At 39.1% G+C, this 109,230-nt stretch overlaps 1 protein-coding gene and 1 long non-coding RNA gene across 3 annotated transcripts; one reads left to right on the forward strand and one right to left on the reverse strand.

Moving 5' to 3' along the window:
* Positions 1-6,660: 6,660 nt before the first annotated feature.
* On the reverse strand, positions 6,661-84,432 carry piwil2 (piwi-like RNA-mediated gene silencing 2). Of its 2 annotated transcripts, XM_057846862.1 has the most exons (24): positions 84,306-84,432; positions 74,748-75,076; positions 74,294-74,399; positions 66,662-66,779; positions 58,526-58,701; positions 49,190-49,229; positions 48,784-48,894; positions 45,033-45,150; positions 44,826-44,950; positions 44,670-44,750; positions 44,478-44,591; positions 38,691-38,879; positions 38,461-38,545; positions 28,932-29,024; positions 28,599-28,739; positions 28,381-28,494; positions 24,462-24,650; positions 21,918-22,019; positions 19,916-20,032; positions 16,799-16,887; positions 16,516-16,621; positions 15,666-15,919; positions 8,437-8,544; positions 6,661-7,103 (listed from the first exon to the last, which is right to left on the reverse strand). In XM_057846862.1, the coding sequence occupies exons 2-24, from the start codon at positions 75,066-75,068 to the stop codon at positions 6,947-6,949; spliced, it is 3,054 nt and encodes a 1,017-aa protein (XP_057702845.1). In that variant the 5' UTR covers positions 75,069-75,076; positions 84,306-84,432; the 3' UTR covers positions 6,661-6,946. The 2 variants fall into 2 exon arrangements, with proteins under 2 accessions (XP_057702845.1, XP_057702846.1); XM_057846863.1 differs by lacking the exon at positions 24,462-24,650.
* Positions 82,261-105,307, forward strand: LOC130922236 (uncharacterized). Its single transcript, XR_009064467.1, has 4 exons — positions 82,261-82,411; positions 83,139-83,225; positions 84,333-84,439; positions 104,659-105,307. It is a non-coding gene; the product is annotated as an uncharacterized LOC130922236 (long non-coding RNA).
* Positions 105,308-109,230: the final 3,923 nt, after the last annotated feature.

The following is a 109,230-nucleotide window of genomic DNA, read 5'->3' on the forward strand; positions in this document are numbered from 1 at the left end:
ATAGCTTATGTTGGTCTTTAACAGGGAGCACTTGGATTCAGCCATGTGAAATGAGGCAGACTAGAAGCCATAGTATCCACCCAAATCAATAAAAGTAAATGCAAACACTTTTAAAATAAACCATTACAACGCCACTTAAACGAATACTCGAAGCAGCAAAATTTAATTCGAATCCTTTTTTCGAATTGAATACTCGAGTTAATCGAATAATCGTTGCAGCACTAGAGTTAACTGAGACACTATTATGGTGGAAAATTTTGGGAGCAACTTGTTGGTTCCTTTTTATTTTTTTTACATTGACACCTTTTTAAAACGATATCTCGATTCTTGGCAGGAGCATATCGATAACCTTTTGTGATACAAAGTATCACGATATATCACCACTTCGATATTTTGTCACACCCCTAATTTCGATTATTAAGAATTTTGGAACAACGCTGAATCAATGTTATGTTTTCCTTCATTTTCAAGCATGACGCTATTAATGCTTTCAAATATGCCCATATTTAGAGGTCTTGCTTTATTTACAGACAGAACAAACAGCTCGGCTAATAAAATATTGTACATGAACGATAAAAAAATAAAATAAATTAGAAATAAATAAATAATAAAGAAATAATAAGATAAAATTAATTTAATAAAGAATAAAAACTAACACATTAGGGCTACATATGGGAACAGCGCTAGCTAGTTAGCTCGCTACGATGGAAAAATGACCGCACTGTCTTTGCGTTCAATAAATTTAGACAAGGCTCGATTGTGTCATATCTAGTGATTTTAGCGCTTTAATTGGAAAAAGCATTACATTTGCCTGTGCTGTTTTACTTAGCTAACATCCAGGCTAAGTAGGCCTTCGCTTGTCTGCGAATATCAGCAAATGCACCGTTCCTTACAATTTCGGCAACTTTGTCATCAAAATTGTACGCGAAACGGTTTGCCTGACACAACGTGACAAACAGGGTTTATTCTACTCTATGACATTATTGTTGATAAAGGCTCTGAAGAAAAGCAACAGGCTTACCTTTAAAGATGGCTATGCTTAAATGAGGCGCTTCCAGTGGAGTTCGTTTGAGGTAATACGATGTCTTCCTGCTCAAACACGAACACAGCTATTTTTTCACCATAACTCCCGCTCATCTATTACTCGATGACGTTTCAATCATATTACCTGGTCAGTCAAAATCAACTGTTTGTCAACATTAACATTGTCGCCTGACACACCATGGATCAATGTTGTTTCAACGTCACTGTCAGGTGTCATCGGTATGGGTGTCATCGGTATGATGATTCTGATGGAAAATCAACGTTTATTCAACATCGGTCTGCTATCTGGGTATAGAAGTAGAAAAAAAAAAATCCAAAACAATTTTTCTGATTTCATAATCCTGGACAAACTATCTTTAATCATATGTTGCTGTTTACATATACATATATTTTTTAAAAACCATATTTTTCACTGTCCACTCTGTTGTGTTGGTGTCTAAGAAATGTCCCTATTGATTAACTCAGTGATAACATCATTTGCAGGAAATTTAACTGTGATTACATAAAAAAAAAAAAAAAAAAAGTCAGATTTAGCAATTTTGCGAAGTACATTCAGTGTGATCAACAAGTGTCCACTCTTTTAAACCTATCATAGAAATGAATCATTTTAAAAGGTTTATTTGTAAAATGATAAATTTCTCATCAATTCATGTTAGCTATTATGCTAGCAAAGCAAGGCTAGGGGGCTAACTTTAGCACAAAACGCCCCCTCTGTTACATCTAAATGTCACCCTACAAAAAAATGACCCACATACAAGTTAAAACATGAATCAGATGAGAAATGGAATTGGAATTCGCCCCTCTGGCCAAGCCGCACGGAGACGGCGACAGCGGAACGGAAATGGTGCTCCGCTGCTTACCGCCTCCATGCGCCAACCGGGAAGGCGGAAATTCCGCGCGTGCACCTCTTGTGTTAACCCTTTGTACTGACTCCATGTTCCAAAAGTTTGAAGAAGGCTCACCGAAAAACAAGGTGTGCTGAGTGTTGTTTCGGGACCATCCCTCTGTATCCGGTTTTGGGTGGTTAGGTTGGTCTGTGGATGGGACGTGGTTGCCACAGCGACAGACACTGGTCTTGACGTCCCAAACGCCCGCTATAAACTTGTTATCCGGGAGACGCTACTTGTTTTAATACAGAGCGCCCTGCTCTTTTGTCCTTGCGGTGGTTAGGAGAACTGATTGCGATAGTTGGTGCGTCAATCTTGCTCGTGACGCACACGTTGGGCTTCTGTGATAAGATGGCATTGTGTATCTATTCTGCTTTTCATTAAACTATAATGTGCTATTTACATAGGTGTTTTAGAGTAATACAAACAATCCTACAGTACATATGAGAAATGATACTATTCCCTGATTGATTGTATTACGTGTGTTACAGTAATGCAAACAGTTAAACGGTGGCTACAAGAAACGGTACCATTTTCCATTTCCCCCTCATGAGCCCCGATAAAGTGATTCACTTTACTGTGTCCAAGGGCATGGAGTGAAGTCTGCCTGAACTATAGTTTGATGAATGTGTTAGACTAATGCAAACCATTATATGGTGTGTGCGAGAACAGTACCTATTCCCTTCAATATCTAAAGACAGATTTCTCAAAGCTTTTGTGGATGAATAAGCCACATGCTTCTGAAATAATAACCTGGGTTGTTCCTGTCCTCTTTAGTGGCATCCCGGTTTTGCATAAAGAAATTTTATTTTGTGGTCAAACAATTCACAATTCAGTTTTTCACACTTTATTTCAAATAACCCCCGGCCCAGAGAAAATTCCAGCGCTTCTTATTTAGGACAGGCTTCTTTGCACATTTTCAGCTGGCAACGATGGATAGCGCAGTTGGTACGTAACTTAAAATTGTATTAACGTTATTTCAAATAATATTACTCAAAGTCAAGTGAAAGTAGTCATCAAAAAAAAATTCTCAAGTAAAAGAAATGTATTGGTTGAAAAGAATACTCAAGTTTTGAGTAACTGCTTCTTCTTTTTCTTTCCATTCGCTTGGAACGCTTTGATGGTACTATCCAAGTTGGTAAATGACGACTTCCCACCTTCCGCGAATGCAGCATGAGGCCTAGAGTGTTCATCATTTTCAGTTTTAACATCGGGGATAGTTGCTGCCATTTTCCTAATGCTTTTTGTTCCTTTGAGCCTTTTTTTTGACCATTTTGTTTTACTTATTTTCTTTATATACCATAAAATGTTTAACATGTCCTGGCAATATCTTGCTTGGTGTATATTTTTTCTCAGCACGTCATCGATATGAATTATTATTACCCATTGTGCAATAGTTATTTTCCTACCGAAGAAGAGGACATCTTTTCACACCTCTGGTGTCTTACAAGTGTAATCAGTTAATTGCAGTCAGCAGCTGCTCGTTTCAGCATTGGTCAAAACACACAGGTGGGTAGTAATGTGTTACATTTACTTGAGTAACTTTTTGAGAAAAATGCACTTCTAATAGTACTTTTAACACGCCATACATGAGTAGATCTGTGAAGAAGAAACACTACTCTTACACCGCTACTTTGGGCTATACTCATCGTTACATTTTCCTTCTTTATTCTACATATTAGATTCTATTTATTTTTTCTGCCAGAAATGCCAACAGTGGCTCAACCAGTTTCACTAATTCGATGTCGCCACAATAATCACGACTCCATTTTACAGATCAGACACAAGCTTGCAATTCTATGCTCACGCCGGCCTGCCCAATTACATGGCGTCTTTAAAGCACCATAAAAAATGAAGTATTTGACAGAGTGCTGCCCTCGACATGACTCCAAAGCGCGGATTTTAACCTCTCTCCCAGTTTTTAATTTGGCACCAAATGACCACGGAAAACCATACAAACTGTGATGGAACTATTTACTATTCAAATAGGAAATATTTTCTCTACTAGAAGGCACTCATGTTATTTGGACAAATGATGCCTGCCTCCTTTCTGTATTTCTTTCTCGCGGGAATTCAATTTTTTTGGTCCTGATCTAAATGGTTGAAATTGTAGAAATGAGTTTAGGGTGGCAACGGTCTTTAGCCCAATCACACTGTGGAATCTTTCCAGTTCAATCAAATGCAGCCCAAATTTAAATGAAATAGCACTGCCTGATCCATCACGCTGGTCCGCCTTGACAATCTCAAGTTCTCCAACTAGTTTTTGGGCCTTCTGATGTCAGAGCCAATCAAGAAAAAGAGGCGGGAGCTGCAGCCGTGACATCACCAGGAAGTGAGTATCAGGTTGAATACAATGGCAGAGTGCTAAGCGGTTCTCGTAGATAGGTCAGTTTTCGAAGTTTTGACAGAAATACAATGCACTGAACATTAATACTATTGAGTGCAATTTGTCACAATGCTTTCATAGTGTAACAGCAATCAAGTTTAACCTCCATATGGCTTAAGTTGGCCGGTATCTCATTTTTGCTCATTAATATTCATGACGTTAGCAATTGTGGCTACGCGGGTCAACCTCCCGTTTGTCCCTAATTGTAAATGAATGGTAACAGTACGATGGAGATGTTTACTGAGCTAAACCTGCCACTTCTGTCCGAAATGATATCCCTGGTACCAAATTCACTGGTAAAGATGTCGAAAAACATACAAATGTTCAGTTTTACAGATGGCTTGAGTGTTGAGGGCTGAAAAAGACTGGGGAAAAGAGCATAGCCGACCTAAGCTTAGCCTTAGCTTTTTTAGACACCTTTTTCTTACATCACTGACAATGATATTCTGTAGTTTCATCAATCTATCCTTTACCACATTCCCTGTCTTATACATTATATCCTCTGGTTGTCTTATGTCTCTGACCATTCTTGGGGGCAATTTACATTGCTATTTTTGTGCGGCGATCGCAAATGCTAATCGGTGACAGCCAACGAACACTTTCCCCCCCCATTAATGACAAATCAGTGGCAGTCAGATGCCCCCCAAGGTCATTCACTGTCAGACAGAAGCAGCACGGCAAAACGCCACGCTAAAAAATAAGCAAAAAATATAAAAATGGCTTACCTCTTCCTCTGAAGGACCATGGCCCCCAACAAAACGTTTACTGCATATGAAATGTGAATGGCTTCACCTTGCTGGTGTTAAAATGGTCTGTTGGACATCCGCGCAAGTTGATCCATTCTTCACATTTTTTCCTAATTTTTGGTTTCAGAAACGTATGAAGAAAACAGCCTTCATGTGTCACAATGTCTGGAGTTGTTTCTACAAGTTCCATATCAGCAGTGCTTGATCGGCATGTTCGTTTTTGAAAGATTACGAGAAAATAAGCAGAAATAACATGGTTTGTATGCGAGGGCGTGTCGAAAATATCCCACTTCCGCGTCACGGACTAAAAATAGAATTCGTGCAGTACGCTATTATTGGTGTTGTTAGGGCTGTAGAGCAAGGTTTCTTTACGGATCTTGGAGTCTTGGATGGAGTCTGCTCAGTCCCTTTCAGCTAACCTTGTAGCCTCAGTTGCCTAGTCTATCTGTCTCTTGATGTTGCCGTTTCAGCACTCTCGTTTTCTTGTCATCTTCCAAAATGTGATTGTCATTTGTTTTTCAGCTGTGTGCGATATCGGGAAAAAATATCCAATTTTGCTTTTTTTTTTTTTTTTTTTTTAACGTTGTCGGGCAGAGTTGCAGTATGAAGGAAGGAGTAGGTAGAAAGCTCTAGTTCATGTGCAGCTGAACGAGGTGTTGCTTGTATCAAGTTCAAAAACTGCTTGGATTTCTAGCCACCTTGCTATCAAGCGACAATGCGGACTTCGGCTCGTCTACTGTACATCATTTGATTAAACTCGTCAAGTGTCAATATACACAGGTTTCTTTTCCATTTTATCCATATGTGACTACCATCAATCCTCCCCCTTTGTTTTATTCCAACACATTGTCGAGGACAGTAAGGTGGCTGATGGCTAGAAATCTGAGCAGTTCTTGGACACGACATGAGCTATCCAACAGCGCCATGATGCCAAGCAAGCTTAAACCTCATCTTCAAACAAAACCGTCGCTTCAAACTATGGACTATCTTGTTCGCCTTCGTGAAAACACGGAGAAACAGGCAACTTTGAGAAAAACTATAAAGGTAAATGAGAAAGCCCACACTGTGGCAGGGACATAAATACTACCTGTCTGCAAAGCCATTGACAGCCCTGCCTGATGCACTGCCCTGATGCAGTTAAAGACATTGCTAAAATCCCCGTCTGATAATCCTGAGCTTTTTAAGCATAACCGCAATTAATAAAAAAAACAAACAAACAAACAAAACAAAAAAAACAGACTCAGAGCTGTTGAAGGTTCGTGTGTCTTTGTTCAATTCCTGCCAGGATATCTGCTTTGTGTTCATCTGAGTAAGTATAAATACTGAGAAATTATTTTAGAGTTAAATAAACTGCACAGCAAGTAATTTTGAACATTTTTGGTTTGTGGTGTGCCGCAAAATGTTTAATGTAAAAACGTGCAGTCACTCAGAAAATGTTGAAAAACACTGCTTTAGCCTTCCGGTCAATATGATGGATGCCTGAATGGATCTGTAGTTTTCCATTTTTAAAATTAAGTCCAGGCCTTTCAAACGTTTGCATGCCTTGTTTGATGAGAACAAATTAAGTGTTTGAATCAATGAAACCTTTATTCTTAAATTTACATGACAAAAAACAATGTCCAATCAGTAACCGTATCATTTTTGAAGGTTCCTCCCATGAAAACATTCTGAATTGGGTCTTGAAAAATATTTCCATGGTGGATATATGGAATAGTCCGTTTGGTGAAAAAAACAAACATTGTTAGGCCAAAAAGGAACAGCATAATACTTGATTTAAAAGGGAAAATTCACAACCTTTTAATCACTTGAACTTTGAAAACTGTTTGACATTAACTCAACTTGCCATGTCTTTGCCATCAATTGAAACAACAACAAAATAAAATTCATAGGAAAAAGAGCCGGTCTGCCATCTGGATGGCTGGTTCCGCGTGCAGGTGCTGGCCTGAAAGGAATGCCAGTTTATGTGCATATTTGCACGGTGCCGGAACCCGAATTGTTCCCGGCCAGTTCCAATACAAGTGGCACATTTTGTAGGTCAGCCTGTGGGAATAGAACAAGTTAGTGGAAATAAAGGACGCTTTTGTCCTCCAAAGGCAGCATGAAGTAGTAAAGTGATACATGGTAAACAGTTTGATGATCCACTCCTGATTGTGTAACCCCAGAAGAAATCAGTGGACCATAATCATATCATTCATTCATCTATTCATAATAATATTCTTTTGTCTCTACACTGTGTCAACATGACATGATCATATCAATTAGGGATGGCCCGTATCATGTTATAGTGATGCACCAAAAACTCTTTGGCATGAATATGACTAAAAATTAAAGCAGTGGTCCCCAACCACCAGTGCCAGTCCACAGAACCACTTGGTACCAGCGCGCAAGTGAAATAATACTTCCCGTTTAAACCCCTTGCACACTACACTCAAGTATGGCGATCTAAAAGCTAATAATGCGCTGCAACCCAGATTAGAAAGATAAATATCCAGTCCAACCGCAAATATTAGGGATGTCCTGATAGCACACAGTCCGAGTCACCTGATTTTGAGAATCTCCCAATACAGATCCCGATCCGATACCAGGGGGAACTTTTTAACGATTTTATAAAACCAACAGTGACGGAAGAAAAAATATTTTATTTGCAGGACTTTAAAACATACCAATTAAGAGACAACGATGGAATTTTCCCTTTTTAAAAATGACCTTAAATGGCGTCCTCCTGTACGAATGCATTCTTGAAATCTGCTGTTGAGACTGATTCCTAATCTGAGCTGGATTACTGTTAATTTCATCCTGATTTCACCATGGTTACTAAAATAGCAGATTGTTTACTTAATGTCACTGTCTCGCAATGCTGCCACTGCTTATGTCTGCCAATACGCAAAAATTCCATTTTATTTTTTTAAGTGGTCAACAGCAGATTTTAAGAATGAATTCATGCAGGAGGACGTCATTTAACAGATGGACTTTTAAAATAAAAATTCCATAATTATTTCCTAAATGGCATGTTTTAAAGTTCCAGTTATTATGAAAAAAATATTTTCTTTAATCACTCTTGGTTTTATAATTCATTGTTAAAAACTTGTTATTGGGTCACCCTGTTGTTGTAGTGGCTTTATGCATCCACTAGATGGAGCTATGCAAAAGGGAATGTCATGTCATGATTACCCAATATTGATCCATATAGAAGGCGCATCTGATTATGAGGCGCACAGTCCGCTTTTGAGAAAATGGAAGACTTTTAGGTGTGCCTTACAGTGCGAAAAATGCGGTTGTGTGTTCCCATTTAAGTGCATAGTGCCTATTTAAAAGGGAAATGAATTTGAAAAGTAAATCAAAATTATTTTAATTCATATTTGAATAAAGAAACCTTTGAAGGTGGTCTGGAGTGAGGTTGGCTGTGTTGTAAACCGTAACGTAGTGGGTTGGAAGTCCACATCCCTGGCGAATGTGGTGTGCCATGAGGTAAAAGTCCACCCTGTGCGACAAGAAAACAAAGTTATACTTCGAAGTTTGAGTCATTCTGCAGAAATACTCAAAACAAGGTCTACTGTATATTCCATCTGGTTCCTCTTTCAATCTTGCATCTTTTGTGGATGCCTGTGTGTTAATGGGTTTTGGTTTATTTCTTCTATGCCTGGGCAATTTATCAATAAGTTTGTCTGGGGGGTGGAGTTCATCATTCTTAATGTGCTTAATTTCTATTAAAAACCATTTAATTTATGCTGACCTTGCTACGTAGCTCACTGACTTTATTAAATCCTAGAGCAATTACTTCAAACAAGTAGATTGGGCCCAAAATTATTTGAACAAGCTGTCCAAATTTTAATGCAAAAAGAAACTGCTGCGTAAACAGGATAGGACAGGCTAAAACTTCGGACACATTTTGTCATTCAATGAGTTTTCTTTATTTTTATGACGATTGACTACCGGTGTTTTAAACAAAACTCGATTCTATCGCAGTATAACGTCACGCAATTCTCGTATCAATTCAAAAACAGTCTTTATTGATCCTTACATGTGTGTTTTTGGTGGAATAAACAATTCAGTGGCTGCACTTCTACTCCTGTCTAGTAGTTGTCAGCACGCAGCAGCTAGGCTTGCCACCTGTCCCTTGAAATACGGAATTGGGAATGAAAAGTTATTCCGTATTTCACAATTGTCCCATGGGGCGACCCCGCGCGACTCGCGGCTCCGGTGGCGGGGAGTGTCGGCCGACGGTGCGCCCAGCCCATGCATGTCTGTCACACACAAACAAACACCTCCTGCGCTCATGTGTGACAACTGAGCCAACAATAATGAACAAAAAGGGCAGGAGATATTAAAGACAGCAAGACAGTTATCTGCCTGCCCGCTGCTGTCTGCCCTGCGCTCCACTTCCGGGTTCGTTGCCTAGTTACCTCGCTCGCTCTGTTCAGCGAACCGCCCTGCGCGTTTTCAAAACAAAAATGTCTTCTTCAGCAGCAGAAGCTCAGGACACCCCTCCTCATCCTCAAAAGGGGAAACGTCTCCAAAAAATACAGTGGAGTGGGAAGAGTGGAACCCATGGCTCGATAGAGTCACTGATGATGATTATAAAGCGAACTACAAGGCAGGCAGGAAAGTTTTTGCAGCGTCTCACGGAAGTGTAAAACAGCATGCTGCAGGGGACCTCCACAAACGGAATATAAGATCCCAGAAGAGCCTTCGTCACAATTATTTGTACCTGAAACATCCCTTGAGCTTGATTTGGTATGTTATTATGCTCTTGTATATGGATAACATATAGGCTATATTTATATTTACCTTCATACATCTTAGGCTATTTCAGTTGCTACTATGGTTGATTATTTTCAGGAATGTTGATTTTTTTTTTTTGAAACATGCATTTATTATCAATCAATATGGAATGAATTTATGTACCCATAAAGAACATCATATTTTGTTACACTAACTAATGCTCCTCATTTGGAATCATTCCTAATAGATTAACAGCAAATAAAAACTGAATAAATAGTCCTACCGCGAATATATACTATCTATTGATTGATTGATAGTGAATTTGACATCATCCCATTCCTACCCTCTAAATTACTGCAGCTGAGGTGACACAGGTATACCACACAGTAAAACGTAGCCAGCCAGAGCTAAAATAGTGCCGACTGTGGACACAGGCTCAATCAGAAGATTTTTATGTGATTCCAAAATGGTGAAGAAAATGACTTTGGGTAGAACAAAGCAAGAGGCACTGTTGAAACAAGTCCTGGGTCCAAAGGCAGTAAGTGATGTGCTCAAGATCTTAACATCACCCATCCCATTCTCCATACAGACCGATGCCTCAAATAAATTGAGCAGGAAGATGCTTCCCCTTGCTGTCCAGTACTTCAGTCCAGAGTCTGGGCTCACCAACAAAAATGCTGGACTTCATAGATAATGCAGACGAGTCAGCTGCTGGAATTGTAGCTCTCCTGGAACATTCCCTTAAAAAATTTGGCTCGTCAATGGATCACGTGACCGAATTCAGTGCCGACAACACAATGTTAATTACGATATTCACAACTTCGTTTTCACTAACCTGCAGAGAAAAACAAAACAATCTGCTGCAAGGAAACTGCCATGCCCACATAGTGCACAATACAGTTTTCTCATCTAAAAATACATTTCTATGCATTTTAGGAGTTTTGGGGATGCCCCTTTTTTTTCGCCCGTAAGGCTTTGGGCGCAAGGGGGGTGACCCTTATTTCTATTTCTGAAAGGTGGCAACCCTAGCAGCAGCATTGCCTTGCAGTCAGCTGAAGTGACAACATGTCGTTAGAGTTATCCCGGGTAGCTTCTTTACACTATAGTCTCACGGGGTTTGGCACCACGGAGCAAATACTAGTAGTGACGGGATAAGTCATTCACTTGAAGAAATGAATCCATTCCGGTTCATTCAGGCTACGTCTACACTAGGACAGATCATTTTCTCCAGGGTATTTCGCCGACTATTTTTATATCCGTCCACACTTACGTTTAAGGTGCGTTTAAGGCCCCCCTGCTTCTGCAAGGTATGCCCGCACGGTTTACCTCTGAAGCGGAAAGTCATTACTCAACGGCGGCAAATTTTGAAATTACTAAACCTTCTAGACTGTCATTATTTTGTGATCACAATTTTTTTCGTAAACGCAATTGAACGCATCAAGCACGAGCGAGAGTGAAAGGAGAGCACGCTCGGCTTTTACGAGCAGTCGCCGAGTTGTGATTTAAATAAATCTTTAGAACAACGAAAGCCTGACATCGTTACTTGGGATGTTACAATCGATGCTCAGTTGCGCTCTCAGCACTTGCAAAAAAAAAATAGAAGCATACGGTGTTGCGTTGCATATACTGGACTGTCTCAGAAAATTAGAATACACAATATTCTAATTTTTTGAGACAGTCCTGTGTATATATACAGGACTGTCTCAGGAAATTAGAATACACAATATTCTAATTTCCTGGGACAGTCCAGTATTTCCTGGAAGCCGCAACAAGGAGTGCTTGTGCATAACAGTGGCGATCCTGAAAGTGGCGACAGTTTTGACAGGCAGAAATGTCATGGGAAAAAAACTGACCGCGCGCCTCTTTGACTGGGAGTACCATGCAGGTCACTTTTCAGGATTTAATTTTTCGCTACGCATTTTTATATACTTATGTTCGGTCGGCATTGAGTCAGGAAGGGCCAGCCCCGCAGCTGGCTGATCGGAGACAACGCGGGAGACGAGCTCTGTAAAAAACGCTCATCTCCGCGTCATCCGCGATGGGAGGACCACAAATGGGCGCTGAATTGAAGCATATAATTGCGACATAGTTTGAAGACTCAAGAAAAATGTGTGGAAAAGAGGAACAGTAATGCCACGTCGTGATCGTCCGCCTCCATTGTTTACGATGCCGTCATGCCGCACTACAAATGGCGACAGCATGACGACACTTCCTCAGTATCCGATTGTTATACTGAGACAGCAGTCAATATTAAGGGGCGGATAATATTACCCGCCTATATTATCCGTCTAACAACTAATCCGGACAATAGGCAGACTAGTGTAGCCAACATGCCGTATAGTCCAACTAAGTACACGTTTACGGCCATTAATTGTCCTAGTGTAGACGTAGCCTCAGTAAAAAGACTCGTTCAAGCAAATCGTTCAACGACTCGTTCGCCCACCTCCACCTCCCCCACCCACCCAAATGAATTTTTTGGTTAGTGAATGGGAAGTGATGTTGCCTAACGAATCACAAAAGACTGCTAAGCAATATAACTGAACGGGTAGCGACATTGCTTGGTCCCTCCCCCTCTTGCACACAGGCACATTGGCCGCTCGTCGTAGATTCCGAAGTGAGTGACAGACAATATTTTTCTGTTTTCGCTGCTTCATCTCTCTCCCGCCGCTGCAATGGTGAGGGAGAACTTCCGCGTCATCTGTCATATGGGATCAAAGTGATGGCTCGTGCTTGCATTTTGATTTAGGACACGGTTTAACAATTTTTGGGGGGGGGAGGGGGGCTCACGAACTGTCTCTTCCATGATCTTGATCACATACACAATATTGCTGCAACCAGCCTACATGACACGCAACACACTCTTACAAAAAAAAACACTCAGGGAAAAAATTAACATGTATATGTATTTTTTACTTAATAGCCATTTTCCTGTGCACTGATGAGGTAAATATTGCTGCCTCCATAGACTGACAGTTCACTCCCCCCTGCACTATAGTGACGCGTCCACAGCTCAGCTTTTTGCTTGCCTTGTAGCTACTGGTGGAAGAGTTTTAAACTACTGTAAATTTGATGGTATGTCGTTATATGTTGTCCCGAGTCTTGAGAAAAGTAGTACACTAAACCATGCTCACTAGGTTTGCGTGGTGTTTTGTGTGTTAGGATATGATAGGCCCCACATTAACAAATATGTAACAAAGTCCTTTCATTTTTTGACTCGTTTACTGCATGATTGGAAAGTCAAGTTAGCAACAATCTCGGTCAGAAGCCGGAGAACCGAGTAAGTTAACGGGAAGTGACATAACTCAGTCTTGCCCCCTGCCTGCACGCTGGGTGCTTGCTGGCCACACGCGGAGGTGAGTGACAGACGCTCTGATTCTGTTTCCGCTCGCTGCCCTGCCTGCAATGAGGCTGGCATCTGATTGGTCGTGCGCGTTGTCAGATGCTGCCACCTGCTCAACGCCCTCCCACGCTAGTCCCAACTTCCTTAAGAACTATTCAGTGCAGAAGGTGATTCGTTTGGTCTCATACCTCCAAACAATTTGTTCAAAAAGAACGAATCGTTCACAACCGTCTCAACACTAGGAGTAACATGGCAGAGATGGAGATACACGATGCCCCAAACCACCTTTTATAAGTCTGAAATTTGGGCTCGTTTTGGCTTTTACTGCAAAAACGGAGGCATGGAGTATTTAGATTCCAGCATTTAAGCAGGCTCGGACAAAAAACAAAAAAAGAAAAACAATAAGAAAATGTTATAATGAAATCCATATGTTGTTCAAACATAAAACAAAAACATGTTCACTGGATTAAGTTGTCTGATTATGACTTGAACAGATATCCTGAAAAAAAACTAACACCAGAAGGCACTAATAGGCCATATGCATAGTGGCCCAAAACCGAAAATGAAAAACTGGAGTCTATATCCGATATAATTTTAACATGCTTTTATCGGCTACCCAATAATATCGGACAACCCTAGTGCTGGATGAGGTTTCAGGAATGAATAGATATGAATGTACTTTTATGCATACGCTAAGATTGAGGGGAGGCAGGCAGGGCAGTGCCTCCCACTAGTGACCGAAAAATGTCATTGCATTGTAATTGACATATATTCACCACATGTGAATTTAAAATAAAGACTGAGCTGGTATAATGTTGTCTATAATAGTTGCATAGCATTAAACCAACAAAAATTAATGAACAAGAATCCTACACGGTAAGCCTGAACGATATATCGTTTAACCATCGCCATCGCGATGTGCGCGATAGTCCCATCGAAAGGACGTGCGATAGTTTTTATTTTTTTTAATCCATATATGCCTTGCTTTCTGCTCTGCGCACAGCCTCACACCCTCCCTCTCCCAGCTCTTTGAACCTCACAGTCACTGCAGCACTTGCTTATTAAAGTTAACGATACTGGTTGTCTTTGGTCTTGCCAAAAAAGCGGACATCACAGCGCAGCAAGTGTCAACCATCGTTTAACTTGTTAAACAGTTTATGCAAGCAAGCCGCTTTGGAATGAATGCGTGTGTGTGTGTGGAGACGTTCGAGACATATAAAATAAATGCCAGAAGTGATCATGAGGAGTTTGTAATTTCTACATGTCACTCCAAGAGTCACAGCTAAGGTAGATAAACAGAAGTATTTAATAAAGCCAAGCATGTTTCTACTACACTACTTTATTCTTGTTCAAAAATGATTTGGTTGGACAGTTATGTTTAAAACTGATCAGAATTTGACATTTGAAGTGCTTAAAACCATTTATTTATACACACACGTTTTTTAAAATCAAACTTTGGGGAAAAACTGAGAAAAAAAACGTTTTATATGTATCTCTTTCCAATGCTAAATCTGAATAAATACATTGAGCACACACACACACACAAAAAATTGGGGGCGGGGTGTGCAACTTCGCGGTTTTTCACTTATCGCGGCGGGTTCTGGTCCCCATTAACCGTGAAAAACGAGGGATCACTGTACACTGTGGTCATGGTGAGTCATCCAAAGTCTTTCCAAACAGCTATTCGAGTCATCTAGTGAAAATTTCTTTTAAAAAGTATATATATATATATTTTTTAATATCGCAATATAATATCGCAAACCCCCCCAAAAATCGCAGCAATTGTTTTTTCCAATATCCTTCAGACCTACTACACGGTATTTCATTTTTCGAACAGATCATGTGACTAACATCTTAGAGACTGTCCTTTGCTTAGCTTAGCCAAAACTAGACCTGAGGAGGCAAGATGAATATTTGGGAATAATTGGGATCGCCATACATAAGGCAATACACACCCCTACTGTAAATTGACATCACCGAATAAAGGCAAAATGAAAACAAAATTGTTGCCAAATGCTGTTACTATGGTGATAAACTGAAGAAAAAAAAACACCGTTTATGAGGGTCTAAACGTGTGAATACTCATGCAACTTTGTCCACATATCATGTCTGTCAATTCATAAAACATTGTATATATAGGTTTTCAATGGATCCCTGATATTCGCATGGGAGAAGGACCAGAAGTGAACGCAAAGAACCATGAAAATATTCATTGGTTGGTTATGACTAAAATAAAATATGAATATTTATTTAAAAAAAAAAAAAAAAAGTAAACATTCAAAATTTTCAGGTAAATGGGAATTGGTAAACTAGGAGGTTCTCAACACTGTAAAATCAGGGGATGGAGGGTGTATTTTGATTTTTATCTTAATGGCTTGCACCCCAAGATAATTATTTTAAGTTTCATCAAAAGGTTTTCATTTCAATGATCATTCATTGCACTAGCCAGGCTATAAATAGACCCGCGGCTATAGCGGTGAATGATGATGGTTCGCATTGACGATAAAAGCTGCAAGATGGCGGAAAAAACATGCACTGACCATTTTTCCTGGGTGAGAGTGTGATCCAGAACAGTTCCAGGTGTAGGTGCCCCAAAGCCGCTACCGACCAAGGAATAGAGGGTAGTGCTGATTCTCTTTTGGACCACAATAAAAACCAGCTTGGGCTCATAGCTTGGAAAGCTCTCGAAGCATTTGATCAGCTGCGGGATCTCATACTGCTCAATCATCTTCATCTGGCTGTCTGACACGCCATCCCGATAAACCACAATCTTTTCTGGCATGTGATGGTTGACCTATGTAGAGGGTTACAGTGGTCGAATGCGACACTTGTTGTTCAAATCTCATATTACATTTATTTTACAATGTTGCTAAGTACACAACAGAAGGATATCTATTGATTATTGATTCTACTAGGCTATGAAAGCACCTCTATTATACGGTATGCAAACCAGTGGAAGGAAATGTCTTTGATAAAACAACAGTATTTTTCGTACAATAGTCCTCTACACAGTTTCTTTCCGTTTGAACCCTGCAAGTGTTAAAATATTTATGCATTAAAAAAAAAAAAAAAAAAATGAGCCTTGTGTTTTCTCAATTTAAAATATTGTCTTTTTCCAATTCATTTTTCTCCACGGACTGGCACATTATGACAACGTTGCCACTTACAGTAGGGTGCATTCAGAGGTTCTAACAAATAAGGCTATCGTTCCATTATGACAAAACTTGAGTTCCTGCTCGTGCGTTGTGTCATGTATTGTATTCTCCAAATAACGCATCCTTAGCCAGCTTGGCTTACATAAACATCCGTCATTTATACCAAATCCTGTCTATTCCTTGAACAAATCTACAATCAACTTGTAAATTCTATGATTCTATCTTGTACAGGTACCTCGTGATACTTGTGCAGAGCATCCAACAGGCAAATTGTGAAACCATTTATAAGTTCTTCATTGGGTCCTTGAAATGTTACTCTGGAATACCAGCGAGTCAGTGGGCTTTAAAAAAAAAACAACAATACTTTTTAAAAATCATGTATCAAGCAAATATTATTCATAATACTGTACCTAATACATACATAATAAGTACATAATACTTTATAAGTCAGAAGGAAACTGTAAAGCTGAACATAAATTACACAAATAAAATGTAAAAAAAAAAAAAGGGAAACTTACCCATTTAGGCTTGCGACAAAGCCCATGACTGACTGGCGAGCCTTGCTGGTGTCATGGTGGACATCAACTCCTACCACCATCAGCTTTTTCTATTATGAGTAAAATATAACTATAAATTGATCACCTATACATCCAGTCAACTACGACACCCAATGAGTGGATATAAAAAGTTAAAATGCCAGGTTTTTGTGATATACAGTGGTACCTCGACATATGAATGCATTGACATACGGTCCTTTCCACATCAGACATAAAATTTGACTCGTCATACTCGAAATACGACATTTTATGAGTGTCACAATTTCATTGTTTTCCCCTCAGCAGATTTTCTTCAATCAACATCAAGAAGGTTAGTGCAGGTGGGTGAAAAAAGGAAAAAGGTGAGGCTTACCATTGAAAGAAGGAAAAGATAGAAAAATACGAGCGTGGTGTGCACGTCAGTGAACTGGCTTGACAATGCGGCCGAAATATGTCTACGATCTCGAGGACGATTCTCATTATTATTATTTTAATTGTAACATCAGCAAAGAAGTCGGCAGCTTCATCAAGTTTTTAATCATTTATTTCAGAAATTGTGCAAAACAACACAGATGCTGTTCACCGTAATAGACGGCAACATCAAGAAAAAAGACAGTAAAATCTCTGCCGCACCTCTCTCAGTCTCCCGACAGTCACACGGTGTATTCATGAGCAGCATGCAAAACAACCTCCACAGTAGAACCCAACTGGTTACATTGTTATCATTATTCCGATGTTTATTAATGGCGGAAAACACTCAGGTGACTTGAAGTTCCGCTCTGAGACCCCCAATTTGGCAGCCATTTGTTTCCATCCAAAAACTCCATGTAGCATGTATCACCGAGTGCTAAGACACAGCTGTGGATGACCACAGCCGGATTTTTGTGGGATTTTATGGGAGAAACAGGTACAGTAATATAACAAGGGTCACGATGCAGAAATCACAGACATCAAGAAGTGGTCGAGAATTTCTTTTTCATATATTTATCCTTTTCAATGTTTTTTTTTCTTCTTTTTCCCCCCCAATTTTTCTTTGTCTGGTTCTATTATTTATCATCTAACATCTCGGGGAAAATGCGACAGTAACAAGAAAAATACAATTAAGCGATAGTTATGAGGTAGATATCAGTGACTTATTTACAGACACCAATTTTTTTCCCATTGTGACGTAAATTGTTTAAAAGTTTAAAATATGCGAGTGATTAATTTTTTAAAGTAATTTTTAACTGACGTCACCATTTTGTTTCGGTAATACTTCACTCTGAACGGCCAAATGATTTCATCTGTGTTAAATTCTACTTTTTTTCACTCTTCATAAAGCACAGAATTTAGTTTCTTGAACTCATTTGAGTCAACGTTTATTGGAGCTCCGCAACTCGGACCATAACAAACGTAACAACACAGACTTCCTGTGTGTGTCTGTCAACTATATCTGTCCCTCGGGAAACTCAAACCCAAATAACAATAGTTCTTATTGTTACTGTCGTGTCTGTTTTATCTTGTCTTGGGAAAAAAAAAAACAAAAAAAACAAAAAACTAATACTTCGAGTGCCGTGTTCAACGTTTTATTTCTTGCTTTCAATGAACTTAAATGCCGACAGTCCGGCTGTAATGCGGCGCTCTGGCTCATAGACAATCACAACATGCATATGACAATACAGCAGCATGGATCCACCTGTGCCACAACATAGAATACCAATATGTCACAGTGTTGAATGCGATGAGCTCTCTCGGATTTCCGACTTACGTTCTCACTTTCATTTTACCGTATCAATCCATGGAAGAAACACTTATTTATCATGAAGAAACGAGCAAATTATACAGCAGCCTTTAAAAGAAAAGTCACATCTGTTTTGTTTTCTCCTAGATTCTGGTAAATTGGAGAAGTTGTCAAATCATTATTACTGTAAATATTGTCAGTTTATGGCGATGTTTTCAACTACCAATATGCTATGCTTGTGCTGTGTTATGTGTGCCAGTCAGTAAAATGACATTTCTGTATCTGTACACGAGCTCTGTTTTCTTGTATTCTTCTATTTATTGGTGCTAAAATTAGGGTGCACGTTATAAACCGGTACAATAATTTCCCCTAGATTTTCCAAGTAAATTTGGGGTGTGCATTATACACGGGTGCGCCTTATATTCGGGAAATTACGGTACCTTCTTTTTATGGCTGGGTTGAAACAAAAGCGGTTGTACGACATGCGTAAACAGGGGTTTCCAGGGTAAAACAGACTAATTACAAATAGTTCGGGGGCTTAATGCGCCATGAATTTGCTATGGCAGCATAGACATATTGTTCTATCAAACAACAGTTCTTTTGGCTTAAAATACAGCAGTTTATTTTAAAGAGGGGTGCAAGAGCAGAAACTGCTTTTTCAGCCTTGTCTGTGTTTTCCGCCTTATAATTTGTTTTGCTATGTGCAATTGCTATTTGTAATTGTACCTGCAGTATTTATTAAGGATTTGGCATAGGTTTTGGGGCTGTGGAACGAATTAATCTAATTTTAATGTATTCTTATGGAAAAATTCCACTCGACATACGACCATTTCGACATGCGAACCCGGTCCTAGAACGAATGAACTTGGTATGTAGAGGTACCACTGCATAAATAAAACAGACAAATAATTTCAAAACCTTTTTCATCTTTATGACAAACCCTGTATGAGTCAATAAGACAAAACATACTAACACGTTAAGCACAATATGAAATGCAAATCCAAACTGAAATCGCGATTTTCCAAGCTGAAATTGCAAAACTCTGAAATCCTGTTTCGTGGTGTGAGACCATAGTATAGTGACACACGGATCAGGTGAGACAGGCAACCTGACCAGATGACCATCTGCCCAAACCCATCCACACTGTTGGATGTATGATGCGTTAAAAATGAGGGGGCTGGGCAGGAACTGTACAGCCCAATTCTAGACCCTTAATGAAAATGTGGGCGCTAAGATCACACAAACATGGCATTTTAAAAAGGAGTTTGTAGACTTTTAAATCCACTGTATAGTCTTGATTCTACGACCCTTTTTTTCTACTACCGGTAATACCTTCCATCTATTGCAAGCATGTGGCTGTTGCCAAGGATGGGACCTACCAGGGGGATGTTGACGGTCCAAAGTTCTCCACCCAATTTGCCGTTCACTTGCAGGAGTATCTTTTGGGCCACACTCCTTAACTTCTGTGGCTGGGAAATTGTCCTGATATTGATAACCTAGCAAACAAACACATTACTGATTAGTAATAACTAAGTCTGGACCAAGGTGTCAAATTTGCTATAGATCAAGAGCAACTTATCGGATCAGTCAAATTAATTTTTGGCATTAATAATAATGCTTAGTGTTTTACACCCTATTTTAATGTAGGGCTTCTACAAACAATTATTTCAAGCCAACTATCACTAATTATGCAATTAGTCGACTTAACGGTTCATATATAAATAACAAGTTATTCCACCCTTAGTATTTTAGCAGTAAATGGGCATCGGCGACAAAAATACGCCGAGAATATGGCTATGAATACAATGGAATGCTAAGATTGTTTTCCAAAATAAAAAGCAAATGTTTGCAACTGTTTCATTTTTGATTAATTACAAAGATGATCTGTTTGCTTTCATCAAGCATTGCAGAAATCCGAGAATATTGACTCGATGCCTGCCATTGAAAAAGATAAGACATCTAACTCTTTTAGACTGGGAGGATTGCCAGTGAATGCTCACGTTTCAGCGCCACTGACGGCACTAGATGTCTGCTCCATTTTGACTGGGAGGGCTGACATTGATCATTCGGTCAAAATGGATTGGATGTATAGTGCCATAGATGTGTGATATGTGTTTTTTTTCTACATATTTTTGATGTCTAATGCATGTTTTTGTATGTCGGTAATGTATTTCATATTTTTGTATGACTTTACGGTTTTGCACTGGCTGGTAAAGATTCTATTCTATTCTGCTGAACTCTCAGTGGCAGTCAATAATTTCTTTTTGATTTTTAAAATTCAATTAAAAAAAAAAAAAAAAAAGAAATAAAACAAAATCAATCTTAATTGAAAATATGTTACCTAAATACGATAAATTAAAAATGATTTATACTGTTAGCTAGGCATGCACAAATCATAAAGTTTGTGTTGATGCGTGTTCATTTGGTTGATAATCATAGGATTTTTATTATTATTTTTTTTTTATCAATCAAGTGTTTTTTTGAAACATCTATTACAGCCAGGTGCACCCTACTAATATAGTGCGCAACAGGCCTGTCACAATAACAAATTTTAGTGGGCAATATATTGTCTCTTAAATTATTGCCGATATGTGATATTATTGTCAATATTTAACAATTTTTTTTAAACCAATTGAACCACTAATGTAGTGCCAATACATCCTAATAAATCACCCATTCAAATGCAATAATTGTCATTCCTAAATAAAAGACAAACTACAGTATATTAAAAATATATAAAAAACCCACACACATTGTATAATGAGTAATTTAAAAGCTAAATGAAGAATATAAAAAACGTGAGAAACCCAACACCATTTTTGTTCTCTTCAAATTAGAGCCCATCAAAAACTATTAATTTGATCCAAAATGACTGTCATCTTGTCCTGCAAAGTGCACGTTAGCAACTTTAAAACCAAAATATTTATTGACAATCAGATTTTTCATAATGGATGTCATTGTAAAGCTATTCTTAGTGTAGAATCTGAAGTATGTGAGAATAACTCTGCATCAAAAAAGTCCGGCCAAATGTATTTTGGCGTGGCACAAAGAAAGCGAACTATGGCCTTTCCTGGTGTGAATACACCCTTAGTCTAATTTGTTCTCCGACCTCGGTAATTATTACTGAACATGCTGGTACAACAAAATTATTCATGTAAACTTATCGTAAACTCCTGGGGTCTTCTTTGGCCCTTTAGGGAGCGCTGCTGTATTGTATTCTATAAGGGTGCATGTGAATGTGAAGTTTTTATCCTTTGGCCATTTTTAAAATTTGTTATTAAGAGACCAGGGAACCAAAGTAAAATGTACAAATTTATACATAGTACTGTATTTCCAATTCCAACTTCAAGAACATGACGCTATTTTCTCATACCACTGTACCTGGGATGGAATCGGACTTTTAACACAGCAGAGCTTCTTGATGGCACTGTAGAGATCATTTCTGTTCCCTACCAGGATGCACACTACGAGCTGCAATCTAGGCTGAAATGAAGATATGCTTAATATGACCTGATTGGCTTCAATGAAAAACAATGCATTCAGATTTACTGTAAATAGCACCATTTTAGACAATCAAAGACAATTTACATTGGCTTGCATTATTCAGTCACACTGCTGTATCAGACACATTCATATACTAATGGTGCTCGGACAATGCAAGGCAATGACCAACAAAACACTAGGAGTAAAGTAGGGTTTAGTCTGGCTCAATGATACTTTAACTATTCAGACACTGTTTTAATACATTAAAGAGTATGACACGAGTAACTACAAAAACCAATCCTACGTAGGTTAAATAGTACCACTGCTAGAAAGACATGTAGCCCTTAAAAGATAAATGTTAGTACGAGTTATAGTGATTTGATATTAAAACCCCTCTTAATGTTTTCGTTTGAATAACATTTGTAAAATTTTCAATCAAAAAATAAACTAGTAGCTCGCCATTGTTGCTGACATCGCAGGGCGGTGACATCACATGGCCACGCTGCCGTACTTCAGTTTCACTCTTTATGTAAGGTAGTGATTTAAAAACACCACAAGCTGTCAATGGCGAGTTTTAAATTGATAAGAGCTCAAGCCAATGAGTGCGTTTTGTCCCTCGACTGACAGGTCCATTGTGATTTACGTTCATTTTGAGTTGACTCCTAATAATGGCTACCAGCATCAGAGCAAGTATATTGTGACTAAATATTGCCATCCAGTGTATCTGTTGAGCTAAACAGGTTGCTAAAATGTTTAAATTGAATTTGACCAAAGTCTGAGTAAGTTTTATGTGTTTTTTGCATATCTACCGTAATTTCCCGAAAATAAGGCACACCCGTGTATAATGCGCACCCCAAATTTACTTGTAAAATCTAAGGAAAATTAGTGTACCCGTTTATAACGCGCACCCTAATTTTAACACCAATAAATAGAAGAATACAAGAAAACAGCTCATGTACAGATACAGAAATGTCATTTTACTGAATGGTGAAACACAGCACAAGCACAGCATATTGGTAGTTGAAAACATTACCATAAACTGACAATATTTACGGGATTAATATGATTTGACAAATTCTCCAACTTACCAGAATCTAGGAGAAAACAAAATAGATGTGACTTTTCTTTTAAAGGCTGCTGTATAACTTGCTCGTTTCATCATGATAAATAAATGTTTCTTCCATGGATTTATATGGTAAAATGAAAGTGGGAACGTAAGTCGGAAATCCGAGAGCACTCATCGCTGTCGACACGACAGTAACAATAGGAACTATTGTTATTTGGGTTTGAGTTTCCCGAGGGACAGATATAGTTGACGGACACACACAGGAAGTCTGTGTTGTACGTTTGTTATGGTCCGAGTTGCGGAGCTGCAATAAACATTGACTCAAATGAATTCAAGAAACTAAATTCTGTGCTTTATGAAGAGTGAAAAAAAGCAGAATTTAACACAGAAGAAATTATTCAGCCGATCAGAGTGAAGTATTACTGAAACAAAATGGTGACGTCAGGTACCGCAATGGTCGGCAACGGATCGCCGCATACGTTTCTTTAACACAACGTGGCCGTGTCAAAAAAAAAAAAAAAAAAAAAAAAAAAAAAAAAAGAAATCTGTTTGTGCGTATATATATATATATATATTTCTGTCTCCATCCATGTACCCGTTTATAATGCGCACCATGATTTTACAAGTTGATTTTGGGGGAAAAAAAGTGCGCGTTATATTCGGGAAATTACAGTATTTTGATTGTGAATTTTTGAATGCCAGTTCTCTGTGCATTGTTGTTCAACTGTGTGAGAATAGGGCCTTATTAATACAGATTGAAGCACTTTTCTTTTTGTGAACATTATTTTTTGAGATATATTAATATTATTTTTGTTGTATTTTCACTATATGATACTTATGTTTGTTGTGAAAGAGTTGCTGAAGCTTATGCCAATTAAGGGGGCGGTTTGAGCTACGAATCTGAACGCCTGTGTCCACTCTTTCTTTCTGCCTTACACCCCACTGTGGATTAAAGGAAAACTACGGCGTCTGTCAAGGGACAAAACACACTCATTTCCTTTATCCCCAATTTAAAACTCGCCATTGACACCTTGTGGTGTATTTAAATCACTACCTTACATAATTAAAGGGTGACACGTTTTTTTTTTTTTTTTAAATTAATCTTTTCCCCCAGAGTGACACGTGGAAATCCGGCAGCGTGCCCATGTGACGTCACGCAAACAACAATGGCGACCTACTAGTTAAAACAATTTCACAAATTTTATTGAAATAAAAACATTAAAAGGGGTTTTAATATCAAAAATTATTATAACTCGTACTAAAATTTATATTTTAAGAACTACATGACTTTGTATACGTGGTAGCCTGTAAGGTAATGTTAGACTATAGCACTAGCAAGGAATGGAGGACGTATGTCTATTGTTAAAATGTCTTACCTCACTTGTGAGTTGAGAGTGTATACTTTTCATATACGATTCTGTGCGATCATCTCTCAGCTCTACAAACGAAGGCCGAGCCACTTGCATGCCAAGGGCCCCCGCCACCTTGTTAAAGGTCACAATCAACTCTTCAGCCTGATCTGCAAAGCGTCGAGGGTAGAAGATGGCCCACGCTTTCAGAGGGACCTAAGGGATTGATTCGTTACTAAATACAAGCCAGAACCTAAAACCTGGTTAAGGTGAAATGAAGTCGACACTGTCTACGCTCTTACAATTACTATTTATGCTTTATTTGGTGGTGCATTAATTTTTTTTAATAACAAGATTTCAATCTCAAGTCTTGCTCATCATTACTGGTGCCCCTTCATTTATTTTACATACTGTAATCTATACAATATTAAGAAATAATGGAAATGTAAAACCCCAATTGCAATGAACTTAGGACATTAGGCTGTATTTGTGTAGTTCAATCAGGCACTGTCATTAATGCAAAGCCCATACAATTGAAAATTCGCAATGAAAAAAAAAAAAAAAAAAAAAAGCATTTTGTGCAAAAACTGACTGCAAAATTTCTACACAATAACAATTTTTAAATACAGTACAAATTTTAAAATACTTTAAAATCATATAACAAAGAATTATAAATAAGATTAAGGGTGCTGCTAAAAAAAACAAAAAAACAAACAAACCTGACCGACAGTAAGACCGTGTATTAGGCTATGGTCACACCTCGGGTCAATTCCAATTTCTTAGCCCATATGTGAAAAGTATTCGATATTTTTTCATGCAGTATTAATAGTCTAATTCCAACCTTTTCACATCAGACTTGAGCCTTTTTTATAGGTGGATATAAATCGGAAATGTACAGTATCTGATGCCTCTGCACTATGGACGCCCACTCGTACACATCGGAACTATACGGACGCCAACGAGCAATGGCAGATAAAAGCGCAAACGATGCCTTTTGCTTCTTGATACCGCCCGTTTAGCCTATCAGGCTAAAAATAATGCTGGCTCTGGCAGCATAAAATCCTCAAAGGTTGACACTAAAACATAACAGCCCAGACCTCCAGAAGGGACCATATTTACTTTATTGTAACACATGTCACAGTGCGCATGCGTGTGACGTCAATCTTCCCACTGAAAGTTGGATATGTTTGTGCAATGTGAAAGGCTGGACAAAATCATAGGAATAAAAAAAATCTCAATTAGTCATCACTACCTGCTGTGTCAATGTATCCCTATTTTAGTGCAAAATTTAATCAACAGAAACTTCAAGAACAATACTTCAAACATAAGAAAATGTAGTTTTATCTATTTAAAGCAGGGGTCGGGAACCTTTCTGGCTGAGAGAGCCATAAACACCACATTTAAAAAAATGTAATCCCGTGAGAGCCATACAATATGTTTAAAACTAAAAATACGAGTTATGTGTGCATTTTATGTAATTTCAACATTTTTAAAGTACAATAAGTCTCTGAATTCTTTTTAATAACATTGTTATGCTGTTGCTAATCAATGATGAATATTTCTTACCGTTAATGAGACTTCTGGTGCTGCATGGTGTTGCTGATAGCATAGTAGTTTGGTTGATACTTGATGAGGTTAAGCATGATGCAGGCATTGAGAAACTTAGCATATGTCTCTTTTCATGTTCACGAAGAAGCGACATGAATCTTCTGGTTTTTCCAAGCATACACGGAGCACCATGAGTGCACACCGAAACAAGTTTGTCCATTGGTAGATTTTCTTTAGCGAACTCAATGAAGGACTTGAATAAATCCTCCCCTTTTGTTGTTTCTTGCATAGCCAAAACTGCCAGACTTTCCTCATGTAGTGTGTCACCGACAACATACCTTGCGCTCACGCTGAACTGTGATAAATTGCTTACGTCCGTTGACTCATCCAAAGCGAGTGAAAAATTGGAGCCGAATTTATGTCCTTCACTTGCGTTGCCTCAATTTGATTTGATATCATGACGGTACAATCGTGAACAGTTCTTGCTCACAGGGGCATGTCTTTTATCCATTTAATAATCTTGTCTTTATCCGAAAAGTCGTCAAAAAGTTCATTGGCAACATCAGGCATGAATGCTTTGGCGTACTCCCCATCTGTGAATGGCTTCCCGTTTCTAACAATTGCTAAAGCGCCAGCAAAGTTAGCCGAATTCCAGTCACCTTGTTTGGTCCAAACACAGAGTTGCTACTGACGAGCTAGCACTCTTGTAAGAAGCTCTTGACATGCTTTCTTCCTGTTGTCAACCGACGGATATTTCGATGCAAAAGTAGTATGGCGGGTGTTGAAGTGCCGCTTTATATTTGACCTTTTCATTGATGCAATTTTATCATTGCATATTAAGACACACCGCAGAACCTGCTCTCTCCACAAAGGCAAACTCCTCTGTCCATTCCTGCTGAAAAGCACGATACTCCTAGTCTTTTTTTCTTTTTGCCATCTTCTCAAAAGGGTTTCTAAAATTAGCGGAAAAAAGCAAACTAAAACCGTGGGAAAATTACTACGTACATGTGCACATCGACCGGTCTTTTTGACAGCAAAATACGGCGGCCCTACTCGATCAGTGTCTGCCTCATCTGCGTTACCAATGCGATTGATAGACAGATAAATAGATAGATACATGTTTGTTTGCCACTTTCCCACTAAAATAACTGCGAGCCGACTTTTTAGTCGCCGGGGATCGTTGCCGTTTTGTGCAACGCGCAAAGGAGTATAACGAGGCCCTTTTTTTGGGGGGGGAATAATTAAAGATTTGTCTGCGAGCCAGATGCGGCCGTCGAAAGAGCCAGATATGGCTCGTGAGCCATAGGTTCCCGACCCCTGATTTAAAGGGTAGGTACCACGGATAGAAAGATATGTAGTTCTTAAAAGATAAATGTTCGTACAAGTTTTAATAATTTGATATTAAAACACCTTCGTTTTCCGTGTCGCTTATACACCGAGAAGCAAGCTTCGAGAGCAACATCTGAGCAAACCGGTAGGATGACCAACAATCTGGACATCTCCTTTTACGTGACAAAAATAAGGTAAGGCAGCATTCTCTCTGTCACGGAGCCCCTTAAACGTCTCTGTAGAGGCAAGCTGCATCAACGTTTTCGTGTGCTGTTATGCACGGGCAATAAGAAAAATAAACTGCTGTGTTTCACTGTATACCCTTATCATATGGAAAGCACTGGACAGCTCTGGATGCTAACTATCTCCATAATAATATTGGAATAAGTTGGATCACACAATAAATCGTTTACCGTAAGGATCTGCAAATCGTTTTTGACATCAATCTCTCTCCTGCTCTCGTCACAAGAGCAGGGGAGGGTTGTCACTAGCGAACTTGACACATGAACGTTACTTGACTCATCCCGTCTTTCCTGGTCATTTTGCTGTCCTTCTCATTAATGTTCCACTTGGGTTCAAATTGGAAGGGCAGAACCGATGACATGTTAATGTAGTTAAAGAGTGACACTGTGGAAGTCCGGCAAAGTATCCATGTGATGTCACTGCCCTGCGACGTCAACAACAATGGCGACATACTAGTTAAAATAATTTTACAAATTTTATTAAAACGAAAACATTACGAGTGATTTTAATATCAAATTATTATAATTTGTACAAACATGTATCTTTTAAGAACTACCAGTACATGTCTTTCTTTCCCTGGTACCCTTTAAGATTTTGAAAGTATGCATACAGCACACTAGTACTATTTAGAGCAATTGTACAATGCACTAGTTAACTGTCTGAAGGTGACAGTTTCTTTTTAACAACTTGCTTTCTGCAACTCAACATCCCAGAAGAAACCTGATAAGGTGGTCACTATCATTATGAAATTACATTTCCATAATCATTTTAAGACAAGTTTCATTTATTATTCGCAAGGCACTTCTTAGGTGTCCCGGTTACTTACACTGCTGATTGAAGCCAGCCTGACAATCTCTTTGGACCAAGACCCATCACCACCAATGGTAAATGATGCAGTTTGGACACAAATAGCCTCAAGTGGCAGAGTTCTCGCATTCATCTGAAACAGAAATCAAATCTAACTTTATCAAGAAGACAGATTTATTAATTAACTGATGTTTTAGTATAGAATTTGAGTAGGATAATGTCAACAATATGCCTTACCATTAGGATTTCTGTGCCAAAATCCAGGCCCCACTGTTTGACTTGTTTCTGACTTTCAGGGTTACTGCTTATGTTCCTCAGAAGCTGCTTTATTGCATGGGTGTGCTGGTCACCATTCAGATTAATGTGCATGGTCAGGTCCTTAAATATTGAAATACAACATTGACAACAGTGGCCAGCAAAATTGTTTTACCAATCACACTTGGTAAGGTTCTACATTCACTTCAGATGTGCCAAAACTCTAAACAAGGACTGAATTAAAAAAACGGACAAAATTAAACATTTAGTTCATGAAAAAAATAAAATGCTGACTGACATGCTGACCATATGTACCTTCATTGCTTTGAAATCCTTCCTCATATTTTCTGGGATTCCAGTCATGAAAGAAAGCTCAGGAACTAGTAGGATCTCTCCAGTAATGACTTGCTATAATGGATACATGCAAAAACACAACACAACAATCATTCATCTTCTTAGCCACTTATCATTTTATTATGTACTGTATCTTGCTTTGTAGTGAAGCGCTGTGAGTAGCTCTCAGGTTTTTGTAAAGGGCTATATTAATAAATTTTATTTGACGCTCCTTCTTGGTTATCCTTTTTTGGGGGGGAGAGATTGGCGCAATTTGTGTTCAATATATTTTAACTTTAGCATTGGAAAGATATACAGTACATATATAAGACATGTTTTTTCACTTTTTTCCCCCCAATTAAAAAAAAAAAACTTATGTATGTCTATATTTTAATAAATGTATGTATGTTTTAAACATGTTACTGTCCCACCGAATTATTGTTTTTTAAAAAAAGAATAAAGTATAAAAATGCTTTTCTTTATTAAATGCTTCATTGAGTGAGTCCACTCAAATCCACTCCATCTCCTCACTTACAATGAGTTGCCGCAGCAACTGTTTAACAAGTTAAACGATGATTGACGGATGCGGCACTTTGATGCTTCAGCTTCCAAGTATCTGTGGTTAGGGTTGGGTATCGTTTGAAATTGCACGATTCCGGTTCTGAACAATTCTCGATTCCAATTCTTATAAGAGGCAGGGTAAAAAAAATTATAGTTTAAAAATGTATTAGTTTATTAGTTTACTGTATATGAATTTTAGATTTAATATTATTATTTTATTATTTTTATTTATTATTAATAAAATTAATATGAAATTTGTACTCAGAGGGCTATTTTTAACTTGTACATAAAGATCAGTGTTTGAATTTGAATGTGATGAAGTTTCTTTCCACAGGATTGCACTTTCAAAAAGATTACACAAGATATTTTTCAAAAGCTCACGGAGAAAAAAATTACTCATTCTTTTGCCCTACATGTACCTTAGCTGGGAGCTACAACGAAGCATTAGTATAAATTCTTCAATTGATTATAATTTGATGTAGACGAGGCAAAATAATTAGCTTTCCTTATTTGTGAAAAATGATTCTGTTGTGTTTACAGACACATGCAATTTGTAAGTAGTGACAATACCAGTTAGGGCAGTGGATGACGCTGCATGAGTGTACGTATAATGCGGAGAAGAAGAGATGAGAGCGTCTGGCAAGGATGCCATGTGACGAGATGCTATGTTTTCACTGCTACGAGTTCAAAAAAAGTAATCGAATGCTTCATATGGCTGCATCTTTCTAAATAAGCAACATCACAGATTCTAAAAAAAAAAAAAAAAAAAAAAAAAAAAAAAAAAAAAAATTAATACTGTTCATTTTAACGGAGGCTCATACTGCTTTAAAATGGCGGCCGTTTACGAACACCAGTGAGTCTGTCATTTCGGCATCTAGTTCTATTTCAGGCATGAAAATGGGTCAGAGGTTAAAAAGGTGAGAAGGGTGTGGAGGAAATATGTTCCGGTACACTGTACAACCCAACAAAATATTGAGATCTGTCGACCCACACTGTGTTTCAGCAGGGCCGTGCAGAGACTGTTGGAGGGGCGGGTGCTCGTCGATCAAAAGGGGCACATGAACAAGTACTTACTGTAATACACCTTAAAACAACATAACTTCAATTTTAACCAGCTTTAGGTAAGAACTGGCTGCAACTGTGACATACTTTAATTAGGAGGGGGCAACAGTGAATAGAAATCAACACTGTCATCAACACTTTCTGGCTGTCACTCAGTCTGTCTGCCTCTTTTCTTCCTTCAACCTCTGCATCAAAACTTCCTTCCTAAACTTGTTCATCTGAGAACAAACCTCACATCAGATGGTCATTGAGCCACCAACAGCTCAGTTTTCTCAAAACTATTATTTCATTATTATCCATACTTAACAACTCTAGCACCTAATAATTAATAAAGCAACGGCATAAAATCCTATAGAAAAATAACATTGTAATTGTGTTTGTAATTGTATTTTACACCCGACTATCCTTGCAAACTTATTCTTACCAAGTGTGCTATTCACCCAGCTGATGAGGTATCCACTGCCTTTAGCAGATTCATTCAACTTTTTTTATCCCTCAATCTCCTTTCCTTACAAGACATATCTATATAATGAAATATAAATGTTATTAAAAAATAAAATTTAGACTCCCCGGTGGCTTTTACTTTTAAAGCTTTCTTAATTTCTTTCTCTCTCAATAACTATGGAGGTGGATTTGTGTCTTTATTATTCAATCCCCCCAAAAAAGTCGCTTCAATCAAAAACAAAGTTGCTTCATTCAAAATAAATACAGTATTATTAATCCCAAAAAAGTCACTTCAATAAAAAAAATGGTTTTTGATTGAAAAAAATAAATTCGAGACAAAAAAGCATTTGAAAACTTATTTTTCCTGATTGAATCATCTTTTCACATTGAAGTAATGTTGTTTTACGTTTAGGCCACATTTTGGCTAGGACATTTGTGTCTTTCTTATTATTCAAACAAAAAAAAAGTTGCTTCAAACAAAAAAAAACAAAACAAAAAAAAAAAAAAAAAAAAAAAAAAAAAAAAAAAAAAAAAAAAAAAACAAACAAAAAAAACTCCCTTAAAAAAAAAAATTCTATCATAGAAAAAGTTTGCACATGTGTCCATCATCGTTTAACAAAGTGAGCAGCCTCAGAGGGTTTGAGTAGACTCACTATGAAGCATTTAATAAAGCCAACCATTTTCTTACTACTTTATTGTTGTTTAAAAATAATTCGGTGGGGCAGTAACATGTTTAAAACATGTAATTCTTACATTTTGAAGTGCTTAAAAACCATTTATAAATGATACTTTGGGGGGAAAAACTGAAAAAACATGTCTTATATATGTATCTTTTCCCAATGTAATATCTGAATAAATGCATTGAACACATGCAAAAAAATTGTGTGTGTGTGTGTGTGTGTGGGGTGGGGTAGGGTGGGGGGGGGGCTACTTCGCGGTTTTCACTTATTGCGGCAGGTTCTGGTCCCCATTAACCGCGAAAAACGAGGGATCATTGTATTTCTGAAAAGCTTTAAGAAGCAAGAATCATTCCCGCCGCTCTTCGGGCCGATGTTGTGCCGACTAGGCATGTGCCGGTATGAGATTTTGACGGTACGATAACCGTGAGCAAAAATACCGCGGATTCACGGTATTACGGTATTGCTATTTTGAGATGTATGGGTTAAAATAAATAAATAAATAAATAAATTCCATTGAACAGGAATTTTTTTTTTTCCAGAACATAGTTGCAAATTGGAACATGAATATATTGTTAAAATAAATAAAATATCAATTAAAAAAACTAATATTTTAAATAAAATTAAAATACAATTTATAGACTATACCCACAGCTCAAGTTGCTCAAGATTAGAGCAAGAACAAAACAATTTCTATAAAAAAGTAAAAACACTTCTAAATAAATTTTTTTTTAAATTATACTGCATGACTTTGTTTTGAGGGTGGAAAAGCTCAAGTGAAGTTTCGCCATTTTCAGCCACTGTGTCAACTCTAGTCTACATGTCATGCCTTTGTGTTAAAAAGAACATAAATAATTTATAAGTTAATAAGTTAGTTAAAAATGTATAAGTTAGTTAAAATGTCGATATTGTTGTGGAAAGGTTTCATCTACAAAAAAAAAAAAAAAAATTAGGAGTGTGACTTCTCCTTGATCCAGCGAACGTGGATTTGTGCTTAGGGCAAGATCATCTTTCTGCAATTAGCGATCTTTGAGGCTTCCATTTTTTCCCCCCTTCATTCAAGCCACTGATTCAAGCGAATCAAGCTTGTTTTCTCACTCTGCGGCTGTAAAACTCGACTTAGTTGCTGTCCCAGCTAAACCTAGGCTAACATTCGTCTTTGTAAGCTTTTATTTAGTTTGTATATCGAATTTGAAAGGAAAATGTGTGTTTTGTTTTTGGCGAACTTTTTCCATGGTGCTAATCTGTTGAAGCTACTCACACATGGAAAAACACAATTGTACAACGTTTTAAATGTATGCATTTTGTATATTCCACTTACCACGATTTGAGAGCTCAATAAATTGAAATTGAAAGAGTATTTGTTTTGGGGTTCGCTGGCTGTCTAGCCGATAGTCACTTTCACACACAGTAACAAACGGGAGGTGGTGAGCGCTGCCGCGCCACGTCCCTTCTGGCTGCAGTTTTGACACATGAAAAATAGCGAATACCGTTCTACGGTCTGACGGAAAATTTTAGTGGTTTTGAAACCGCAACGTTTTCACACCACGGTAAACCGTGAAACCGGTCACCGGCACATGTCTAGTGCCGACACCGGCCGTCATCTCAAGTCCAAGCCGAAAATAAGGCGTCTCAGGTGGACGACGGGAGCGATGCGAGGCGCCCCCCTCCATCCGAGAGCAGGCCGCTTAATTTGGCTCAACAGTGCGTTTCTTCGTTTATATTACCGCTAAATAAACAAGCTTGACGCCAATTTTACGGGAGCTATTTTTTCCACAGGAGATTTGCCTAGCTCTAGCAGTGTTTAACGCAGCCGCAACGAATAGCAGTAACTTTATTATATCGCAAAATATGAAAACGATTGAAACCCTTACTCACCAAATTCAATCTGCTGGCAAATACAGGCAAGTGTGTATGCTGCGCTCTGGTCTTCCCCGGTGTGGCTAAGGCCTGCTTTTTGTTTTCGCAGCTTTGCAATGCGACCAAAGGCTCTCCTAGCACTCCCTGTACACGTAAAGAGTGCGCGCGATTGGAATAATGGAACGCAGCTTGGGCCGATGATTGGTTCTCGTCAGCGAAGCATCTGGAAGGATTTGCTGACTGTCCAAGTGTCACTGTTTTAAAGGACCGATTTCTGAATTGCTCAGTTTCCGTACTAAGTTAATCACATGATGATAATAATAAGAATAATTAAATAAAATCTCCCGACCCCCCCGCAGTGTTTCCCACCAATGAACGACACTGTGGCGGCCCGCCACAGTCTCGTTTGCCCCCCCACCGAAAAAAACCCAAACAAACAAAAAAAAAAAAGATAATAATCAGATGCATCAGTCAGCCGATTACACAGCTGTAGCCCACTACACTCTACTACCCGCGCGAGCGAGAGCGCACGCGTGCGTGCGTGCATACACACAGACACACGCGCCAACAGGTCGCGCTCATACTACTAGCCAGGTACACCAGGCTCATAGCTGTGCTATGCAGGCATGAAAATCTCTCACCTTTCGGCGAAATTCGCCGTTTTGAAGTCAGAAAGGGCGTCCTATGTGAATTGCGTAGATCCGAGGAGAAATTCTTTTTGGGGGGGGGGGGGGGGGGGGGTCGGGAGGTTTTATTTAATTGTTATTATTATTATCGTCATGTGATTAACTTAGTACGTAAACTGAGCACTTAAGAAACCGGTTATTTAAAAAAGTGACACTTGGTCAGCAAATCCTTCTAGATGCTTCGCTGACGAGAACCAATCATCGGCCCAAGCTGCGTTCCATTATTCCAAACGCGCGCACTCCTTACGTGTACATGGGAGTGCTCGGAGAGCCTTTGGTTGCATTGCAAAGCTGCGAAAACAAAAAGCAGGCCTTATCCACACCGGGGCAGACCAGAGCGCAGCACACACACTTGCCTGTATTTGCCAGCAGATTGAATTTGGTGAGTAATGGTTTCAATCGTTTTCACATTTTGCGATATAAAAAAGTTACTGCCATTCGTTGCAGCTTGCGTTGAACACTGCCAGAGCTAGCCAAATCTCCCATGAAAAAAATATAGCTCCCGTTAAATTGGCGTCAAGCTTGTGTATTTAGCGGTAATATAAACGAAGAAACACACTGTTGAGTCAAATTAAGCGGCATGCTCTCGGATGGAGGGGGGCGCCTCGTGTCGCTCCCATCGTCCACCTGAGACGCGTTATTTTCGGCTGGGACTTGAACTGATGGCCGGTGTCGGCACAACACCGGCCCGACGAGTGGTGGGAATGACTCTCGCTTCTTAAAGCTTTTCAGAAATACAGGGATCCCTCGTTTTTCGCGGTTAATGGGGACCAAAACCCGCCGCAATAAGTGAAAACCGCGAAGTAGCGCCCCCCCCCCCCCATTTTTTTGTGCGTGTTCAATGTATTTATTCAGATTTTACATTGGAAAAAAGATACATATATATATGACATGTTTTTTCACTTTTTTCACCAAAGTATCATTTATAAATGGTTTTCAAGCACTTCAAAATGTAAGAATAATGATACATTTTAAACATGTTACTGCCCCAACGAATTATTTTTAAACAAGAATAAAGTAATAAGAAAATGCTTGGCTTTATTAAATGCTTCATCGTGAGTCTACTCAAACCCTCTCAGGCTTTGTTAAACGGTGATTGACACATGTGCAAAGTTTTTCTTTTTATATATATATTTTTTGTTTGAAGCAACTTATTTGATTGAATAATAAAGACACAAATGTCCTAGCCAAAATGTGGCCCAAACGCAAAACAACATTACTTCAATGGAAAAATTTGTTTCAATCAAGAAAAATAGTTTTCAAATGCTTTTTTTGTCTCAAATTTATTTTTGCAATCAAAAACAATTTTTTTAATTGAAGTGACTTTTTTGGGATTAAGAGTATATACTGTATTTTGATTGAAGCAACTTTGTTTTTGATAGAAGTAACTTTGTTTTTTGATTGAATAATAAAAACACAAATCTACCTCCATCGTTATTGAGAGAGAAAGAAATTAAGAAAGCTTTAAAACTAAAAGCCACCGGGGAGTCTGTTTAAAAAAAAATTTTTTTTTTTTAATATTTATATTTCATTACATAGACATGCCTCGTAGGGAAAGGAGATTGAGGGATAAAAAAAGTTGAATGAATCTGCTAAAGGCAGTGGATACCTCATCAGCTGGGTGAATAGCAGACCTGGTAAGAATAAGTTTGCAAGGATAGTCGGGTATTAAATACAATTATAAACACAATTACAATGTTATTTTTCTATAAGATTTTATGTCATTGCTTTATTAATCATTAGGTGCTAGAGTTGTTAAGTATGGATAATAATGAAATAATAGTTTTGAGAAAACTGTGCTGTTGGTGGCTCAGTGACCATCTGATGTGGTTTGTTCTCAGATGAACAAGTTGAGGAAAGAAGTTTGAAGGAAGAAAAGAGGCAGACTGACTGAGTCACAGCCAGAAAGTGTTGATGACAGTGTTGATTTCTATTCACTGTTGCCCCCTCCCAATCAAAGTATGTCACAGTCGCAGCCAATTATTATCTAAAGCTGGTTAAAATTGAAGTTATGTTGTTTTAAGGTGTATTAAATACTTGTTCATGTGCACCTTTTGATCTACGAGCACCCGCCCCTCCACCGGTCTCTGCACGGCCCTGCTGAAACGCAGTGTGGGTCGACAGAGCTCAATATTTTGTTGGGGTGTACAGTGTACTGGAACATATTTCCTCCACACCCTTCTCACCTTTTTAACCCCTGACCCATTTTCATGCCTGGCTATGAGAGTATGAGTCTGGCCACCATTCAGCAGAAAAAAATTTCCAGGGCGGAGCCAGCCACAGCAAATAGACAGCGGAGCGGACCAATCAGCGACGGGCTGACACGACGTCGGTAAAGCGACTAGTAACTAGCGAGAGACATTTCAACATATTCAACATGGCTAGCGCGAGACAGACTGTTGGTTTTAGCGACTCGATGTGTTTTTATGGTCATGTAAAATCGAATTTACCGCGGATTGGAACATATTGCCGCTGAGTCCGGTGTACCAGGCTACGGGACTACTGTCTGCTGCATTCTGCTGCATTTGGCGCGATCCGGCGACACCGCATACAGCAATTTATATTACATTCAGTGGTCTCAAAATGCCCTAAAGAGATACACGAGGCTTGAAAATGTACACACACAACCCCTACCCCGAGGGAGAGACCCTCCCACCAGTCTCCTAAAATCCTGTGGGAAACACTGCCCCCCCCCTCCCGAAAAGAATTTCTCCTCGGAGCTACGCAATTCACGTAGGTCGCCCTTTTTGACTTCAAAAGGGCGAATTTCGCTGAAAGGTGAGAGATTTACATGCCTGTATTTACATGATCTAAAGTCGCCGAGTCCGTCATTTTGCATCTAGCTCTATATACATGATATTGACCATAGCCCGACGATATAATACGATTTATTCATGTACTATTCCATCCATCCATTCATCATCTACTGCTTAATCCGCGGTCGGGTCGCTGGGACAGCAGAAGACAGACGTACTGTATTGTTTTACTTACCTGGTTCTGACAGCGCAGTGTGTCAAATACGTAGCACTTAGCTAGCTATGCACATAGACCTTGTATTCCATGAAGCCGGTCGTGCAGCCACCTTTGCGTTATTTAGTTGTGTTGCAAAGGTTGCACTGAGCTGACTGGTCTTTTTTTTTGTGTGTAAAGTTAAGCAAAACTTTGAGCGCCGCCTCACTGTGTCCATGTAATCAAGTTGCAATGCACAAACACACACTTCTTGCGGCTTCTTCGTGGTTTTCGGCAGCATTTTTTTTCCGCTCGGCGGTCAGGGCATCAAAACATGGAACCGAAATTTAAAAATTAGAACGGTTCCAGGAGAACCGGAGTGTTAGAGCCGGGTCCCATCGATGCTCGATGCCCAAATCTAGGCAAGATCAAACGTTAAATGTCTGAAAATCATCGTTAACTTTAATAAGCAACTCCAGTGCACTGCCTGACCAACGAAAAGTAGCAGGAGGGAGAGTGAAACTACGTATCGGCTGGGGACGGCTCATCAGTATTTATTTTATTTTAAATTGAAAACGAATCTGCGATGGACTGAGGGCACGGAGTTTGAAGTGCGAAGTCGAGAGGGATCACCGAATCTTAAAAACGATAGCAGCACAAACGATTGACATAATTTTTAAATAAATAGGCGTGTGGGGGTAGGCCAATTTCACAGAGGTCAATAAAGTGTTGTTGGTTGCATTCTCCTTAAGTGTGATTCTGACTGTGAAATGTTTGTCTATACCTGCCCTGTGATTGGCTGTCAACCAGCTCAGTAGGGCTGGGTATTGCCATCTACGCCGTGATACAATACGTATCACGATCCATGCCGATCCCGATTAGTGAAATATGAGGTCATACAAATCACAAAATAACTACAAAAAAAAATAATAATTAAAGCGTGCGATACATTTTTATTTTGCTTGAAAGTATAAATACCTGGTTCCTTAATGCTCTTAATAAAACAAAAAATGCTGTAAATAATTCGCCTAACATATAATAGCTCAACTCCACGGAAAATTAGTTGTTCCAAAACCAAACAGCTGGCAATAACAGAAATGAGACATACGATTTAAACTGTCCTTATTTTTTTTGTAGCACGCCCCTGCAATTCAGGTTGTACTCCTGCCTATAATTAGCTGGGATAGACTCCATCACCCCCGTGACCCTCATGAGGATAAGCGACCGGTACAAAAGATGAATGAATCAAATGGAATGAAACGGAAATTTTACCTTTCCACCTGGCTTTGACCGCTCCTTTGGTTTATGGATTAGAAGGGGTTGTGCCATTTCTTTGATATGAATCCCGTAGTTCTTGCTGTGATAAATTCACAATCAGACAAAATAAATGTTAACTTTTAAGAAGTCTAAAATTTACTGTCTTGGTGATTTTAAAATTAGTCAATACCACATCAAAAGTCTACTTTCCTAATAGATTTTATTTTTTAAAATGGTTGCCCCACCTGTAGTAGTCAACAAAAGTTGTTTTGGTGCCATCCATCAGGGTGAAGGTGTCTTTGGGTGATTTATCCCACTCAATGGCATCGATGCGATAAGTCCGGTTATTGTAGCGGGTGATGATTATGCTACCAACAAGTTCCTTGGTACATTCATCTCTAAATTTCTCCTTGCTTTGCTGGTAGAGAATGTTCCTGGCAGAGGGAAACATGTAAATGTTCGTTTTACATTCAATGACTAAAATAAGACAGATGTTTACATAATACAAAACTATGGTTGTTGTCAGGGAAATTCAACTTTGAACTCCAAGACAAGTGTTACCTCGATAGGTCGATTAGAGAAATGAATACGACCCCAACCATGGATTGCTTTTCTTCGAAGGCTTTTTGAACAAGAGCTCTCGGGTACAAACTGATGTGACCCAGCCAGGAGCTGTGATCACCCAGAAAGTACGAAGAAGTACAATAGAGGCTGGGCATTTATACTGTTGAAAGGGCGGTGCCGAAGCCCAGTGTGAAACGAAACTTACTAAGAAACGAAACTCTTCATCTAACAAACCTGGGTATTTTTCCATACAAAAACATCTTTGAGCTGAGACCTTGACCAGCGGCTGTGGCTAGAACGAAGTCTGATGAGCCACAGTTGCCACATTGTATTCATTCAGGGCATATTGGAAAACAGGAACATAACAGTCCATATTTGGGCATATTGTGAAGGCTATGGGAAGGCACACTCAACAGATTAATGCTACAATGTTCTTATGCAAGCATAACAAAAGCATACAAAATATGATGTACTGTATAATGGTTGTGTTTTAAGCATGAATAAAATTCTCTCACAGTTGTGAACCATAGTGCTGTCACAATTATTTTTTATACTGAACCGTAGTGCTGTGCTGTCACAAATATTTTTTATTGTTCAATTTCAAAGTATGCAGTGATCCCTCGTTTTTCGCGGTTAATGGGGACCAGAAACCGCAGTGATAAGTGAAAAACCGCGAAGTAGCGCCCCCCCCCCAACCCTCCCGCCCCCAAAAACATTTTTTTTTTTTTTTTTGTGTTCAATGTATTTATTCAGATTTAGCATTGGAAAGAGACATACAGTATATATATGACATGTTTTTTTCACTCTTTTTCCCAAATTAAAAAAAAAAAAAAAAAAAAAAAAAAAAAAAAAAAAGAACAGCCCCAACTCTCACCCCTCCCAGCTGCTCACTTGTACACAATGAGTTGCTGCAGCAACTGTTTAGCAAGTTAAAAAATGATTGAGCAGGCGGCACTTTGATCTTGCCAGAGAACCGCACTTCAAGACTGTCAATTGTCGGTTACCTTAATAGGCAACTCCAGTACATTAATTGCCTGACAACAAAGAGGGGGGGGGGGGGGGGGGTGACGCAATCAGCTCGGGACAGCTCATCTGCATTTTTAGTTTTTTTTTTTTTTTATTGAAAAAATATCTGCGATGGACTGAGAGCGAGAACTTTGAAGCGCTAAGTAGTTAGGGATCACTGTACATCACAAATGATGACATGAAAAAAAAAGCTATTTCTTCAACCTTAAACGTTGAATTTTTGACATTAGGCTTAATCTTCGAGTTAGCGGGGGTTTAATTAGTCGGTGAATTTGATTTCAACAAATTCCGTGCAGTTTGCCAGATATTTGTTAGTTTCAGCGCTCTGGCGTGGCTAGGCTAGTGTGAGTCAATGGTACGTGCTATCTATATATAATATGAAACGGTATTAACAGATCTAAGATAGTCAAATAAATTCAAAATCCAGATCATTGTTAGAAATACCTATGCGGCCAAAACTATGGCACACCAAACTGCAGCGACGAATCTGACGTAACGAACGTTCTTCTAATGATGATGAGGAGAGTTATAAACAGGGGTGCACATAAGTGGTCCGCATGCGCGCGTGCGTACTGGACGTAGACAAACACGCTAGCCCTCAACGGCTTCCATACGCTTTTGCGTACTGATGGCTGACCACTGTATTTGTGGCGGACACGAGAAAATAACTTCTCAAAATGTCGAAGAGGCAGGCCACACTGAGTAATTACTTCCGTGTTTCCCCACCCCCGTCAAAAGACAGACAGACGACAGAGACGTCACCGGAGCTACCGAAAAAAAGGACATTTGCTGAAAAGTGGCTACGGGAGGTAGCATGGCTAGAAGCAAAAGATGCTCGCACGGAAATGCGGTACAAAATGTGCCGTGAGAATCCCAATGTCGCCGATAAGAGCAGCGCATTTTATGTAGGGTCAAAGAATTTCAGCCATCCAAACTTTGAAAAGCAGGAAAAAAACAGAGCATGTGGCAATTAAGCAAAATCTCGATGTCAAACAGGACCCCACTCGCCCTATGGACAAGTGGCGGAATACGGCGGAATAAAGGTAATGAACAGCGACATGCACTGACAAACGTGTTTTTGCTCGCATTTTACAAAGCTAAACATGCACGTTCAATGAGGGCTTATGAGGAGGACATCACACTTTAAAAAGGCTTGGAGTTAATGTGGGAGCCGCTTAATGCCCTTTATTTTGAATTGGTGCTTTTTATTTCTTTACATTTCACTTCAAAGTAATGGCAATTTTGTTGTGCCAGTTGATGTTAATCAAGCATTAATTGTTAATATAATTAAAGTTAATTGGCTCTAAGTAAAGCTTGTCATAAATTTATCGCATCAGGCGGGTCGGCTCTCAAGCTCAATGAGGACCAAGTCACATCTCCAGGTCCTCCTCTGAGAACCTGGGCAAAAAAAATTATGTGCACCCCTGGTCATAAACCTTTTTCTGGTGTTTTAGGTAAGCAATTTTAGCCCAAACAGTCCAAACGGTGGGAAACACCAAATGGTTTGTTTTGCATTTCTTTTTGTGAAGCTGATACACTGTGACTGCAAAATAATGTATAGAATAATTATCATTTATTGTGCTATCATAGGTTTTCGCTCTGCCAACAGACACAAATATGAATGGGATTAAAAAGGATTTGTTGTATATATTTTACGAGCGATAATTTATGCACGTGTCCAGTACTATATCCAATGCGTGATATGTTTTTTATTATATAAGAGTCTCACTCTGGCCATTTCGAGCTTGGCTGCTCCCCTCCTTTGCTTTGCCTGGGGTGGTGGGGTGGTCTCATCAGTGCCAGTCATCGTCCTCTTTCTTGATATCTCGGGACATTTAGGTGGCTGTGTGTGTATGGTGGACACCGCATCTTCTTTCAGCAGCAATTTCTTAGCAAAACCTGATTTCATTTGTCCATAGTTCATATAGCTTTCAGGTGTAAAATGCGCACCACACAAAACCGTGCCTGCAAAATTAGCCTTCTTTGCGCAGACGAACTTCACTCATTGTCTGCGTAGTCCAGCTCTTTTTCTCGTGTTCGGGAACTCATTGGTACTACATTGCGACAAATGGCTATTTGTACACCATAAAGCACGGCAGGTTTGAACCATTTTAGCGATTTTTTGATAAAACACGAACGCAACTCTCTCGTCGATTAACAACAATGGCACCTGCCCCGACATTTTGTTTCCTGGCTGTGACGTCACAGCCCCATTTGGCTGTTTCCGGCCAACATTCGGAAATGTTCCTAATTTTCAATAATTGGTCATAAATATGATTTACTTTTTTTTGTTAACTTTATCAATATTTGTTATCTTGCCACACAACGGTTGTATTGACATCTCACAGCCCCTTAGTATTATAATTCTCTTTAAACCACCACATTTCTAGGCCAGTTTTAAGTTTGCCAATGACCAGTTGGATGATCCAGAGGAGTTATGGAAGAAAGTCATTTGCTCATATGAGATCAAAATGGAACTTATTGGTCTTAATTCCACTCGTTGTGTTTGGAAGAAGAAGATTGATGAGTACCATCCCAAGAACGCTATCCCTACTGTGAAGCATGGAGGTGCTTTGGGGATGTTTTCTGCAAATGGGACTGGACGACTGCACTGTATTAAGGAGAGGATTACCAGGGCCATGTATTGTGAGATTTCGGGGAATAACCTCCCTCCCTTAGTTAGAGCATTGAACATGGGTAAACACGGTCTTCCAACATGACAATGGCCCGAAGCAGACAGCCAGAATAACCAAGGAGCACCTTCGTAAAAAGCATATCAAGGTTCTGGAGGAGCCTAGTAAGACTCCAGACCTAAATCCAATTGAACATTTTTGAAGGAAGCTCAAACTCCATGTTTCTCAGCGACAGTCCAGAAACTTCATCTAGAGAAGATATGCGTGGAGCAGTGGTGCAAAATCCCTGCTGCAGTGTGTGCAAACCTGGTGAAAAGTTACAGGAAACGTTTGACCTCTAATTGTAAACAAAGTATACTGTACCAAATATTGACATTAATTTTCCCAGGTGTTCAAATACTTATTTGCAGCAGTATAATACGAATAAATTGTGAAATAAATCATACACTGTGATTTCTTGATTTTTTTTTATTTTTAGATCGTCTCTCACAGTGGACAAGCACCTACAGTACCCTGAAAATTTCAAACTCGCCGAACATTTCCAAGTAGAACTTGCAAAATTATAGGTTGTTCAAATACTTATTTTCCTCACTGTATTGTGCCCATAGCACTGTGTTTTTCTGAGCAAAGTGGAAGAGTATTTTGCTTACAGGACGAAGGTTAGCAATGTAGAGAGAGTTCTTTTCCCTGATGGCCACATTTTCTTCACTCTAGTGTTTTTCATAAAGAGGCTTGTTCTAGCCTGCTGCATGTTATAATGACAAATATAAACTATGATTCCGGGGCACCTGCGTGTGGATTTCAGCCATTTGTCCTGGCCGCCCAGTTTTTAATTATTCTTTTCCTAATAAAGTATTTATCATAGATGATTATGGCTTTGTGTTCCCGAATTGTGTATCATCTAAACCTGTTTGTTACTGAAATAAATGAATCTGTAAAAAGAGAAAATTGACTTTTTTCGTCTAGATCACACTGTAATAAAGTCAGAAAAAGAGCAATACTTCATGTTTATTATGGAGGGTAGCCATCTATTACGTTCACTTGTAGTGTTAGCATACCGGTTGATAGCAATGTGCTTATGTTTGATTTTTGTGATAGCCGCGTGAATTCAGGCACAAGCACACTGGCTCTGCTTTCTTAAATGGGAATGAACATAGCGTAAATACACAGTCAAAGCAAGTTGAAAAGACTTTTTGTAATTTCATTGAAAAAAAAAAAAAAAAAAAAGAATATACAGACATGGTCAAAATTACGGCGGTCATCCTGAATCATCTCGGTAATGGTAAATTTTCGGGATACTTCCATTCTCTAGTACATGGTGTATATTTTAAAATACAGTAACTTGTCAAAGGTATAGGTCTGCTGTCAAACAATAGACGATTCTTAGAAAAAACCTCTACGGTAGGACCATTTAACCAAATTTCCAAAATACAAATGAAGTTCACAACAGAATGCTGTATTCTTATTCGCCTTTTTCTTCTTTCATTAGCTAATCTTGTTTATTCAAAAGGGCAAAAGTGATAGGCTGAAGTGGAAAATGTACATGGCCAGAACTGGATTTATTGTGCATTATTGGTTACCCCAAATAGAGTTTAGAAATTTGATTAGGGTATTTTTTTTCCCCAATAAAAAGGAATTATTCCTTAAAAACTAGTTAAAAATTTTAAAACATGTGTACCCATTGAATTTAAAGATGTACAACTCAACGGTATAGTTGAGCCTTTATCATTGAATCAAGATCTTTGAGTTAGCCTTCATTTTTTTTTTTTGGTCAACTTGTTTTGTGTTAGCTATTTTGCATGAACTCACATGACATCCAGTACTGAGTCATTCCGCAGAACTTTGTGAGACACATCAACACAAAGGTACAGACCACCATCTGTCTGTTTGATACATGTTGAAAAACCTGGCCACACCTGGAGTCTACAAAACAATTATGCATGAAAATGAATAAAAATGCTTTGAAAACAATTGCCTTATAGCAAAAGATCAACTACTTACCGATGTTTGCCAAGAACTATTGCACTTTCTGGATCGTAGTGATTTCTCCCAACCAGCTTCAATCCGAGAATTTTCATCACCCTTTAAAAAGAGTCAAGCAAAAATGATCGCCAAATAAATGTATTCAAAGAAAAGAAGTTATACTTAAGAGTATACCTCCTGAGTAAGACATTGTAGAGTGGAATGCAAAGAATGCTGCTGGGAGGCAAAATCTTTGTCTTCTGTATTTGGATTTTTATTTCTTGATTGTCGGTCCTCCTCACACTTTTGAGAACCACCTCCTGTGCATTAACCAATACAATGCAATATATGTAGGAAATACACTGCTATTAGTAGATGTCCACCATTGTTTGTGATACCTACATCTTTCAGTTGGAGAGGAAGGTAGAGGATACTACCATCGAAAGCCATTACATCGCCAGTGATTTGGCGGTGATCTTTCATCATCCCAAATCGCATTGACATGGATTCAACATTTGGTCTGAAAATCAGTTAATTTCCAAATTTTACGACTATTATAGCACATACATACAAATCTTTGCTGTTCGATGGCATTCCCATCTTTAGAGGCAAAGGAAAACGGGGGATAACAATAAAGTATTTCACCTAAACATATCAAATATTTGAACAGATTTAGGAAAAAAAAAAAAAATCTACAGTTAGGCATGTGCCGGTATGAGATTTTGACGGTACGATAACCGTGAGAAAAAATACCGCGGTTTCACGGTATCACGGTATTGCAATTATAGCTACAAAATGTGTTATTTTGAGATGTATGGGTTAAAAAAAAAAACTTTTTTCCATTGAACAGGAATTTTTTTTTTTTTTCCCAGAACATAGTTGCAAATTGTAACATGAATATATTGTTAAAATAAATGCATTATCAATTAAAAAAAAACAAACATTTTAAATAAAATTAAAATATAACTAATAGACTATACCCACAGCCACAGCTCAAGTTGTTTAAGATTAGAGCAAGAACAAAATAATTTCTGTAAAAAGTAAAAACACTTCTGAATAAAATTTTAAAAAATGTATACTGCATGACTTTTTTTTTTTTTTTTTTTTGAGGGTGGAAAAGCTCAAGTGAAGTTTTGCCATTTTCAGCCACTGTGTCAAATCCGGTCATGCCTTTGTGTTAAAAAGAACATAAAGAATTCATAAGTTAATAAGTTAGTTAAAAATGTACAAGTTAGTATAAGTTAGTTAAAAATGTAAAAGTTAGTTAAAATGTAAATATTGTTGTGGAAAGGTTTCATCTAAAAAAAAAAAAAACATTGGGAGTGAGACCTCTGCTTGAGCTAACAAACGTGGATTTGTGCTTAGGGCAAGATCATCTTTCCTCAATTAACGATCTTTGATGCTATGCCTTTTTCCCCCTTCATTCAAGCAAATCAAGCTTGTTTTCTCACTCTGCGGCTGTAACACTCGACGAAGTTGCTCTTCCAGCTAAGCTTAGGCTAACATTCATCTTTGTAAGCTTTTAGTTAGTGCGTATATCGAATTTGAAAGGAAAATGTGTGTTTTGTTTTTAGCGAACTTTTTCATGGTGCTAATCTGTTGAAGCTACTCACGTCTCACACATGGAAAAATACAATTGTACAACGTTTTAAATGTATTTATTTTGTATATTACACTTACCACGATTTGAGAGCTCAATAAATTGAAGAAAAGAACGACTTATGTTTGGAGTATTTGTTTTTGGGTTTGGTTGCTGTCTAGCCGATAGCGTCACTTTCACACACAGAAACAAACGGGAGGGGGTGAGCGCTGCCGCGCCATGCCACTTCTGGCTGCATTTTTGACACATGAAAAATGGCGAATACCGTACTACGGTCTGACGGAAAATTTTAGTGGTTTTGAAACCGCAACGTTTTCACACCACGGTAAACCGTGAAACCGGTAACCGGCACATGCCTATCTACAGTACAGGACTGTCAATACTAATCCAATCCCAATTATGTCGAAAATTACATGAGCCTGCATTTTCAGTGGTGATGCACAGTTGTGATCAAACAGGTCAGTTCGACCTGTTAGTAGTGGTGTACGCTATCGTGGCTAATTGATAGCTGGAAGACCTTGAAGGTTTGGGAGAATTTTTAACTCCACATGAGATGAAAATATGTCAACAAAGATCCTTCTATATACACACAATATAGGACTAAAATTAAGACAAACTTTCTCATTCAAGGTATTGTGTATTGTATTCAATGTATAAATGTGTTTAATTTAAATAAACTAAACAACAAAATTGAATAAGGAGGAGGCAGACCGTAATGAATCAGTTTTCTTTATCAAACAGTTGTTCATAAGTAGCCAACAATCCAAATCCGATTACAAAACACAATTTACTGTTTGAATGAGAGCTTGTGACTGAGTCGCTATATGAATGATCTTGTGTGTGGTTTCTTTATAAAAAGAAATGGGACAACTTTACTATCAATAACTCAATTGCCCATATGCTTCTCCAAAATAGACCCTACTCACCTACGTCACAAAATGGGCGTGTCGCTGTTTCCGGCCGCAATATTGTACCTCTTTTTCAGACCTATTCTCATTGTTTTCAATTAGTCGAGCAAGTTATAGAGCAATTCATGGAAGCCCCGGTGTTATCTGACGCTGTAAACTCATTGGATCCGTTGCATAAAAGGCGTTACGTGGAAAGGTTTCAGTTTATCCATTCGCCAGATCCGTATTTGATGCCTAAATCGATGTTTTTCGACCCGCTGGCTTCGCCTGACATCTGATATCCTGATATTTACAACTATCTTGTCCACACAAAATCAGCCTATTCTCACGAAAGTGTGAAAAACTTTAAGAGCTTGGAGGCTTATAAATGCTACGTTGCTGGTTGGGTGAAAGATGTCCTCGTACACGAAAATTCGGGCAGGAATCTTGTGCTCGGAAGGTGAGTTACGAAATTTTCAATTCAAAATCTTTTGTTCTTGCTAACATCCACTGTCAAGTCTAATGTATTTCATATCATTTGTCAATGGAGCTAGGGCTTTTAATGTTTATATGGTTTAGCGATAGCACTCTCACTATATACATATATAATACGTAATAAATATGAAGTGCGATAGCACTACTCCAGATTGTCCCTAGTTGAATTTATTTTTTGGCTTTTCAATAGTGAAAGTAAATTAATTGTATGACAACTGTCTGATTATCCCCTTATAATTATATATTTTCAGGTAGTTCATTCACAACGTCTGAGTGTATGTTGTCGGCGATTAGCCTAGCAATGATCTTAATTGTGGTTGTCAGCCCAAAACCCTCTAAATATATATTAAATGCATCTTACCAGATATAAAATGACTACTACATAATCTGTGGTAGTCGTTTGGAGCCCAGTTTTCTCGTCGAATTGCAGCAGTCAATCTCTGTCTCCTCTTCGGGTCTCTCGGAATACGGTAAAAATTCAAGTCTCTCCGTCTATCTTCTCTGTTTTTGCAACCGACCGCCACACACGACTTCACCATTTTGATTATTAATGTTAACGAGCAGAAAAACACGCCATAATAGGAGGAATTTACGAAGCGCTAATGCATTAACATGACTAGTATCCGGACAACATGGCGCGGGGGCGTGGCTGTGACGTCACGTGAGTAGGGTCTATACTAACGGACACTCAAGACACTGATTAGCATAATTGCCAACTAAGTTAGCACTCCGTGCTAAGTAGTAACAGCTCATCAACAAAGTATTCAAATACAATTGGCTTCATTTACTAACCACTGACGGAGGCACATTGGATCTAACAAGACAAAAGACAATCTAAGTCCTGACACTTCATTAAGTTACTGATTCAGCAACCCAACCTGAGTGTAAAAGACTAGCATTGAACTCTCTCTTGCGGAAATCACTGGCGTGCGCGAGCATTCTCACATTATACACAGACCCAAACGAGGCTGCTCGTAGCTGCCAGCAAAAATCGATTATCAAATTCGTTGGCAACAAATTTATTAATCAATTTAATTGATTAGTTGTTGCAGCCTTAGCCTGTACTGTATTAAAATAAAGTTATTCTCTTAATCTGACTATTCCAGTTCGGCTATTCAGATTCAGTTTCCGGTGGGAAACGTTTCATGCCATAGGAATCATTGTTACTCACGTAAATGTCACATGGTACTGATAAACAGCTTTGTTCTTGCAGTCAATTGGAATATGATTGGAGCCAATCATTATCGAAGCTCCTTTTGTTCCAGTCTTGCTGAGTGGCTCACTTGACAAGAAAACAGACACACAATGTCATTTTGATTCAATTGTGCTAATTGCCCAACAAAGTATTTACCATAACCTTCATTCAGACAATTTAAAATGGGAAAGGTCTACAACAATAAAATAGGCGACTATGTAAAAGTGTTGTCATGTGCACCAAGGATAGTTTGTTGAAAAACATCAAAATCAAAAGCAAGCTGATAGTAACAATACAGTTAAATAAAATGAATAACAGGAACCATATGAGCTTTAAGAACTAACAGTAACCTAACTGAATAGCGACAAAAAGGTTATCTTACCGTACGGACTCCACCAACTCTTGAACAATCGACACCATTCCTAAACAGAATTGACATAAAAACAGAGAATCTGAGGCCATGTCTACAAATAGCAGGGTATTTGGCAAAAAGAATAACTTTTTCTACGGTTGGCCTAGCCTGCACGCGCACATTTAAACGAAGGGTCTTAAAAACTGCGTCCCGAGTGAAGATGTGCAAATTCTGCATCTGTGGAACCATCATGTGGACACTGATAACCGTAGATTTAACAGTGGAAACGTCACTGACTGCGACAAACTTTGTCTCTACGTCACAATGAGACCAATTTTTACATTTGGAGTAAATTAGGTACTTTTTTGCTTCCATTCATGATCAAACTCTTGCAGTGCTTCTTATTGAAGAATACGTGCTAAGGATGGGGGTATTATGGACAAATATTTTTCGCGCATTGTTCTGAATGTACTTAAAACTGAATGAATGCGGTTGGCTGTGGAAGCTTTTTTTTCTACAAACATGCCCCCGACGTATTAGGGCAGGATCCTCAGTTATAAAAAACCCTGCTAGGTGAAGACATATCTGTAGTGTCTTTAAGAGCAAACTACATGGGAGTTTGGTGTACTTACATCTTGGTTGATTACCGTAATTTCCCGAATATAACGCGCACTTTTCCCCCCCAAAATCAACTCGTAAAATCATGTTGCGCATTATAAACTGGTAGATGGATGGAGACAGAAATATATATATATATATTACAAATATATATAAACCGATTTTTTGTTGTTGACACGGCCACGTTGTGTTGAAACGTATGCGGCGACCCGTTGCCGACCATTATGGTACATGTCACCATTTTGTTTCGGTAATACTTCACTCTAATCGGCCGAATGATTACGTCTGTGTTAAATTCTGCTTTTTTCACTCTTCATAAAGCACAGAATTTAAGTTTCTTGAACTCATTTGAGTCAACATTTATTGCAGCTCCGCAACTCGGACCATAACAAACGTAAGCACACAGACTTTGTGTCCGTCAACTATATCTGTCCCTCGGGAAACTCAAACCCAAATAACAATAGTTCCTATTGTTACTGTCGTGTTGACAGCGATGGGCTCTCACGGATTTCCGACTTACGTTCTCACTTTCATTTTACCGTATCAATCCATGGAAGAAACATTTATTCATCAACGAGCAAGTTATACAGCAGCCTTTAAAAGAAAAGTCACATTGGTTTTGTTTTCTCCTAGATTCTGGTATATTGGAGAAGTTGTCAAATCATATTTTACCGTAAATATGGTAATGTTTTGAACTACCAATGTGCTATGCTTGTGCTGTGTTTCACCAGTCAGTAAAATGACATTTCTGTATCTGCAGACGAGCTCTGTTTTCTTGTATTCTTCTATTTATTGGTGCTAAAATTAGGGTGCGCGTTATAAACAGGTACAATAATTTCCTCTAGATTTTACAAGTAAACTTGGGGTGCGCATTATACACGGGTGCGCCTTATATTCGGGAAATTACGGTGTATTTCTTCAGAGAAAGCTGCTGGCCACAAAAAGGGGCCTCGGGGGGACAGAGACAAAGGAAGATCAGACAGAAGAACAGCAAAAAGAATTCTGCAAAAATGTCTTGTACAGATTTATGCCACTGCCAGAACTGTGATAATATATGAGGCACATGGGATAATGACACTGATGATAGTGATATTGATGAATAATCACCCACCATGTAAAATCTATCCTATGTTTTGATTCATTATCAAGATGGTACTCTCCATTTTAACACTTTTAAAACAAACAAAAAAATGTCAGTATTTCCTTTTCCCAAAACATAGACCTTTGTTCAATTTGACTGCCAAAAAAGATGGATGTTCCAATCAAGTGCAATGGTTTTATTGTGAATGCACATTTGATATAAATATATATTTTTTGGTGTGTGAGGCAGGGGTGGGGGTGTGTGTGTAAATTACATGCTGTGACATAATCTGACACTTTAATAAATACTCTTTGTTACAAATATCTGGGCTCTTAATGCATCTATTTTCATCTAGTCCATTTTGCCTTGTTCCAGTTTTGAGGTGCATGGTATTATTTTCAGCCATTTTTGGCCAATGTGTGCTGCTTCTTGTGTACCTTTCATTACATAGTAGGTTGTGAATTGTTTTCATATATAAAACATAAGCTTTTAGATAAATGTAACATATGTGCTTCACGTACTGGTGTCACCTCTAGTTGGAAGTGATGTTTTTTTGCACAGATTTTTTTTTTTTTTTTTTTTAAACCTGTTCTGTTCAGCTGTTTGACACAGAGAATGGAAGTCTAAGTGCCAGGGTTGTCTGAACAGTTTTAATGTTTCACATTGAGAGTCTGATATACTCCCATTATGATTATTCAAAATACCTTTTTATTATGACAAAGCAGTAAACAGGAAGGGATTATGGGGGGACAGAAGAAAAGCAACACAAGTGAAGAAAGAAAAGAAACACATACACAAACAACAACAAGAAATACATAGAACATCTAGACTAATTATTAATATGCTGGTGCCATCGTCAGCAAGATGTATTTCCGGTTAACGCCATGTGGGGGCCTATTGGCCAGTGAAAGAGGGGACAGGGGTGGGGGTGTCTATAAGCTTGATATAAGATTGAAAGAGGTAGAGTGTACACAAATCAGTTCTGTGATCTAGAACCCAGTAATCATGTGAATCTCTTATGAATGTAAGCCCGTTGGCGACCAACCCTGCGCCGCCCCATCGCCAATCCCGGCACCAGGACCCCCAACCCGAGCACGCCCTACCGCATCCAGCAGCACGCGAGCCCCACCGGACGCGCGACAGCCACGCAGACGGGCGGAGAAGCCGCGCGGGAGCCAACCCAGGGCCACGGCCCCCACCCAGCCAGCCCGGGGAGGGAGGGTGGGCGGGGAGTCAAGCGCAGCCCAGCAAAGGAGCCATCACCCCCCCCCCCCCCCCCCCCCCGGATCCAGGGTGGTCCGCCGGGCCACCTGCGCACCCATCAACCGGCCTTCAGGGATGGCAGGAGGGGACGCACCACCAACCCCACGTCTATCCCCACCCGGGCCACGAGCCACAGCCGCAGCCCCCCAACCGGCACGGCACGCCACGGGAACCCCAGCGGCCCACTAAGCCCAAGGCCCCCCGCCGGTGCAGGCAACACCCCGCTGATACACCAGCGCCCAACCAGCGACCCGCGACGGAGCGCAGGGCGGATGTCCAGTCAGAGAAGAGGGGAAGTCGGCAGCAGGAGAACGCCGAGGAACTGCCACGGGGCGATGCAAGATCGGAGCCCCAACCCCCCACCCCACTCCCGCGGCCGGTAGCCCAGGCAGAGGGGAGGCCACACCCCAGGAGCCACGCCATGAGGAAAAAGTGTGGGACCCACCTACCACCCTATTACTGTGGCTGCCAGCCGGGAACCTGGCAGCCATCACCCAGCACCGTGATGGGATTGTGAGGGGAGGGTAGTGCAATGTATGCATTAAAATAGGAGAGCTTGGCTTGGGGCAGTGGGACCGCAGCATGGATTTCTGCCCAGCCGCCCGTCCCACCGCCCTTTGCCGGAGCTCTCCTGTGGAGTATGATGTGTGTGGTGCATTTGAAAAAGGTGCAGGGATGGCGGGGCCTGTCGTGAGGGGGCAACCGTGAGGTACCCCCCCCTCAACAGGTCCCAACCATCCCACAACCTTGGTGTGTGGTGCATTAAAAACAGGGGGGAGCCGGGCCGGGACTGTAAAGCCCCGTCCCAACTCTCCCCGGAGAAATGTATGAGCATGTAAGTGCCAGAGTGACAGATATTTACAGTGCCGAAGTGAGAAGTGCGTGAGTTAAGAGGCAGGCTCCCGCGGGTGTGGCCCCGTCCACCAGAACCACCGGCCGCAGGGTGGGAGAAGCGTCAGGGCCCCGATCAATCTCCGCCCCAGACTACCCACGGGGCCTCCGTGACCGCACCCCCACCACCACGAGCACTCACCCCGCACTCCGAGCAGGCGCCACCCCACCGGCAAGGGACAACAAGCCCCACCCAAGGCCCCGCGGGCCCCGTCGTCGGCCCTGCCGGCATGGGGGCAGCGGCAGCCGCGGCGGTCCAGAGAGGCGGACGGGGCCGGGAACAGACCAAGGGGACGGAAGTGCACTCCCCACGACCCACCCCCGGGCCAGGAGGGCCGCGCGGTATGACACCAGAGGGCACCTCCCCGGCACCCGGTACAGGGAGACGGGGCTCCGGCCGGGCGGACCCGGGAGGGAACCATGGCCACCGCATACACCCCCGGCCTCCACTCCAACCTCACCCCGGCCGGCCGGGGATGGGCCGCGGCCCCGGACAGGCACCTGCGCGGCACCCCCACCCGCCCACGACACCAGCGCGCACCCGACAGGACCCCCGCACAGCCAGACGCAACCAGACAAGCCCCGGCCGAAAATCCCGGGGGCCAAGACCGACGACGGGACGGCCCAGGGCAGGACGCCAACAAACTCCACCTGTAAAGCTGACAGAAGAAGAGGTTTATCAAGCACCATTAGATGTGTGCCAAGGACCAGTGAAGTGTATTATTTAAGCATAGTTCCTTAATTGTTCCAAGTCTGATAAGTAATATATAGGGTGTTCCAAAAGAGTTGCATACGTTCCCCAGCAGCTGGAAACCAAATTGTCTGTGGGTTTCTTTGTACATTAAACCCATAGACTGACTAAACTGTGAAGGAAGAAAAATTATTTATTACATGCTGCTGGGAGTGTATAAAACAGTTCGGTTTAAACATGTCCACTTTCCAGCTGCAAAAGGATGCATACAACTTCCCTGGACACCCCGCATACATCAATTTATATATACATTTTTATTATTTTTGTGACATTCCTTCGTAGGCAAGAGAGAATCCTTATTCTATGTTCATCATTCTTGCAATCGTTCCCCACTGTTGTTCGTATTTGTCCATTTTATTTGTCTGTTTGGCAGATATTTTCTCTAATGTTATATATTCAATTATTAGATTTAGCCATTGGTTAATGCTAATGTTTTGTTTGTTTTTCCAATTCAACAATATTGTTTTTTTTTTGGCTATCGTTAAACTTGCTAGTAGTGGACGGGTTTGATGGTTAGAGATATTCACTGTATTCAGATCGCCAAGCAGACAAAGAGTTGGAGAAAATGGAATCCTGCAGTTCAATAGGAAAGAGAATTTCTTCGTTACCTGTGACCAAAACTCTTGCACTGATTTACATTGCCAAAGAGCATGAAAGTATGTGTCTGAAGAATCTTCGTTGCAGCTTGTGCATTTATCTGATTGGGAGCACCCCATTTTGTACATTTTAGATTGAGTAATATGCCATCTGTGCAGTATTTTGAATTGTATAAGCTGAAGGTTCTTATTCTTTGTCATTATAAATGTATTTTTATAGATGTTGGACCAATAGTTATTATCTAATGTTACCGAACGTTCGTTATTCCATTTTTCGATTGGTAGGCAAGTAGAGTTGTTACATGAGAGGGCTTTATAGACTTTTGAAAGTATTTTTTTTGTTGAGGGTGGATATTTATTATTTTATTTACGTAAGGTGGTGGGTCTAACGTACCCGTTAGTGATGGGAATTTGCTTCTGATGGCTGCCCTGATTTTATTGTATTGAAGGAAATTGACCCCTTTGATCTGGAAATTTTGTAGTATTTTTTCATATGACATGAATGTATTATCTTTAAACAAATGCTGTAACTGGTTTATTCCCGGATCATCCCATGTGCTGAAATAAATAGGAATTTTATTAACTCCAAAGTCTGGGTTGTGCCAGACTGGTGAAAATTTACACGGGGCTTGTTGTGATTGCATAATTTCCATACCTCTCCACCAGGCTTTCAAGGTACATGCTATCATTGGGTTTTTGAAGCAGTTATGGTGCTTAATACTAGAACTAATAGAGGGGAGGTTTGCCAATTGTATTTGGTTGCAGTCTATTTGCTCTAATTCTAGCCATGACTGTTGTTTTTTGCACAGATTTGCTACATTTAATGATCTAAATTCACATATGAGTATACTAAACCACCAATACTTGTTTCTGATATTAGGTACATGTATGTATGACATTTGAGAACGATTTTGTGTTGCCAAATGTAATGTAAGACATTTTACAACCAGAAATGGCAGCACCAGATTTTCGTATTTTGTTATTTCCCTACATATACTGTATATTCCTGGCTTTTGACAAAATTGGTGCAGGGAAACGTTGGGTGAAATTTTAACCCAAAGTTCAGAAGGGTATTATCGATCAAAAAATGCATTGAACAAGTTGTGCCCAGACAGTGGAACGAAACTTATTTTCTAGGCACTTTTTCAGGGTCCACCCAAAGGCCTAAAAGTGCTTTTTTCCATTAGCCTCAATGTAGCAATGCACGCGGCGATAAATTGCAGCTGGGAAAATTACCGCCCTCATTTTTATTTACTGTGTGATTAATTGACCTATTGCATAACGCGACAGGTTTATGAATGCATTTTTTGATTTCCTTCAAATTGAGATGTTTGGATCGGATCGGATGCTGATATGGGCAAAAAAAAAAAGCGCATCGGTATCGGGTCGGCCGACACGGAAAAATTCCGATCCAGACTTCCGATCCAGTTTTTCCCGTCCGGGTTTTCCAGCACGCCTATTTACATAATCCATTCCCGTTTTTGCTTCGGTTTCCCTAAAACCCGGTCCGCATTTTACGGCACACCTTCAACACACTACATTACCGTCTCCCTATTTACTGAGAGACTTTATCGGTAAAAATGTCAGCTGTGTGGGATCATTTCACCTTAAAGGACGACAAAGACGAAGATGCAGAGCGTAACATATGCCACAATAAAGTCATGCGTGGTGGTAAAGCTATAAGAAGTTTTAATTCAACCAACCTAATAAAGCACTTAGCGAAATACCACCACAAACAATATAAGGAGTTTGTTAAGAAAACCGAAGACAAAAAGAAAAGTCCTACGCAACTAACACTGGCAGAAACTTTTGCTATGCGTGACAAACTGGCACTCGACAGTCCCAAAGCCCAGGGAATAACAGGAGTCATTGCCAAAGAATTCATTCTGGATGACGAGCCATTATCTCTCGTGAGTAAAGACGCACCATCCAACACTTAGAACCACGGTACAACATGCTCAGCCGTCATAACATCCTTGAGCGATTCGGCCGTGGAAGATTCGAGAACGATTCACAAAGATCCATTTCCGATTATTGAAATATGTCGAGTAAAGCGGAACTAATACACAGCTCGGTCTTCGGGACGCAATGAGAAACGGACCGCATTGCGTCCCGAGAGTAAACATCATGCTTGTCGTAGACCCGGGTAATGCCAATGCTCAATTCACGGCTTTAGCTCAACTCCTGCCGCTGGATAAAAAAACACAAGAATACCTGACTGCTGCTGACAGCCGCTACAAACTACATCAACATCGTTTAACTGTAGATAATAGATATCACATGTATATAGAACTACATGCAAAACGACAGACTCGACTGCGTCAGCAACACTGAAGTATGGAAAACTAGCTGCGTCAGTCAACGGCCGCCATCTTAAAGCAGGAGACTTCCCAAGTAGGCTGTTGTGAACCTTCCAAGCGAACCCAATTTACATTTTATCTAAAATACTCCTAAATCGGCAAAATCTTGACTTGAATCTATCTTCAAAACAGTTTAAAAACTTTCACATGTGGAAAGTAGACAGAAGGGAAATTATGGAATAACGGGAGGAATTTTAACAACTTTAACATTTGATTCGCAAAATTAAATGAATTGAATGTAGTTTAAAGCTGCTGATACAGAATGGGGACTTGAGTATTTTATTTACTGTTTTAAAATGTTAACTTGATACTGAAATACTAGTTTACTTAAACCTGAGAGGCTTTTTATACAAATATTGTAATTAATATACCAAACATTAAAAGCATCTAATAGCTTGGGGGGGTTGTGGGATTTTCCACTGAGGTTGTTTGTGTGTTTTGCTTTTTTAAGACAGTTTACAATATTATTTGCACGTTTTACTGACTATACCATTTCTGTTTGTTATTTATAATGATTTGTAGAGGTGTGCAAAATTTCCGATTCTTAGATTATTCGCGATTCGGCCGTGGAAGATTTGAGAACGATTCACAAACATCCAAATTCCGATTATTGAAATATGCCAAGTAAAGCAGAAGTACGACACACTCAGCGCCCCGCGCGGTCTTCGGTACGCAATTAGGGACGGAGCGAGAGTAGCTAAACATCATGCTTCTCATTACCCGGCCCCTCGGGTAACGCCAATGCTCAACTCACGGCTCTAGCTCAACTCATGCCACGAGATAAAAAAAAAAAAAAAAAACAACAACATACCTGACTGCTGCCGAAAAGCTGCTACAAGCCACATTATGTTACGGTAGATATCATTTATATAGGACTAGATGCATTATAGCTTCGGTATCGTTACCAGCACATCTACAAAAAACTAGATGCGTGCGTTCGTAACGGCAGCCATCTTAAAGCAGTACACTTCCCTGCAAGGCTGTTGTTGCGAACCTTCCAAGCGAACCTAATTAACTTTTTATCTAAAATACTCCTAAATCGGTAAAATATTGACTTGAATCTATCTTTAAAATAGTTTTAAAACTTTCACATGTTGAAAGTAGACAAAAGAGAAATTATGGAATAACAGGAGCAATTTTAACAACTTTAACGGTTGATTCACAACATTAAATTAATTGAAAGTAGTTTAAAGCTGCTGATATAGAATGGGGACTGGAGTTTTTTATTTACTGTTATTTTTGTATATTTGTTTACTGCTATATGTTAACTTGATACTGAAATAGTAGTTTGGTTTAGCCTGAGAGGATTTTTGAACAATTTTGGAACTAATGTACAAAACAAAAAAAAAAAAACAAAAAAATAAATTAAAAAAAAAAAAAAAAAAAAAGGAGTGGGGTGCATCAATAATTGTTTTATAATCGAATCGGAGCCTCTGAATCGTAATCGAATCGTTAGGTGCCCAAAGATTCCCAGCTCTAATGATTTGTGTTTGTCACTGAATAAACAGGTCAGTTTCTTGTTACCAACCGTTGTGTGTTATTCAAACTCACCTAATTCAGCTGGCTAGTTGTTATCAAGAGTACTAAAACTCTTTTCAACATGAGTATGACAAGGAGGCTAAATAACTTTAAACTTTAACACATGCTCAGATAGGCCGGTATCGGCCAGTATCGGTATCTGATCGGAAGGGCAAAACAATATCGGTATCTGATCGGAAGTGCAAAAACCTGGATCGGGACATCCCTACCTTCACCCCTACCGTCAACTTACAACAGGCAAAATGTTTGATTATTAAATGTCCATACCTGTGTCAGAGATCTTCGAGGGATCCTGCACTGTTGGCTCAGATGCATGAGAACCAGCTTGGACAACTTCGAAAGGAAAAGAGGAAAGAGATGCACGGGATCCTCGTTCCATTCCAGGAGCAAGTGCTCTTCCGACTCCGACCATCACGCCAGGGGAAATGTCCTTGCCAATAAAGCTATAACGTCAAAAGCCATGACAGCAATGAATATATCTTAAAGATAAAATAACACTTGACAATGTGAAAAAAGTGTAGAGAATAGGAACAACAAACAAGGCACTATGAACATATTTCAATACGTCGACAGTCATTTCTCCCCTTAATTTACAATGAGCTCAAACTTTGGAAATTCTACCTTTTGTCTACTTTTCAAAGGTAAATGGCCACTATGACTGTCATTCAGGCATGAAAATGGGTCAGGGGTTAAAAAGATGAGAAGGGTGTGGAGGAAATATGTTCCAGTACACTGTATTGTACACCCCAACAAAATATTGAGCTCTGTCGACCCACATTGTGTTTCAGCAGGGCCATGCAGAGACCGGTGGAGGGGTGGGTGCTCGTAGATCAAAAGGGGCACATGAACAAGTATTTAATACACCTTAAAACAACATAACTTAAATTTTAACCAGCTTTAGATAATAATTGGCTGCGACTGTGACATACTTTAATTGGGAGGGGGCAACAGTGAATAGAAATCAAAACTGTCATCAACACTTTCTGGCTGTGACTCAGTCAGTCTGCCTCTTTTCTTCCTTCAATCTCTGCATCAAAACTTCCTTCCTCAACTTGTTCATCTGAGAACAAACCACATCAGATGGTCACTGAGCCACCAACAGCACAGTTTTCTTAAAACTATTATTTCATTATTATCCATACTTAACAACTCTAGCACCTAATGATTAATAAAGCAATGACATAAAAATCTTATAGAAAAATAACATTGTAATTGTGTTTATAATTGGATTTAATACCCGACTATCCTTGCAAACTTGTTCTTACCAGGTCTGCTATTCACCCAGCTGATGAGGTATCCACTGCCTTTAGCAGCCTCATCTAACTCCTTTTTTTATCCCTCAATCTCCCTTCCCTACGACGCATGTCTATGTAATGAAATATAAATATTTAAAAAAACAAACAGACTCCCCGGTGGCTTTTAGTTTTAAAGCTTTCTTAATTTCTTTCTCACTCAATAACGATGGAGTTAGATTTGTGTTTTTATTATTCAATCAAAAAACAAAGTTACCTCTATCAAAAACAAAGTTGCTTCAATCAAAATACAGTATATACTTTTAATCCCAAAAAGTAGCTTCAATAAAAAAAAAATGTTTTTGATTGCAATAATAAATTTGAGACAAAAAAAGCATTTGAAAACTATTTTTCTTGATTGAAACAAATTTTTCCATTTAAGTAATGTTTTGCGTTTGGGCCACATTTTGGCTAGGACATTTGTGTCTTTATTATTCAATCAAATAAGTTGCTTCAAACAAAAAATATATATATAAAAAGAAAAACTTTGCACATGTGCCAATCACCGTTTACCAAAGCCTGAGAGGGTTTGAGTAGACTCACTATGAAGCTTTTAATAAAGCCAAGCATTTTCTAACTACTTTATTTTTGTTTAAAAATAATTCGGTGGGGCAGTAACATGTTTTGAGTGACATTGAGTAACATTTTGAAGTGCTTGAAAACCATTTATAAATGATACTTTGGTGAAAAAAGTGAAAAAACGTCTTATATATATGTATCTTTTTTCCAATGTAAAATCTGAATAAATGCATTGAACACACACACAAAAAAAAAAAAAGGGGGGGGGGGGGGGTTGTGGCGCTACTTCGCGGTTTTCACTTATTGCAGCGGGTTCTGGTCCCCATTAACCGCGAAAAACGAGGGATCCCTGTATTTCTGAAAAGCTTTAAGAAGCAGGACTTATTCCCACCACTCGTCGGGCCGCTGTTGCGCCGACACCGGCCGTCAGCTCAAATCCAAGCCAAAAATAACGCGTCTCCGGCGGACGACGGGAGCGATGTGAGGCGCCCCCTCCATCCGAGAGAATGCCGCTTAATTTGACTCAACAGTGTGTTTCATCGTTTATATTACCGCTAAATACACAAGCTTGACGCCAATTTAACGGGAGCTATTTTTTTTCATGGGAGATTTGGCTAGCTCTGGCAGTGTTCGACGCAAGCTGCAACGAATGGCAGTAACTTTTTTATATCGCAAAACGTGAAAACGATTGAAACCATTACTCACCAAATTCAATCTGCTGGCAAATACAGGCAAGTGTGTATGCTGCGCTCTGGTCTGCCCCGATGTGGATAAGGCCTGCTTTTTGTTTTCGCAGCTTTGCAATGCAACCGAAGGCTCTCCGAGCACTCCATGTACACGCGTAAGGAGTGCGTGCGTTTGAAATAATGGAACGCAGCTTGGGCCGATGATTGGTTCTCGTCAGCGAAGCATCTAGAAGGATTTGCCGACTGTGTTCTTAAGTGCTCAGTTTACGTACTAAGTTAATCACATGATGATAATAATAATAATTAAATAAAAGCTCCCGACCCCCCCCCAAAAAAGAATTTCTCCTCGGATCTACGCAATTCACGTAGGTCGCCCTTTTTGACTTCAAAACGGCGAATTTCGCCGAAAGGTGAGAGATTTTCATGCCTGGTCATTGGTGAATGTGTGGAAAGGAGATGGGTATTGTGACAAACCTCACAATTAGGACGGGGAGATTATATTATTGTAACCGTTGATTAAAAACAATTTTAGGTCTATTTCGGTGATCAGTCGTGACACATACTGTATGTAAAAAATGGCGGAAATAGATCCTGATTACAGTTTGCCAGGTAGAAAAACAAACCATCAAAAAGTTTTTTTAAGCAGTGTATTACATTACAATTGAAGTAAACTACATAACTGAAGACACACAAAAAACAAAAAAACATACTGTGTATTAAAATACAAAACACTTCCCATTCAATGAGCTCATGTGGGCAATGAGAGACCTGGAAGGGCGGTGTTCTACTGGACTACTGTGCTAGTCATGAAATGTCTATAATGAAAACCATATTCAGGCTGCTACTACTAATAGTGATACAAGGGTGTATATGTGCAGCTCGCACTAAGATAAAGTAGGTAAGTTCGATGATAGACTTTGTAGTCGTCTAGACCAGGGGTCCCCAACCTTTTTTGCACCACGGACCGGTGAGATTTGGGTCTTTTTTTCTCGGACCGGTGTCCTGTCAAATTTTGCACCCTTATAAAATTTTGCTCCCAAAGTTTTTGTGGCGGTGAAAAAAGCCCTCTTTTATATTCAGTTGGACTCTCAATGTTATCCAATGGTGCTGAAAAACTATTTACATCATTAACATACTGGACTGTCTCAGAAAATTAGAATACACAATATTCTAATTTTTTGAGCCAGTCCTGTGTATATATACAGGACTGTCTCAGGAAATTAGAATACACAATATTCTAATTTCCTGACTGTCTCAGGAAATTAGAATATTGTGTATTCTAATTTCCTGACTGTCTCAGGAAATTAGAATATTGTGTATTCTAATTTCCTGAGACAGTCCTGTATATATACACAGGACTGTCTCAAAAAATTAGAATATTGTGTATTCTAATTTCCTGAGACAGTCCAGTACATGTGCAACATGGAAATGGCGTAAATTAATGCTTAACGACACGGCGAAGTCGTTAAGTGAGAGGGCTACGTGCAGTTGTGTGCACCTACAATGGCAAACGTAAGTTAATATCTTTTTCTTCTTTAAAGAAAGTTTGTAGTGTGTACTTTGGAATCGCTGCATTCGCGGTCCTTTTTAACGTTACGCGCATGCCAACTTTGTCAGGACACCGGCAATGTGCGGCAGAAAAATACAGCAAATATAAAATAGCATTTATTTTTAGCCCCGTCGTGTTAAGTGCAGGGAAAAAAATACAACTCACCCACTCAATCAGTGGGAGGCCTGATTTTGTTTCGTTGAGACGAGATGGACCCGAGATGGGAGAGTGAGAGAAGCTAGCATCACAAATACACGATGTTGGAAATTGTAGCACAGTTTTCAGCGCACTCCTAGCGATGTCAGGATATTCCGAAATGACTTTAATCAAGAACTTCAGTAGAGTTGTTGTCTCAAATGTACGTTTAAGGTTGCCGTGATTTGCGATCTCTACAAGCAGATATTCCTGTTGCACAGACATGCTCAAATCACTCGGTTTATTCACATACGGGTCACGAATTCACTCCTTCGCAGTTCGTGGGTCTTTAGCGATTGGGAAGTAGCATAAATTTTGTTTTCTTCGAGGTTGTAGGCACATCTTCTGGCTCGTCAGGTTCCCTTTTCCCCATAAAAAGTCTGTCCAAAGACGTCTGTTATTCAGTCATTCTAGTGTGAGGGCTAATTATTTCCGGGAAGAAATGTGATTGGCGACGACCAACGTCATACGTTATTAGAGGCGTGGGAAATTTCCGATTCTTAGATTATTCGCGATTCGGCCGTGGAAGATTCGAGAACGATTAAAAAATATCCAAATTCCGATTATTGAATTATACCAGGTAAAGTGGAAGTAAAACACAGTCAGCGCGGTCTTTGGGACGCAATGAGGAACAGACCGAGAGTAAATATCATGTTCAACTCATGCCGCTAGATAAAAAAAAAACAATCATACCTGACTGCAGCTGACAGCCGCAACAGACAACGCCCAGTTGCTAGTTGCTACAAACATACGGCTACAGTAGATATCATATACTGTATATGTAGAACTAGATGCAAATAGACGACGTCAGTGTTAGACCTTGTATTATTGAATAGAGATGCGAAATGAGACTTTTCGGCGTAAGTAAACAGCCGCCATCTTAAAGCAGTAGACCTCTCTAGAAGGCTCTGTTGTAGCGAACCTAATTAACTTTTTATCTAAAATACTCCTAAATTGGCAGAATCTTGTCTTGAATCTATCTTTAAATGATGAAATAGTTTTAAAACTTTGACAAAAGTAGACAGAAGGGAAATTATGGAATAACGGGAGCAATTTTAACAACTGTAACAGTTGATTCACAACATTAAATTAATTGAATGTAGTTTAAAGCTGCTGATACAGAATGGGGACTGGAGTTTTTTATTTACTGTCATTTTCGTATATTTGTTTACCGTTACAATGTTAACTTGATACTGAAATAGTAGTTTGGTTTAGCCTGAGAGGATTTTTGAACAATTTTAGAACTAATGTACAAAACATTAAAAAGGAGGTGGGTGCATCGATAATCGTTTTATAATCGAATCGGAGCCTCTGAATCGTAATCGTAATCGAATCGTTGGGTGCCCAAAGATTACCAGCTCTATACGTTATTATCGAGTCCAAGCGCGCATAGACATACAAAACGAGATTTAGTACTAACAGCCCAATTAATGCATTTCTATGACGACCTCCTATCCTGTAGTTGTATATCTAGAGTAGACAGGGATATTGGTGTGTTATGCGGCATAGGCCAAAGTCAATTGGCCAGAATGCAGTCGTTAAAAAATTATTTTATTTCTGCGCGGCCCGGTACCAGTCCGCGGCCCGGTCGTTGGGGACCCCTGGTCTAGACCACATGCCTTGGGCTGCTTGGTAAAAAAGAGGGGTTGAACTAATCCCACCTTGTGGTGAATTGGGACCAGTGGCGGTAGAAGGTGTCGGTCTTTGTGTGAGTTTCTGATTGGAATGTCTATCAGTGTCTGATTTGAGGCGCTTCAACTCCCACTTCCGGCAGAACTTCAGCCTGTGTTCGTGCTACGCATTGCCACATTGCAAACTGCAAATTGAAACTTCATGTAGAGAGAAAATTATTTTCTATTCTTGCCACGCTGGCAAACCGCAAGTGTGACAGATGGCAGTCGCCTCATGCCTAAAGACTAAGAAGTGAAAATCAAACTGAAAATTTTGAACACATGCGGGAGCAATCTTTGATGGTGTGTCTGTGGTAAACATGCGTCATTTTGTAACATTAAAAAGGTTTAAAGGTGACATATTAAGTTATTCACATTAAAATAAAGCATTGTTGGGCCGTACATTGTTTTGATACAGACAGTACGGACGTCAAATAAAGGATTTTGACACGAGACGTCTACCAAATCTCCCCATCTCCAGTGTAACAAGTTTCCTCATACACCATTTCAATTTGCCATTGGGGATGTGGCGAGTGGGCAGTGTGCACCCTGGGTAAGGGACACTCCTTATCTGGAGTAGGATTTCTATAGTGCCTTTTTGGCCTGTCAGACTCTGGAGGGAGCCAATAAGTACCATGCAGAACACCATGCTTTAGTGGTCCTTGAAGAAAAAAAACCTGGGCATGAAAAAAAAAAGTTTGGTGTGACTATGAAGAATGACTTCGAGATGGCTGTAGGAGCCTAAATAATGGTTTAGTTAATTATTCATGTTTGTAGTGATTTATTTTTTTGATTTCATGGAACAAGCTTGTGACGTCACGTTTGACGACATATGTGGTAGGAGCTGTGTGTGCAAACTGTTGCGCTAAGGCACTGGTGCCAAACTGACTCCATAAAGGGCCAAGTGGGTGCAGCTTTTCTTTTCAACCAATGAAGAGGACACCTTTTGACCAATCTGATCTCTTACATGGGTAATCAGTTAAACTTTGTCAGGTACTGCTTGTTTCAACAGAAAATTCATTGGTTAAACTGTTTGTGCGGTATCGGTTGGAACAAAATCCAGCACCTACTTGGCCCTTTGTGGAATTGGTTTGACACCTATGCGCTAAGGCATAAGGAGGAGAGCCCCCCAGTTTTTTTCTCCCTCTCCTCTCTCTTGATTTCTTTAGATTTCTCGATTTAACTCTCAAAGTGGATGATTTTTCGTTTCCTCATTGTTCTCTCAGTTTGCTCTTTTGTTTACGTTTTGGATATCGCTCTGTGGAGTTGCTTTTTGCTGAATTAAAGGAACGAAGTCAATACGAGCAGTGGGAGTATTTTTTGCTGTCGAGCGTGCTCGTGACGAAAACGAGCGAAGAGAGCGTCATGCTGGGGCTTTTTATGTTTTGGAACCTACAATGGCTTTTAAGAATGTCTGGTCAGGAAAGAAGGGTGCAGCGGGAAGTCAAATCTAAGATTCAGGAGGAGCAGTGTGGTTTTCGTCCTGGGTGCAAAACAGTGGACCAACTCCACACCTTCAGCAGAGTACTTCAGTGTGTTTGTGTTTTGTGAACTTGGAGAAAGCATTTGACAGTGTTGCTTGAGGAGTCTTGAGGGAGGGTGCTCCAGGAGTATGGGGTTACAGATCTCCTGATAAGGGTGGTGTGGTCCCTTATATGACCAGTATCAAAATTTATGTTCATTACTTTTATGTACATATTATCTGGGTGCGGCAGGTGATCGTTTTACTGGCCTCAGTATTGTATTCCTGCTTTTGGCAGATGCAGTATGTAGTGGATGGAAATATATAAATAATAGCCAATTTTTGTTGGTGTCGTCAAGCCACGATTTTCAACTCCCACTGAAACAGACTGCAGCCGAGCATGAATCTGTTATGATGGGGTGGTGTGGTGTCTGCTGTGATGCGAACTCTGCATCAGTCCATTATTGTAAAGAAGGAGCTGAACCGAAAGACAAAACTATTTAGCGGTCGTTTTACCTTTGTATTCTCATCTATGGACACAAGATTTGCCTCGTGACCAAAGGAACTAGATTCCGGATGAAAGCAGACGAAATGAGTTTCCTCCAAAGGGTGCCCGGGCTTTCCCTTAGAAATAGGGTTAGAAGCTTGGTCATCTAAGAGGGGCTCAAACGAGAGTCGCTGCTCCACCACATTAAATGGCGCTATACTTAGCGGCTCAAGCATCTGAATAGGAATCTTCCCTCGATGTTCCCCTGGTGAGGGGTTCTGGGCTTTTCTCACAGAGAGAAGGCTCTGGGGTCCGCCCAGGACAGGATAGGGAGACTGTCTACTGGCTGGCCTGGGAACGCCTCGGGATCTCCTGGAGAAGCTGGACAAAGTTGCTTGGGGAGGGAAGTCTTTCCTCGCGATTAACCTGAAGATGCTAACCTCTGCCTCCGCGAAACGATCTCGGATGAGTGGAAGATTGAATGGATGGGTGGATTCATCAGTAGTATTTAGGAGATGGCATACGACATCTTGTCATTCTTACCTCCTCCCCCGGCCAATCACTGCTTGGCGGTGGTCACTTGTCTGTAGGGAACTGGCTACCACGCCTACTTCTGTACTTGGCTGCTGTTCCTCTTCTATCTTCCCAACAACTTCTCTTCCTGCAAGAAATAATGAAATCAATCTTGACAATTAAAATCTGAACAGAGATACGATTAAGGGTCCTTTCAGACCTGTGGTCTTTTTTTTTGTTACGATCTAGGGGCTAGACCAGGGGTGGGCAAACTATTCCACAAAGGGCCGCAGTGGGTGCGGGTTTTTGTTCATACCCATCATGAGGACAGCCTTTCACCAATCCGGTTTCTTACAAGTGCAATCAGTAGATTTCAGTCAGGTGCTTCTTGTTTCCACTGATACCTCATTGGCTAAACTGTCTGTGCTGAATAAGTTTGAACAAAGACCAGGACCCACTACAGCCCTCGAGGACCGGTTTGCCCACCCCTGGGCTAGACCAATACTGTGATCTCTTTTTCTATTTGAGGTGTTCATGTTCACAAGCCAACAGTCTCTACTGGTTTATAAATGTAAATAAGGCCATGCACAAACCAACTGCACTCTTACTAGTCTGGAATTTGGAAGGTATTACCAACTAGGGTTGTTCCGATCATGTTTTTTTGCTCCCGATCGTTTTAGTTTGAGTATCTGCCGATCCCGATATTTCCCGATCCGATTGCTTTTTTTTTGCTCCCGATTCAATTCCAATCATTCCCGATAATTTTTCCCGATCATATACATTTTGGCAATGCATAAAAGCGGCATGGAAAATGAATGAATGAATGAATTAAGAAAAAAATGAATAAAACTTGGACGAATATATACATTCAACATACAGTACATAAGTACTGTATTTGTTCATTATGATAATAAATCCTCAAGATGGCATTTACATTATTAACATTCTTTCTGTGAGAGGGATCCACCGATAAAAAGACTTGTATTCTTAAAGGATAAATGTGACTTTGTATATTGTGACTGAATATTACCATCTAGTGTATTTGTTGAGCGTTCAGTAAATGATACTGTAGCCATGCCCAAATGCATGATGGGAAGTGCAACCATGACTGTGCGTAGTGCTACCAATTGATATATCTTCTTTGCGTTGGGAAATAACCTAGGGTGTTAAGAAAAAGATCAATTACTACCTTGCTTCCCCACATTGCTTCCCACGATATTTCTAATCGGAGGGAGAGGGATTGTAAGGCTTTAGCCAATTTAAAAAAAAGGCTTCAAAGGCTGCCAAAGTTCACTCTAATCATTTTACGCTGCCTTTTAGCTCTCTATATAGGTAAAACGGCGCTATTACAGATTGAGCGCGACAATGCGTGAGTGGGTCGTGCAGCGCATGCATCAATTGCGTTAAATATTTTAACGTGATATTAAAAAAAAAAATTAATTACTGCAGTTATCGGGATAAATTTGATAACCCTACCTTAAGCCTAAACTAAAGACTCTGGATGAGTGTAACATATTATGTCTGTAACGTTAAATACAATTAGAAAATGATTTAATTAAAAAAAAATAAAAAAAGGCATGTCCGATATTTTTTTGCCGATTCCGATACTTGGAAAATGACGTGATCGGACCCGATCGATCGGGACATCTCCATTACCAACCTCATGAAAAACAACAATGGACCATCGTAAGCGAGTGTGGCTACTTTGTTTCGGGGCATATGGCAAAAACCTTTCATGATTTTATTTATTTATTTATTTATTTTAAAGATTTTTTGGGGGGGGGGGGGTGCTGAATTGCACATTGCCATATAAGACATTTATAATACATGCATACATGTAAAACTTTGGTTCTGATATCTTTAAGCTCTCTAAGGGAGATGCATCAACTCTTAAAGCCCTGAGCCTATTTTGGCTCTTTAATAATATTTGTTTTTTGTTAAAAAAAAATGTTGAACATGCACTTGCTTGGTATCGTTTTCTCTCTCTCGTTTTTATCACAACTTCGCCTGTATGAGCAAATACCCCCCACCCAAACTATAAACTACTTCATGACCTCATTCAGCCCCAAAATAGACAAAAATAAGCAAATTAGAAATGAAAAATGTTTTACATTCCATTCTTTTGCACTAGTTAAAGCTATTGTGATTAATTATTGATATTTACGTGTTTATTTGTACTTTAACCCTTTAACACCGAACGTGTCGGATGCGATACGTTTACGCATATCATCTTTGAAGCCTCGTAACGCTGTAATTACGTCACCCACGTGCCCCTGGTTGCTCTCGTTTGAAAGTACGGAAGTTGATGTCCACACCAGTTTTTATTTGAAGTCAATCGACAAAGTAAAACAGGAGATGTCATTTGAGTTTTATAGTTTTATTGCACTCATAAATATGCATTAAAACGCTGCATGGCCCATGTGTCTATCTCCATATTTCCATCATTTCTTGTCTGGAATGAATGTGTGTGTCTGTGGGGGGAGAATGTGGAGACGTTCGAGACATATAAAATAAACGCCAGAAGTGGTTATGAGGAGTTTGTAATTTCTACATGTCACTCCAAGAGTCACAGCCATGTTAGGTAAACAGAAGCATTTAATAAACTAGTGATGCACGATAATGCATTTTTCAGCCGATACCGATAACCGATCATTTCCTCCTCGTTCCAACCGATAACCGATAATGTCAAGCCGATAATTTTATTAAAGATTTATGTAAAATTTTAAAGTATACACAAGAGAAAATGTTGCTGTGCAAAAATATTGCTCTTTTTTTTTTTCAACATCAAATGTGAACTAGTAGTAGTAAATTCCAACATTTAAATAAAGACATTGTCTGACATTGTGTAATGGTAAACTTTTGGCAACAATTACTTACAGAGTAAATACATAAGTTGCACAAAAATGGCTTTAAAAGTATGCCATTCCTAAAGTATAACATTACCACACAGCAAAAACACAGCTCCTTAAGACTAGTTAAAGTCCCTTGTTTTCAGTGTAAATCTATTGGAAATAAGTTAAATTAATTGCCAGCACTTCAAGTATATTTCACTCAGATTTCTTGGAGAAAAATGGCCATCTGAAAATAAGATTAACAGCCTTATTTTAAGCAATAAATTATATATAATCCTAAAAAAAAAAAAAAAAAAAAAAAAAAAAAAACCAAAAAAAAAACGTCAGATATGTTCTTTATTCAAGAATATGTATGGTGCAAAACATTATTTGAAAGCATTTTTTTCTTGGTTTAGGTGAAAAATGACCTTATTTTTTTAGATGTTTGGGCTTAATAAAAACAAATTGCAATATTTAGTTCAAGTAAGTGGAATAATCTGGCGCATTCAACTAGTCTTCAACACTCAAACAAGATGGGGAAAATTATTTGACTAGATTTAAGAAGAATGATCTGATTAAGACGTCATAAATTTAAAGCGTACTGAATGCATTACTGACTGGATGACTTCTTTGTGTCGTTTGGTGCATGTTACAATTATCAACTAACCACTGTGCCGTCATGATAAACATGGTTTGTTGACATCACCTGTGTAAATGTCCGTGGTAAAACTGATGTGATCGACATGTCTTTCACGAAGAATCGTGGTCGTATAAACTGCATTATTTTTTCATCCAGGGGTTTGGCTATCGGGTCATTTCGGGAATTTCCTCCCGCCTGTGCCCTTCAGTCCGCCGGGCTGCCAAATTAGCACCCGCGCCAGGCCTCTGTCTTGAACCGGAGTGCCGGAGGCAGCAAAGTTCGTACCGTATATCCGCCCGCCCCGGCCGGCTCGCTGCGGCGCATTCGGTGCATGGCTCTGGTCTCATGCTCTACCCGCCTAGGGCGAGGCGGCGGCCTGCCGGACCGGCGGGCTCCGTCGGAAGACAGCTACTTGTCAACTATCGATCTCGTGAGGTGTTTAGCCATAGATGGGAGTTTACCACTCGCTTTGGGCTGCATTCCCAAACACCCCGACTCCGGGAGGACCGCAGCGTCTCTGTATCGTCACAAGCCCCGTAGCTTCCTTTATAGTTTATTTGTTAACAATAGCTTTAGCATTCGTGCTAGCAGCAGCATATTCGTTCCAAAAATCATTGTGATGCAGTTTTAAATGGCTGCTAGGTTAGTGCTAGTGGTGTTCAATGAGGACGCTTTCTTTAGGCCTTGAGGAACTGTTTTGTAGATGGCGAGAGCGTCGTTTATTTCATTTCACACACGGGAAAAGCAACGCACGCTAGTGAGAGCGCCTCAACACTGATGTGTAACACCGCCTCCTCTATGACGCCGTACTCCTAAACCCCTCCTCCCACAGGGGCTTCAGAGAGGGGAGGGGTTGAGCAGGCAGCAGTGAAGAAGTGGAGAAAACTGCTTGGTTGCGCACATTTGGAGGCTAAATCAAGTATATAATTATCGGATTGCATTATCGGTTGATTTTTTTATTATCTGTATTATCTGTGTGACGTCATAATTGCCATTATCGGCCGATAATTATCGGCAGCCGATATTATCGTGTATCTTTATAATAAAGCCAAGAATTTTTCTACTACAGTACTTTACTCTTGTTTAAAAATGATTCAGTGGGACAGTTATGTTTAAAACTGTTCATAATTATTACATTTGAAGTGCTTAAAAAGCATTTAAAAAAAAATATATATATATATATATATATATATATATATATACACATTTTTTAAAATCATACTTTGGGGAGAAAAAAGTGAGGAAAAAACATGTCTTATATGTATCTCTTTCCAGTGCTAGATCTGAATAAATACATTGAGCACACACACACACACACAAAAAAAAAAAAAAAAAAAAGGGGGGGGGGGCCCCTACTTCGCGGTTTTTCACTTATCGCGGCGGGTTCTGGTCCCTATTAACCATGATGAGTCATCCAAAGAGCTATTCAAGCCATCTAGTAAAAATGTCATTAAAAAAAAAAAAAAAAAAAAAAAAAAATATATATATATATATATATATATATATATTTTAATATCGCAATATAATATCGCAACCCCCCCCCCCCAAAAATCGCAGCAATAGTTTTTTTTCAATATCGTTCAGGCCTAGTTGTGATGTCAAGAAGGACGAACCTAATGTGAACATTTTTAATAAATTGACGAGCAAGGAGCCAACTAAGGGAAAGGAGACACGCGTAGCAAGCAACGGCCAGTTGGATTGAGCGAGCGACTTTGAAACGTGCAGAATGAATCGAAAACTAAATTTAGCGCAAGCTAATGCATTATTTCATTAACTCAAGGAATAGGATGAGCTGTATTTGTCATTGTTTTCATCGGATCAGTCGGCGTCTCGGCGAGTGGAAGTGACAACAGTGCGCAAACGGCGGATGAGTAGGCTGTGTGACGTTGTATGTGACGCAGCTTGGTGACATGTTCAAAAACAAACTTTATTGAGTGCGCAAAAAAAAAAACTATTGGGTTGCATGCCTAAAAAATTGAATTGAACTGAACAACTTGACTATATTTTTGAAAATACTTTTTTTTTCAATGTTTACTATTTTTTCTTCAGTATGAATCTTTTCCATTTTTATATAGATGTGTGTTCGAGAAGTTTGATTGCATGTACATATATACCTTTGATAAAGTGATGGGTACAATACCTAACTTCACAAAGAGATATCCTCCAAACCCTTTTTGTGTTGGATGATATATATAATTTTTTTCTCACTATTTTGCACTGTATATAACATGTTTTGACCATAGTATGTGTGAAGGCCAAAAACGCCTATGACCATAGCTGCTGTTTGTGTTGAATTGTCAAACATAAAACTATTCAATCTTATTTTTTTCTATTGAATGTTTATCCTAGCAAGTTAAATAAATATTATCAAGCTTCAAAACGGTTGGTCAAGCATGTTTGGTTGTCAGTGGGACTTCAACATTACAAATTTTGAAAAAACATTTTGGGATTTTTTTGTCTTTTTGGGTCCAAAATGTGGATTAAAGCTGGCTAGTGAAGAAAACAACAGTTTGGACACGAAGTTCAAGGTATCCTGAAAAAAGGGACCCAACTTGGCCATTGTGAACAGTTTTTTCTTTGAAATATAAAGGCAGCATCAAAGGCATGCAAATTCGGCCAAAATAGGCTTAGGTGTTAAAGGGTTAAAAAAGAATTTAAGTGTTCCAAAACGTTTGTGTGAATAAATAAACGTCAACAAAAATTTCATTGCTAAATTAGTAAAAAAAAAAAAATAAATAAATAAAAAATAAATAAAAAAACTTTACGATTAGTCGACTAATCGTAAAAATAGTAGGGCTGTCCCAAACGACTAATTTTCTCCCGATTAGTCAGCCGACTATTTTTACGATTAGTCGACTAATCTAATCATTTAAAAAAGTTTTTTTTTTGTTTTTGTTTACTAATTTAGCTATGAAATTTTTGTTGACGCTTATCAATTCACAAAAAACATATTGGAACACCTAAATTACTTACTAAAGTACAAATAAACACGTAAATAACAATAATAAATCACAAATAAACAATGACTTCAAATGCTGATAGAATTAACTAGTGTAGCATCCCGATTGAAAAGATGGTCTCTTAAACTGATGGTTTACAACTTTTATTCCATCCTTGATGTAATCACACTGTAAGAGCTACGGTGCACACAAATAAAACAACACAATTAGAAATTAACGAAAACTTTTCACCTTTTTCCTTTTAAACCTCATTTATATATCAATGAATTGCCTATATGAATTGCCTTTACCTTAATTTATTACCTTATCATTGACAATATCTTCCTTGAGTGCAATCGCTGTATATACTGTATATATTTATGACCTTTTAACGTTATATAATTTTCTATACCATAAAATAAACAATAACATGAAATAAACCTTTCAGTTAGCAATACTAATAGCACTTATAGGCCCATTGTCAATGAAACATTATTATTTAGTAAAGCGACAGCACCCTCTGGTGTACAAAAAATGCAAAAATTTTTTTTTAAACAAACGGTGACGGCGCTTGAGGTGTTTATTCACGGCCGACGTGCAGCCAAGCTTGGCAGTGAAGAGACAGGACACAAGAGTGTACCCTCCTTTATTTCTTTGAAATAAGTCAATGTTTTGGACACTCTGGTGCGCTTTTTTGGCTTTGTGCCGCTTTCCCCGCTTGCATACAGAGCATCCGACATTCTGAACTTTCCGCGTGTATATTTTTTTAACCCTTCATTAACCGTCGACGGGATGTTGTGCTCGTCGACGGATTTACGTCATCGATGACGTCGACTATGTCGACTAGTCGGGACAGCTCTAAAAAATAGTGATGACTAATAGGGAGAAAATTTATCATTTGGGACGTCCCGAAAATAGAGATTCATTTTATTATGTAAAGTATTTATCGGTTAAACAGTGAAAATTAAAAAACTTGACGATTTACAGTGTGCGCCCCTGAATCTTCTGCTTGCACCCATAGAATTTTAAGTTAGGGGGCATTGTGCTCCTAATAAAAAATGTCCAGAGCCCTGCTTCAGAAGAGGTGTCCGTATCAGAAAGATCGGAAACTCTTCCTTTATAAAAACAAAACCATCAACCTGAAAAAAAAAAGTATATAACCCATCCCAGCAATTAAAAAAAACTTTTTTTTTTCCTTCCACGACTATACCTTTCCAGAAAAACCACAAAAATGAGACTGTTGTATACACACCTGCTGGTAAAACACCTCTTCCCCATGGGGCAACCGAAGGCTCAAAGCCCATTCCTTTGAACATGGAGACCAGTGTGGGTCCTTGAGCACATGCAGTGGGATCAACCTACAAAAAAAGTACATGTTGATTATCATTAAAATTGATATTTAGAAATGATACAGGGTGTCCATAAAGTCTCTTTACCATTTCAAAAATTTATTAAAGATGCAATTGATTAGATATTTTATTCAGATTTGTTCTATTGTAGTCAGCGTTTGTTGAAATTTCAACAGTTCTACATGGAGCCATGTAGAAGTGTATTAAAAGAGGTAAAAAAAAAAAAAAAACCTTCAATAAACGCTGAATACAATAGAACAAATCTGAATAAAATATCTAATCAATTGCATTTTTGATACATTTTTGAAATGGTAAAGAGACTTTATGGACACCCAGTACATTTAAGGTTCCAATTACCTCTTTTTTGGTTAGAGCTTGTTCCGCGATATCTTTCCGAATCTCCGTGCTTGACACAACTGTGCCTCTTGCCATACCTATCTTGGGCTCTGACAAAGAAAAGCTTTCACCTCTTGCTCCAACAAGTCTTCCACTTTCAGACTGAAGCCCTCTAGCTCGTCCAGCAAATGGGTCACATGTGGATTCAGCGGATACTTGTCCTGGCAGTGTATTAGCAGGACTGAAAAACCCTCTGGCTCTTCCTACATCAACTCCTCTACTTCGTCCACGCCATGGAAATCCAGCCATATTACTGACGTCAGGAGGTCTATATGGATCCATTTTCTCAACTATAAAAAGGGAGAATCTCCTGTTAATATGTTTTAATGCTTCAAGAATGAAACAAAGTAAATTCTCATAACTATGAATAGCAACCACTGTGAGAACAGCAATCTGATGAGTGATGGATGTAGAGCGCTTAAAGTTAACTGCTCTCCGATTTCATCAGGGTTGTTATTCAGCAGTGTTGTTTTTGGCAGCGCTTTTAATTTCATCTTACTATTGGTCTTTTGGACGAAAATACTTATTAGTCATATTTTAGTCATTTCAAAATGTGTTTGTGTTGAACTAATTATTATTATCAACAATTACTCAAAATGTTTTTATCTGTAAACTTCAAAAGTTTCAGTCAATGAAAAAATAAAATGAGTAAAATGTTTCTGACATTTCCGAATGAACACTGACAGACAAGCACACAACTGCAGCCTACAAAAACATCACCATATTCATGATAATACACTCAGCAGGATAACGATGCAGGGTTTCCCCTACATAGAAAAGATTCTGGCGCCCCGCCACACCAAAATATAAGCCACCAAGCATTGCAAATGAGAATTTTTCTTTAAAGATTTAAAGATGCATTCTAATTTCTAATTTAAAATGACATTTAAAAATATACATAGCTCATTATTCGCACACTCTCTGCCATAAGTCGTCTGTAATAGCATGAGAAATACAGATTGTTCCTTTAGCCACCTTACGTTGAAAATCACATCAGTTCTCCTGTCATTAACTTGCTCCTGAGTTTGTCGGCGCGTAGTTAGAAATCGGGATAAAAATTCGCGGAAAGGTATTTCAACTTAAAGAATGTAATTGTGGTTTGAGACAATAAAAACTAACTTAACATGGACATAAACGTAACGTTTAAGTTCTTTATGACGTCTTTAACCCGAATTGTCGCGTTTTAGCATAGCATTTGTTTGTAGCCGACGTCAATCGTTTTAATTTCAGATGAGTATTTTGGAAAGAGAAAAGTACCTGAAGAGAAGGGTCATGTAACAAAAATACTATTATTGTTGTGGTGATTTAGACAGTCACGTTCTGAAATATTTAATTAGCGTGCTAATTAAATATTTTGGAACATGATGCTCATGCTCCCAGGTTCTGAATGTAGTTTGCTCTCATGTTCCAAGGAGTAGAAATATACAACGCTTGCTATAACCATTTGGTTTTTAACTTATTTGCTCCCAGAAACCTATAAATACGTTCTATTTTTAAATGCTTCATTGTCCGAAAAACGTATTTATACTTCTTTTGCGTTTTTTTTTTTTTTTAAACAAGCAGCATCAATAGCTTGCGATCCACCTGAGAAACAAAAAACAAGGCTCCAAACCCATCTTAAAGCAATAAAACTGGCCACTGGAGGGCAGTAGCGCATTTTGTAAGACCCGCAACCCGATTCAACAGCAATGAACGGCCGGGCAGCACGGTCAGAGCGCTGGCGGCATGATGCCAGGCGGCGCTACGACCGAACAAAACAACCGAGAGGACGCCTGGGAGGCCAGGCACTGGACGACCGAGCAAAACGAGTGGGACCCCCAGTGCAGCGGTTCGCCGAGCAGACCCAGCAGAGACACAAAAATAATCCATCTTTGTGAGACGGACAACGATGAGGGAAAAGTTTACACGCGACAAAGGGTCATCTCTCAGTAGTCATGTATAGATTGTTACTTTGCTATCAAAAGCTCTATTTGTCTGGTTATTCATGGTATTTTGTAAAAGGAAAACATCATTCAGATGTTTGTGATGTAACTAATGCAAAAAATAGCTTTGTTAAAATCAAAGTTATGTTTGAAATGTATGGGTTTACAAAAAGCTTATTTTCTTCGTTTTTTCGTCAGAAATTGGAAAATTGCTCAAACTAAGCTGTTTTCTAATGCTGATTTCTAAACAATGGAATAAGATATGAACTTACTTTTTTTTCTCCTGAAAGAGGAGTCTAATCTTTCTTTTGGTGGGTTCCATGTTTATATAGCAATAGAACAGAATTTTCTGTGGGCCTTGCAAAATCAGTCAAAATCCAGAAACGGCTGGGGGCGAAGGGCCTTGCTCTGGTGAAAATAGCTGTGAGTGAACGAATTGTTGTTGACATAACATTTTCAAAAACTGAATGAGGCAAGATCACAGCAGGAGATGCAGATCAGGAAGGCGAACTAAGTCCAGGGAAGGAGAACCAAGCCAAAAGGGAATCTGGCTGGGTCGCAACATGGATAGAAATGGCAAAGTTCAAGCTCTGGCTGTACAACACAAATCAAGGTATTAAGAATTGTGCAACTATTATTCTTTATTAATCATAGTTGTTGTATTTTAACTAAAGCTACGGTGTTGAAAAAGGTTCATTGTTTATAACTTGGCATATTCCTTATCCAAAAATTACAAAACGGATGGCGAAATAAATGTTTCATGTCATTGAAACAAATCATTATTATTATTATTTTTTTTTATATCAGTTTGCACTACGGAGTAACTTTCAAACAATCAGAAAAGTAACTCCCACAGAAAACTTCAGTTTTAACTAGAGATGTCCCGATCCGATATTTGGATAGGATCGAACAGAGATATGGGCAAAAAAAAAAAAACGCATCGGTATCGGGTCGGCCGACACGGAAAAATTCCGATCCAGACTCCCGATCCAGTTTTTCCAGTCCGGGTTTTCCAGCACGCCTATTTACATAATCCATTCCCGTTTTTGCTTCGGTTTCCCTAAAATCTGGTCCGCATTTTACGGCACACCTTCAACACACTACATTACCGTCTCCCTATTTACCGAGAGACTTTATCGGTAAAAATGTCAGCTGTGTGGGATCATTTCACCTTAAAGGACGACAAAGGGGCGGAGAGCAACATATGCCACAATAAAGTCAAGCGTGGTGGTAAAGCTGTAAGAAGTTTTAATACAACCAACCTAATCAAGCATTTAGCAAAATACCACCACAAACAATATAAGGAGAATGTTAAGAAAACCGAAGACAAACAGAAAGGTCCTACGCAACTAACAATGGCAGAAACTTTTGCTATGCGTGACAAACTGGCACTCGACAGTTCCAAAGCCCAGGGAATAACAAGAGTCATTGCCGAAGAATTCATTCTGGATGACGAGCCATTATCTCCCGTGAGTAAAGACGCACCATCCAACACTTTTATGCTGCATTCCAGAGAAGTGGGAAGTCGGATTTATCCCACTCGGATGGTACCAGTTCCGACCTCAAAGCGTTCCAAGCAAATGTAAACAACAAAGATGGCTGATTGCGACGAGGTGTTTTTTATTTTGGCCATCCAAAGACATTTTGACCGCCAGCGAACCTGCCTTCCTATAAGCGATCAAATAGTAGAGGAAAAAACGACGGCTGCGTTATTGCCCACACTGTAAACTGCCTTTTTTTAGTAACATCCTTTGCTGATCATCAATATAAAAACATAGCACAACAAAGATAATTCACTGTATGAGAAAAAAATACATGGCGTCTCAAATAAACTTGATTTACTTCATTATTGTGTTATCATTCAATACGTTTTCTTGAGCGCCATTTTGTCCAGTGACGTCAGACTGAAACAACTTTGAAATCGAGGTAGTTATTTTTTCTCCGACTTCGCGAATTGGACCTCCCAGTTCGGGTGGCGTTCCAAGGATATTTTCCTAGTCGGAGGCCGGAAAAGTCCGAGATCATCTTTGTTGTGCTATGATTTTATATTGACGATCAGCAAAGGATGTAACTAAAAAAAAGGCAGTTTACAGTGTGGGCAGCCGTCATTTTTCCTCTACTATTTGATCGCTTATAGGAAGGCAGGTTCGCTGGAGGTCAAAATGTCTTTGGATGGCCAAAATAAAAAAACACCTCGTCGCGATCAGCCATCATTGTTGTTTACATTTGTTTGAAACGCTTTGAGTTTGGAACTGGTACCATCCGAGTGGGATAAATCCGACTTCCCACTTCTCTGGAATGCAGCATAAAAGTGTTGGATGGTGCGTCTTTACTCACGAGAGATAATGGCTCGTCATCCAGAATGAATTCTTCGGCAATGACTCTTGTTATTCCCTGGGCTTTGGAACTGTCGAGTGCCAGTTTGTCACGCATAGCAAAAGTTTCTGCCATTGTTAGTTGCGTAGGACCTTTCTGTTTGTCTTCGGTTTTCTTAACATTCTCCTTATATTGTTTGTGGTGGTATTTTGCTAAATGCTTGATTAGGTTGGTTGTATTAAAACTTCTTACAGCTTTACCACCACGCTTGACTTTATTGTGGCATATGTTGCTCTCAGCCCCTTTGTCGTCCTTTAAGGTGAAATGATCCCACACAGCTGACATTTTTACCGATAAAGTCTCTCGGTAAATAGGGAGACGGTAATGTAGTGTGTTGAAGGTGTGCCGTAAAATGTGGACCGGATTTTAGGGAAACCGAAGCAAAAACGGGAATGGATTATGTAAATAGGCGTGCTGGTACCATCCGAATGGGATAAATCCGACTTCCCACTTCTCTGGAATGCAGCATAAACATCCTGCTTGTCTAATAGATATCATATGTATATAGAACTAGATGCAAAATGACAAGACTCGACGCCGTTGGCAACACATGCATTGAAAACTATGTGCGTTAGTAAACAGCCGCCATCTTAAAGCAGGAGACTTCCCTTGTAGGCTGTTGTAGTGAACCTTCCAAGCAAACCTAATTAACTTTTTATCTAAAATACTCCTAAATCAGCAAAATCTTGACTTGAATCTATCTTCAAAACACTTTCAAAACTTTCACAAGTCAAAAGTAGACGGAAGGGAAATTGTGGAATAACGGGAGCAATTTTAACAACTTTAACAGTTGATTCGCAAAATTAAATTAATTGAATGTAGTTTAAAGCTGCTGATACAGAATGGGGACTTGAGTATTTTATTTACTGTTTTAAAATGTTAACTTGATAGTGAAATAGTCGTTTATTTAAACCTGAGAGGCTTTTTATACAATTTTTGTAACTAATGCAGGAAACATTAAAAGCATCTAATAGCTTGGGAAATTTGTGGGATTTTCCACTGACAGTTTACAATATTAGTTGTACGTTTTACTGACTGACTATGCCATTTCTGTTTGTTATTTAGAATGTTTTGTGTTTGTCACTGAATAAACAGGTCAGTTTCTTGTTACCAACCATTGTGTGTTATTCAAACTCACCAAATTCAGCTGGCTAGTTGTTATAAAGAGTACGAAAACCCTTTTCAACATGAGTCTGACAACTAAGTAAGGAGGCTAAATAACTTTAAACTTTAATACATGCTCAGATAGGCCGGTATCGGTCAGTATCGGTATCGGATCGGAAGTGCAAAACAATATCGGTATCGGATCGATAGTGCAAAAACCTGGATCGGGACATCCCTAGTCTGTGTGTGTGTGTGTGTGGGGGGGGGGGGGTGTACATGTATTAAACAAATGTTCTGGGAAAAAAAAAAAAAAAAAAAAACTGAAACCTTGACGTTAACACTTGTGTTGAATAATTATGTCACAGCAGCTATTACCAATAAGTTGTCTGAAGTGTACTGTTAAAGCTGCAAGTCATTTGTGTTAGAATGACATGTTTGCACAGTCGTCATATTGATTTTTATAATGTTGTACATTTTTCAAGTCATACAAGCTGTTATAAACATTCACATTAGAGTTGTTATTGTTTACAAGATTCTTTTTAATACTTAATGTTTAGACTGCATGTGCAATTGTTAAATTGAAAGCTGGTAAATAAATATAACGAGAAACGGTTAATTTGTATTCCATACACCGATTCAAATTTTCAAATGATATAACAGTCCGCTGGGGCGAATTTATCGTCATTTATCGTTATCGAGGTAAATCTGCTCAATTTATCGTGATAAGTACTCAAGGCCATATCGCCCAGCCCCACTAAACAGGTATGAAAATGGGTCAGGGGTAAAAAAAGGTGAGCAGGGCGTGGAGGAAATATGTTCCGGTACACTGTACAACAAGGGCTGTCCCAAATGACAAATTTTCTTCAGATTACTCAGCAAACTATTTCTACGATTAGTCGAGTAATCTAATTATTCCTCACCCCCCCCCTTTTTAAACAAATCTAGCAATGACATTTTTGATGACGCTTAATTAATTAATTCACTAAAACATTTTGGAACACTTAAATTCTTTATTAAAGTACAAATAAACACATAAATAAAAACAAATCACAAATAAACAATGAGGTCAAATGCTGATGGCATTAACTAGTGCAAAAGAATGGAATGTAAACATATTCCGAAAACTGACTTCGCCTTTCCAAAATGATTCAAAACAATTCTTAAGACAACAACCACCTAGCGTTAATATTATACTACTATATATAATAGTATTATTATTGTAATTATTCATTGCCAATCAGATTTTTCATAAAGGGTGTCATTTTGAAGCTATTCTTAGTGTAGAATCTGAATTGTGATGTATGTGGGATTAACTCCAGAAATCGTTATTTATATAACAAAATGACACATGGGTGACGGCGCTTTAGTTGTTCATTCACGGCCTACGTGCAGCCAAGCTTGGCATTGAAGAGACAGGACACAACAATGAACCCTCTTTTGTTTCGCTGAAAAACAGTCAATGTTTTGGCCACTCTGGTGCGCTTTTTTGGCTTTGTGCCGCTTTCCCCGCTCTCATACCAAGCATCCGACAGTATAATAATTGAAATCCTCAAAGTACAGCCGGAGCTTTACATTCAAAAAAGTATATATTTTATGTGTCTGCTTAATTTAATTATTCAGATTTCGCATTGGAAAGACACATATAAGAAATGTTTCTTCGCTTTCCCCCCCAAAGTATAATTACAAAAAAAAAAAAAAAAAAAAAAAAAAAAAAAAAAACATGTTACTGTCACACGGAATTATTTTTTTTAAACAAGAATAACGTAGCAAAATATTTATTAAATGCTTCATTGAGTGAGTCCACTCAAATCCGCCCACAATGCTCACTTACACACACACATTGAGTCGCCACAGCACACTACCGATACTGTTTAACAAGCTAAACGATGACTGACAGATAACCGGCTTTGAAGGTGCTGCTACCAAGCTTCTCTGGCAAGATAAAAGCAGCACACCTGTCACCTATCGTTAACTTTAACAAGCAAACTCCAGTGCACTGCTGACCAAGAAAAGCAGCAGGAGGGAGAGTGAGAGGCTGTACGCGCATGAAAGAAACATTTATATAAATAAATATATATATTTTTATATATATATATATTTCTAAAAAAAATGTCGTGATCGGCCCAATTTCTGATCACATGATTGGATCGGGACATCCCTAGTGAATATGCCATAACTCATAACTCTCACATGGCTGAATTCAGCTGCTAAGACCAACATCAGGTATGTTTTTGTTTGAGCCTAATGTTTGTTTATGCATTCATTATTTAGTTTAGAAGTATATTTGAGCGATTTGGTAAGAGCTTTGTAAATAAAATAAAAAAATGTTAGCATTTTATAGCTTAGAAACTACCAGACTTTTGCTAAGCAAGTTAGCCAATTGTTTTTTTTACTTAGATCCTCAATTTAAAAAAAAAAAAAAAAAAAATATCATTCACACTTGTCGCGCGATAATGTCAACAAGTCTCAACTACGGTTTTCCCAGTCTGGCATGCGGATGAAAAAAAAATCCAAAACATTTAATTTGGACTTTTTTTTTTTTTTTTTTTAAATTCTCACCCCTCAAGCTGGCTGCAGCAGGACTGCCTTTCCAGCCTGTGTGTAGAGGCTGGCCTGTCATATGCACATACAGTGGGGAGAACAAGTATTTGATACACTTACAATGGGAAAACCCATTGGCAGTGTATCAAATACTTGTTCTCCCCACCGTATGCTGCAGTAGTGATTCAAGTCATTAGCAAAAAAAAAGTTAATTGCGAGACTAACCAACTAAATGTTAAGTGATTCAGATTAATCGGGAGAAAAATTAACATTTGGGACAGCCTTACTCATGATTTGCATTAAGTCAATTCATCTCACGGTAAATGAAAATGAAGTCTGTAATTTTCCCAGCTGTCACCTCGTGCGCGCGTATTTGCTCGTTATTATCAATTTGCTTGTATTTTTGCAGCCCTACAAACAGCATTGCTGCTGAATACCATTTAAGAAATTGGAATCAACTTTATTGAACATCTGAGCATACTCCAGGTCTTCTCAGGTGAGATTTTCTTTTCCTTCAGTGTTCCCCTATCAAAATGAGGGTTATAAATTCATATATGTAAAATGATGAAATATATTTTTCCCTTGCAAAAAAAAAAAAAAAAAAAAAAAAGTATGATTTTGGTGGAAAGGCTCAAGTACAGGACAATAAAATGGCATCCTATTATACAGGGTGATTCAAAAAGAATGTCAAAATCATTTTTGAATGATTTTTGTATTTATTCATTTTAAAATCTTTGAAATAGACTGAATTAGCGGTCATTCGATACAGGAATTATCCTTGTTTTACAGGGTGTCAATTTACATTTGTTCTTTGTCGGAAAATCACTCGTTAATTTCCGCTCAAAATGACGACTCCTCAGCAGAAGGCGTTTGGTTAGTTTAGGTTTTTCATATCGGCTTGATGTTGTAAGAGCCACTGGTGGTGGCCACATTGAGCACTTGTAAAGCATGAAATAAAAACTTGATAAACAATACTCACGCATTCATTTTTTTAATCACCCTGTATATTTCCAATTTGTACTAAACCGAGGCCGTGTAATTACAAAAATAAATAAATGCACCTGCCACCGACGTTCTGTCTAATGGCGGACAATTGCGTCGAAAACCAGTTTCGACTAGACTACCGAACTCTACCTATTGCGCACTGCTATGTACTAAAACGTAAGGAAAAAAACAAACAAACAAACAAAAAAAACTGGCATTAAACTCGAATTCTTTCTAGAAATAGTGCATAGACCCACGTGGCGTTATTCCCAGCTTATATTTTCCGTCTTCGCATTATGTACCGTACAAATAAAACATACGTTCGTTATATATTATCACACCCCTTCCCATCATTTCAACATTATTATATACGTGGAAAGTATATTTTCGCAAAGTTCTTATACGGTGCATTGGCATTTGGAGGGAAAAAAAAATGAAGTTATCTTAAGCATGAAGCCTCCTGAATAGGCCGCAGTGAGCTACCACACCATTATAAACTTTACCAACGACTCGTCGAACTACAATCCGAATTGCAGACCGTCAGTCAAGCAACGCAGTTTTTAAAAATAATCATTTACATATTGTAACTTACGTTTTGTTGTCTGACGAACGTTCACAGGGTTTCGAATCGACGCGCACTTTTCAACCAACAAGGGCAAGTGGTGATATAAATGAGGACCGAGGATGGCCTACCATCTGGGTCGCCCCCTATTGGACAGTTAATAGGTATGTTTTTGTCATTGGTTGATGCCTATGGTTGGGCCAGCCTCAAGGTATCACCGAAATCTGAATACTGTACTTGAATGCTACCGTGCCCAACAAACTAACAAATAAATTACTGCAGCAAGTTTTTTTTTTTTTGTTTTGTTTGGGTGATGTTGATGTTTTTCATTCGTGTATGGCCTCTTGTCTTCACGGAAAAACCTAGCATGCAAATGAAAAAAAAAAAAAGCTCCTCTAAAAATTGTATTCATTTAGAAAGTCATTATTTTACTACGTGTTGGTCCTGCTGCTATCTAGTGGAAAGATACGTTATTGCAAGTTTAGGTCTTGAGAAGAACGGGTTGTATATTATTTTGTCATTAGCTAAGATTAGCTTGGATTATACACATTTTACATAAATATATATGTACTGTATATAAAGCATAAAAAACTGGCGAATTCTAGTTGGCACTTGGTCTATTGTTATAGGATATTTATGATAGTACACCAAGGACCCAATTTTTGCATCAAGACTGTATTCTTGAATGGGGAACCAAATAGAAGGTAGGCTGCAATTACATGGAGAGAAAAAAATTCTTTAAGCTGATCAGTATTCGGATAAAATAATTATGCTTACGGTTGGGACAGACTCCAGGTATCCCCGAAATTTTAATATTTAAATGCTATTATGCAAAAAAAAAAAAAGTTACTGCAGCAAGGAAATGGTTTTTTGTTTTGGTAATGTATATCATTTGATGTTTTCCATCCGTGTATGGCCTCTTCTGTATTCACGGAAGAACCTAGCATGCAAATTCCAAAAAGAGTCAAAAATAAAATATTATTTCTTTAGAAAGTCATTATTATATTATTTGTTGGTCTTTACTGCTACCTAGTGGAAAACCAGGATATTGCAGTTTCAGGTCAAAAAAATAAGGTACATTTTTGTAATCAGCTAAATTGGATTCTATACATTATACATAGGCTATACACATCACATACATATACATGAGCATATATAACAAAAACCCTAGCCAATTCTAGTTGGCAACTGGTCTATGGTTATTGTTTATTTATGAAAGTACACAAGGTAGCCAACTATTGCTTCAAGACTGTATTTTTGAATGGAGGATGAAATGGAAGATGGGCAATGTTCACACAGACAAAAATTCCTTAATTTGATCAGTATTCAGATAAAATTATGATCGGATTCACTGTTTTCATGGACACTAAAATATTAGGATTAGCGTAGGTTTGGTCTCAACATTGGTAGGGACGCTACTGTATACAGTGGTATGAAAAAGTATCTGAACTTTTTGGAATTTCTCACATTTCTGCATAAAATCCCTTTCAAATGTGATATGATCTTTGTCAAAATCACACAGATGAAAAAACTATCTGCTTTAACTAAAACTACCCAAACATTTATAGGTTTTCATACTTTAATGAGGATAGCATGCAAACAATGACAGAAGAGGGGAAAAATAACCCTCTGCCTAAGGAAAATAAAAGAGCACTTGAAACCAATACAAAATAAAACATTAAACAAAATATTAAATGTGATGGTTCATTGACTTATTTTTCCCCCTTCTGTCATTGTTTGCATGCTATCCTCATTAATATATGAAAGCATGTAAATGTCTGTGTGGTTCTAGTTAATGCAGACACCTTTTTTTTTCATCTGTGTGATTTTGATTATTTTATGCATAAATGTGAGAAATTCCAAAAAGTTCAGATAGTTTTTCATGCCACTGTGTATCTTGGGGAGGAGAAAACCACACTAATGCACAGGAACAACATCTGAACTCCACGCAAAAAGCCCAGGGTACAGATTTTAACCCACATCCTCTCAACTCTGGTGCAATGCTAACCAGTTAAGGAGTGTGCTGCCTATCAATTGACCTTTAGACTAGAGCAGGGGTGCCCAATCGCGGTTCTTGAGAGCCCCTATCTAGCTTGTTTTCCGTGTCTCCCTCATTTAACACACCTGAATCTAATGATCAGTCTGTAGCAGCCTGATAACGATCCTGATTAGTTGATTCAGGTGTGTTAGAGGAGGGAGACATGGAAAACAAGATGGATAGGGGCTCTCAAAGACCGGGATTGGGCACCCCTGGACTAGAGAGATTATGTGAATTCAGTCCGAAAACCTCTTGAACACACAATGAGTGGTAAACCTGATGGGCAGGTTATTGTTCATTCACCTTGTTCATTAGCCATAATACAGATCTACATGAATTAAGTAAAGTTAATAATCAATAAATGTATAATCAACACTAAAACTACTTACAAAAACATTTCACAATATTTAAGTACGCTCATTTACTGCAAATAGGTACTACGGTAAAATTTAACTAATTTCAGCAAATATGTGGTACTTTTAAGTACTTAACATCACTTGTAATTTTCTCCATGATGTTTTTATATTCTCCAAGCTATGCTTTCTTTAAAGATACCCCCCCTCCCTCCTCTCAGCTCCGTTACTCTCTCAGGAACCCATTTAGGTACAACCGACAAGACTCAGATTATAGGATGGTTGTGTGGCTACATTTTTTAATTCTTTATGGTGTGAATTTCCCCATATAAGTGTCAATGAGACCTTTTAAAGGAAATGCTTGTGGTACAAGTTGTGTTTATAGAACCAAAATAATGTTTAAGAAGCTAATCAATAAATAGATGGATATATTGTTGAATACTGTTGTGATTGTGCAGTGGATTAATTTGGCCCTGAGGAATATATTCCATGTATAACATCAACACTTTCAATTATTTCTATTCCTCTGATGTTGCTTTTCTCAACAGCGTACATAGTCTAGCTTTATATCACTTCCTAGCAACACGGTGGTATTAAAAAGTACATATTTATTTATTTATTTATTTATTGATTGATTTATTTTCTAGAAGGCTGATGACAGTGAATGGAGAGGTCACTGCCTTTTCTGATGTTGATACTTGTGCGTTATGCGAGCACAGATACCCCTGCAGTCTCGGACCATGTTGATTTCACACTCATGTTTTGTAAAGCTCCCTCCTGTATCTGTGTTTTTATGTGTGCGTGTGTGTATGTTCCAAACATGATTTTTGGTTCCTGTGAGTCTTTACAGTGACGTGCGGTCAGGGGAGGCAGGTGAGGCAGAGCCTCGCCTGTCATCATGACAAAAAAATAATTATAGCATCAAATTTATATTAATATTTGTCCATTGCTCTTAATGTATGACTCATTTCAAAAATTTTTTAAAGTCAAAATCGCTGAATTTGTCCATTTCCTGTTCAAATAACGAAATGAAACGAGAGGTGCGGCAGCAACGAGTAAAGCCTCACCTCTGATTGCGCAATCCATAACAAACTGGGTTGATACATGGAATTGGAGCGTGCTGGTTGCCGTACATCTGCATGTCGCCATTATAATGTTTCCAGATACGTTTGTTTATTTGACCTGATTTTCCACAGTCTGGCTAATGTCTTTAACCCTTAAAGTTTAATGTTTGTTAGCGACATATTTAGTTTTGCTGATGGGAAATAAAACCGCAGTGAAAAGGCACAGGTTGCGGCAGATAGTACTCTGCCGCACTGAAAGGGGGCGTACGTGAAACTGGACTTTCCGTCAAAAGTGGACGCGATTAACAACACCGGCGCTAAAAGGTTTGCTTCAAACTACGGGACAGAAGATAACTCGCGCTTTTCAAACGGACTGGTACACCCGAAAAGACTGGCTATGTGGCTGTCCTTCGAAAAATCGCCTTTGCTGCTTTCCCTGCCTTTTCTTCTCAACTTGTGCCAATGCCTGGACTAACACGAGATATTGTGACATTAAAAAACTACCACGAAGCCTTAGCAAACATGAGAGCTCGACCACTCACATTTAAATCCTGATTGCTTTAAAAACTTTTGGAAGCTCAAGGATCGATTTGGCTTTGACGAACAGCGGAAGCTCAACGGTAGCATCCACAACGCCCAAGGTAAAGGAAAACCGAAAGAGTTTGAAAGACCTCATTAATGCAACCTGCATCCTAGCTAAACAGGAGTTAACATTTCGTGGTAACGATGAGCGTGTAAGCTCTTCTAAACGTGGCATATATGTAGAACGATTACATGGTTTTGCTGAGAAAGATGAAAGGTTAGCTAGACATTTGCACACATCCACTGTGTTTTCTGGCTTGTCAAATAGAACACAGAACGATCTAATTGAAGCAATCCTCTCCAATGAGGCGGAGAGATTTTTTAAAGTAAAGGAAAATAAGGAGGACTTTTACAAAAAGGGCGTAGGTTTGCATAGGGACGGTAGGGACATAACACTACCAACTTTTCAGGATGCTAAAATTGTCCCCACCAACTTTTAAGCAACCTTACCTTTTTTGCTTGATATAATGTTCAGTTATATAGAGAATTTAGATCTTTTAATAGTTCCATATGTTGTAAGGATAGAATTGACCCTACCATTATTAAGTGAATTATTTTCATTATGTTTATGTTTGCTAATAAAAACCAGACATTTATTGAAGAAGTTTTCAAAATGTTTCTTTAGTATTTTTTGAAAACAAAGGTTTGAATCGAACAGTGTATCATCTGAACCAATGCATGTAAAAGTTATTATCAGTAGATAAGGATTTATTTTGCATTGATCATTTTTGCCTATTAATTAATTAGGTTCATATACATGAGAAATGTGGCCCTTTGCCCCCTTCATCCAATCTGTTTGGTCTTATTAATGTCCCGTCCCCAGCAAAAAGTGTACCTACATGCAGGTTATGCTGTTATATCGTCCCTACGAATGTTAAGACCAAACCTATGCCCTTCCAAAGTAATGGCGGTTTTTGTGGTGAAGGACAGGCGCAAGACCACAAACAGTTTTCATTTCAATCTTATTTAAAAAAAAAAAAAAAAAGAGCTTAGACTAAGAAAAATACAATAGAATATTTAAAAACTAAATTTCGGACTTAAATAAAATATCCTTTGTTTTTCTTTTCACACTTTTTGTTTAGCAATCTGTAATAAATTGATCAAAGTATCAGAATTAAAAGTTTTAAAAACAACTAAATATTTCACTAAAGGTCAGAATTGAATTCTGTGGTTTTGTACACCACTCTTTACTCTCATTTATGTTGCATGAATTATAGAATTGCGACGGCCAACACATTGAGGGTGTAGAGCAAATGCATGTTATTTTCTTACTTTTACGTATCCATTATATGTACCGTGTGCGCGTTTTGTGAAGAATGCTGATGAGATTTGAAATAACCAGTTGCCAATTGAATAAGCTACCCTTTTTGGTTTATATATTTGGAAATCTGACACTAAAGGAGTCAGTGCCTCACCAACCATGAACTGCTGTGAGAGAGATCACACATTCTTGAAGATATGGGGCCTTTGTTGTAATTCTGGTAATATTCTGCTGTCCTTAAACATGCATTTACTGCAAATATACAGTATATATACAAAGTATATATATATGTATATATGGCGGAAAACACAGACAAGACTGAAAAAGCAGTTTCTACTCTTGCACTCTTTAAAAGAAACTGCTGTATTCTAAGCCAAAACAACTGTTGTTTTTGATAGAACAATATGTCTATATGCTGCCATAGCAGATTCATGGCGCATTAAGCCCCGAACTATTTTAAATTTGCCCGTCTTACCCTGGAAACCCCCGTTTGCAGACGTCGTGCATCGGGTTTTGTTTCAACCCAGCCATGAAAACAACAAAAGTAATTATATTTATTATTTGAAATGTCTAACATTTTTAGCTTAGAATCATTTATTGATGCCTAATATTTTGTAAAAAAAAAAAAAAAGACTTTAAAAGAATTATCCACCCAAATATTTTAAACTTTTAAACAAATTACGTCACAATGGAAAAAAATGGCATCTGTAAAAAAGTCACGGATATCTACCTCATAACTATCGCTTAATTGTTTTTTTGTTATTTTCGCATTTTCCCCGATATGTTAGATGATAAATAATCGATCCAAACAAAGAAAAATTGAAAGAAAAAAAAACGTTTGAAATGGTAAATATATATTAAAAAAATCTCGACCACTCCTTGATGTCTGCAATTTCTTCATCACAACCCTTGTTATATTACCATGTTTCAACCATAAAATCCCCCAAAAATCCAGCTGTGGCCATTCACAGCTGTGTCTTGACACTCAGTGATACATGCGACATTGAGTTTTTGGATCGAAACAAGGCAAGTACGCGATAATATCTCGTTAAAGTCATGGCGTCTGTAATTCTGCTCACGCGTGCTCTCACTTCCAGATAGGATTTTGCTGTTTGAATTAAAAAAAAAAAAAAATTTTTTTAAATGCCCTCTTGTTCAAAATTTTTCTTCCCCCAGAAAATTGAGATTTTAAGCTTTCCAATTATGTATCACACATGCATATCGGACAATTTTGAAATTTGGCCAAATTGTGGGTCTCAGAGCGGAACTTCAAGTCACCTGAGTGTTTTCCGCCGTATATATACGTATTTAATATAATATAATATAATATAATATATATATATATATATATAATGTGTGTGTGTGTACTTCTCAGAAAAATTATAGGAACACTTTGAAAATACTGTACATTAGATCTAAACTAGGGGGGAATTAGCTTGATTTTTTTTTTTTTCCCTAATAAAAAGTAGATGATTTATAAGTAACAAAATTGTGCCACATAATTTGATAGAGATTAAAATGGTCACCCAATAGAGGGGGCAAATCAAAGACACCCCAAAAATAAAAGTGAAAAATTGATGCAGCAGACAGGTCCATTTTGCCAAAATGACATTGTAGTAATTCAAAATAATTCTTGGTAGTTTGTGTGGCACTTACGTGCTTCTATTTATGCCTGACCATGTTGGGGCATGTTACATCAGTAAACCAGCGAGCATTGTTAGCATCATGTAGTTGGCATACCAAGTTGCTCAGTGCAAAATCACCTCCAATGAAACTGTCGTTTTTGTTGTATTTTTGTTTTTTCGGTCAAATTGTTTGGCATATTTTCCTCCTGAGTTAATGTTGCCAATCAATTTGAATTTATCATTACTTACTGATTTTTATTAAATTTTATATTTCAGTATCAAATGGTCAAAAAGGTATCTTGAGTGTATTTTTACAGTTTGTATGTGACGTTTAAATTTAATTATTATTATTTTTTTAAAAATTTAAATTCAGGGAAATTGGCTTAATGGCTTTAAGTCTTGTCTGTTACAAACAAAACAATGTTAATAGAGTTATACTTTATTGTAAGTTGATCTATATTACTTTATTTAATATTAAAAATGAGACAATGTCATGTGGAGGTGTACTTATAATAATCATTTGATAGACAAATGATACTATTTATAGTGGTGGCAAAGAGTTGGGGGGGCAAAATGTTTACGTCTTCTGGGGGGTGGGCAGAACAGAAAATAATGGAGAAGCACTAGGTTATCTGAACCAGTTTTAGTTAGCAAATTACACTTAAATGTGAAGTACATTGAATTAGAATTAAAAAAAAAATCTTTTATAAAATTGAACTGTTTTATCAGGTTATCGTACGTTCTTATTTGTTCACACTCAAAATGGTACTTTGACAGGGAAAAAATAATGTTGTGGACTGCAACGAATGTGTTTTGGACAACCCTCTCCCACACACACCAGGTGGAAGATGTTACAATTAGAAATGTCAGTTAAATAGACAAATTCTCCAAAAGTTTATAACAAACTGAACTGTAATATGGAGGATGTCCTCCATACTACTATGCGTGGTTATTATTTTTTATGCTTTGTCAGTTTTCCTGTAATAAAAATATATTTTACATCATTTTAATCATGTAATTCTGTAGCAGTATTAAAATTCTAAATCACAGTTTTGACATACAAGAACAGCTTTCTCTATTTACTGTTGGATATGCATTGTATTGTTTAACTAAGAATTCAAATGTGTTTGGGGGGTATCGGGGGAAAAAACTTTGGATTGGATATCAGCAGATTGTAAATGGTGGATAAAAATCCTATGCCAGTACTTCTCAAATAGAGGGGCGCGCCCCCCTGGGGGGGCGCAGAGCGATGCCAGGGGGGGTGCATGTGTCCTCGGGGAACATGCTTTTTTCTTTTTTTTTTGCCGTACTGGAATAAAGTGTACTTGCACATCCACTCAGTGGGTGGCAGTGGCGCTCTCATTTTCAGAGTGCGTGCAGTATTTTTGAACTAAGGAAGAGCACTCAGCACACAGAAAACAGATAAGAAGAGCAGTGCACCGCCGCCGTTTTCGAAAGCCGTTTTCCGACCGGACTCACTCAAGCAGCGACCCACTGTCTTGTCCGGTTTTCACGTCGCCGCCCGAGAAGTGCCATTTTCGGCTTGGGATCGTCACGACGACCGCCCTCGCCTACGGTTCTACCTCGGCCGCCGAGAATGCGCTTTTTTCGTGCCTTTTAGCTTTGACTTTTAATACAGTGGCTGATGAGGAAAGACCACTGTTTACTGTGTCTAAAAATAATTATAGCGGACTGCCAGAAGCCAAATCAATTAAATGGTGTTATACTTATATAGCACTTTTCCACCTTTCAAGGCGCTCAAAGCGCTTTACACTGTCTCGCCATCTACCTACTGGTGACGCAGCACCAGGAGCAACGTGGGGTTCAGTATCTTGCTCAAGGACACTTGGACGTGTTCATCAGGGCGGAGAATCAAACCCACAACCTCTGGTTTGGGGGACAACTACTCTACCACTGAGCCACGCCACCCCAAGATGACACTTAAAGAATTCGACCCCAATCTCATTGATAAGCCGCTTGATTGTTTTTCAGCGAAAACGTGCCGAATATTGCCAACAATCGTCCTGCTTTGTCAGTGTTATATCAGTAAACCAGTGAGCATTGTTAGCATGCTCACTGCAAAATGACTCCACACCATTGCAAAGGAAGTAATACTGAGAATGAGCAGCAAAAATAAAAACTGTCCTTCTGTCCAAGGACACTCTTTTTTTTCCTTTATTCATTTTTGTTTTTTCGGTCAAATTTTTTGGCATATTGTCCTCATGAGTGAATGTTTCTAATTAATTTGAATTTGTTATTAATTACTGATTTTATTACATTTTATTTTTCTGTATCAAATGGTCAAAAATGTACCTTGAGTGTATTTTTACAGTTTGTGACTTTTTAAAAAAAAAAATTCAGGCAAATTGATGCACGTCAAGTCTTCTGTTACAAACAAAACAATGTTAATAAAGTTAGACTTTATTATAAATTGATCTATGTTACTTTTTTTATTTATTAGAAAAAAAGGACACAATGTTAGGCAGATGCGTATTTATAATAGTAATTTTATGGACAAATAACACTATTTACAGTGGCGGCAGAGAGTTTGGGGGGCGTGAAACATTTACGTCTTGTTTGGGGGGGGCGTAACAAAATAATTGAGAAGCACTGTCCTATGCGTATAAAATACGTTCATATCAGTTCACGCAGTGGAAAATAAATGTAAAATCACTAACTGTAAATCAAAACTTTATGATAACATCGCCAGCTAAATATGTCGGAATATACCACATCAGAGCTCTTGTCCACCGTTACAGAAAAATGGTTGCAAATTACAGTCAGTGGAATAATGTTGACTCATTTACAGTAATGTACAACTTTTAATACTTAAGTATTCAATGTTTACTCTTGTGCTGTGGATTTATTTGAAATTTGATGACCTGTGTGATTACAAATTGTTTTCACGTATTCCTTCATTGGAAGTACAATCAAAGAATGTTGAGTATAAAACCTGAAATGTACTGCCACTCCGTGAGTCATCACCTTATCGTGGTGGAGGGGTTTGCGTGTCCCAATGATCCTAGGAGCTACAGTGGGGCAAATAAGCATTTAGTCAACCACTAATTGTACAAGTTCTCCCACTTGAAAATATTAGAGAGGCCTGTAATTGTCAACATGGGTAAACCTCAACCATGAGAGACAGTCTGAGTCGAGCCGTTACTCCTCTGCGTTGAGAGGAGCCAGGTGAGGTGGCTCGGGCATCCTGGACGACTCCCTGGAGAGGTGATCCGGGATGTCCCACCGTTGGGAGGCCCCGGGGACGATCCAGGACACACTGGAGGGACTGTCTCTTGGCCGGCCTGTGAACGCCTTGGGATCCTCCCGGAAGAGCTGGTTGAAGTGGTTTGGGAGGGGGAAGTCTGGGTTTCCCTGTTAAAACTGCTGTCCCTGCAACCCGATCCCGGAGCAAGCAGAAGATGATGGATGGATGTACTGACACTAAAAACTATCAGAATTAGGCATTAAATCAGAATTAGGCACTTGGACCTGCAGTGTAAATTTAGCCTGTCTTACTGTTCAATTTCATTGTTCCACTATTGTTTGCTTCACTCTGATGGAACCAGTCGATTGATTACTAGAAACTGCCATCACTTACCCAAATGACAGTAAACATAGTTATAGCAATCAGTGCATCCATAATCCTATATCCCAATTATCTAATTGATTTCTTAGGAAATATATCAACATAGAATGCCTTGCGAGTACACCATTACCCAACTCAAGTCTTCAAGAAACCATAAAAAATACAAAATGTCCAACTGACCAATGCTGCAAACCACACTTTACATTATTTAGATTATGTATAATTGCCTTATTTTATCACATTATTCACACACAAGTTTAACCAAAAGGAATAACAAGATTACAAGGCAAGTTTAGCAAGAGTGGATCTTTTTGGTTGAAGGAAGTCTTTAGTGGGGCAGACAAACATCGTGACACACAATGTTCTGAGCCCCACAAGGCAGGGCTGAAGTTTCCTGAGGAAAGCGCCGTTATTTGACTGACCAAGTTTCTGTGGAAAAAATCTGCAAATCAATAGAAGCCTTACATGACGAGGAACCAAACCAAATGCATCTTACATGGTGAATCTGCAATGCGTGATGATCTGAACAGTGACATTGATTCCAGTTGCGGTCTGTGCTCTCTCGTGAGCACCCCATGCTCCCTGGGATACCGATACTAGTTGTTCCTCCACTAATCGCCTGTGACAGCTCATTTAGGGACGCTCAGATGACCAGATATTTTACTTGGAAAAAAGCAAAGGGCCTCCGATAACCCCTGTGGCTCTGTCACGTCATTAAGGTCTGGAAAAATATTGCTCTGCTACTTGGATTAAAAAAACAAAACAAAAGCTCTTCGGTAGATGGTTGCTCGGATGTGCCAAATTTGGACAAATAATATATGATGAATTATTCGACATTTGATTATTTACTTATTTATATACACTGCAAGCCAAAAGTATTGGCATATGTGCAATTCAGCCAGATAATGCTCAATTTCTCCCAGAAAATGACTGCAATTACAAATGCTTTGGCAGTAATATCTTCATTTATGTTGCTTGCAATCAAAACCCACAAAACGAGAATTAAAAAAAAAATTTAAATCATGATCATTTTACACAAAACTCCAACAAAAGTATTGGCACCCTAGGCCTAATACTTGATAGCACAACCTTTACACAAAATAACTACGAACAACCGCTTCTGGTATCCATGACGGCTGAGGGAGATTCAGCTTTCTCACAATGGGCCCTACATTATGCTGCATAATTTGTTGGTAGTCTTCAGACTTCATAATGCCATGCACACGGTCAAGCATTCCAGTGCCAGAGGCAGCAAAGAGACTCCAAAATATCAGGGAACCTCCGCCATGTTTGACTGTGGGGACTGTGGGTTTCTTTGAAGGCCTCATTTTTTCCCCCTGTAAACTCCATGTTGATGCCTTTTCCCCAAAAGCTCTACTATTGTCTCATCTGACCAGAGAACATTCTTTCAAAATGTTTTTGGCTTTCTTAGGTAAGTTTTTGATAACTCCAGCCTGGATTTTTTATGTCTCTGGGTCAGCAGTGGGTTCTTCCTGGGTATCCTACCATAGAGTTCCTTTTCATTCAGATGCCAACGGATAGTACAGGTTGACACTTTTGTACCCTCGGACTACAGGACAGCTTGAACATGTTTGGATGTTGGTCGAGGTTCTTTATCCACCATCCGCACAATCTTTCGTTGAAAACTTTCGTCAATTTTTCTTTTCCGTCCACATCTAGGGAGGTTGGCCACAGTAACGTGGGCTTTACACTTATTGATGACACTGCGCACGGTTGACACAGGAACATTCAGGTCTTTGGAGATGGACTTGTAGCCTTGAGATTGCCCTTGCTTCCTCACAATTTTGCTTCTCAAGTCCTCAGACAGTTCTTTGGTCTTCTTTCTTTTCTCCTTGCTCAATGTGGTACACACGAGGACACAGGACGGAGGTTGAGTCAACTTTAATCCATTTTAACTGGCTGCAAGAGTGATTTAGTTATTGCCACCACCTTTTATGTGCCACAGGTAAGTAACAGGTGCTGTTAATTACACAAATTAGAGAAGCATCACATGATTTTTCAAAGGGTGCCAGTACTTTTGTCCGGCTCATTTTTGGAGTTTTGAGTAAAATGATAATGATTACATTTTTTTCCCAATTCTCTTTTGTGTTTTTTCATTGCAAGCGAAATAAATGAAGATATTACTACCAAAGCATTTGTAATTGCAATCATTTTCTGGGAGAAATTAGCCTTATCTGAAAGAATTGCAGGGATGCCAATACTTTTGGTCAGCAATGTACGTTTGGGTGAACTGTCCTATTACGATGTACTTTTATAATTAAACCAAACTGCCCACCGGATTCTTCTGACACCGTCTGTCACCACCTCTAACATTCAATGAACTCTTGTTACCACTGCCAATTTCCCTCTCATCTTTGCGCCTGGGTCCCCATTACTCCAGAACCTTAACAAATACAATGTTGTTTACAGTCTAAAAATGGGTCATCTTTAATGTGGATTTAGTTATCCCAATTTAAATACTTTGTGATAACACAATGCTGTGCTGGTATGGTGCCTTAATATGATAGCATTAATAAATGACAATGAAAAGAAGTAGAATTATTTCTTTTAACAGACAAATTTGATTTGCAATGTAAACCCATTAAAGTAATTAAACATTGAACAAAATGGTCCCCATATGTAATACTGAAACAGATTTTGATACAAATCTGGCTCAGATTGGGTAACGTGTCCAACATCCGGGCCATACATTAATGTAGTGTCTGCTACTTTGGACCAATTCTTGCCCAAAATTGGTTGCTGATGCGGCAAGTGACTCCCTTCTGAGTTTGGGCCATTGTTCAAAAAGACACTAGGGCGGAAGTGGGCTGAGATTTGCAATACATTTGGCCGATGTCTGCTCAAGTTATATTTTGCCATCCTCAATTGAGGATGTCCCCAAATTCAATTCAATTCAATTCCTTGAATAAGAAGCAACTCAAAATCAACAGCAAGTAACTTGTAAATGCCCTAAAATGATCAGGAAGTTACTTGTAAATGTCCACAAAACCAGGAACACTGGCTGTGAATGCTCTTGTTTCAGTGACATTGACGATGCTAGACTTCCAATCCAGTCAAAATGAATAGGACGTCTTACACCGTCAATGCCAGCCAGTGAGCTAATGTTGACACTATTCTGATGGACGATTTTGGTGTCAACCTGTTGGTTCCTATTTTTGTTTGTTTCTAACGTGACTCTTTTTTTAAAACGATATATCGATTCTTGGTGGGGGCATATTGATAACCCATAAGGCTACAAAGTTTTGGGATACAGTATATCACCTTTTTCATATATTGTCACACCCCTACCACAAAGCTGTTTAAAGATCCTTTTAAAAAAATTAGCATATTGTGATAAAGTTCATTATTTTCTGTAATGTACTGATAAACATTAGACTTTCATATATTTTAGATTCATACACACAACTGAAGTACTTTTTTATACTGAAGAAGCCTTTTATTGTTTTAATATTGATGATTTTGGCAAAAAGGTAAAAAAAACCTCCCAAAATTCCTATGTCAAAAAATTAGCCTATTTCATCCGACCAAGACAAAAAAGTGTTTTTTAATACAAAAAAAGTCAACCTTCAATTATATCAGCTATGCACTCAATACTTGGTAAGGAATCCTTTTGCAGAAATGCTTTAATGCGGCGTGGCATGGAGGCAATCAGCCTGTGGCACTGCTGAGGTGTTATGGAGGCCCAGGATGCTTCGATAGCGGCCTTAGGGCCCAAACACACCAGATGCATGATCGTTCCGGTTCCGGTCCGGCTCAGTGTTGACTGCGTGCTACGCAGTACGTCAAAAACAGGCAAATCATACCGGCTGCGCACGGCTGCGGTCCGCCAACTCCGTTTCCTCTTGAGCGCTCGCGTGATCGCGCGCTATAATGTGCCATTTAATACAACAGAAAACACATGGAGTCGATACCCATCAGAGAAGCAGAGAGAGAGAGCACATTTTTTCTTTGCATATTGATATTTTAGTTATGTCTTTCTCTTAATTCCAGATTGACTGCATCATGTTGAGATCAGGGCTCCGTGTGTGTGTGTGTTGGGGGGGTAGGAGGGCGGGGCCCTATTATGCCCATGGTTGTGTCGGTGGGTTTATATCTTTGTGCACATTTAAAATTTATGGCACATAACATCTCATAGAGCTGTTATAAACAACTGTTAAATAATCTGTAATATGTATAAAATGGATAGCGAATTATGTACTACATGAACTAAAAAACAGCGTACTTGGAATTGGTGTCTCAACACTGCAGATTCCTGTGCCCAGCGCAAGCTGTTGGTTTTACAATGAAAAGTCAAGTAAAATGTAGGAAAGAGAAACATCTTGAATAGACCACCAGGTTGAAACTTGTGGGTGTCTCTTTATTCTCTTTCGTACTTTTCCCCCTCGACTCTGTATACAAACCGACATTGTGTGTGCGCCGGGCACGAGAATTTCTGCAGTGGAACCACTTCCAGATACGCTGCTGCTTTTTTTTTTTTTCGCTCAAAGTTGTCAGCACGTCGTGTGTTCGATATCATTGCAAGAAAAACACATAATAGGACACCTTGCAGCTTCGCTTTTAATGCTGTCCTGATAATAACGATCTGCTGCATCGTTTATCACTTTGTGACTTTCCACCTCCATGATGAAACGTTCTTCGTCCATGTTCGCTGGTGTTTAAACCGTGAATAAGCAACCGGGCTGTTACGTCCAGGCCCAGCTCCGCCCATTTTCTCGGATGCGTGTCCGGCAAAAATAAAAAATAGCCTATACCATCCGGCGGGCTGCGGCACGCCGGAGATGGCCCGCAGTCAATCCGGAGCACTGACGCGGCCGGTATGCATTGAACAATAGGATATAATGGGAATGGATTGGCTCCGGCGCTATTTTTTTACCGGAGTCGGACCGGAACCGCAACGATCATGCATCTGGTGTATTTGGGCCCTTAAGCTCATCCACAGTGTTGGGTCTGGTGTCTCTCAACCTTCTCTTCACAATATTCCACAGATTCTCTATGGGGTTCAGGTCAGGAGAGTTGGCAGGCCAATTGAGCACAGTAATGCCATGGTCAGTAAACCATTTACCAGGTGTTTTGGCACTGTGAGCAGGTGCCAGGTCGTGCTGAAAAATGAACACTTCATCTCCATAAAGCTTTTCAGCAGACGGAAGCATGAAGTGCTCCAAAATCTCCTGATAGCTAGCTGCATTGACCCTGCCCTTGATAAAACACAGTAGACCAACACCAGCAGCTGACATGGCACCCCAGACCATCACTGATTGTGGGTATTTGACACTGGACTTCAGGCATTTTGGCATTTCCTTCTCCCCAGTCTTCCTCCAAACTCTGGCACCTTGATTCTCGAATGACATTTAAAATTTGCTTTCATCTGAAAAAAGTACTTTGGACCACTGAGCAACAGTCCAGTGTTGCTTCTCTGCAGCCCAGGTCAAGCGCTTCTGCCGCTGTTTCAGCTTCAAAAGTGGCTTGACCTGGGGAAGGCAGCACCTGTAGCCCATTTCCAGCACACGCCTGTGCACGGTGGCTCTGGATGTTTCTACACCAGACTCAGTCCACTGTTTCTGCAGGTCCCCCAAGGTCTGGAATCGGCCCTTCTCCTTCTCAGGGTGCGGTCACCTCTTCTGGTTGTGCAGCATTTCCTGCCATACTTTTTCCTCCCCATAGACTTCCCACTGAGGTGCCTTGATACAACACTCTGGGAACAGCCTATTCGCTCAGAAATTTCTTTCTGTGTCTTAGTCTCTTGCTTGAGGGTGTCAATGATGGCCTTCTGGACAGCAGTCAGGTCGGCAGTCTTGCCCATGATTGCGGTTTTGAGTAATGAACCAGGCTGGGAGTCCTCAGGAATGTTTCGCAGGTGTTTTGAGTTAATTCGTTGATTCTGATGATTAGGTTAGTAGCGTCTTTAGAGTACCTTTTCATTATATTCTAATTTTTTGAGATGGGGATTTCTGTTTTTTCTTGAGTTTTTTTTTTTTGCCAAAATCATCAATATTCAAACAATAAAAGGCTTGAAATGCTTCAGTTGTGTGTAATGAATCTAAAATATATGAAAGTCTAATGTTTATCAGTACATTACAGAAAATAATGAACTTTATCACGATATGCTAATTTTTTGAGAAGGACCTGTATGTACATCATATGCATAATGGCTTCTTTAATGTTGCTTGGCGCAAAGACTTGTGGGTACATCTTCTGAGTTGTAACTGTGACTTTATATAGTTGGGGAATTCATGAGCTGCATGAATGAACTATGTAAGATTGTGATTCCTATTCAATAAGTGTACCCATAAGACTTGGGTAAACTTTCCAAGTGGCAATTGTAACTTTACAAAGTTGGTGAATTTATATATGACTGTTCTGTTAACAAACACACAAAATAGTGGGCCTGTCCTGCCCACTAAAAGGAAGTTAAACATCTTACTTAAACCTCGCAAGCAATATACAGGTAGATAAGTTTCCGAGGTACTTCTGCTTTACGTCCGCATTTCTGCTACATTTTCTGGATCCAAAACAACAGTGGAGCTGTAAGAATATTACGTACTCATCAAAATCCCTTAAAAAGAACAATTTGGAAATACCGCATCCATCTGCCATTATCCCGATGGGAGGACAACATGTTCATGAAGGCAGATGTGGAACCAAGCTCGTTCAGCCACAAAGACCAGGTGTTTTTGTAGCTATGTTGCTGCTTTTTTATGGAAGGTATGTTCCTCCTATCCCTGCATTTTTATGTGTCCGGTGCTCAACAAATACTAAAACCAACAACTTTGCCTTTTGATATTGTTATTACGATGATGATTGTAATTATGATGACCTTTAATATTATTTACTACAACTACTGTACTGCTGTGGCTGCAACACATGTTATCTGCTGCTAGCCTGTTGCTAATCAGTACGTGTAGGATGGCACAATTCTGTCAACGCATAAATGCAATTGTATTGTCTGTTTGTTTACAGGTGGAAAACGTAGTTAGGCAAAGGAAGACAAGTTGATGTGCCTCACAACAACACTTATTGTACGTTGATGGACATATATGAAGACTGCGCGCGTTCTACCCGGGGGCAGCCGAGAGAGACAGATGGTGGCTCGCCTCGCGTAATGTCGGGTGAAAGTTTCGTGAGGCTCCCTGAAGACGCTCTGGAGCTCTCCTGTCTGATAATACATTCTTGTGTGCTCAACCTTTGTTAATATTTTTCTTATAATTTAATAAATTGTGATTTATTGACCTGTTTTGCACATGCACCAATCGTTTTAAATAGAACAATAAATGGAAACGTTATCCAAATGTAGAATGATACTAATTTTGTTTATACAGTGCCTTGCAAAAGTATTCGGCCCCCTTGAATCTTGCAACCTTTCGCCACATTTCAGGCTTCAAACATAAAGATATGAAATTTAATTTTTTTGTCAAGAATCAACAACAAGTGGGACACAATCGTGAAGTGGAACAACATTTATTGGATAATTTAAACTTTTTTAACAAATAAAAAACTGAAAAGTGGGGCGTGCAATATTATTCGGCCCCTTTACTTTCAGTGCAGCAAACTCACTCCAGAAGTTCAGTGAGGATCTCTGAATGATCCAATGTTGTCCTAAATGACCGATGATGATAAATAGAATCCACCTGTGTGTAATCAAGTCTCCGTATAAATGCACCTGCTCTGTGATAGTCTCAGGGTTCTGTTTAAAGTGCAGAGAGCATTATGAAAACCAAGGAACATACCAGGCAGGTCCAAGATACTGTTGTGGAGAAGTTTAAAGCCGGATTTGGATACAAAAAGATTTCCCAAGCTTTAAACATCTCAAGGAGCACTTTGCAAGCCATCAGATTGAAATGGAAGGAGCATCAGACCACTGCAAATCTACCAAGACCCGGCCGTCCTTCCAAACTTTCTTCTCAAACAAGGAGAAAACTGATCAGAGATGCAGCCAAGAGGCCCATGATCACTCTGGATGAACTGCAGAGATCTACAGCTGAGGTGGGAGAGTCTGTCCATAGGACAACAATCAGTCGTACACTGCACAAATCTGGCCTTTATGGAAGAGTGGCAAGAAGAAAGCCATTTCTCAAAGATATCCATAAAAAGTCTCGTTTAAAGTTTGCCACAAGCCACCTGGGAGACACACCAAACATGTGGAAGAATGTGCTCTGGTCAGATGAAACCAAAATTGAACTTTTTGGCCACAATGCAAAACGATATGTTTGGCGTAAAAGCAACACAGCTCATCACCCTGAACACACCATCCCCACTGTCAAACATGGTGGTAACAGCATCATGGTTTGGACCTGCTTTTCTTCAGCAGGGACAGGGAAGATGGTTAAAATTGACGGGAAGATGGATGCAGCCAAATACAGGAACATTCTGGAAGAAAACCTGTTGGTATCTGCACAAGACCTGAGACTGGGACGGAGATTTATCTTCCAACAGGACAATGATCCAAAACATAAAGCCAAATCTACAATGGAATGGTTAAAAAATAAACGTATCCAGGTGTTAGAATGGCCAAGTCAAAGTTCAGACCTGAAGCCAATCGAGAATCTGTGGAAAGAGCTGAAGACTGCTGTTCACAAACACTCTCCATCCAACCTCACTGAGCTCGAGCTGTTTTGCAAGGAAGAATGGGCAAGAATGTCAGTCTCTCGATGTGCAAAACTGATAGAAACATACCCCAAGTGACTTGCAGCTGTAATTGGAGCAAAAGGTGGCGCTACAAAGTATTAACGCAAGGGGGCCGAATAATATTGCACGCCCCACTTTTCAGTTTTTTATTTGTTAAAAAAGTTTAAATTATCCAATAAATTTTGTTCCACTTCACGATTGTGTCCCACTTGTTGTTGATTCTTGACAAAAAATTAAAATTTTATATATTTATGTTTGAATCCTGAAATGTGGCGAAAGGTTGCAAGGTTCAAGGGGGCCGAATACTTTTGCAAGGCACTGTATGTACACACATTGTAGTATTTCTGTGTAACAACAAAATCCATGTCAGCCCTTCTGCATTCGGCAACTGTAATATTATTTGTAATTTCACCTTATTTTGGTCACTCAAGTGGCCGGCGAATGTACACCTCCATCAACACAGGCTGACAGGTTGTTATAATTTTGTCCACGAATGATCAAGGAAGTGATGACAACAAACATACAATCTTTTTGGTATATCCTTAGATTTAAAGCACATCCTTAACTTATTGTCTGCAGCTGGTTTCGATTTAAGGCATATGGCGAGCTAGATCCACACTGGCGCTTTGAAGCTGGACTCTGTTCAAAACATTCCACGTCCAGCCATATATATAGGCTTCCAGGAGTTCACGCACATCACAGAAAGTCTCAGAGTCTCATCTACGTCGTGCTGAATCCATTTTTAGAGATTCCGTGGGTTCCTCTGGTTTAATTTTGCAGTTTTAACTTTGTCAACACACTGCTTACTTCAGCCGCACTTGTTGTTCTGTCTAAACTGGAAGTTCGGAGCAGAAATGATCAAAGATGGTGATTCCCATGTTTCACTCAGGAAACTTGTCTATAATACTGAGCCACATCAGGGGGTTCAAAGAGCCGCATGCTGCTCCAGAGCCATCCGTTACAGACCTCTGTTCTATGAGTTCAAATTTTCAAATGTTTCGTATAAAAAAATAATGGGAATTATACCTCTTTTAAACAAAGTACAGTAGTTGGTATGTACTGTCTGAGTGGTGTTATTATTGTGTAATGCCTCTTTTCTGTTTTCTGTGATTTTAACTGCATTTGGCATCCCGTTGCACTACCACCATAAACCATTTCGTTGTGCTTTTTATTTCATTTCTGTCAACACTATTTTACATTGCATTATTTTTTGTTTTGTTTCCTTTTTAAGGGGTGCAGGGTGGAGTGAGTAAGGAGGCATGCTTCTGGAAGAGATTGGTGATTAGACTCCAGGTCTTAAGCGCTGCAAGCAGACCCTGGCGATGCTGGATCATTCTTCTTGTTTGTTTGTAGCTGCTTGCTTCCTTGTTTTGGTCTATTTTTACTTTGTACTCCATCCTGAAAGATGGACCTTTGTCGTGTCTGTAATTGTAAGGTTATTACTCATTTGAATGTATAATGCCGTGTTAAAACCAAACCCCGAAATGTTAAAATACGTGCTAAGGTGGGCAGAGTGGCCAAAACTTTTACTCAATTAAGAGTTGTGTTACATCAAAATAATGTTACTGAAGTAAAAGTAAAATTAATCATCCAAAAAATGTACTCAAGTACAAGTAAAAGTACCGGTATTTGGTGAAAAGAATACGTAAGTAATGAGTAATATAAGGAGTAACTGCTTAAGATGTTTGTTTTTCTTCTCAGCACAGTTATCTATATGAACTGTTATTATTTTACTGCACTAAAGTATATTATATAAGCACATTAAGTCAAAGGGGTAACAAAAAAAAAACAAAAAAACACTTAACTGGATTGCAAATGAAATTTGCATCTAAAAGGGGTTTACTGTGGGGATAGGCACATAGACTCTAATAGATAAATACACCCCTAAGAGCCACATCCGTTCCATCGGTCCTACCCCAACTTACCCACCACGTGGCGGAAGGTATGGTATGCTCTCCAGCGTCGGTTCATTGACCCCACACCCACACTCCTATACACTATAAAAAAAAAAAAAAAAAAATCGTAGTTATACGCATACTTGTCAAGTTGTACGATTTTGGCGTAATTTATACGACTGAGCACTGATTTTTAAATGTGTACGCCGGATGTTCAAAATCTGTACGTTTTTCGTGCGTTACCTTTTTTTTTTTCTCCGGATTTTGTCAGTTTCGGCAACGAGACAATGTGCGTTATTATGCGTTACTACGTTGGTTGAATAACGCGAGAAAACTCAGAGACACAGAGAGAGAAGAGCGGGAGTGGGAATGAGGGAAGAGGGTGTTGACGCTGGTGCAAACGCGATGCTAGGCTAGGTGTCTCCAATATTTCCTGACTGTAGCAGACAGCCTACAATCTACGCCCACTTGATGCTACACTAGATATCAGATGCATATAGAAGTACATGCGAAATGACAAACTCAGCGCCGTTGGTAAACAGCCGCCTTTTTAAAGCTGTAGACTTCTCAGAAAGACTCTGTTGTAGTGACCCTTCCTATCGAACCTAAGTAACTTTTTATCTAAAAGACTCGTAAATAGGCAAAATCTGGACTTGAATCTATCTTTAAATGATGAAACCATTTTGAAACATTCATTTGTCGAAAGTAGACAGAAGGGAACTAATGCAAAAACGGGAGCAATTTTAACAACTCTACGGTTGATTCACAACATTAAATGACTTCCAAACATAGCAAAGGTAACCATGTTTTTGCTTTTTTTTTTTTTTTTTTTTTTTGAAAAAATGGAAAAAAAACATGAAAGCTAACACCAGTTACTTTGCCAAGTAACTAATTACTCTTACATTCAGTTACTTTTTGGGAAGTAATTAGTAACTAATTACTTTTTAAAAGTAAGATTAACAACACTGGTCATTAAGATGAAGTCTGCAGAATGAAAAGTGACGAAAGCGGAGATTTTATTCTGCCAATTTGTTGCCGAACACAATTTGCCTGGAACTATTGCTGATCACTTTTCAGAATTAGCTAAAGAAATGCTCCCTGACTCAAAGATTGCATCGGTAAGTTAATTTTATCAATTGACCTTTTTAATTTATAACTGGACACACTAACTACCTTCAAGTCAAACTGAATTGCGAGCTGAAGTTCCATGAACTGCAGCCATGAAAAGACATGATAGAAACTGCCAAAAGTGCTACATACAATTACTGTATAACAAAAGTCACTGTTAAATTTCAGTAATCATGATGTAGCTGAAGATATTGATTGTTCTTTGATTGCACCAGGTTTTATGTGACAATATTACTAATGAATTCATATTATTTTAAAAATTGAGTTTAATTTTTGTTTCATATTGCATGCTATATAAAACGTAAGATTAGTCACCAATTTGTAAGGGTATACGTCACTATTTGTAAGATTGTTAACGGCCTCTAGTTGACAGGTTTGTATACACTAACCTTATTTCAAGTGGTTACACACAACTGCTTTAAATAACTTATGTTGTTCAATGAAAAATACCTAAATTATTTAAGTACGAATAAACTACTTGAACACGTTAAGCAATTCCTATTCAAACCGTTTAAATGCAAAATATCACCTTTTGTTTTCTTACAATAGAAGTGTTAATTTTATATATTCATTGTGATGTTGTTAAAATTCTGGATGAGCGGGGGACCCAAGTGCAGGAAACATGCGTCTAACTTGCAATTGTACCCTACTGTTGCACTCGTGAGAGGTAACAGAGGGACTTTGCATTGCTTATGTAAGCACAGAAGTCAGGCTCACTATTATGTGTGTTCTTTTTCAAAAGAACACATCCCAGCTATTTACAAACAACACTACTTTCAGTCATGGTGTCATTTCACCCTCAAGTCTTTGCACCTACTTGTTTTCTGACACGTGCACTTAAACTAGGTGTGGCTGAGTAACTCTGCTAGTACATTTAACTCTGCCAGGGGTGTCTGTGTTCACTCCCTTAATTGACACCGTGCCAAGAGTGATCTAAGCACTGCTAGTGTTAAAACCCAAATAACACCAACTCAAAAATGATTTACACAAAAAAATCAACTCCATAGAGTTTGCTGTGTATGGCAACCTCAGAATGACAAAATTTATACAATTTGTGCAATCACGTAACATATGTATTAAGGAATGCTGACAGTGGGGCAAATAAGTATTTAGTCAACCACCAATTGTGCAAGTTTTCCAACTTGAAGATTAGAGAGGCCTGTAATTGTCAACATGGATAAACCTAAACCATGAGGGACAGAATGTGGGAAAAAAAATCAGAAAACCACATTGTTGGATTTTTAAAGAATTTATTTAAAAATTGGAGTGGAAAATAAGTGTTTGGTCACATACAAACAAGCAAGATTTCTGGCTGTCAAAGAGGTCTAACTTCTTCTAACGAGGTTCCACTCGTTACCTGTATTAATGGCACCTGTTTTAACTCATCGGTATAAAAGACACTTGTCCACAATCTCAGTCAGTCACACTCCAAACTCCACTATGGCCAAGACCAAAGAGCTGTAGAAGGACACCAGAGACAAAATTGTACACCTGCACCAGGCTGGGAAGACTGAATCTGCAATCGGTAAAACATTTGGTGTAAAGAAATCAACCGTGGGAGTAAATATTAGAAAATGGAAGACATACAAGACCACTGATAATCTCCCTCGATCTGGGGCTCCATGCAAGATCTCACCCCACGGCGTCAAAATGACAAGAACGGCAGGGGTCGCGTTAACCGAATATTTTCCGTCGTTGACCGTTTTTTAAAAACGGTGACGGAAAAAACTGAAGCCCATCCGTCATTTTGACAGGTTGCAATTCACACCCCAGACCACAGGGTGGCGAGTGAGCGTATTAATTAGCTATTGTCTCTCTTAATGCATGACGTCGTTGGCCTTACTCGGAAAAATGTCAAGGCAACTGAGTGTTTGCCTGGCACGGCCAGACTGTTCTCCCCGTATTTTTCAAAAACCGACAGAAAAGTCTGGGACACATCCTCTCGAGTAGGTACAAAATCAATTGACAAATCAGATTTGTTTATTTGCGTGACGTGTTCTTCACGAGCAACGTCACTCTTGCGCGCCGAAAGTCGTCTCTACAACAACACGGATGGCGGGAGAGCCGAGAATATGTTCCAATCCGTGGTAAATTCAGTTTTAAATGAGCTAAAACACATCGACACGAGACATTGACAACAGTCTGTCTCGCGCTAGCCATGTTGAATAAACTCCGTTCTCCTCGTATGTTTACTTCCGCGCGCAAGTCTCTCGTCCTGCCTTCGTCGCTTTGCTAACGGCACGTCTGCCCGTCGCTGATTGGTGCACTCCGCTGTCTGTTTGCCTCTTGTTAAGCTTGTTCGGACAGAATATTAATTAAAAATGAATGAAAACTAAATACTATTGAATATGTCATTATTATTATTTTAAAAATGTAAGTGACTGGTAAAAATAGATTATGACCGGATTTTTATGACACTGTCCGTCAAAATGACAGACAACGAAAAAGTCTAGCGCAACCTCTGAAGAACGGTGAGCAAAAATCCAAGAACCCCACGGGTGGACCTAGTGAATGACCTACAGAGAGCTGGGACCACAGTAACAAAGGCTACTATCAGTAACACACTGCGCCGCCAGGGACTCATATCCTGCACTGCCAGACGTGTCCCCCTGCTGAAGCCAGTACACGTCCCGGCCCTTCTGTGGTTCGCTAGACAGCATTTGGATGATCCAGAAGAGGACTGGGAGAATGTGTTATGGTCAGATGAAACCAAAATAGAACTTTTTGGTAGAAACACAGGTCTTCGTGTTAAGAGGAGAAAGAATACTGAATTGCATCCG

The sequence above is a fragment of the Corythoichthys intestinalis genome, chromosome 9 (assembly GCF_030265065.1).
Source record: "Corythoichthys intestinalis isolate RoL2023-P3 chromosome 9, ASM3026506v1, whole genome shotgun sequence".
NCBI classification, from domain to species: Eukaryota; Metazoa; Chordata; class Actinopteri; order Syngnathiformes; family Syngnathidae; genus Corythoichthys; species Corythoichthys intestinalis.

Coding starts and splice junctions, on each gene's coding strand:
- piwil2 (XM_057846862.1), bottom strand. CDS start 75,068: ATGGATCCATATAGACCTCCTGACGTCAGTAATATGGCTGGATTTCCA. Junction 58,702..66,661: donor GTGATTGGCCGGGGGAGGAG/GTAAGAATGACA, acceptor TTGACGTTATAG/CTTTATTGGCAAGGACATTT. Junction 38,546..38,690: donor ACTTTTGTTGACTACTACAG/GTGGGGCAACCA, acceptor AATTTATCACAG/CAAGAACTACGGGATTCATA.